General features: G+C 40.1%; 2 protein-coding genes and 2 pseudogenes across 3 annotated transcripts; 2 read left to right on the top strand and 2 right to left on the bottom strand.

The window, feature by feature from the left end:
- Positions 1-5428: 5428 nt before the first annotated feature.
- LOC122111129 lies at positions 5429-20648 on the top strand (annotated as a pseudogene).
- A 20041-nt stretch (positions 20649-40689) lies between these two features.
- On the top strand, positions 40690-102638 carry Abcd3 (ATP binding cassette subfamily D member 3). 2 transcript variants are annotated; one of them, XM_042676723.1, is made up of 23 exons: positions 40690-40907; positions 58859-58895; positions 66974-67072; positions 70219-70307; positions 77764-77833; positions 79129-79226; positions 79560-79683; positions 81829-81885; positions 83693-83835; positions 85131-85200; positions 87321-87390; positions 87935-88032; positions 88117-88208; positions 89164-89255; positions 89342-89414; positions 90721-90784; positions 92929-93006; positions 93105-93170; positions 93252-93341; positions 94336-94455; positions 97822-97926; positions 100830-100886; positions 101217-102638. In XM_042676723.1, exons 1-23 carry the CDS (start codon positions 40798-40800, stop codon positions 101292-101294), a joined length of 1980 nt encoding a protein of 659 aa, XP_042532657.1. In that variant the 5' UTR covers positions 40690-40797; the 3' UTR covers positions 101295-102638. The 2 variants fall into 2 exon arrangements, with proteins under 2 accessions (XP_042532657.1, XP_042532665.1); XM_042676731.1 differs by lacking the exons at positions 89342-89414; positions 90721-90784; positions 92929-93006; ... (2 more) ...; positions 100830-100886; positions 101217-102638 and having other exon boundaries at positions 40722-40907; positions 97822-97924.
- LOC122107672 lies at positions 59301-64775 on the bottom strand (annotated as a pseudogene).
- An 8086-nt stretch (positions 102639-110724) lies between the features above and the next one.
- Positions 110725-123302, bottom strand: F3 (coagulation factor III, tissue factor). The gene is made up of 6 exons (XM_042678554.1): positions 123134-123302; positions 122153-122258; positions 117719-117918; positions 114687-114865; positions 113535-113694; positions 110725-111929 (listed from the first exon to the last, which is right to left on the bottom strand). Exons 1-6 carry the CDS (start codon positions 123231-123233, stop codon positions 111796-111798), a joined length of 879 nt encoding a protein of 292 aa, XP_042534488.1. The 5' UTR covers positions 123234-123302; the 3' UTR covers positions 110725-111795.
- Positions 123303-144179: the final 20877 nt, after the last annotated feature.

Genomic DNA, 144179 nt, shown 5'->3' with positions numbered 1-144179 from the left:
CTTGAAGAAGTTATAGAAGATGGACCTTCACCCATCAACCCTCTTTTAAGATCAAGAGTTCAGAGTCAGTTTTGGGAAAGTGAGGCAAAATAGATAAAATAATAATTTTTTTAAATATTTTTTAAAAAAAGCCATAAAGAATAGGGTTAACAGGTGTGCAAGTGTGGAGACTGCATCTGTCAGAGATAGTTACAAGACTAAGCCTTTTGTGTCTGTTTACAAAAATATCTGGTTAGTAAAAAAAGTTGTCATTTTGGTAAATTGTCCTGGGCTATTGTCTAAACAGTCTTAAAAACCAACGGGGCCAAAGCCTGCCAAGCCTATGTAATGTATCCTTAACCAGTCTATGTAGAAATTTGCAGCCCAGCATGAGGTGTGATAGTCCCTTGGGGCCACTGAGAGACCCTGCTGCTGCTGCTGCTGCTGTACACCCTAATGGGTAAAGTTCGATGGCAGCTTGACAGTCACCTGGAGGAAATCTACATTGTCACCAAGACCACCTCCACCATAGTAAAAGTAGACTGAACTCCTGCCTCATTCCATCACCTAAGACCGCTTCCCAGTTGAAGGCTGCTAAAACTAATATCTTGTGGGACATTCTTTTGGGTGATATCCAGAAACCCTCTCTATTCCCACAGTGGATACTGGGGGCAAGGATATCACTGGCTTGCTTGCCTTAGGCACTTCAGTGCATAGTGACTGGAAATCCACTCTATAGTCACAGCCTAGTTTGGCTCTGGTATGGTAATAACCTGAGTGTGTTATCAATGCAGGTAGTAAAAGGAATGAAACCCAGCCTTGCTCTTAGCCTTAAAATCTAGCAAGCTTCTGCATCCCAGTGGTGATTTGAGACTGTTCTGAGATAACCTGGTTCCACAAGCCATGGAGGGGGGAGGAGGGCAGTTTTAAACTCTAGCCACAAAGAAGCTCAAGGAATTGTAAAGAAGAGGAGGGTAGTAAAGAAAGCCTTGGGAAAGAAGTTGGGAAAAACTGGTATCCTCTGGATGAGAAAGGATTTGAAAAGTAAGGATTGTCTTAAAATGTTTATAAAAAAGGAAGACAAACCTCAGAAAGTTTAAGTATGTAGCAAATGGTATGAGTATGTCTTAAAAATGGAAGCTTATGAGTACAGCTGGTATAAAATTAAGTTAGCTGTGATATATGGAGTCAGGACTGAAAAAAAATGTAAGGGCCTTTGGTACTGTTAATTTTGTTATTCACAATCAGACCTTGTAAAAAAAGAGATCAGCGCAGTCCATCTATTACTTCTGAGATCCTGATACCAAACTGTAAATATAAAGACTGCCAATTAGGGGACCATGATTGGTCCCTGATGCTCTAGAAGAGGAGGGAATGAGAAACCTAAGCAACTCCATTTTACTTAAGACCCCATCTCAGTTCTGCAACTTAACTCATGGCCCACTTTAGCCCCAATGCTAGGAATTTATGACAGAAAGCCATGCACAAACAGTTCTTGGAGCCATAGGTGGCGTCTGCTTAAGGCAGGTGTTTGCCCCCGAGTGACTTTGCCCCTGAGTGACCTAGGGCTAAGAGTTTCAGTTAAAACCATATAATGTTCCGATCATATAATGTTCTGACCAACTGGTTCTTCAGAGCCCAGGGTGAAATGTGCCACGCATACTGTTGGTCCAGGTGTGACTCATAACCGTTCGTGGTCAAGTTATGGACCAAGGATATTTTTCTGTAGAGGTCAACCAATCATATTTGCCCAGCTTAGCTTGCTTTAAATGTTAACCAATCATGTAATTTCTTATGTAAAAGTTCCTTAAAGTTGTTTGTTCAATACTATAAAAACTGTGCTGATTCTACGCTCAGGACCTCTTAGCGTCACCGGTTATGGGGTGTGCGGAGGACCAAGCTCAAGCTTGCAATAAATGACTCTTTGCTGTTTGCATTGATTGTGGTCTTTGGTGGTCTGTGAGGGGGCATCTGAAAATGGGGTACTTGAGTTACTAAGTCAAACCTTTGTGATTACAAGGAAGAATGAAGGAAAGAGGTTCTGTATCTAAGGCAGCTCATATCTTTGGGGAAACAGACATTAGACAGCAAAAAAACCTTTTTCTTTTTCCACTTTGAAACAAACAGGACAATTTTTACTTGCCAGAGGAAACCGTTTTAATCCCCAGTTAGCACTCTAATTTGCATTTAAATAACCCTTTAAAACCTTGAAACACTGGGTAAACACTTATTTGCCTCTTTGCAGTCTGATTTTAAGACTGCAATTTTTTCCCCCTCCAGTTTGAGTTAATTCTTAGAAAACCTTTGTACACAAATAACAGTTTTTCTTAATGCAAGAATTATATGTAGACTGGCACTGCATTAAGAATCCAGACAACAAACTTAAGGAATCTCAGAACATTTTTGCTTTTCCCAATGTGCATCTAATTGCAAAATAGGATTGAAATTTAGGTTTCCACATGCTAACTTATACTGAGACCAAATTGCATTACACAAAGAGATTAACCTTTTTTCCTTTTTAACCCTCCTATTAAAGCTTTTTCATTTTTTTAATACATCCCATGAGGCAGTTTTAGGAATACTAATCACATTACCCAAATTACTGTCAGGATTTCAGTGTCTGTCTTAAGGAAAAGAAAGAAACAGAAGCAAAGATGGGGCACCTGCACATCGTAAATTTTTACATGTTCTTTTTTCTTGATTCCTGGGATAAAACCAAAGCAGTTTCAGACAGATATAGTGGGCAATCTTTGACAGTGATAAACAAACCTTTATACTCAAATTTATAATACTTAGCCCCAAATTTTAACAATGGAGGGAAGCAAACCCTAAGTCCTCCAAATACTTACATTTTTGCTTAGCCAGATAACTCTTGATTACAGTGTTAACAGCTTTTATGCATTAAAATACCAGATTTTCTTGAATATGTTCACATATTCTTTCTCTCTTTCTCTCTCTCTCTCTCTCACACACACACACACACACACACACACACACCACTTGTGCACAAATATCTTAAAGTGCACAAAAATGAATACCAGCCATATGTTTTCTGGAATTTCAGTGGCAAGACATATACTTGCTAACAACTAAATACAGTATCTTACTGTTACAGATGACCAATGTGCTTTTCTAACAAAGCACATTACATGTCCTCTTTTCTCCAGGGCCTGGGAAAAGAGATTCTGTTAACAAGGCACATTAGCATACCAATTGACCTTTGAATACCCACAGATGGAAAACAGGTGGGAGTCACCTGAGGCTAAACTCCTAGCCCACCTGGAGGCCTAATTATTTTTTATCCAATTTAAGACAAGAGCACTTTACAATTCCACACTGCCAGAATTAGCTAGATGTCTGAGCCAGACCTGTGGCTACCTGTGCTGTACCTCCAACTGCTGCCATGTGGAGGGGACCTAGCAGACTTTGGTTCCCCCCATAGTGAAGTCTAAATAAAGAACAAAGACATCAAAAACAAGGATCCACAATGCAAACTGGTACCAATTCTTAAGAAACCAGTATGAGACAAGATCAAGATGAAAGTACAAAAAACACAAAGGTTGAGTTGGGGGGTGTTCCAACCATGAGTGGACCCCCCAGCTCAGCCTTAAACAGAACTCTACTGTCCTGAGAGCACACTGGTCAGGCCTTGATTACAGATCTCCATGCAGAACTCTCTACAGTATGAGGGTCTGCTGAGTGGGCCTTTCCCACACAGTGACCTAGCTCTCTCTTATCTAGTTAGCAACAGAGGGACAAGAAGTGGCTCTCAAGCATGTTTGCTCCCCTTAACTCCCCATTTCCAGATGGATCAATCCAGAAAATAGAAAACAGAAAAATATATTAATACAATAAGAGGACAAATTAAAACAGACTTACTTCCAGAAAATTCCCAAGTGACTTAAAAAAGAATGACTCCAAAAAGATTTAGTGGCATATCAGGCATCCACAAGCTGGCTGTCGGAGAAGCAGAAAAACCACGGGGCCCTAGAACACCTCAGGAGGCATCTCCCCTGTGGTGTTCCTGTCCCTTGGTAGCCTGCTAACTGAGGCCATCTGCTAGTGGCTTCAAGGAACTTAGGTGCCCTCCTTGGTACTGGAATCTTACTAGGGCCTCCACATGTTTTATGGGAACTCAGTTTGAGAAACAGAGAAGCCAAACTTTGAGAGGTCAAATTGATGTGTTATTGGAAAGCTGGTGACTGCAGGTGTACTCTTGTCATAAGGACTTGCAGCTGTAGGAAGTGGTGCTGTGGCTCAAGAGGTAGAGCACTAGCCTTGAGCTAAAGAGCTGAGGGACAGCACCCAGACACAGAATTCAAGTCTCACGACTGACCATAAAAAAGAAAAAAAAGACTTGCAGCTGTGAGGCCTGAACAAAATATGGCAATTTTAGGTTTGGATTCCATTTTGTCTGGGAAATGTGTCAGCAACTCCCCTTGATTCCCTTGAGCCCAAATTCTAGGAACAACTCCCTTTATGGTAAATTCTACTAACTACAGCTAATCAGCAGATAACAGGAAAAACCCAAAGTTCCAGATGTTCCTGCAAGTTAAAAACCACTCAGTTGAGGCTCAGACCATCTGCTTTAGCCAATCATTTTGAAGAGCATCAACTCCATGAAACAGCCAATTCCCAGTACCTGGTCAGTTCCCACCACTGGTTACACTAATCATCTTTTAGAATGATATGATTTGTTAAGTGTTGCAATAATGCATAGAAGTCCCTAAAAAAAACCTATAAAATCCCTGCTAGAGAAAGGGTCGGGGCTCCCGATCTAGATCCACTGTATTGGTGACGGTCGTGAGTCCAGGCTCGAGCTTGCAAAAAGAGACTCTCATGTACTTGCATTAGAATCAGCTCCTTGGTGGTCTTTGGGGATCCTTATCTGGGCACAAGACAGCCCCTAAATACATTTAACACTGTTAGAAAACTGAGACATGAGAACAGGAGAGGAAAGAAAGAGAAGAAAAACAATATCAAAAAGCCAGATCAATTCCAATAGAGAGCTGAAGTTGGACACCATGGTAGCTAGAGGAGAGCCAGGAGACATGAGGCATGGCATAATGGCACCTGAGATGATCTGGGCCTAAATGGGATCAGAGTCTGGGAGCAAGGTCACAGGAAACTTGAGTCTCAGAGTTCCAGACACAGGACTGATAGTCCAGTAACCTATTGTCCAAGTCCCTATCCTTGCCTCTAGGAATTCAGGCATGCCCAACACCTTGAGGTGGAACATCCCTGCCTTTACCATGAGGACAAGATGGCACCAGTTAGACCTACTTCCCTATCAACTACCACGTGGCCAATTTGGTGCCAGTTAGACCCAGTATCCTTATTTCATTTCATTTACTATACACTCTTATTTTCCAAAACATTGTGATTTTCCTGGGAGTGAACTCAGATCATCGAAGTATTTTATAGGGAGTTCCTCGTGACTACTAGCACCATGCCCATCCTCACCTCTTTCTTGTGGATTCTTTTTCCCACCTCACAAAGAAACCCTGTGGCCTTTGTACAGGGTCAGTCTTCACCCCAGAATGATTTCCCTACCTCCAATGGTAGGTCATCCTTAAAATACGGGAGGAGAGAGCTCAGATAGTCCCCTCTAAGGAGTGATCTGTTGCCTTTGCCAGTGCCCAGAGCTGCTTAGACAGGGGTTCAGAACCCCTGTGAGTATGGAGTGGATAGCCCAAGCTCAGTCTCCTTGGAGGCAATCTAATCTGCAGAAAATGCAGGCCCCATCCTCATTTTCCCATTGCTGAATGTATTAATTTATTTCCTTAACCCTCAGCCTTCCAATTTTGTGCTCCTGAACATCTGAGAATGAGAAATGGCTTCTAAATGGCTACTCTTATTCACATACCACACAACAACTTCAAGTTATTATTATTTTTTGATTAAACCAAATCAGAAAAAGAAATACTGAGTTTTCTGACTCATGTACCAAACATGTTACCAGAAATTTAGGGCAGCTAAGCTGACCTAGGTCCTTGCATCTGGCAAGAGAAGAATACAGGCAAGGCATGAAAGTAAGTAAAGAAAAATATGGCAGAAAAACCTCATGCTTGAAGTATAGATACGTCATGGGAAGACAGTACTTCAGCCAGCAGCCTTACAGAGATTAGCCTTGGATTAAGAAGGAAGCATAGGAGTTTTTGAAGATGATTTTCTGATTGGTGGGTCTCCTTCTGTTTTCTATAAAGTTGTGAGGTCAAAGATTTAGTGTCACTTCCTTAATTCTTTTGTAGTCCCTGTCTTCATATCGTTATCAGGCAGGTTTTGGTTTATCAGCTTACCCTACAATCTGCAAATAGTACAGGTCACAATTCTCTGCCTGCATCGTCTTCTACTAACTCATATCATTTTCCCTTGAAAAAAGATAGGATCTTCTTTCTTTCTTTTTTGTGGGAGGAGATATTGGTACAGAGGCTTAAACTCAGTATCTTGTTGAGTTCAGTACCTTGAACTCACTCTCTTGCTCAGTAGGATTTTGTTTTTAACTAAGAACTACTCCGCCTACTTTGATGGCAAAGAAAGAAGGAAACATTGTTTTCCTGTCTTTGAGAAAAAGAGAAAGAAAACCAAAAGGAAGAGGCACATCTTGCTCACTCTCCTGAAGGGATGACAGGATTAACAGGTCAGAAATGACTCCCTGAAATGGAGAGGTTTCTTGTTTGTTTGTTTTTGTTTTGGCAGTCATGAGGCTTGAACTCTGGGCCTGGGCACTATCTCTGAGCTCTTCAGCTCAAGGCAAGTGCTCTACCACTTGAGTCACAGCACCACTTCCAGTTTTCTGGTGGTTTATTGGAGATAAGAGTCACACGGACTTTCCTGCTGAGGCTAGCTTTGAACCATGACCCTCAGATCTCAGCCTCCTGAGGAGCTAGGATTACAATTGTGAGCCACGGGTGCCTGGCGAGAGTTTTTTTTTTTTTCCTTTTGTTGCTGTTTATGGTTTCTCTTGTTTTTATCTTATTCATTTATCTATTTTTTGGAGGGTAATGGGGACACAGAAATGGAGGGACAAAGGGTGAACAAAGGCAGTAGTGGTACTCAGTAGATACTGTGCTGAAAATGAATTCTACAACTTGTCAGCAAGGATAGGACGGGAAAACTGGGAGAGAGTGAAGGAAGGGGTGATGCTGTCCAAAAAGAAGTGTACTCTTTACCTGACTTATGTAACTGTAATCGTTCTGTACATCACCTTTATAATAACAACACAAACTTTTTTGAAAGTTAAAAAAAAAAGAGTGCCTAGGGGAGTTATCGCTTGGTGATACAAAGATTCTGCGTGGGACGATGAAACAGCTTTGGCAATAGTGGTGATGCTTGCATAACAGTTAATGTGCTGCATGTCGCCGAATTGTATTCATTGGTTTAGATGGTTGCTCTTTATAGTTTCCCACACTAAAAAGTCACCAATTAATTAAAATATAGAGAATATCAACATCTTCCCCTTCCCCCACCAATTTCCTGGAAGCCCTTAGAAGCTGATCACTCAGAACAGCTGGAAAATACCAATCTACTTTTGAAATATAAATACTGGGTCTAAGTGGAGCCATCTTGGCACCTTGGTGGATGGTGGGGACTCTCGAGGTAGATTTCTGCTTCCACACCTCCCACCCCCAGGTAATAGGCACCTGAACTCTTTGAAGCAGGGATAGGGACTTGGACTATAGACCTGCCAGACCTGCCAGACCTGTACCATGACTCATGAGACCCTATTTAGGCCCCTCCACCTCTGTCACCATTGCGCCATGCCTCGTGTCTCCTGACACTCCCTAGATCACTATGGCATCTCTCTTCTATCTCCCAATCAACATTCCCACATCACAGTTTTCCTTACTATAAGTTCTTCTCCTAAGAATGTCATACTTCTGAAATGTGTTCATATCACTGTACGAATCCCTCCTCCTGTCTACCCTTGATATCCACTGCTGCTTTAAGAGTAGTTGTATCACTAAAAAGCCTGGGTTGACAGGTTGGCCCTATGGAACAAAGGTGCATGTTGGCTTGCTGTCCAATATAAAATGTTTGGACTCACAAGGTCTTTGCTAACACTATCTGCTTCATCACAGGTGTCCTGTTATCTTCCTTTCCTTCCTTGAGGCTCTGGAAACTGGTACACATGCCAGTACATGACGACTGTCATTGTGCTGAGTCTTCTGTCTTCAGTATAGATACTTATGGAGTGGGAGCAGAACAAAAGTAGGTACTTCCCCCCCCACACACACACCAGTACTTCAGACCCTAAAACAAACAAGATATCTGCTTTTCAGAATCACTGCTGGAGCTTTTCCAGTAAAGGACAGTACTCCAGTGACATTTTCCTGGAAAGCCTTCCCTTTACCTGACTTCTGGGCCAGTAATCCTCTGCCAGATGTTGCTCACTATAGCTTGTCTGAAACGTCACTTAACCCAACTGGGAAGTCTACTGGAAACAGGATTGGATGACCTGAGCTGCTGCCCCTCTCACTAAAAAATCTCTAACACGTCCAGAGGTCTTTCTTTCCTACTGCAGGTTCCAAAACAGTTGCTCAATCATTCCTTCTGCTATACAAATGTCATCCAACTGGTGGTGCTGATAAGCAGGAAAGATTGGATTAAATTCCCTCAGAAAAAGACTACATTTATTTAAACAAAACTGGAATTTTTTAGGTGTACCCTCTGGGTAAGAAGTCATGTGAGAGGCACTGCTAATAGCTTCCTTCCAATAATATGGTTTCCACTTTGGAGTCCTCAGCAGTTCTAACCAGCACAGTCTTCTCTTGGACACGACGTACACCCAGCTTTCTTGCCTTCTGAAAACAGGGCCTTACAATTTAGCAGCACTCAAAAGAAGTCTTCAAGCATGTAATAAGTAACCCTAGGAGATCAGGTGGCCCCCGGACTACAGATGTCCCTCTCAAAACAAACCCCCAAAAAACAAAAAGCAAGGCTACCCATGTTTATTTGGAACATATACTCAGAAGGATAACCAAGCACTCCTGGTGTTGTCTGTATGTCAGGGGTCATCCAATTAGAAAAGGTAATGGAAAATCAGTGCTGAGCCATCAAATTAGAAAAGATAAAAGAAAATTAGTGCTGAGCCATCCAGTTATAAAAGATGATACAAAATTAGTGTTTGTTTTAGTTGAAATGATCGAGGTTACTAGGTATTTCCTGGAAGGCAACTGAACTGGTCTCAACTCTCTGGCTAGCATTGTTATAGATATAGTTGTCCTAGATTTCTATTATAAAGGCCAAGACCCAGCCTGTATAATCAGTGATCTATCTTGTTGGGCCCAGATTAATATCTCAGGTCAAGTGGAAAGTTCATTATAGAAATGTGAAGAGCCAGCTGACTTTCTAAGGTAGACTTTGATGACTTCCGGGATTTATAGAATTATCTATTGTTAGTTGGCTGGGTCTGAGATCCCAGGAAGGATGAGATAAATTGAACAGAGCTTGTCTCAGCCTCTCATAATCAGTGGCCGAGGGAATGGTGTATTCATGGGAAAATTTTTACCAGAATCCAAGGTAGTAAAGATAGATATCCTCATTAGTTCATATATGAACTAAGGGAATTGAAGAGCTGGGGACATTAATGGCAGGGTAGAGCACTTACCTAGCAAGGGCTAGGTAAGGGCTCATACATATAGTACTGGGGAGTACTATAAAGAAGAAAAGAAAGAAGAGAAAGAAAAAGAAAAGAAGGGAAGAGAAGAGAAAGAAAAGGGAAAGAGAAGAAAAAAGGAAAGGAAACTAAAGGAAAGGAAGATACCATTCATTTCTGGAACAAAGAACAAGCAGGCTTATATTCCATTATAAAATACTGAAGTTTTCTCAGCTTGGGGTTTGGGCTGGACTCTATTATATAATCAGACGTTACCTGAGTCCTGTCCCCCCTTCCCTCCCCATCATCCTGTGGGATATTGGGACTTGAAGAGCCAAGAAAAATGCTTATACTTTGGCTGTTGTTATTTTTGTGAGTAATAAAGCTCTTTGTGGGTCCTATTTATCGATTCTTCCTTTCCTGTTACCTACCTGCTGTCTCTGGGAAACATGCCAAAGGCCAGGATTTGTTTGATCCCATGGTGTACTGCTTGGACCTCAAGGAAACAGAATACTCTGGCCTCCAGTTCCTTGACTCTGCCCAGGTCACACACTGGCTGGATCATTCCAAGACCATAAAGAAGCAGATGAATACTGGGCCTGCATATGCTTTGCCCTTGTGAGTTAAATACCATTCTTCAGAACCAAACAACCTTCGAGAAGAGTTTACAAGGTATCTGTTTGTTCGGTGACTCAGGAATAACATTCTTTCTAGAAAATTGATGTGCCCCTATGAAACAGCTGTAGAACTAGCTGTTCTTTATCTGCAAGCGGAGCTTGGGGAGTGTGAGCTTCCAGAACACACATCAAAGCTGTGTCTGCGTTTTGGTTCATTCCAAATCAGACAGAAGTGATGGGATTTTGTATCTTCCAGAGATGGAAAGAGTGCAGGGGAAAAAGCCCTGTCCAGGTGGCACTCTCCTATCTGAATAAAGCAAAGTGGCTGGAAATGTTTGGGGCATACATGCACTTTATCAGGGGAAGAGATCACTGTGAGTATTCTCTTGGACTGACTTCGACAGGCATGTTAATCTTTGAAGGAGCTAACAAAATAAGCTTATTCTTTTGGCCTAAGATTACCAAAATGCATTTTATTTTTTATTTTTGCCAGTCCTGGGAGGCCTGGGCACTGTCCCTGAGCTTCTTTTGCTCAAGGTTAGCACTTTACCACTTGAGGCACAGCACCACTTCCAGATTTTTCTGGTTCTGTGATACTGAGGAATTGAACCTAGGGCCTCATGCATGCTAGGCAAGCACTCTACTACTAAGCCACATTCCCAGCCACAAAATGGATTTTAAAAAGAGCAAACTGACACTCGTGGTGGTGGAGGAGGATGGTCACATTGTGAGCAGGAGCACACCTTTGTGCTCTGGTTGGACAGCAGCCCGTACCTGCAAGCACCTGTGGAAGTATGAGGGAGCACACCATGCCTTCATCTGCCCATGCACACCTGGGAATGGCAAGTCCAGCAGATTCGGCTTCGTCCAGCTGGGCTCTCTGCCAAAATCCACAATTGAAGCTAGCTTGTTAGTCTGCATGTAGAGTAAAATCTCAATTCCTTCACATCTCTTGGTGTCTTTCAAGAACTTATCATACTCAGTCATGCTGCTGCTGCTGGGTTAAACCTTTCTACCAAGTGAATGTAGCCCAATCCTGTCCCCTACCATCCGCAGAAGGAGGACAGATGAGGGACTGTGGTGACTTTTGCTTCTCTTTCACAGCTCTCCATGCTTTGGTGGGCTTGGCCAGGCTCCATCAGCAGCCTTCTTCCAAGGGGAAGTTACCTGAATGGATTTCTCCAGGCTCTACATCTTACCCTTTCTTGTGCCATCCTATCTCACTCTAGCTGGTTCATGGTCTGTGTTCACCCTAGTGGCAGTGACCATTACTGGTGGAGTATTTGGTGTCCATTCTCAGCCATTCTTATCCCTTACCTCATTCTGGAGAAGTTCGTGAGGAAACTTGAACACTAGACATTCACTGATTTCCAAGCATCCTGAGGAAGCTGCAACACAGCTCCTGTGTCATTGTTAAGAATAATCCACTTATTTCCTCTGTCCAAAGACCAATTCTGGCCATTGACATTTTATTTTAGTTTTTAATAATTTTTATTGAGATTAAGTGATGACATAAATTCCACAGTATTGTGAGAGAGTGATACTTAAAAGGTCACAAACACATTTTAACCTTCACAAGGCCATTGACATTTTAGAAGTCCAAGGAAGAACGTCTCTGAAATGTCATCTTTCTCTTAGAAAAAGGCAACAAGAGAAAACATACCTTATTTCTAGATGTCATGTTTGCCATATCCGTAATCACATCTCTCTCAGCCTAAAATTGAAACCACCATTCAGGATGGCTGTGGCGTCCTTTTATCTCAGGGATTTCTATTAAGAGAGAAGAATAATGCCTCTGGAAATTTTAAATTAGCTTGAGTAAGTTATTTGATTACTTGTAAATAAATACTGAGCTAAGTTCTGGCACTCTTCTACTACCTTAAATGAATTTATGTATTAAAGGCTTATAATTACTATTATTTTGGTGCTGATAATTCAACCCAGAGTTTGTAGCATGCTAAACAAGTGCTGTATAAATATGGAGGAAAAATAACTTTGGTTAACTCATTTTCAGATTTTTCTATACCAGAAGTGCAATGGAAAAGGAAAGACTTCACATTTGAGATATTATAAACTGTCATAAGTTCTTAAATCTAAGCATGGAAGATTTGCTTCCCCCGCCTCCATCCTCCATTGAACTCAACTTCTTTGTACTTAAGGCGTATTACAAACCTATTGTTTCCTTCATTTTGTACATAAAGAAAACAAAAAAAAGAGGATGATAAAGTATCTGCCCAGGTCACAAAACAAGCCCTGATTCAAACCTAGATCCAACCTGGAAATCATTGTGTTAAACATTGCTATACTACTTCATTGTAACCTAAAAGCATTCCAGCTAAAACTAAGTACATTTTTCAAGGATCCTGAAAGAGACTTAGACTTTGGTTCCCTCGCACTCCAAAGTCTATGCAAACTTCACTATCCTGCAGGACCTTCGGCTCATCCAGAGCAAATACCAAAGAGGATATCCCATTGGAACACAGAGGAAATCATCTAGAAGGCATCTATTGTGGCCTAAATCTCACCTTTCAGGAAACTCTGCAGATCTTAAGGTTTGTCCAGAGAGCTTATATCTTTGACTTGTTTCCATTGAGGAAATAATCAAGCTCGTCTCAGGACTTTTGCCCTCAGCATAACATTATATAATCTTCCAAGAATAATCCTCAGTCACATTTACATCGTCTGACAGGTGAGTGGGAAGAAGACAGTCACTAGACAAGAGTTCAACTTATTCACATGTGCTTCCCCTGCCCTTTGCTCTGGAAAGTCCTTTCCCTTCTCCTTATTACAAGTGCTTGTACATTTTGCCTTACCAAGGATGGAGAAAATCTGGACTTTGCATACAAATAAAACTCCCCTGACAACCCTCCTACCCTCACACTCATTGCTGCTATCAACAACATATCCAACACTTTTCCAGAATTATTTATAAAAATGAGCAATAACTAGGGGAAGGGTAAAAGGTGTTCTCAACTGGGGCAGAGGTTACCAGTGGCTTTGTTTAAGTAAGTCAGGTGCGTGTATTGCTTCATCCTCAGGGAGTGCTTCTTTATTGCTGACCTGTTTGAAGTAACCTGGTAGGAAGCTAGAGGAGAAATAACATTGGGTAAGTTGTTTTCAGCACCAGAAATGAAATGGAAAAGGAAGGACTTCACATTTGAGAGATTCTAAAGTGTCATAAGATTTTCAGTCTAAGTATGGAAGACTTGCTTGGCCTTTTCCCCCTAAAATCTTTTGCATCATGAACATCTGAAGAGCTTCCATTAAAACAACTCAGAAAGGAAGCAGATGGTTCAAATTTATCTGAATTTAGAGCTTAAAAATTAGTCTTATTGGGCTTTGAAGATAAAGGTCAGATCCTTAAGACATGTCAGGTTTACATGGCTGGTAAGTGGGTGCTCAAAGAGGGTTGGGGTTTCTTTGTGGGCAAGTTGATAGAAATGGTTTTATTTTACATTTTACAAATGCAGTATTTAAACTGGGTGCTGGTGGCTCACACCTGTAATCTTAGCTACTCAGGAAGCTGAGATCTGAGGACTGTGGTCCAAAGCCAGCCCAGGCAGGAAAGTCCGTGAGACTCTTATCTCCAATAAACCACCAGAAAACCAGAAGTGGTGCTGTGGCTCAAGTGATAGGGTGCTAGAGTTGAGCTGAAGTGCTCAGGGACAGCGCCCAGGCCCAAAGCTCAAGCCTCATGACAAAAAAAAAAAGTAAGAAAAGAAAAGAAAAAGCAGTATTTACTGGGATGCCTGTACTTCATGCTTGTAATTCTAGCTACACAGGAGGCTGAGATCCAGAAGATTGGGGTTTGAAGCTAGCCTTGGCAGAAAAGTCTGAGGGACTTCATCTCCAAAACAACCATCAAAAAGCTGGGCTGGAGGTGTGGCTCAAGTGGTAGAATGTCAGCCATGGGTTCAAGCCCTGGTACTAGCAAGTTCAATATTCTTCCTCTAGGTCAAAAAGTGGAGGAAAGTGGTAATAGGGACGAGGAAAATGTGGGAGGAAGTACAGTTATGACAGGTTTAGATGCTATGTTAGAATGCCTTCCTCTCCAAAAAGAAAGTTTTTCTAATCAAATAGTTCAATATCAAGAACATAGCTGGGATAACATGTTGATCTTTTAGAAAGAAAATATACATCCTCCGATTTTAGAGATAACTATTTATTTAGTTATTTTTATAATATAATTATTTTATGTATATTTTATGGTATAATATAATGTAAAATATAATGTAAAAGTATTCTTTTTGAGATTTAAAAAAATCAGTATATGTTTACTGGAGTTTTTTTTTAAATACTCCTAACCCAAACAACAAATAATTTTGAGTTCCTGTTAGATATATGCACTACCAAATAAAATAGACATAGCTTATGTTCCCCTGGAGTTTAGAACTGAGCATAAAGCTCCTAGAAGAAAAGTTAGTAATTTATTAATTTACTAAATATTCATCAAGCCTATTTTATCATCCGATGTAAATTGCCTGTAATTCTAGAACTTGAGATTGCCTGACCCTGCAGCAATATTTGTCCACCGCTGACCTGATACCTGCTTACCAGGTGGCTTCATTGTTTTCTCAGGTCTTGCAAAAAGCACTATCCAGCCAAGGATGGTCCAGGTTGCAGCCGCCTCCTAGGTCATGAGCCATGTCCATAAGAGTTGAGTCACATACCTAAGCCCTGGTCCTGTGGCCTTCTTACAGATTCATCTAGAATAGTTTTCTTACCCATAGCCAAAAATACATTAACTCAACATAGTACATACACACACATAAATTTTAAGGAAAATTCTTACAAAATTTATTTTTCTTACAGATGAGCCATTCTGCTCTATCATGCTCTAGTGTTTCATTTTATTTTACTTTTCATTTTCAAGTACTAGTGATAGCTGAGTGTTGTGCACACACTCAGGAAGATCACAAGTTCTTAGATGCAAAAGATATGATTAGCCCCATTTTCCTAAGAAACAGAGATAAAGGTGAACTCTTTTCAGGTTGTTATACTTAGAGGCCCTAGTTCCCTGAACCCAATCAGAGGAAACCAAGTCAGTGACTTAGTGATTGACTCCTTAGCAAGGAACTACCACAATCTGTACAAGTGAGTTCAAGACACTGGTTTCTCCTCTCCTAGAGTGTGTGGGTCTAGTTTCATTGATCACAAATGGGTTTTTGGCACACATTTCTAGAAAAGAGAAAAAATACTTTCTGAGTCATTTCTAATCTCAACTACCCCAATAGCAGCAGCAGTGAAAACAGCCAGATAAACTTTATATAGGGTCTGAGAATATAGGTCAGGGGTAGGATTCTTGCTTACCATGTATGAGAACCTGAGTTCAATACCCAGTGCTTCACGAAAAAAATTCTATAATATTTGAGATCAAATTAGCTGTCACTGTTGGGGCATATGACTAGAGAAGACCTGAGGAAGGGTGTGTTTCTCCATCTGTGTGCTGGTTATGTAGCAAAGTTCAGTGTATGAAAGTTCATTCTAATCCAGCCAAACCTCAGAACCACTCTGTGAACCTAAATGCCCATCAATGATTAAATGGATAACTCCACTGTGGAATAGTCACAGAACAGAATACTAGCTCTTAATTTCTATTATTCAGGCCTTCTTTCTTTAATAAAAATACTTTTGTCTAATTTTTACTCATTTCCTAAAAGATATAACATAGGCAAAAACAAAAAATTTATAAAATAGCACCCTATAGATACATGTTTGCATTAAAACAATTTATTAATCAGTCATTGTGAAAAGGAAGAAAAAATTCCTCTTTTAAGAGGTGGCTATGCTTTTAAGATTATAAACTTTCTTGCTGTGACAATATCTTGATGTGGAATTAGAGAGGCTATCACTTTATCATGTCAGGCATTCCTCTCTTCCTGCTTTTTCTTGTTATTCGGAGATAAGAGTCTCCTGGATTTACCTGGTTGGGCTGGCTTTGAACCAGGATATCCAAATCTCAGTCTCATAAGTAAATAGGATTACAAATGTGAGCAGTTTTTTTTTAAATGATAGGATTGAGTAAATCAGTTCACATGTACGTTTTTAAGATCTCTTCCTGCAAGCATTGGACCTGACGCTATTTTAGACAATAAGCAACATTACAGAACTTGAGACTTCTATCAGTACCCATTTCAGAGTTTCAGGCAGAAAACATCAATGCTAATGAGGGCATGTTAATGATGATTTATTCTCTGAAGCAAAACCATCGTTCTTTCTGATTGCAGTGCCAGTCACCCCATGGGACAAAGTTCATAGCTCCATTTTATCGAATCCTTTTTTGTTTTTCACAATCAGTCTGTTAAAACAGTCCATGTACAAATATAAAAGCTCCAAAATGGGGCTGGGAATGTGGTTTAGTGGTAGAGTGTTTGCCTAGCATGCATGAAACCCTGGGTTCAATTTCTTAGTACCACATAAACAGAAAAAGCCAGAAGTGGCGCTGTGGCTCAAGTGGTAGAGCACTAGCCTTGAGCTGAAGAGCTAAGGGACAGCGGCCAGGCCCAGAGTTCAGGCCCCACGACTGACAAAAAAAATTACTGTATGCATATTCTTTTCAAGTGCATATGCCCACAGAACCTATAGAAAGAGAGACTGTATCTTAGGGCATAAGACAAACCTAAGCAAATGTAAAAGAATAATACAGGTATATTCTCAAAAGACAAGAGTCTAGCTAGAAATCAAAGCATAATGTTAAAAACTAAATTTCCAAACACTTGGAAACTAAATAATATACTTCTATGTAATCCATGAGTCAAAGAAGAGACCTCAAGAGAAATAAAAATTTTCATTGAAAAGAATGAAAATGAAAACAAAATTTATAATACATATATAAAACAACATAAAAGGAATAGACAACACCAAATGTATATATTTTAACACTAGTAAAAAAATCTCAGATCAGTAATGTAACATTCCACTTTAAGAAACTGGAAAAAAGAAAAAGCTGAAGATATGGCTCAACTGGTAAAGTGCCTGCCTAGTAAACAGGAGTCTGAGTTCAAACCCCAGTCCTTGTAAAACACAAGAAGAAAACAAAGAAAAAGCAATCTCCAGGAAGAAAAGATCAAAAGAAGCAAAAAACAAACAGAAAGAAAGAGATAATAAAGGTAAGAATTGAAATCAGTGATACTGAAAACAAAATGCAATCAAGGAAATCAATGAATCAAAAGAGCTGGCTTTTTAAAAAAGATCGATGAAATAGTCAGCTTCTAGTAAGAATGATTAAGAGGAGAACAACTTACATCAATAGTGAAACATCATTACATCATTATTATAGATGCAGACATTATATTTCTTAGACATATTTCCTAGACTTCATTACATATTCTATGGACATCATTCTATAGACTTCTATATTCTATAGATTCTATAGACATCTATAGAATATAGACATCATTACACATTCTATAAACCTCAAAGGCATAATAAGGGAATATAATAACTACATATACATATATAAATAATAACTCTTTATAAATTTGACTACTTAGATAAAGTGAACCAAGCCCTCAAAAACTAAAAGCTATAACAAGTAACAAATGTGAATGGATAATCTAAATAGGTAACTAGTCAGCAACTTGGATTTGTAACATTAAAAACTTCCAAGAATGAAATCTTCTGTTCTAAACAGTTTTACTGGAGTATTCTACCAAACATTGAAAGAATTAATATTGATTTTATTCAATCTCTTCCAGAAAACAGAAAAGGTAAGGATTTCACAATTTATTTTAGGAGGTTAGTATTGTTCTGGTACAAAACCAAATTAAAAAAAGGGAAAGTCAAACACTAGTGTCTCTCATGAAAATAGAAGCAAAACTCCTTAACAAATCAAATCTAGAAGAGATTTATATGGTGACCTAGTGGAATTATTCCAGTTGCAAGACTGAGTAAAAATTGAAACTCAATCTATTTACTTCATCATACTGATAGACCACGGGAAAAAAGACTATATGATCGTACCATCCCAGAACATCACATTTTTGTTTGACAAAAAATAAATGTCTACTCATGATTAAAAAAGAAAAAGCTCATAAAATAAGACTGAAAAAGAACTTTCCTAATACGATAAAGAGCATCTACATAAAACTCTACAGCTAACATTATATTTAGGGGAAAAAACTATTTGCTTTCTTCTAAGATCAAGAATAAGGCAAGGATGTCCAGGCTTACCAATCTGATTGAAAATAGTAGCAAAAGTTCTAGCCTATTAAATAGGACAAGAACATGGAAATTAGAATGCCTTCAAATGAAAAAGAAAGAAAGACACACAAAGCAACAAAAAAAATCATGTGGTACCTTATAAATAAGTTAGAAACAATAGCAAGAAGGAAAAAACCACTTCTGTCCTTATCTTGGGGTTCATTTCGCTTAACATTATCTTATCTGATCTTTTCTGCTTGTTTCTTATTTGCAATTTGTTACTGCAGATAAGAAACCATGGGACTATGTTTCTTTGGGCCTGGCTTACTTCACTTAATATAATTTTTTCCATAGTATAACCCTTGTTTTCACTGTATTTGATGCTGGAATAATTTGGGGAAGGGAAGGGAAAAAATTGTTTAAATAGGGATACAGATTGACCCATTGCAACAATGAGATGTACAAGACGCTATGTTGAAAAATGAACTTAAAAAAAAATGAACTTCACAATTTGAAGGGGGAGTGTAGTTGTAGAGATGGGAGGGAAGGGATGGTAAGGGAAAACAAAGGAGGAGGCAACAATGCTTGATAAGAAATGTACTCATAACCTTGCTCATGTAACTGTAACCCCTCTATACAGTATTTTCTCAATAAAAAACTTATTAAAAAAAAAAAAAAAAAAAGAGAGAAAACTCAGCTAAGTCCTGGTGGCTCACACCTATAATTCTTGTTACTTGGGAGGTTGAGATCTGATAGAGGTTGGAAAGTCGGTAAGATTCTTATCTACAGTTAACCAGCAAAACGCCAGAAATGAAGCTGTTGCTCAAGTCTTTTATTTATTTATTTATTATTTTTTGTTGTTGTTGTTGGTCGTGGGGCCTGAACTCTGGGCCTGGACACTGTCCCTCAGCTCGTCAACTCAAGGGGGCACTCTACCACTTGAGCCACAGTGTCACTTCCAGCTTTTTCTGCTTATGTGGTGTTGAGGTATTGAACCCAGGGCCGCATGCATGCAAGACAAGCACTCTATCACTAAGCCACCTTCCCAGCCCATGTTACTCAAGTCTTGAGTAAGTAAAAAAAAAAACAAACAAAAAACCCAAAAAACAAACAAAAAACTAAGGGACAGTGTCCAGGCCCTGAGTTCAAACCCCAGGACAAGAACAACACAAAATCAGCCCCTCCCAAAAAGTTAAATTTTATGCAATTTCATTATGGTATAAAAGTTGCTTAGCACAGGGTCTGACACAAACTAAATTATCTGAAAAGGTAATTTATTTTATCTCTTGTAGTATTGCCTGCAAGTTCTTCATCTCTTGCATTTTTATTCAGTATGTGAAGGCAATAAGCGCGTCATAATTTAGCTTGTCCTTCATTGACCTGGACCTTGCATTTAGGTGAACTCTGTAAATCATTGACTACTAAGTACTGATTTCAAACAACCTGTTTTACAATAAAGTGACCTGTGCTTCAATTGCCATGGGGGAGGATCTCTGTTTCCTCTGGGGAAAGCTAAAAACAGGCTGATTTTAAGAGCCATGATTTAGAGTCAAATAGACCTGGGTTTAAATTTCACCTTGCCATTTCTTAAACTCTGTCCTGTTAGAGAGGTGACTCAGTCTATTTCACTGTCTACTTACCAGTGATTAGGACAAGGAGAATCCACTTTCCATGGCTATTGTAGTGAAGAAAACAAAACACTGTTCATAGAGGACACGGCCTGTCAGTGAGACCCAGCCTAAAGGAATCATTCTAACCTCATCACTCAGTTTCTGAAATGACCAGGTTGTCTAAGGCAGATGCCAATCACTGCACAGTGTATTTCTGTAACCAAGGGCACAGTCTTGAAACCACAGAAAGCTCCAGGAGGATCGAGGACTGCACTGTGCTTCCCTGAGGGCTTTCTCCTTCCATGCTTGCCACCTCTCTTACTTGGGAGTGGCTGTGCAGAGCCCTTAGGGAAAGCAGGGCTGGGAAAACCTCTCAGCCTCTCTCTAAAGACCTCAGTAGACAGAGGCGGGATCTAAGCAATCACTTCCTTCCACCCCAGCCATAAAGAAAGTGAATCTCAGCAGGCCAGGTCTTCTGTGCTGAGGCTATCCTGTGGCTTAAAGAAGACACCTGTGGGTGGACAGGAACCGGAAGCAGAGTCCTGGCAGCCCAGATGCACCTCTGAAAGCTCTGATTTTTTTTTTTTCCTGTAGCAGAAACTGGATTTAGGCAGATTAAATCTTACTCTCTCTGGAACATCCCAGAGATTGATCCAGAGTGGAGCAGTGGGGGCATTCTCCCCGCTCAGGGGAAGAGAATGAGTGGCTGTGGTTAGAAGTGGGAGTGAAGCAACAGAAAGAACTGGAATTGGCTTTCCAGGAAGTCTTAAAAGGGTCTTGAGCAAAGAAACATAACTGTGCACTGGAATAAGACCTTTGATGTCACAACATCCAGAGTGACTTCAGAATACAAAGTAGAGTGAGTAGAAGGGGGAGGGGAGCATAGATGCCCAAAGCACACTTGGGGTGGAGCAGCCAAGAGGGAAAGGTGGGAGCTGTTGATCGGCCTAAAAGCACGCTTCATCCAATGGGCAGCCGCTGTCCCCATCCCTGCCACTTGTCATTTCCTGAGTGTCAGGTGTCCGGTGGCACAAGGGTATTCCATATTTATCAGGCCACAAGCATGGGTTACTTCTCTTTTCCTGAGCGTGCAACATATGTGCAGCTAGTCTTTCCAAGACATCGCACTTCAAAGACCCCGTGACTAGCATGGATTTGTTATTAGTCGTTAACCACAGTTTGGGAAATAACAACTGCTAATCTCACCTTAGGAGATTCTTACGTGTATCACTAAGAATATGTTGTTAGTGCAGTGGGGAAATGTATATATATGCATGCCTTATGTTAGGTGATTGAATAAAATGTACAATGCATGACTTTTAACTCTCTTTAAGCAGTTGTACAAAGGAAGTGCCATTTAATAAAGCACTTTAGGAAGAGAACAATGTCTCCCCTTTCAGCATTCTCACCCATCCCTCCTCCTCCCCACCCTTTCCCTCACTCTTCTTCATTTTGTAGGCTATATATTGGATTTTTGGTTGCATTCTCTCCCTGTGCTCCTCTTCATTTGTCTATCCTTTCCCCTTGAACTGCACCCCATCCCCTTTAAGGTGTTTTATTTTGTTGAACTTTGATTTTGGCTCTCTAAGGAATGACACTATTTGAGGTCTCCCTTGAATCTACTGTATGTCTGTTAATACACTTGTATACACTTGCATGCCACCATTGCATTTATTTGTAAGTTTATAAAGCTAAATCTAGCTACCACATATAAGGGAAGACATGGATCCTTTGTTTCTCTGGGCCTGACTTACTTCATGTAACATATTTTTTTCCCAGATCTTTCCATTTCTTTATAAACAGAACCATACCATTTTTTCTAATGGAGAGTAAAATTCCATTGTGTATATAGACCACATTTTCTTGATCCATTCAGCTACAATGCATATAGTAACTTTTATTCTCTGTGGCTGAAAGTTGTCAAGAGGACATTGTAATGATGATGTAATATTCATTTCATAAATAATTCACATTTATATAAGTGTAACTGCAAGAGCCATTTGCAAGAGACTTGTTCTAGACATTGCATGTCTCTGTGTATGTATGTTTGCGTGTGTAAGTGTGTATACATACACAGGTGATATTCCAAGAGCTTGAAAACTGGTAGGGTGATGTTCTCTGTGGTTCCCAGCTTGCCCTGATCAAGTAGGCAAGCAATCCACAGTAGCCAGTGAGTTGGGAATCCACTTGGCTGCTTTGGGATTGCCCTTGGCAGGGATGATGGCTGCCTTTTTCTACTGTTCAGTCTTTTTCAGGACAATGCTGACCCTCAGTGCCTCCTGCTGAGCCCTGTACTTGTCTTCTCCTGCTCTATGATCTCCCCCTGGGAGGTCAGATATATTAAGGACAGACACATCACCAAGGATGAGCCCAAAGGTTGCTTCTGGTTTCATCAGGTCATTGGCCCTCTGCTTGGAGACTAGTTCTCTGAGACCTTAATGTTCCAGCATCAAAGTGAGACACCACTGACTGTGGGGAGAGATGGCCGCACATGCACTCACAGCCCTCTGAGGAAGGGGCTAGCAGGATAATACTGACATTCTGTGAATCTTTGCTATCAGTGATGACCGGTGGGTTCTATGGTACAGGATGGCAGGCAAATACAATTGGCGTTTGTTTCCAACTAGTGACAAAGGAAGTCCTTTCCCATACTACACAATGTCCTATACTGCCAAGAATTGAGAAAACATCGTGTCTCTGTGCCTAGCATCCACATCTATAAAGCAAAGTTCCCCAGGTCTCTTGGGATAGCTAAGTCAGGCAGAATTCAAACATGTTGGCAGCCCTGTTTTCTTTGGCTGGATCCATTCACAGGAGCTGGCCACCAGTCTGGCCTCCATTTGAGTTCTTCACTGGAATGTTTTTCTTTCTCCACAGTCACCTTTAAATTTATACATATTTATTTATATTTAGTTTTGTGCCATTATCAGGGCTTGAATTCTGGGTCTCAAACTCTTGCTTAGCTTTTTCCTCTCATGGCTGGTACTCTACCACTCAAGCCACAGCTCCAGTTCTACTTTTGAATTCTTTGAAAGGCTCCATCTAAATATTGCTTCCTTCAAAAGTTTTCCCAGACTCCTTCAACTAGGAGTCATTTATTTATACTCCAGAGTATACTTTAGTTATTGTTTATCATGATAAAAAGGAAATAATTTTGTTGTTAAAAAGAACCAAGTTCAAAGCTTTTTCCTGCCAATTACTGACCTTATCAACTGAAGAAAATTTATAGTGTTTTTGGAAGTTTGATCTGTAAAATGTAGAAATAATGCCAGTTTCTCCTAGATGTAAGATAGCCTAAGGCACTACAGATAAAAAGAATTATAAGGATGCAAAAGATGATTTATTATTTATATACTAATCCCTGATTATTCTATTTCCAAAAGAAATAAATTATTCTAGTTCTGAAGGGAAATCATGTACAACAGATGTAGTCTTTTACTGTGGCAATGTTAATGACTTGTTTTAGTTAACTATTATTGTTTCATACATTATGAAGTATGCATATCCCCTGTTTGATATTGTTTCTTGGCAATCAACATTCATTTCTACCCTATCCTATGAAAGGACTGAAAATTTGAGAAGATCGTTTCTGAATGCAGTTTAAATTTGGCCAGTAGCACCCATTTAAGATTTTTTGTATTTTGTATTTTTTGCATTCAAGACTTTTTTTTTTTTTACTTGGTTTGGGGCTTGAACTCTGGGCCTGGACCCTGTCCCTGAGCTCTTCAGCTCAAGGCTAGCACTCTACCACTTGAGTCATAGTGCCACTTCTGGTTTCCTGGTGATCCATTGGAGATAAGAGTCTCACAGACTTTCCTGCCCTGGCTGGCTTTGAACTGTGATCCTCAGATCTCAGACTCTTAAGTAGCTAGGATTACAGGCCTGAGACCATGATGCCCAGTTCAAGATATTTTTTAAAAAGAAGAGAGGGGTTGAGCAACAGCTTTATCCTGAAGAAAATAAGCATAACTCTGAGAGGAACGCACCTCAAGTATAACTTACCAAATATCTCCAGAGAAGAAATCCTTTTACAAAGGCTAAGAACTCATAAACATGGTGATGTTTCCATCTGGAGGAAAGCTCTCCATTTCATTGACTATAGGTCTGTGGGGAGCTGGGCAGACATGGGCATGAGCACCCTATGCATCATCTCATAACATCTGTGCTACGGAAAGTAAATAAAAGAATATAAAAGTTAAAATATTTACAAGCAAGCTTGTTATATATGCCACAAAGAAGGTGCAAAACCGATGGGGTTAAAATGTGCTTCTGTACACAGTGATAGGTATAAAATAAACCTCATCGCTGAGATCCTATTTTATTCAGACTGCTAGGGCAGTCGGGTCAAAACTCAGGTAGAAAGAGACAACTCTTAGGAAACAGAAGAGCGTGAACACACTTTTTAGAGCTTAATTGAAGGAGCAAAACCTCCCTTGGAAAGTACCCTTCCATATGTCCCATTAAAATTTTACTTAAAGTTGCCTTCTCTTCACTATGACCCTTGAGGATGTGATTCTGGGTACAATGGGCACAATGTAACAATGCAATGGACCAGTGTGATATTCATGATATGCTAAAACCATCATTTCCCTCTGACTTCTAGTAGACAAAGAATGATATGGCCTGGAATAAGGTATAGTGTGCTCCCTGCCATGAGTACTTGCTAATAGAAAAGATGCCAGACTACAAATGACGTCATTACATTGGGCTTGCTCAAATTCCCATTTATAGTTCAAGACTAAATTGGCATTTGCAATGGCTGGTGGCTCTTCCCATGTTTTTGTTTAGGGTGGGAGTCTGGTTCCATTAGAAGGAAGGAAATGTTTGTACTAGCAAAGAATGTTCAGGGGACATTAGAACATCGTGTTTTTATTTCCATCTCTTTCACTTAAATATCCCTACCAGATACCTTAAGTTCTTACTCCTTCTTTATTAGTGCCTTAATTTAGCACAAGAAAACCATTTGTGCTGTGTGATTTAATTGACCTACAACTCTAGCCTTTATAATCATCTGTCTTTAAAATTCTCAAGTAAATTGATCCTGTGCCTAGCTAGAGGAACCTATTGAAGGAATGACTTCTAAAATGTGACAAACACTTCCCCATTTGTCAGAAATGCCTGAGTTAGGCATCCAGTGCTCTCCAGATGCTCCCCAGAGTTGAGAAGTGGCTGTCCCAAGCCACCTAAGCTATCTCCATATCTTTGCTGCCATAGCCACTAATGTCATATCCATCCACCATCACATACTGTGAGTGAGTGATCTGAGTCCCAGTCTTTCCCCTAGTGGGGTCTGTTTCCAGCAGTCAACCCGGTCCCTGGCCGGAAAGCGATGAAAGCCAAAAGGGGTGATTAATGTAACTTTAATGAAAGCACTGACTCAAGAAGGAACAGGGAACTCAAACCAGTGGGAGTAAAGGTATTAGAAGAGAAGTTCTTGGAGGAACCTGTGGCCTTTGACCTAGAAATACATAATCTGTCACCAATTGAGGAGCAACCAAAGGAATTAGGCCCTCATCCCATTTTCAAGTCTCTCCCAGTCACTGGCCAAGTCTAGCTGGAAGCCCACTTAATAAGCTAGTGATAAAGGTCAAGATCTTGGAGACTAGAACAGGGTGAAAATAAGATGACAAATAGAGCTGCAGATAAAGATCACATAGCTGTCCCTTTATTTTTCTTTAGCATCTGCTGTTGTCTTTTTTTTGGGGGGGGGGTTCTGGTCGTGGGGCCTGAACTCTGGGCCTGGGCACTGTCCCTCAGCTCTTCAGCTCAAGGCTAGCGCTCTACCACTTGAACTATAGCGCCACTTCTGGCTTTTTTCTTTTTGCTTATATGGTGCTGGGGAATCGAACCCAGGGCCACAGGCATGCAAGGCAAGCGCTCTACCACTGAGCCACCTTCCCAGCCCCCTGTCTTTTATTTTCTTAAATAAGAAAAACCTATTTCCCCCAAGTAGGATATACACACACAAAGCCCCAGTGGCTAATATAGCATCCTTTGGTATATGACCAGGTCCATTATATTTTCACTTAAATTTGCTACCATTAGTCTTCACATAGACTGAAGATCTTTTAAAAAGACAAAGAGACAGAATCCATTAATGAAAACTGTTGCTGTTGTTTGTCCAAAATGTACAATATATTCTTCAGACACCCTAGCTTCCATACACTAGACCATATATATCCCATATACTCTGCAATGGTGTCACTGGTGTTCCCAGTGGGAAGAGGGCCACTAGAAAGACACTGGGTTAAGAAAGCTTAAGAATGCTTTAAGAAAGCTACCAGGATAGCTAGGGCAGAATTTGAAGTCAAAATATTTGGAGCGTGGCTGTTTTCAGTATCAGGAATCGAAGGATACACAGACAACCTTCTTGCTTGGTTCAGTTCTAGAAAGAAATTGTATTCAACCTCAGAGAAGGAACCTAGTAAAAAGTAGGTGGGGATAGCTAGAGCTCCAACCTGTTAGACTGGTGCTCAGAGCTAAGATTCTATCAGGGAACAGTGAAGAAGGTTAAGTAGATTAGCCTCTCCCATCAGTGACTACAGACAGGGAGTAGCCCAATGCAGTCTTTAACAGAGGAGTGAATCAAGAAAAAAAATATACACATATGTATGTGTGCTATATGTGATATGTGATATATATACATACACAATACAATTTTATTCATCCATCAAGAAGAAGAATATTATAATATTATGTCATTAGAAAATGGATGACTTGGAAATAAATCATACAGAATGAAGGAAGCCAGGCTCAAAGATAAAGGACTCATATATTTTCTCTCATATGTGGAAGTTAGACCTAAAATATAAACACATATGAAAACACATGCAAGATTACATGCATATGTATACTATTAAACTGACTAAAATATGATACACAGATAGGTGTATTTCCCTGAGGTGTTTTACACCATGGAACTTGGACCAATTAACAGACAGCTTGACAAAATGAAAATTATAAAGCTGAACCATGTCTTGTCTGAGGGAGCTGGGGTCTAATGGAGATGAATGGAGAGAAGAATGGTAGGCACATACACTCATAGTACTTAATGTACATATGTGAAAATGGAACTAGGTAACTTGAGGTGGAGGGGATGGAATGATGGGAACAGGAAGGAGAATGATGGAATGAGTGTCACTGATCAAGATGCATTCTACACATATATGGATATATTAGGCAGAAAACTATTTGCAGATGATAATAATAATAACACATGTGTTAGAGTTTTGTAGTGTTAATGCCCATCCTTCCCTTCTGGGTTCCCATGTCTGTTCAATTTTTGACTCTTCATTATGGTTAAGAACTTAAAACTTTTGAGATTTCAATCCTGGCTCCCCCAGTTACTAGTAGTGTGACGTTGGGCAAGTTCATTCATGTTTTCCTTTTTTTTTTTTTCCACTTACCCCAATTATAAAAGAACAATAACAATAGCACCTGTCTCCTAGGGTAATTGTGAGAAGAAAATGAGATCCACCACTATAAATGGAGCCTTAATGATGATTCCCTTTTCTCTTTCACCCTGTGGACCTGACAACACCTCACTACTGATCTTTAACACTCATGATTCACTAGGCCACAGGCCACAGTTACTCTCAGGTGCTTCTTGCCTAATGCATTCACACAAACACCTTACTGCTATGTATATCCTATGAAACTAGAAAAATTGAGGGGATGAAGGAGGAGGATGAAAAGGGTGAGAATGAGCAGATGCATTATACTCATAGTGACACGTTGAATTATAACCCCTTCGTACAATCACTTCAAGATAATAAAAATATAATTTAAAAAACAACAGCAGCAGCAACAACAACAACAAATCCCTCATCAGACTTCTCCAATCTCCTTGTGTGGACCAGCCATCGACTCACTGCCCACCCATGGACCCAGGCAGTTCCTCCCATATTCCTTCCTCTCTTCTTTCCTTTCTACCATGAAATGGTGCTTAATATGCTTAGAAGAACTTTTGCGGGTTTTTCTTTTATTTTGCATTTATGGAACCATTTTATGTAAACGTCCATTTTAAGTCACATGAAGGTACTATTGCACATTTCTTTTTTTTTTTTTTTAAGTCGGTAGTGGGGCTTGAACTCTGGGCCTGGGCGCTGTTCCTCAGCTCTTCAGCTCAAGGCGAGCGCTCTACCACTTGAGCTACAGCGCCACTTCCGGTTTTCTGGTGGTTTATTGGAGATAGGAGTCTCACGGTCTCTCCTGCCCGGGCTGGCTTTGAACCGCGATCCTCAGATCTCAGCCTCCTGAGTAGCTAGGATTACAGGCGTGAGCCATCAGCACCCGGCACTATTGCACATTTCTATCTCTGGAAGAAATGAGAAAGGTTGGAAATGGCTGAAGGTTCTCTTTGTGTCTATTGGGCCTGAATAGAGACAAAATGTTTTCCCCAGCCTGGAACTATACAATCTTTTGAAGTTCTTTTAAAGATATAAAAAGTAAGCTCAATGACAAAATAACAAATTCAGGATTGGCAAGCCATGTTCCCAGGCTTAGTTGATAGGCCCAAAACAGCATGTGGCTGGTATTGCAAGAGAAAAAAAGAATACAATAACTTGCATTTGTTGAAATTTTAGGATTTGTTGATTATGCTTAGCTTAGATTTTTTTTTTTGAACTTGGTTTCTGGATCCAACAATAAGGCTTTTGATGAGATATGATTTTTTTTATTGTGACACTGAAGACATTTTAATGTAACATTTTCTGAACTTCTTACTTTGAAACAATCTTAGAGTGATAGAGAAGAAATACAGAATGGAGAATTCTTGTACACTGTGCACCAGTCTGCTTCTAATGTTACCATTGTACGGTAGGAACAGAATTTTAATTTATGTGGGAATCAATACTGAACCAGCAATGTTGACTACGCCACAGACTTTATTTGAGCTTCTCCAGTTTTGCTATATGCTGTGGTAGTAGAGCTTGAACTCTGGGCCAGGGTGCCTTTTTTGCTGGTCAGCTTTTTGCTAATTAATTGGAGACAAGATCCTCATGGACTTTACCCTGCCCTCTCCCATGTGATTATGGCGTATGGTTAGGTTCATTTTTCATAGCTAGCATTCCATCATGGGATTCCTGCAGCCTGATTGTTATATTTTTTAATTTCCCTAAAGGAAAGTTTACTTTTTGTGGTACAAGTTTGGTGGAATTTTCCAACACAGCTTGTCTACCACTGGAGTACCATATTGAACCTCTCATCACATTAAAATTCCCTTGTACAACTCCTTAGGAATGAACTCATTATTCCTAAAAACATTTTCACCTAATCAAAACTTTCATATATATATATAATATATATATATATATACAAGTATATATACATAACAAGTATATATACATAAGATATATATATATATATACACATACACACATAAATAAATATATATATTTGGTATTTTTTAATGGATAGAAGTGATGTATATACATGTTTGTACAGTGGTGTCTAATATGAAAACTACAGGTCTTTCTGTTGTTTTTTCAAATGGGAGGGAGGCTTATCTACTTTGATCTCCATTGGTATGCTCTGGTTTGACACAGGTCCAGACCTTTAAATCCAGAAGCCAATAATTCTAAGCTCCATTCCTGAAGTGACTGGTCCTGATCCTTTTCGGCCACAGCTGAGACAGTTAAGAGATAAGGAGAATAAAGCCACACAGTTACATAGGGCAGAATGTGAGATGGAATTCAGACTCAGGACTCCTGGTGCATGGTTCTTTCTCTTTCCTGGCATTCAAGTGTGGGTGCTCAGATAGATCTACAGCCCAAATGTGGGTGTTTGTAAAACACCATTGAGGTGGTAAGTATGCCGGTGTTCACAGCAGATTTTTCTCATGAAAGATTTGAGCCCTAGCAAATCATGGCACAACATTGTAGAATGATTGATGAAATGCGCACCCTCAGAAAAAAATGAAAAACTCTGAGGAACTGAAGACAATGGGGGCCCCTGAATTTGTTTACTAACAGAGATAATAGAAGTGGGTTCCCACACTAGACCAATGTGGTCCTTAGAGACAAAACCCATGAAGGGAGGATTCGAAGTGGCAGGTTGACATTGGAGGTAAAGCTACCACAGGACAGGTAGGACAATACCAAAGGGCCTCAGGGCTGACCACTTCACGGCATGCAGAGAACAAATCCCTGCTCATCTCTATCATCCCTGGCTGTAGCCAGGTATGGTGGCACATTCTTGTACTTCCTGTACTGGAAAGGCTCAGGCAAGATGATTATGACTGGACCTTGTCTCAACTAACCAACTAACTAACTCACTAAACTAGGGTCCAGAGGCTCACACTTACAATCCTATACAGGAGTCTAAAATCCAAGGGTTTTTGGTTTGAAGCCAGCCTAAGTGGAAAACTCCTCCAGACTCCATCTCCAAAATAACCCGAAACAAGCAAATTGGAAGGTATAGTTCAGGTGGCAGAGTGCCAGCAGAGCAAGCAAGCTGAACAAGTGTGAGGCTCCGAGGTCAAATACCAGTACCCACAACAAACAAAATAAAAGAAACTCCCAAACTTGTCTATGATGATAGTTGAGTGCACTTGAAAGATAAGATATTTAGACTTCTATTATTACTATCATGCAAGTTCTTGAACTACTCCATGCATCACTTGAATACAGTGGACTCCTTTGTGTTCTGTAAAAGTTCTATGCATACGTGGGGCATAACTTGCTAGCTTGTGTAGTTCACAGCCTTGTACCCAGTGTGGGGTAACTAGGGTAACTTGCCTGGCATAAAATGATGTCCTAATTCTTTGAAGAAAAAAATAAGCCACTACTGATATGAACCTTCCCCTGCACCCCGCCCCCTCCATACCACAATGTAGAAATCCTTTCAATTGTAGCAACACCTTTTGTACGAGGGACATTTGAGAGATGCATTATTTCTCTTCCATCTTTTCAGACAACCCAGTAAAGTATTTGCTTCATAGTTTCAGACACCCTAGGTCTCCTCTGACATAAGAGTGTATGTAGCAAGTGGTACTGGAAACAGAACAAACTCCAGGACTTTTCTTTTGTGTTTTCTTTACAAAGATAAATGTCTGCATTTTTCCTTCTTACTTAAAAGTTAGTTTTTTTTTTTAAATTACTGAAACTTCTTGGCTATTAGTCCATTTCAGTTTACAGATATTTTCCCTTTGTTTTTATAATTGCATAAAACTCATTATGTGTATATATCAAGATCTGTCCATGAATGTCCATTTAAATATTTGGTTAGTTTCCAATGTTATTCTATCTCAAAATAATTTGTGCATATGCATTTTTGTATTTTTGGAAGTATAACTACTTCCTAAAAAACTCCTGGGTCAAAGGGTAAATATAGTATAGTAAATATATGTATTGTTTTATAGTTGAATCTGTATTGTCAAATACCCCTTAAAATTTCCCCATTCTGGGGCTGGGGGTTTAGCCCAGTGGAAGGGCGCCTGCCCAGTGTGCACAAGGCCCTGGGTTCAGTCCTCAGCCCTGGGGAAAAAAAAATTTCCCCATTCTGACCAGAAGTGCAGAGCATCGATTTCCCCCAACAACCTTATTGTGATGTTACTAAGCTTTTGAACTTTTGCCAATGTTGTGGGTACAGAAGTGATCTTACTATAGTTCATTTTGTATTTTATTGTAAGTTTGACTATCTTCCAACATTTTATATCTTTTTTGTAACTTGTCCGTTCTTTCCATTTGTCCATTTTTCTGCATAATCTCTGATATTTTTCTGTAGGCTTCATAAATTATGTGTTATGGGTATTATCCTTTTACTTCCAATGCAGGTTAGAAATATTTTCTTATAGCTAGTCATTTGTTATTTTGACTTTGCTTGCAGTATGTTTGACCTGTGAAAATGTTTTATTAGCTATATAATTATTTTTAAGTTTTGCCAATTTTTTTTCTTTTGTTTCATAGGGCTTTTTAGTCAGCGTTAGGAAGCCTTTTCTGATATCTAGGTTATAGAGGAATTTGTCCATGCTTTCCATAGGATTTGTACAATTTCATTTTTTACATTTAGATCTGTGATTCCTATAGTCTCTACTTATGTATGGTTTGAGGGATTTCAATTTCTCCTTTTTGTCAAGTGGTTATCCACCAGTCTCAACATGATTTATTAAGTAAACAACAAACAAACAGCTCTCTTTGTCCAAGTTTCAAGCGATACTATCTGTATCATATCCTACATGCTTATATACATTTGGCTCTATTTCTGTTCCTTCCCTTCAATTGCCTTGGATGGTCATTCTCCCATATGAACTATAGGCTTACCTCATCTACAACCCCATAGAAAAGCTCATTGGATTTTTTTCTGTAATTTTTAAAGTAAACTATAAATCCAGTTTCTAAGTTTATAAAATATCTTAGGGAAAACTGGTGGAATTATCATACTGGAACTTCTCAACTAAGGACAAGAATGTTTTCTATTTGCTTAAGTCTACCTTTGTGCATTTTAGGAATGTTTTATAATTTTCTTTAGATAGGTTTTTGAACATCTTTTGTAGCTTATTACTAATTATTTTGAATATTTTATCTTTGTTTTTGCTATTAAAATTAGGGAGTCCTCATTCATTATATCTTGTAACTGGTTGCTATTTGTATATGTGAATGATATTGATTTGTGCATGCTCATTTTATAGCCTGCTATGTCTCATAAATATCTTACTGTTTGAAGTAATCTGATCCTTGATTTTCTAGGGCAGAGGTTAGCAAACACTTTTTATAAAGGTCCTATATTAGTCAACATTCTTCAGAGAAGCAAAACACACGCACACACACACACACAAATCCATAGAATATTTACTTGTGCCAAACACTGTATTAAGTACTTTCCAAATATGAAATCATTCAACCTTTGTAACTGAACCAAGATATGAGCAGACTTGGTACATTGGGGAGAGTAGGGGCTGCAGCAACTTGAGGAGAGATAATGAGGGGAGTCCATTCACATCAGGAAAGATGCTTATGTAATGAGAGGTTATCAGATATAAGACTGAGTATCCTTGCAAGGAGGTTGGACTTTAGTCTGAGAGCAGGGAGGCTTCTGGAAGAGTTTAGCAGAAGATTATATGACCTGGTTAATGCTTTAAGAATGTCAGTCTTCTCTAGTCGTAAGATCTTTAGAAAGCAGAGGACAGAAAAGGGGATATTTCAGGCATGCTAATAAATAGCAGGAAGAAAAGTCTAGGTAGTGATGGCCAGTTGTAGCCCAGTTTATTTGGAGCAGAGGGTACCTGGGAGAAATGGTGGTAGGGAGGTTTGGCAAGGCAAGGTGAGTGGACTGTGGAAGATGTGAAATCCAGAGAGGACTGGAGGGAAAGAAACTAGTGTTCTGAAAATATATGGTGCCAGTAAAGATGAGTTCTTTTAACTATCCCCAAAACAATTCTTTTTAGGCTTTTTTCCTTAAATGTCTCATATTTTTGTAATTATCCATTTCCTTGATGCTGTGTTTAGTCTAACCTTTTCTTTTCTTCTAAGTAATTGCTTATTGGATCATTCCTTTTTTTCAGCGTTCCATCTATTTTATAGGAACTTGTTTGAGTATCTGCCCTGGAGCAAGTTGTTATCATGACATTAATGATACAAGAGCTATCACTTGTGAGGGATTGTTAAGAACTAGTGACAGTTAACTATTATTTCTTACGCTTTTATTCAATATACTTCATCCTTTTCTGTCTTCTTTCTTTTCCTTCTTCTCTAGCTCCCTGATTTTTACCATTTAATTTTTAATATGTATACCTTTAATCCTTTTTAAACTCTTAGCTTTCCCTTCATGAATTTTTTTTTTCTAAAGAAACTCTTGGTTTCTTTCTTCTGTATCCCTATTGAGAGTTAGACATGATAAATATTTCCAATCGCTTTTACTCTAAATATCTGGCTTGTTCTTGAATTGGTAAATTTGCAATTGTTGCATGCTTTCTTTTCTCTGAGTGATAATGCAAGGGATATCCATCATGACAGATGCATCGACTGCAATTGAGAAACACAACTTCTGTTAAAAAGCTGAGCAATGTGACTCCTTAAATGTCCCTAACACCTCAATAAGTGAATCCAATGGTACTAAAATGGCTGAAATGTCAAAGAACTCAAAAGTGTACTTAAAAAAAAATTATTACTGACCCAAGTACTAGATCTTAATTGCTGGCTACTTTGTCATTTTCCACAGGGCATTTCTTTTCACACTGAAAATGAATGTGTTCTGGTTAGCAAACACTTACTGAACATCAGGAACAGTGTAGTTGAGCCCCAGATTGGATACAGTAGCATGAATGGAGAACTTTTTCTCTGTCAAGGGCCATTTGGAAATTTCTAACATCATTTGTAGACAAAGACTTACTGAACTTTGCTTTGAAAATAGCTCCAAGGTTTGTTGAAATTGGAGTTCTACCTGTGGCTGCCTTGGCAGGACCAGACTAAATATGGCCTAAGGGTTGGGTGTTCCTCATCCTCACCTCTGCTGGGATGGTGATATAGCTCAGTGGTAGAGTGCTTGTTTAGCATGGGTGAGGCCCTGGGTTCTATCACCAGCACTACACACACACACAGACATACACACACAAAGAAACAAAAAACACATTTGTATAATTGTTTTGAATTTTAGTACTGTGGGGTACACAATTTTTCTTTCCAGTTAATTGCTCAATTTGATTCCTTATTAGGAAATCCTTATAAGAAAAATTTGAGGCTGCTATTACTTAATTATCAAGAACCATAGGAGCTATTCAGCCCAAAGACACTAGACTTATCCCAAAGAATCTGTTGCCCACAACCCCTTTGGCCACTAGCTGTTATTGCCCTTGTAAGTTGCCAGGTCTCAGTGCCAGGTCTCTTTGCTCACCTGCCGTAGTGTCCTGGATGAACAAGTTGTGGCAGCTGGAAGCATGACCTTTGCTCACCTGCCGTAGTGTCCTGGATGAACAAGTTGTGGCAGCTGGAAGCATGACTTCTAGCTCTCCTGATGCTGGGACATTAGTCTCAGAAAACATGAGTAGTTCCTAGGTGGGCTGAACCGTGGTAGCCTTCAAGGTTTAGCTACACACTATACAGGAGCAATCATTTGTTTGGGCTATGGTTGTGCTACCACCAGACTTCCTATTCTTTTTTAGAAATGCAAGTGGGTAACAGGAACTCTCCTATCTATATAAAGAGTCTAAAAATACTGGATTTTCATAAAAAGAAAGAAGTAGAGGTCTCTCTCTCTCTTTCTCTCTCTCTCTTTCCCCACCTCCCCCTTAGGAGGCTGTCTTCTATAAACTTCTCCCCAGCAGCCTGGGCTAACTCAGGCTGGAATGTCCTGTAACCTGGGCAATGGGTACCTAGGGCTCTCCTTCCATTTGTATCTCCTTTTCCTAAGAGAAGCTTCTCAAGACACTTGGCTAAGCAAATACCATCTGTTCCCAGTGATGGGGGGTAACGTTTACCTTGCCAGAAAAGTGGCTGTCAGTTTCTCCTTTGATAGTTTTTTTTTTTTTTTTTTTTTAAGATTGATCTTCCAGGAAACCCCACCACATATCAATAGGACTATATATGATGTGGAAGTAATTACAAAGGAGGGAGAAGTTAACTTGAAAGAGGTGTTCAGCTAGGCAGGATGTATGTGCAGAGTGTTCATAACAGATCATTATGGCTTCATTATTATTGTACGGTCTGTCGTACTGTTTGTGGCTCTTTTTCTTTTCTTCTGTTTTTTCCCTTTTGATTTCTGTACCTTCTGTCTTGTATATAAGTTTCCCTGATTTGGGAATGGGAAGGGGAAAACACAGAAATGGCTGGACAAGGGGTGAACCAATTCAGCAGTGATACTCACTAGACACTATGTTGGAAATGAACTATACAACTTGGGGGGTAAGGGGAAAGGATCAGGGGAGGAAAAACTAGGAGTAAATAAGGGAGGGGATGATGCTGTTCAAAAATAAATGTACTCATTACCTGATATATGGAACTGTTATCCCATTTGTATATCACCTTTGTAAAAGAAAAAAAAAAAAGATGAACTGAGTTGGAAGAGAGTTAAGGAAGGGAGAAACTGTATTTCAGGAAGGAGTAGAATGTCCAAAGAAGCCCATTGTAGTGACTAGGAGTGGGCGTTCATCTCTTGGGGTGAGGTAGAACATCTCTTTTGGAGGAGAGGATATCAAGATTGGAGTTTAGAGAGAGACTGGTCTTGGAGTTTCTCTGGTGAGGGAAAAATAGTCTGGGTTTATTCATCTGTATCTCATTTTCCTGGTAAGAGTGTATCACTGCTGTACCTCTGACTTTAGGTAAATATTATCATCTACTCAGTACTACTCATCTACTCAGCCAGGAAATAGCTGAGTCAATTAAAAAGTTTTCCTACCAATTAACAACCCTACCTAGCCCCATCCAATTTAAATCCACAAAATTCCTTTCTTCCTATTTGTTTGGCAGTGCTTTGACTCAGTTGGTCATTACCTTTAACCTGGATTATTTTCCAAGTGTGAAAATGGGTCTCCCTGATCAGGTTTCCTCCTTCAGTCTGTCCTTCACACTCCATTAGCATGGCTTTCTCTAAACAAAAGCTTTCTTAAATCTACAGAATACTCCCTCCTCCACACAAGATAAGATCCCACCTGGGTAACTTGATGTTGCAAATCCTCCAGGAGCTCATCTCGATTAAACATTAAATTTTTCTCTTGTTTTATACTCCACTCTGAACTTAGTCCTGTTCCTCCATCTTGTTTTGGACATTCTTTTTGGAAGTCCTGGGGTTTAAACTCAATGCCTCACACTTGCTAGGAAGGTGCTCTACCACTTGACCCTTTTTTGCTTGATTTTTCAGATAGGGTCTCTAGCTTTTGCCTGGGGCTGGCCTTCAACCTATAATCCTCCTGTTTCCTCCTCCTTCACAGCTGGGTTTACAAGCAGGCACCATCATGCCCAGCTTGTTTTTGAAATAAATTCTTGTTAACTTTTTTTTTTTTTGCCCAGGCTGGTCTACAAACTGCCATCCTACTACTGTATCTCTACCTCCCACGTTGGGATTTCAGGTATACACTATCACACCTGGCCTGTTATATACTTCCTTGTATTTATAACTTTTGTTGTCATTATATCTTTTCCTAAACCCCATGTTCTATCTGCTTTTTCAAGGTTTAGCCCAAATCACATCAGCTGCATAACAAACTACACCCAATTTTGGTGGCTTAACACAATAAACTTTTTTTATCTCTCACTGTGTACATAAGCTCATCTGGGATGAGCTTCCTGGTGTGGGATTATTTGTGAAGTTGTAGTACCGAGCTTGATTGGGGATGGTGATGTTTGTCAGATGATTCATTCACATGACTGTCAGGCTGGTGCTGGCTTCTAGTGGGAGACCTTAATCCCTGTCCAGAGTCATCTGAGTGTTCTCTGGGGGCAGCTGCTCCCCAAGAATATGTAATCCAAGAGGCCCGGCAGAAGCCACAATGCCTGTTATGATCCAGCCTCAGTAGTCACCCAGCCTCAATCTTGGACTATCTCGAAAGCCGGATGACAGAATTCTTAAGAGGCTTTCTAGATTTCCCCAACCTTATATTCCTTTCTCTATTTCCATAACTCAAATTCTTTAAAAATCAGAGCTCCTGGAGGTTTCTTGACACATTGTATTTTCTTTGTCCTAATTATTTAATACTATAAGGTACACACCTGCACAACTGCTTTGGTTAGTTATCAAAGGACAAGGTGCTGAGGTTATTGGACCTTTAACATCCTAGACCAACTGGAAACTTCGTTGCTCTCAGATGGTTATCATTGAGAACATAATATCCCTTTCTCGCTTGGAGGATTTGAATAGTCAATCACTTTGACTTAGAAGTGTGGCTTCCATTTACAGTGCAGATGTTTAGTCTGGTGCCAGTGACTCATACTAGTAATCCTAGCTACTCAGGAGGCTGAGATCTGAGGATCGTGGTTCAAAGACAGCCCAGGCAGGAAAGTCCATGAGACTCTTATCTCCAATAAACTACTCAGAAAACCAGAAGTGGTGCTGTGGCTCAAGTGGTAGAGTGCGCGCCTTGAGCTGAAGAGCTAAGGGACAGCTTCCAGACCCAGAGTTCAAGCCCCACAACTGACCAAAAAAAAAAAAAAGTGCAGAGGTTCATATCTGCATGGTTTTAAAGTTGTGTTTCCAAACACACAGAACCTTGAGTCTACTCCTGAACTCAGGTTCAACATTATATATAGATCTGATTTGCTTTGAGCTCTTCTAGTGCTGCTTTATTTAGATTTTATCTTTACTTCTCTTTCCCTACATTTCATTCCTTCTTTTTAAAATTGTTCTAGACTTCTCTACAAATTCTCTGCTGTGTGATATCTCTTTTTGCAGCATCAAATGAACAAACCTAACTGCTGGGTTATAGCTTTGTCTTTATCCAGAGGGCATTATCAACAACAAAAATTACTTCATCTTATATAATACATTTTACTTAAAAAATTCCTCATGGTTTTTGAATAGGGTTCTTTTTAGACTATCTTGAAAGTGAGATTTTTTTTTTGTACTGGTCCTGGGCTTGTACTCAGGGCCTGGGTGCTACCCTTGAGCTGTTTTGCTCAATACTAGTGCTCTACCACTTGGGCCACAGCTCCACTTCCATTAGAGGGATATTTGTATGTTTCTGCTGGATGTTTTGAAATCACTTCCTTAATAGATATGGTTTTGATCACTTTCTTCATTGTGACAAACTAAGATGGCCTTGTCATTTCCTTCTCAGTTTCCCAATACCTTTACCGTCATTATCACTTTATAATATACTAGGGAGCTAGCAACTTTCCCTTTATACTGGTGACCACTCTTTTTGGTCCTCCACATTCAGCTACAGGCATCTTGTCAAGCCTTAATTGACAGCTCTAGACAAATCTAAACATTCTTCTTCTTCTTTTTTTTTTTTTGTCTGTTGTGGGGCTTGAACTCTGAGCCTGGGTGCTGTCCCTGCACTCTTTAGCTCAAGGATAGTGCTCTACTGCTTGAGTCACAGTGCCACTTTTCTAGTGGTTTACTAGAAATAAGAGTCTCATGGACTTTCCTGCCCAGGCTTAACCATGACCCTCAGATCTCAGCCTCCTAAATTGCTAGGATTACAGGCGTGAGCATTATTCTGGTGTTCATAGTGTCCTGTTCATATCTCTGTGGTGGTACTTAGCACATTTGTAATTTTTTTCACATTTTTTCTCTATAACAGGCTTTGGAGAAAAAATGATTATTAATCCTTTCTGTCAGATATGCCTTATTACTTAAATGTTATATAAGTAATAAAAATGCCCACATAGAGCATGGAGAATTGAGAGACACTTCACTTTTACATAACTTAGAATTGACTATTGCACATCTATGCACAACCACAACCTAGACCATTGTGTCTTTTTTTTAAATGATGCTCATAACACCTACGAGGCAACCAACAAGTTACCCTGAGGAAACACCTTAAGGCCTCATTGTTAGGCAGGCTGCTTTGGCAGGTAAGCAACTTAAATATGGGTTTGTGTTATGTGAAGTTTTATAGACTTACTTCTGCCACTTGCTTGCCTCGACTGAAAATGGCCATTCATTAAGTGTGGATGTATGAGGTTAAATGCGAGGGCTCACAATTTCTGCCTCCTGGGGAGGAAAAGAAGAATGCCGTAATCTGTAAAGCCCTTCTGAATCTGGGAGTGAGGCCAGCAACAAGACAACCCACGATTGTTACTTCTGAATGTCCATTTGAACACTACAGTGTTTCTCTAACTTGGGCCCGAGCATACATTTTGTATCACCACTCGGCCATACATACCTACTCAGAAGAAAAAAAAAAAAAACAACAGAGAAACTTTCAAAAGAACTCCTTTACTATGTCATGCACGCTGAGCTTTTTCTATCGCCATCTAGTCTTATAAAACAAAACAAACACATACAGGCGATGAACACGATCTGGGCTACCCAACCGATTTCACAATCCCAGGAGAGAACCTCGCTTAGGGTTTGGGAAACCTTAACTTAGGCTGGGTGCCAGGGGGTCAGGTCTGTAATCCTAGCAACTCAGGAGAATGAGATCAGAGGATGGTGGTTCAAAGCCAGCCAGGAAAGGTCTCTGAGACTCTTATCTCCAATTCACACACACACACACACACACATACACACACACACACACCTTGGAATAGGAGCTGTGGCTCTAGTGGTGAAGGAAAAAAAGATCAAGGACACCACCACCCAGGCCCTGGGTTCAAGCCCCTGGACCGGCACAAAAACAACAACAAAATAAGCCTTGACTTAATAAAAAGCAGTTGCTGTGCAGTCTTCTCCCGGCACTCTTCGGACGTGCAGACTGTGTGGAGCCAATGCTGACCAAGGGCTCCGAGGACGGGGCGGGGGCCCGCGCGGCTCCTTTAAGAGGGTGGTGGGGGGACCCGTCAGCGGGGAGGCGGCGAGCGGCCGGCTCCGAGAGCGGCCGGCTCCGAGACTGGGGCGCAGGCCCGGCCCGCTCTTCCAGTTCTTGGGAAAGCCAGGGCGTGTGTACACATCCCGGATTGGGTGGACGCTGTGGCCGCCGCCGGCCTCCGCGGCAGCACCTGATACCAGGAGGCCTCCCTCCCCCCCACCCATTCCCTCCACCCACGACCCCGCGGCGGAGGCCCGCGCGTGCGTAGTGCGTCTTGCGCGCGCTCCCGTGCAGACAGAGCTCCTGCCTGAGGTGGGCTTGGCGCAGCAGCGCGCGCCAGGGGGCGGAGCCTGCGGCCTCCGGCCACGCCCCCTCCCGCTGCCTCCCCCACACCCCCCACCCCTCCCGGCGCGGTCCTCTCCTCCCAGTCTCCCTCGCGCTGGCTTCCTGCACTAAAGTAGTCGCTGCCAGCTCCCGGGTCGCCAGCTCGCTCGCTCTGGTGGTGCCATGGCGGCCTTCAGCAAGTACTTGACGGCGCGGAACTCCTCGCTGGCGGGGGCCGCGCTGCTGGTGCTCTGCCTGCTCCACAAGCGGCGCCGCGCCCTCGGCCTGCACGGGTAAGGCTCCGGGCCGCGCCGCCCCTGCCTTGGCCGCGGGCCCCGGCGCGCGGCGTTCTCTCCCCGCCGGCGCCGCGAGCCGGGAGCTCCGAGCTCGGAGTTGGCTGAGGCGGCTGCCGCCAGGCGCCAATGTCAGGGCGTGCGGGCATCCCCCGCCGCGCCGGCCCGCGGCCTCCCCGGGCCTCCCCGGCCCCGGATGTGCAAATTGCCCCCCCCCCCCCCCCCCCCCCCGCCGAGCCCCGACGGTGGGAGGGTGGTCGGGGACGGGAGGAGGGGCGGCGGCGCCCCACCCACCGCCGCCCCTAAACCACCCCCCTTCCTGCCTCAACTTTTCGGGCTGGTTCGGCCCGCAACCGCCCCACGCCGGCCCTGGAGGGTTTTGGGGTTCCGGGGATGGAGGTGGACCGCGGGGCTCCTCGCCCGGTGGAAGTGGCCGGGGTGGTGGCATACCGGGTCCCCCGGCCCCCCCACGATTGCCTTCTACCGGGGTGCCCTCTTGGAACCAGGGCGGGGAACGCCCTGGCCTTGCCTCTGGACAAGCCGAATGGAAGCCGCGATATTGGAGGACAAAGTTCCCTCCCCGGCGAAGTGGGTGAAAGGTGAAAAGGTTGTTTTAGGTGAGGATGGATACCCATTTTCATCACACTCCTCCGCTTAAGCCGAGAATTCTTGTCCCCCCTCCTGTCCCCCCCCCCCCAAAAAAAAGTTTTCAGGTGTAACTTTTGGGAAGCCTTCAGATTAGACGAAGAAAGAGGATTATTCTGGTTGGTGAGATGGCAGACAACATTTTTTATTTCCTCGGCCAAGTGAGCGTATGAAAGGTTACTTGCTTTTCCAGTGTTCTTACCAGTGAGTGTACATTTCCTAGTAGAGTTGAGCGGCCTGCTACACATTCCTCTGAGCAGGTGCCTGGATTTCCTGATTTTGGCTTGCCTGAAACGTCTAGTTAGTAGGAGCATTTGGACTAAAACACTGACAAGGTGGCTCCCAGCGTCATTTCCATGAGGTCCTTCTTTGCCTTACTTCATGAAGTCTAAAGCAATGGTTCACATCATAGCCTAGACCTTACAGTTGGGAAGTTCACACACACCTTCCCTCCCTCCCTTCCTTCCTTCCTTCCTTCCTTCCTTCCTTCCTTCCTTCTTTCCTTCCTTCCTTCCTTCCTTCCTTCCTTCCTTCCTTCCTTCCTTCCTTCCCTCTCCTCCTCTTTTTCCTTCTTCATCTTCCTTCTTCCTCCTCCTCCTCTCATCCTCCTCTTCCTTCTCTCATTGTTTAAAGGTTAATTCTGGAAAGTATAAAACATTTTTTTTTTTCTGTTGCATTGTATGCCTTCTGAGTTCCCAATGACAAATCAAATCCATCTGGAAATCCACCTGTAGATATTAAATGCTTTAATTTAAATTTCATTTTGCAAAGAAAGATTTCAGTTTCTGGACAGTTTTAATATTTAATATGGACTAGAGGGATGGAGGTACTCCAGGATAGTTAACAGCTCTTTGTTTCCTGGGGTACTATATGCATAGAAAAGTACACACATCAAAAATGTAAAGTTTGAAGGATTTTTCACGACTAGAGTACAACTGTATATTCAACACTTAGATCAAGAAACCGAACATTACGAGCCTCCCTCTCCAACCCAGACTCTCATGTCCCTGACCTGTCATTCAGAACAACCACACTACTGATTTATAAGATCACAGATTATTGAGTGAGGGAATTTTAAACATAATCTAATGGGAAATAGCAATAGCAGTAAAATAATAACGAATAATAGAATGTTGTGGCCATTCATTCTATTGTAAAATTCTTTCTTTGAGAAACTTTGTGAACTTCTTGAGGATTCCCTTAGGCAGCAGGCAATTTACAGATTTACAGAATAGAATACTGTTATTAGCCATTTAAGTTGCAATGAGTTGTCAAATACTGTTTTTTTACATATTAAATATTTTGTGGTAAGAATGAAGTTTCTGAGCAGGAAATACATTTTATTTTGTTATTCATGAGGAAAAATGGAATCTTTGTACATAAGGATAATAGCCATTTATTCTGTGTAAAGTAAGTGTCTGAGAATGTTGTATTACTGTGCTCCATTCTATAGGAGAAACATACACTCTGAAGATAAGACATCTTTTCTCATGGAGCTTTGTGTTCATGTTAGAGAGAAAAAGCTGAAGCACTAAGTGTTAAGAATGTAAAAGTACAGGCAGGCATGCCCTAGGAGTTCTGAGAAAGACCAGGATAATAAATTTAGGAAGAGTTAGAGAAGGCTTTATGAGAACTATGAGGTATAACTAGAAATGGCAGGAGAATGGATAAAGAGATAAATTGCATGTTTAGCAGTATTTTTCAGGTTTTTGTTGTTTTAATCTGTCTTCCATTCCTCCCTCCCCCACATAAAATCTTTGTAAGAAGCATATGTATTGTAATAATCCTTCATTAAAATACTCACCCATTGAAATGAAAGACAGTCTTCCTGTGTTCATGATTGCCTTCGGTGCTTATGTGGTCATGTGAGGTTAACTTGTAGTCTCTTGAGTACAGCAGGCTTGGCTCTCCAGAAATTATGATTAGGCCTGCAAGAATGGACCACTGGCACTTGTCTAATGAAGTAAAGTTTTGTTTTGTTTTTTTTTTCTGTATGAACCCAGGACTTCAAACTTGCTAAGTAAACTTTTGGCTTTTGACCCCAGCCCTTTTGTTTTTATTTTGTGCTTGATGTAGGATATTGTTAACTGGACCTCAAACTCCAAACCTTCCTGCTTTCACACCAGTTACAGGTGTGTGCCGCCATGCCTGGTGTATGTATGTATGCATGTCTGTATTTTTGTGGTACTAGAGAATGAGTCTAGGCCTTGTGCACGTGAGCAAGCAAAGCTTTCTACTATTGAGCTGAGTCATCTGAGTCCCTGAGTCATCTTAAACCCCTAGTTAGGATGTCACAAGAAAGACAGCAAGTGTTACAGTAAGGGTAAATGCTGTAGATAGGGTAGCTGAAGAACGTCCGAAGGTCTAGTTAGTCGTCAGGCACTGGAGATTGTACAAAAATGAATGCAGGCCATAGACGTACTGATTGTCCCTGAGAGTCTATAATATGACCAGAGTAATGGAGTATCAGTGAATTAGTTCTGGATGACCGGGGAAGGGACCAGTGTATATTGCCACAGCATTTTATATCTTCAGCCAACCAGCCAACCAGAACAGAGCAAAACAAAGCTGTTTCTTTTCCTTACTAGCAATGCTTGTGAAATAAAGTTCAGATTTCTCATCCTGGATTTCAGAGCCTTCCTCTATCTTGTCTCATCTTACCTGGCTAAACTTATGTGGTCCTGCCTGCCAGTGTGTCCTCTGTTCCAAATAGGCCAGTTTCGGCCGTGTTCTTTTAACAGGCTATTTCCAGGCTGCCAACCATACCTGGAATTTTTCTCTCCTTATCCTTGGCTCTCCAACTCTTACTTTTCTTCAGGAGCCAAGGTAGGGTCACCTCATCATAGAGGAGTTAACTAATCTAGGTGATTTATTTGATGATCACCCCCCTCCTCTTTCTTTCTTTCTTTCTTTCTTTCTTTCTCTCTTTTCTTTCTCTCTCTCTTTCTTTCTTTCTTTACATCCAGAACTCTTTGCTTCACTGAGCATAATCCAGCCTGGTGTGACTTGGCGTGCCTTTATCCTTTATCCTTTTCAAGTCTCACTGTGTAAATGCTGGAACAGAGTTCCTTCCTCCCACGTTTCTGAGGAGTTTCAAGGAGCTTGTGTTTCTCTTAGTCATATCTTCTTTGCTTCTGCTCTGTTTTCCCTCCCCATTTCCACCTTGTCTCTTGAGCCTATCACTTTGGAATCTTCCTTGATTTCTCTAAAGCATGATCCACAGATCTTTCATAGATGAGTTCTGTTAAACTTGAGAATAATGGCAAGGATTCTATCCCAGTTTGATGAACATCTTAAAATTCTTTTACTTGGGAAATTCTTTGGGCATTCTCAATGTTGGAAAATTTTGGTTAAATATGTTTTTTCCCGAGTTTCAGTGCTCAAGTTTTTTTTTTTTTTTTTTTTTAACCATATGTATGTCCAGGTATTTCCCCCTAATACTCTTTGTGCTCCCTTCCCACTAACCCTTCTCCTTTTAGCCCCTTAGATGTGTGATCATTTCAAATTAAGCTCTAAGGCCTGGTTTAGCTTTGCATAATGTCACAGGTCTACTGAGTGTTTTGCAGTTTGCAGGCATGAGTCATGTGAGGGGCTAGAGCTGCAGGAGACCCTAACGATGACCCATGAATAGATGATTTCAAAGGAGATGCTTTAAGTAACCATAGATAAAAAAAAAAACAAAAACAAAAAAAAAACTAAAGGATTCCAGCAAAACCTAATGTGAATTGAACCCAGCTTAAGTAGAACAGGCCCTGAGTACTGCTGTTTGTGGTACAGGCTGTTTAACGAATTATGCTTCAAAGTTTTTAGCAATTAGCATGTTGGGCAGGCATTCTGTTTCAGGCCTGCGCACTTACTGTCCTCCTTGCCTGCAGTACTGTCTCCAGTTGCCCCACTGTGGACTCCTTCAGTCTTTTATCAGGCCCTAGTGAAACCATTGCCACTTAGTTTAAAATAGCATTTTCTCTACATATAGTCTGTCCACTTTCCTGACTTTGCTTATTTCTTTGGCACTTACATTTTCAAATGTATTTACTTACTTTGCTTTGCGCTCACGTGCTGTGAGTCTGCCCTGCTAGGGTCACAGCTCCGTGAGGGAAGGCATTTGTGTCTGTTTGTTGGTTAGCCCTAGTGGTTAGAACTCTGGCTGGCATATAGGAAGTAGGAACTCAGAAAATACTTGTGGAATGGAATGACTGCCTCTACCTCTCAGATGCTTTTTTTCCCTCCCTTTTTTTGGTGTGTATGTTTCTGAAGTTCTCAGTTAATGGTATCATTATCATTTCATAACATATATATATATATATATTTGTTATTGGCAGTGGTGGTCTTGGGGCTTGAACTCAGAGTCTGGGCACTGTCCATGAGCTCTTCTTTCCAAGGCTAGCACTTAACCACTTTGAGCCATAGCTCTATTTCTGGTTTTTGAGTGGCTAATTGGAGATGAGTGTCATGAGGACTTTCCTGCCCGGGATTTACTTTGAACTGTGATCCTTAGATCTCAGCTTCCTGAGTAGCTAGGATTACAGGTGTGAGCCACTGGCATCTGACTTGACCTATATATTTTATTTATTAATTTTATTTTTTGTGGGGCTAGGGAACCACACCTAGAGCCTCGCACTAGGTAAGCACTCTAGTACAAGATACATTCTAACATCCCAGGTTTCCCCCCCCCCCTCCCGTCCCCATCCCCATCCCAGTCCCCGTCCCCGGCTCCCCAGGGTCAGGCTGTGTAGCTCAAGTTGCCCTTTGACTCCCAATATAGTTTAGGCTGGCCTTGAAGTCAAGATTGAATTCTACTTCCCAAGTGTTGGCATTACAGGTATGCTCCATTGTGCTCAGAACCTTTAACATCTGACAGTTAACAGAATGGAAATCTGAATACTATAACTATAGTAAACATACTCTTTTATTTTCTGCTTATTTGTTATTTACATACAATGTTATATATTTATAACTTTTTCTATTTTCATTTAAGGGAGAAATTCTCATATTTCTGCATAACTTTCAAAAGTGTACAAATATCCTTTGAGTTGCTTTTTATCACAATTTATACCTTAATCATTTGGTAAAATTGCCTCTGAAGCCTTTTGTAGGTGTTTTTGTGAGTAAACATTTCCATCTCTGCTGTAATTGCCTTGGAATAAATTCTGGAAATAGGATTAAAGAATGGAAACTTAGGAACTTAATGTTTCTGGAAAGGCTGTGAGCATTCTGGAGCTCACAAATTGACTTTTTTTTTTTGACTTAAAAAAGTTGTGCCAATTTGTGATACTTTGAATAAGTGCTAATTATATAGAAATGGTGTTGAAATATTAATTTGCATGTGTTTTACATATTTGCAAGAATTAACTTGCTTTTAATAAGTGCTAGGCAGGTACTCTACCACTTGAGCCATGCCTCCAGTCCATTTTTTGCATGAAATATTTTCGAGGTAGCATCTTAGTTTATTTAATGTCCAGGCCTGTCTGGGCTTTGATCCTCCTATTTGTGCTTCTCCATATTGCTGAGGGTGACAAGCATGCAGTACTATACCCAGTTATTGGCTAAGGTCGTTGTGAGGTTCTTTTGGACTGAGTTGGCCCCAAACTCTAGTTTTAGCCAGGGTTATAGGCTTGAGCCATTGCTCCCAGTAATAATGAACTTTAAAAAAAAATGCAGTAGCTTGATCAATTTTAATTTTTTTTACTGAAGGTATTCATTACAATTATTAAAAAATAATTGTACAGATTAATAGGAATAACTGAGATGCTTTACTATATACATGTATTGTGCATTTTCTGTAACTTGATTATTTAGTTTACCATGATGTCCTATATAGTTCCAGCTATCTTCCCCTTACACCCTCCATGACAGGCTCATGGTCTTATGACTGAACAGTAATTGTACTCACATACACCTTTTCTCTGTATATTTATCTGATGATGGGTCCTTACAGTCATTCCATATCTTAGCACTGTAAGTATGCCACAATAAACATGGGCATGCAGGTACTGCTTTTGTACTCTGCATCCTTTCCTTCCCATAGATACTCACAAACAAGACCAGCTTGACCTTGATTATGAAGGTAGCATGCTGTAGTGAATAGCATGGACTTCTATATCAGATCTGGGCTTAGTTTTTTGTTAGCCATTTGCTGGGTTTGTAGTCTGGTTCAGTTCTATAAATCTCTGTGACCCTCAGTAAAACAGGGGAAATAGTATTCAACTCAGCAGCTGTGTGAGGATTTAACAGGATGTCTGAACCATCCCTGTGTTTGCTAAAAGAAAACCAAAAGGACCCCTGAAGTTTTCCATTAGCTTCTCAAAAATGATTGAATCTTCCTAATAATTTCCTCAAGTGTGCCTATGAAAATCTTCTCAGAGAAGATTTTTCCTGTTTTTTTCAGTGCTCCTTGAATGTTCTACTCTCTTCCTCTGTCCATTGAAAAGGTGGTGCTAAACTCATTTCAGTATCCAAAATATGCCCCCGCTGACTCCCAGTAGAACAAACTGAGCTGCTTGTGGAGTATGAATTTCTATTAAGATAGCATGAAGTTGCATTAATTTTCATGACAAATATTCTTCCATAATATTTTTCCCTCCTCAGAGTGTCATACTTAGTTTTTGTTTTTTTCTTTTAAACCTGGGTGCTTGTGGGAGTGGTACTTAGGTTCTTGCCCATTTTGTTTGGGCATACCATTTCTTGCATCTAAAACTTTTTAGATCTTGTATGTCCAATTAGTATTTTTTGTAGATTTTTCCCAATAAATTAAAAAAATGTTGAGTAAGACTAGATGTTGAATGTTTGTTGAATTTTTGTTAATTGACATGTTTGGTTATTATTGTGTTGATTCTCACCTTAAACTTGGCAGTGCCTTCCAGGATCATCCATAACCTGTCCATGCTGAGTATCAGCCCTCTTTTGGAATGTTTCTGCTGGAGCCAGTGGGGGAGAGTCTTTGTTTTACTTGTAGGGATGTGAAGATGAGGCCCTAGAGCTTTCTGTGATATTGGTCTCACAAAGGATAGAGAATTGTTACTTGGTCTACCATTAAATGCTTTATAGCATACTAAGTAATTTTTACAGAGCTTGACCACGGTCCCTTCAGAGACAAGAATGAACTTAATCTGACAGTATTTTTTGGTGAACTCAAGCCTGCTCCAAGAATTTGCCCTATTCTAAGTAACCAGGCCATCTGGTCCATTTACATAAATAAATTGTAACTAACTTATCTGCATAGCAGACCCTTTTAGTCTATTAAAATACAGGATAAACTCGAATTAGGCAGAATTTGAAAAGGGTCTTTTATATTTTCTTGGAGTCATGTCTATCACATTAAATATACTTTATTTGAAGTAGTATTTTTGTATTATTTCTTTTAGAAATATTTTTGTAGAAGAGTACAAGTTGTTTAAAATGGACTTTGTAATATTTCCACAAAAAATTAGGCATCAAGCCCTAGATTAAGAACAATTATACTTGTAATCTTAGCTACTCAGGAGGCTGAGATCTGAGGATTGTGATTCAAAACTAGCCTGGATAGTCTCATGGACTTTTCTATCCAATTAACCAACAAAAAGCCAGAAATGGAGTTGTGGCTCAAGTGGTAGAGTTTTTTGAGCAAAAAAAGTCAAGCTCCAGTACTGGCATAAAAATGAATAAAATGTTATAAAAGGTAATTTTGTAAAGCCCACACATTCTGTCCTTTTTCTGTGCTAGCAGACCTGAATGAATGCAGTTTAATAAATTGAAACTATGGCTCATTAAAACCAGAGCTAATTTGATGTCTGTAAGTAGATATGGCAATATCACCATTGTGCTGACATCATAATACAGACAGAAGTGGACTGTTTGATTAATCAGTGCAGAACATTTTGACTTACTATTCTGAATAGTAAGTAAATGCATTATGTAGAATGAGGCAGCATCTCTCTAGATAAATAATAGCTTAATTAACATGTGCTAATTGTATGTCCCTACTTTAAACACATCTGCACAACTTAAACCTGTGAAAGCAATATGAGACGTAGTGTCTCTTAAAGAAAAAGGCAGTGATTGATTTTTTCATTATAATTTAGTGAATAAGACTAGACCTAAAAATTAGACCTAAAAATTACTCTTTTGCTATATTGTTTTAAATATTAACATTTATGCATGATAAAATTTAGCATGATATAAAAATTTGAATATTAAAAAGGAAGGGAAATCTATCATTAATGACTGTTACTATCATATTTCATTAATTCTTAGATCTGCTTTTTTCATAGTTTAACATCCTTTTTCACATTTAACTTCTCTGTGATTAGGATGCAACTTAGAATAGATAATTTTTTTTATTAAGACAGTATTAGCATATTATGGTGTTTTCTTGTGTTATGTATGCCTTTTTATCTTGTTTGTGAAAATACTGCATATCAGCTTGCATCGAACTCAAACTTATAACTCTAAATTCAGTCTTCAATATACATTCTTCCTGATATAGTCTTCAGTATATCTTGAACTTACAGGAAAAAAAAAATCAAGAAAAGAAATTAAGGAAGAGAACCAGATACTTTCTTTATTCTTAGAACAGGGGCTGAAGGAAGTAGGTTGGCTTGAGAACTACAGGTTCTGAAGCTACTCAGAGGAACCCAGAGATACTGCTGTCAGGAGTTGGCTGCTGGCTGTGAGGGTTAGATCCTGGGCTGGGTAAGATGCATCTTTGCATTTCCTTCTGCAGATTCCTGAGTAGTATAATTTAGCTGCCATCCCTCTCTCCCTTTTCTTTCTTACAGCTTATCTGTGGAAGTAGCCAGATACTTTGATCTGTACAGATTCTGGATTATGCTGATTGCATAATTTTTCTTTATCCATTGTATTTCTTGTAAATTGATAGTTCAATCTGAAAGCTTGATCAGATTTAACTTTTCCTCAAGGTTGTTTTGAAAAAGAATTCTTCTTAGATGTTGATATGTATGAATATTATCTATCTAGAAGTATATAATGTCTGCTGGTCTGATTTTGTGATATTAGCCACCACTGATGGCTTATATCTAGATTATCAATATTGTTGTCTTTCAGTGAGTCCAAGTCAGAAAAAGACATAACATTTACCAATTTCCCAACCTATGCACTGAATATGTTACCAGAAATTTAGAGCAGCAAGCTTGACCTTTGTGCCTTTATCTGGTAAGAGAATTCATGGAAGATGTAAACATAAAAAAAGATGATAGGAAGGTTTTTATAAAAAGGAAATATGGTAGAGAAAGAGAGGATGGATTTGTCATTGGTTGATCTTTTTTCTGTTTCCTGTGAAGTTGAGGTGACAAAGATCAAGTGCCCATTCTTTTGTAACCTGTCATGTCTGTTGTCAGCAGGTTTTGGTTTTGTAAGTTAGCTTATCCTGCTATCTGTAAGTAACCCTACTTGACATATCCAGAGCTGAAGTGGTAATGCAGATACTTTTACCATCAGTATGAATTTTGAGAACAGTTTAATTTCTTTACACGTGCTCTTCTCATTCTTCCATTATTCTCTTAACTCTCAACTTAGTCTTTGTTCTACAAGCAAATGTATCTTTAATGTTTTTTAAAACTATAACTCAGAAAGAAAATTCTCAGCTAGGCACTAGTGGCTTACACCTATAATCCTAGCTACTCAGAAGGCTGAGATTTGATTCAAAACCTCATGGGCTGGCTCTTATCTCCAATTAATTTTCTTTAATGTTTTCTCTTATCTCCATGGTTCCATAATTATTCTTTTTATCCAAATGTCCATGGGATGGTATCCCTTAAATGCTTTCATGTTACGTATAGCTTAGTTTTTATACTTAAAAACTTGATAAGATAATGAAATCTTTGGTTCATGTTTTCTTTTCTTGAATATCTTAAATATGTTACTCAGTTGTTTTCTTAGCACAACCCACATAAGACCAACAAAAGGAAAACAGTAAAATGTGGAAGAAAACAATTTCAGAAGAGCTTTCCTTGCTTGCCTTGCCTGCCTGCCTTGCCTGCCTTGCCTGCCTGCCTCTCTGCCTTCTTGCCTTCCTGCCTCCTCCTCCCTTCTTCCTTTCCTTCCCTTCCTTCCCTTCTTTCCTTTCCTTCCCTTCCTCCCTTCCTCCCCCCCCCCCCCCCCTTTCTTTCTATCTTTGTCTCTTTCTTTCTTCTTTCTGCTTGTCCTGAGGTTTGAACTCTGGGTCTGAGCACTGACCTAGAGTTCATTTTGCTTTAGGCTAGCACTCTATCACTGGAGCCAGAGTTCCACTGTGATTAATTGGAGATAAGAGCCAGCCGATGCTGGTTTTGAGCCAAAGCTCAGCCTTCTGAGTAGCTAGGATTACATGTGTGAGCCATTAGTGCCCAGCTGAGAAGTTTATTTTTGAGTTATAGTTTTAGTATTCAATTAACTTGCTTTAGTTTTCTTAGTTTAGGACAAGTTTTTAAAATTAAGGCACCTTTGTTTATTGACATAATTTATCACTTTTCCAAGTCAAATGTATCAATTTTCTATTTGTGTATAGGTTGTGTTTGTTCACGTTTGACTATTGTGTTTATTTGCTTTCACATTTCTTCTAGTTTCTTAATTTTAAAGTGATTTGTCTTAAAAATTTCAATTCTTTTATTGCCACTTTTGAAAGTTTTATAAATTCTGTTTTATGTAGTGTAATTGCTTCTCAGTTTTTTTTTTTTTTTTTTTGGCTGAGTTCATGTTATAGATTTTATCTCCTAGAAATGTCTTTCTGATATGTTTTGTCCATTTTCTATAGGGATGTTCTTATCCTTATTTTTAAAAATAGTTTTGTAAATTATTTAACTTTGATTCTATATTATTGCTTCTTAATTTTTTTCTTCCTCGCCCTGAAATTACTTCTTCGCAGCTTTTGATTTAGGAGAGTTTTTCTAATTTGTGCCCTGGAACAACTTCTTACTACCTCCTGGCATGTGTACCACTCCCACTGCTTGCTGCCTTAGCACTCCAGGCTGTTTCTTTCCTCTGCTTTGTTCCTGTGTTACTCACATTGTGTTCTCGTACTGGTCAGTACAGTATTTCCTTAAGGCCAGGCTTTGTTCTGAAAAGGAGCTGTAGGGTACTGGTCAGTATAGTATTTCCTTTAGGCTAGGCTTTGCTCCGAAAAGGAAGTTCAGACACATTTGCTTGTTTTGTACAAAAGGAAACCTGATAGATAAATCAGAAAACAATACAATTGGTGGGAATTAACAGGGTGTGAATGACAACAAGTAAAAAACAGTGAGTTGAATGTAGGAAGTATTTGGGACCATTGTAAAAACTTGGATAGACTCCTAGGTGAGTTTATAATGATTATGTCAATGTTAATTTCCTGATTTTGGTAATTATACTTTGGTTATATGAAATTTTTTTTTTTTCTGGTCATGGGGCCTGAACTCTGGGCCTGGGCACTGTCCCTCAGCTCTTCAGCTCAAGGCTAACGCTCTACCACTTGAGCCACAGCACCACTTCCATTTTTTTCTGCTTATGTGGTGTTGAGGACTCGAACCCAGGGCCTCATGCATACAAGACAAGCACTCTGCCACTAAGCCACCTCCCAGTCCTCTGTGTTTATTTTATTTTTTTTAAGAAAATCAACACTGAACATTTAAGGATTAATTACTTTCAGAAGGTTTAGAAAAAAACTGTGTGTGAACAAAGAGTATGAAGTAAAGAAAAAAACAAAGCCAAGGTAGTAAAATGTTAATTAGAAATCTAGATGAAAAATATATGAGTTTTTTTTTCTTATTATTCCATCAGCTTTTATAGTGTGCAAGTTATATAGTTACTGTTAGCCATGTTCCCAGAATCATCTTTAAATGTTTCAGGTGCCTTTTTTGCGTTTACTGTGAAGTTCTCGAGAAAGGAACCTGTTTTGTAGGTGCTGTGCAAGAGTGCTATTTGTGAGTGCAGTAGACCTTGGAAATCTGTGACTCAGTTATCAACTCTTCTTACATTGGTATTATTTCTCTATAAATTTTGGAATTGGTATGTATGGATTTTGGTGAGGACTGCTTCCAATATATCAGTAGTTTAAATCTTGCTTATATTGCCTTTTCTTTGTTGAATCAACCTTGCCGTGGATTTCTGTGTTATTTTTAAAAAAATCTCATGTGTAGTTTTTCTTTACCTTTTTTTTTTTGTCAGTCATGGGGCTTGAACTCTGGGCCTGGGTGCTATCCCTCAGCATTTCAGCTCAAGCTAGCACTCTACCACTTGAGCCACAGCACCACTTCACGTTTTCTGAGTGGTTTATTGGAGATAAGAGTCTCACGGACTTTCCTGGGCAGGCTGGCTTTGAACTGTGATCCTCAGATCTCAGTTTCCTGAGTAGCTAGGATTACAGGTGAGAGCCACCAGCAGCAGGCTTCTTTACCTCTTTATTATCTGTTTTTTAAAAAACTCTTTTGCTTTTATTTGCATTTGCTCTTATTTGTATTTCTTCAGTTAATGTTTTCTTAACATGATAGCAATTTTTCAGCAGTTGTAGAACTTCTTTTGTTTCCTAATGTATGTATTGGTGGTTGTAAAAATCTCTCAGAAATAACACTTTTAATTGGATTCCACAGGTGGTTGTTGTTTTGTTTTGTTTTTGTTTTTGTTTTTTTTTTAGATTACTCAAGGTGTGGGCACTGTCCTTAGGCTTTTTTGCACAAGGCTGGAGCTCTTCCACTTGAGCTATAACTCCATTTGTGACCTTTAGCTGATTAAGTGAAAGTCACAGCCTCACAGACTTTTCTGCCTGGCTGGCTTCAAATTATGATGCTCAGATCTCAGCCTCTTGAGTAAGCTAGGATTACAAACATGAGCCACCTGCACCCGGCTCCCATGGTGTTTTATAAATATAATTTAACATGTTTGTTACTTATTGCTATGTAACAAACAATTCTCAAGCTCAGTTATTTGTAAATAAGTTTTTTTTTCTCTCAGTTCTGGAGATAGCTTGACAGTTTCTTGTTTTGCCTGATTTTGCTTGTGAGACAATAGAAGTCTTAACTTTATTATTTTATTTTTACTCCTTCCAATACTTTGGAAGTTATTTCCCCAACTTTATTATTTTATTTTTACTCCTTCCAATACTTTGGAAGTTATTTCCCCTTTTTTCTTTTGCTAGTTAACCAACAAATTTTAACATGCACTCCAGTTTTCAAGCAAGTGTTTGTAGGCCATGTACCTTCCAGAGAGTAAAAAGCATCTTAGAATGGTACCTCCAATTTCTTTCCTCCTGATTTATGTATGTGTCATGTGGTGTAATTTTTTTCAGCAGTGTGAAATGTGTTAAATCTATTGATGATTTAATTTCAATTGTATATTTAAAAAAAATTGTTTTGTAGGCAGAGTGGGAGTGTGACCCAAGTGGTCGAGCATTAGCAGTGATCAGAAAAAGCCAAGCAAGAGTGCAAGGCCCTGAATTTAAGCCTCTGTACAGGCACCAAAAAATAAGAAAAAAGGTTCTGTTTTGTGAAGACAAAACAAGGCCTGAGTTTCAGTAGTACTGTCCATGAGCTGGGGATAGCCTTGGCATCATGGATACAGAGATGAACGAAGCAGGGCTCTCCTTGAGCTGACCATGGGTCGGGGAGGAAGGGCACAGCTTGTGGAGGAGACACAGATATCCAGTGAACTGTAAGGGGAGAGAATGGACCCATTTAAGATGGGTCACCATATAATTTATTGTCCTGTCTGGTTTGAAACTGAAAATGGAGGTACAGTTTATCGTGATGGTAGGTGTAAGCAAAGATCATTCTGAACTGATAGAGATGATCATTCTATTCTAAGAAGGGCTGAGTTGAAAAGACAAGCAGGAATTAAGCAGGATGACTGAGAATCTTTTTATGCAGAAGCAGGTAGTGTATATAAACATGGTGGAATGTAAAGTGTTAGGTAGAAGCATGTGGAATTGCCATTTTATAAGTGGGAAATGGTCAGACATTTGTAAATACACCTAGTTCAACCTGATGTATTAAGGTAACTTGAGCACAATGGGAGGAAATGAATCTGGAAATCAGGGCCAGAGCTAGATCATGAAGTTCTTGAGGGCTGGTTGTGGGTTTATTGTTAAAGTGATTATGTGTTTATTTTTCAAGTTTTATGACAGTACTAATTTTTGAATAGGTAGTATATTCTCTTATTCTGAAGTTAAACAAATCAGTATGTCTTGTGTTTTCATTTAGTGTTTGTTTTTTTGGGTTAGGTTTTGGTGTTAATGTTTCACTTGAAGCAAAAGTAACATGAAAGCTTTTTTTCTTCTTCTTGATCTATGCCCTAGAACAGTTACAACGTTGTAACTGTCTCTTCTCTGCCATTGTGTACAATTCCCATTATGAAGCTTTTTCTGAGGAGGTGGGTAGGTAGGAGATATCTGGTAACTTTCTCAGGTTCTCAATGCTGTAGTTTATTTAGTTTTTTTTTCTCTCTCTCTGCTGGGAGATCAATTTTAGAAAATCCTAATCTTATGTAAAATGATCCAGTACATTTGTATTTTTTTATAGACTTTTTTTTATTGTGAAAATACTGTACAGAGGGGTTACAATTACATGCATCCCCCCCCCCCTCCAAAGTTGTAAAATTGGTTTTTCGACATAACGACTTGTACATCTCATTGTTGCAGTGGGTCCTCCTGTATCTCTGTTTTAACGATTTGTTTTTTCCCTTCCCCTCCACATATACCAACATCAAATACAGTGAAAGCAGGGGTTATACCATGGGGGAGGGACATACAAAGCAACAAAGTTCATTTGTATTTTTAAAGAGAAGTCTTTCAAAAGTTTTGTGATCAGTTTATTTTTTATCTTGTGTTTCTGCACTCTTTCTTTTAAAATCCAATCATTGGGTGATTTCTTTTCCAAAGAACCAGATCTTGGATTTTTTTGATTAATGTCAACACATTTTTTTTGTAGACACGGTGTTCAGTAAAGGTCTTATAGATGAAAGTTTTATAAAATGTGACTCAGAACATCAGTTCCCTTTATAGAAGGAAGGCCTTGATGCCTAGGTCTGAGGAATATAAACATGTGGTAGCCCTTTTTGCCCAAGTCACGAGTCTGCCCAAGCTGCTGAGACTCTCCCACCATCTTGACTTCCCAGGGGCTGCATGTGTTTGGAATCTGAGCAAAGCTGAGGTATGATGGCTTGAACATTTTCAGCTTAATTGAGAGTCTTCTGAAGGACAGTACTTGCTTCTATCTGCTAGGCTGGAATTTTGCTGAGCCTGTAGTTTGAGTTCTGTCCATACTTGCTCTCTGTGCCTTCCATTCATTGGTTTTGATTTCTGGCAGGTATTTTGCATCCCAGATGTGTCATCACTTCAAATTTAGACAAACAAATCTATACTAACTTCTGATCTCATAGGACTAGTTTACTGGAAATAAGTACAAATAAAAACTGAAAAAAAAATGTGATCAGCACAGGGTATCCTGGTGTAGTATGTTTTGAAGAGGACTTAAGCCTGATTAATTATATTGTTAAGGAGGCAGCAGAGGCTACTACTTGAGCTACTACTTTTTCTACTATTATTTTTATTTTTATTTTGTCTTTTTGTTTTCAGTCATGGGCCTGAACTCTGGGCCTAGGCACTGTTCCTCAGTGCCTCAGCTCAAGACTAGCACTCCACCACTTGAGCCACTTCCGGCTTTTTCTGCTTATGTGGTGCTGAGGAATTGAACCCAGAGCCTCATGCATGCAAGGCAAGCGCTCTACCACTGAGCCACCTTCCCAGCCCTGAGCTACTACTTTTTCTAGGCTAATTTCCTCATTTGTGGTAGGGTACTGACACAGGTTTTTTTTTGGTCTTTTGTCCTTTAGAGTACTAACCTAGGGTTCCCTGTGTGAAGATTTCTGGTAGCAAAAGAGAGGCCCAGTGCACAGACATTTTTAATCTTGATTGTTAACTTGATTATATTGAGAAGTGTCTAGGAGATTAGTAAAGTACACCTTTAGTGTGTTTGTGAGGGCATTTCCAGAGAGAATAAACTAAGTGGGAATGACCTGCCTTGTTTAGGCATGTGTTCATGGTTAGCAGCACTAGCCAATACACCGGATGCCTGGATGGAATAAGAGGGGAAGGAAGAGGAAGCATGCTTTCTCTTTTTCTTGGTCACCAAAAAGTGAGCTACTCTTTTTATCCCACTGATTCTACCCTGATGGCCTGAAACTGGGAGCCCGTATCATATTTTCTTCCTAAGGTGTCCCTTCCATAATTGACACAACAATGAAAAGTCTGACTAAAACATCTAGCTTTCATTTACATCAGTTTGCTAATGTCCCATTGGCCAAAACAGTTCATGTGGTCAAGATCTGATTCAAGAATGGAGGAGGGGCTGGGAAGGTGGCTAGCCTTGAGCTAAAGAGCTGAGGAAACAGCATCCAGGCCAAGAGTTCAGGCCCCACGACCGGACCCCCCAAAAAAAAGAAAGAAAAAAAGAATGGAGGAATAGCTGACTCCAGTGGCTGACCTGTTGGCTACTTAGGTGGCTGAGATAGATAAGAGAGACTCCCAGCTTGAAGCAACTCAGACAGGAAAGTCTGTGAGATTATATCTCTAAAATAAGTAGCAAAAAGCAAGGTTGAAGGTATTGCTCAAGTGTTTCAGGGAAAGCTGAACAAGCAAACCAAGTAAATGCAAGACCCTGAGTTCAAACCCCAAAATCACCCCTCCCCCTGCAAAAAAATAGAAATATACTTTCACCTTCCCATGGGAGGACTTAGAAAGTATTGTATGTGAATATTTGCATACATGTATCATAAACATTATTGAACATACTGCTATGTAGTGGTACTTGATCACTTTATAAATATATAATATATAAAAAATATAAGTACATAAATATATAAATACTTGATCATTTTTTATAAATAATAATTAGTAGATATAAACTATTCCTAATTTGAAAATCAGAAATCTAAAATATGAAAGTTTTTGAGACCCTGGATTTTCAGATTCAGGATATTCAGTAGATAAAGTATATGCAAATATTTCAAAAATTGAAAAAACTCTAAAATCTGAAGCACCTATGACTCTCAGCATTTAAAGTTGGGCATATTCAACTTGTAAAGAAGCAGTTGGAAGACCAGAGACATGGCTCAGGTGGTATAATACTTACTTGCCTAGTATGCATGAGGCCCTGGGTTCAATCTCCAGTATATTAAATAAAGAAGACAATAATGAAAAAAAACTGGACTATTCTAGTAAGTAGATTTTTGTTTCAGTAGTATATAAAAGTGAAGATAATCATTTTGAGAATTTGGTATACTCTTTTTTGACATCTTAAAATTATTTTAATGGTGATAAGACTTTGCAATAAAGTAAAGCTTTCTCTTTTTCCTTTACTCTGCAGTAAGAAAAGTGGAAAACCACCATTACAGAACAATGAGGTAAACATTTTAAATTATCTACTTCTTGAGATTTCATGGATCTATTTTATTTTGTCATAAGTTTTTGAATTGCAATAATTTACAGAATTTTAGGATTAGAAAGGAACTTAAAAGTATCACTTTTGTCTACTACATACTATAATTGTTTCTGGAGTAGAGTCCTGGTATGTGTTCTTGAGCATTTATTTGACTCTGTTCATTTACTGGAGAGTATAATGTTCTAAGGAAGTAGTCATAATTTTATTAGGTCTACCCCATGATTAGATTTATCCTCCATCTTATTTATTCTCCTCTCCCCACCCCCGAATTGAGTGCTACAATGGTAACATTCAACAAAGTAAAAAAAACCAGTGGCCTTTGTAGCGGCTCATTTATAACTGGTGACACACAGTGATCACAGGGGCTTTATAAAAAAGGTACAGATACAACTGTGGACTCCTCTACTCTAGAAGGGGTGTTGTAATACTGCCAGTGACAGTCACCCCAAGAAATCCATCCTTTAGGGGGTAGATACTTTTCATGTAAATCGGCTACATTGTCTCTGGAGACTTGCTCCAGCTGTTTTCACAAAAGTGGTGGAGGTTGACTGAGCCTCCTGAGTAGATGTCTCTGTAGGGGGCTTACTAGATGGCTTGGCAGGCCAGATCATAGGCTGCTGCCACTTCCAGTCATAGGAGTAGCCTCCATCCATGACCACATAGGCATATACAGAGCCAGAACCTATGGCCAAGGCTCCAGAGATCCCATTCCCTTCACTGTCCACATAGTGGAGTACAGGTCCTCTCTTATCCCAGCCATAGGTCATGGTGCCCTTGGACAGCCCCATGCCTTTGTACTGATACACTGTGTTGAATCATGGAGGTAAGAATCATGGAGGTAGCTGCTACCGAGATGCGTTCCTTATTTCAAAACTGATAGCTGATAGATTTGACACTGCCCAGCCAACAGCCACTCCCAGAAGCTGCAGTCCACCCCCAGCTAGGGTACCCAGAAGATAACGGTTGATCCCTGTTACTTTCTTCACTGTATGTGAAGCAATGTAACCCCCTGCTGTGGCCTGAGACAGCTGTAACAATGACTTCATGGGGAAACTTGAAGGCTAGCATGGTGGTTCCATGAAGCATTTTGATTCAAGGCTCCTCTGGGATTCCCCGGCTAGGTGCAGCCAGGCCCAGCCCATCCATGGGACCCAGGTTCACCAGATTCCCTCCACCTCCAAGTCCCAAATCCCCTGCTGCTTTACCTGAAGCTTCTTCAATATGCTGGCCAGTGCTGTGTCTCTTACTTACTCTTTTAAAAAAAAATCTTTTTAAATTTTAAGACAAGATCTTGTTATGGAGCCAAAGTTGGCCTCAGGCTCTCAATCTTCCGAGTCATCTCTCTTAATCCTGGGATTACAAGTGTGTGCCACTGTACCCTGCATTCATCTAGCTTAATGATTGATTGACTGATTAACTATCAGTATTGTATTGCTTTGTATGAATCCCATATTATTAAAATTCAGCCTAAAATTCCTTTTACTTATTTTGTGGTAACTATTGCTTACATTAAATTAATATAAATTATAACCTTCAGATACCTTTCTGATGAACAGTTCCTTGGACAGATTTCCTACATCTTGTATTCATCAGCTGATTTATCTTTTTTATTTATTTATATTTTTTGTGTATTCTTTTTTTAAGCTGTTAATTTTTTATTCATTTGTCATTCATAGATGTTCTAGAAAGAATATCCCTTTTTTTAATTGTAAAGGTGATTTACAGAGAGGTTACATTTACATAATCAGGTAATGAGTACATTTCTTTTTAAACAGTGTCACCCTCTCCCTCATTTCTCCCAGGTTTTCCCCCTCCCAACCTGCTCCCTCTGAAGTTGTATAGTTCCTTTCCAACATAATGTCTAGTGAGCTCTCTCTCTCTCTCTCTCTCTCTCTCTCTCTCTCTCTCTCTCTCTCTCTCTCTCTCTCTCGGTCAGTTGTGGGGCCTGAACTCTGGGCCTGGGCGCTATCCCTTAGCTCTTCAGCTCAAGGCTTGCACTTTACCACTTGAGCCACAGCATCACTTCTGGCTTTTTCTGCTTATGTGGTGCTGAGGAATCAAACCCAGGGCCTCATGCATGCAAGGCAAGCACTCTACCACCTTCTCAGCCCCGAGTTGTCTCTTTTTTAACAACAGCTTAATTGAACCATTCACAAACTATAATATTTATTTTAAGCATATAAATAATCAGTTATTAGTGTAGTCACAAAGTTGAATGGCTACTACCATTGTCTTGTTTTAGACAAATTTCCAAAATCTCCAATAAAATCCCATATTCCAATAGCAGTCACTCCTTATTACCCTGTTCCCTGAACTCCTGAGAACCAGTAATCTACATTCTCTATTGGTTCATCTATTCTGACATTTTATATAAATAGAATAATATAATATGTGGCTCTTTATGCCTATCTTTTTAAAGAAGTGATACTAGGGTTTGAGCTAAATAAATGTTAATTTATCTCTGCAAACATTATTGTACTTCACTGTACAGTGTAATTTTAGATGTAATTCTTACATCCAGTATGTTAAGTTCAAGGTTAATAATTTGCACTCTATTCAAAATTGTTGCTAGTTATTGACTAAATAAAGATCAAAGCTATTACTCTGTAACATTACTTAATCTTAGTGTTTAGGTTATGGTTTACTTAGCTGTAACTACATATAACTAGCAAAATCTGTTAGTTTCTTTCTTTCTTTCTCTCTCTCTTTCTCTATTTCTTTCCTTCTCTTTCTTTCCTTCTTTTCTTTTCCTTCCTTCCTTCCTTTCCTCCCTCCCTTCCTCCTTCCCTCCCTCCCTCCCTCCCTCCCTCTCTCTCTCTCCCTCTCTCTCTCTCTTTCTCTTTCTCTCTCTCTCTTTCTTTCTTTCTCTCTTTCCATCTCTTTCTTTCTTTCCTTCCTTCCTTCCTTCCTTCCCTCCCTCCCTCCCTCCCTCCCTCTCTCCCTCCCTCTCTTTCTCTCTCTCTTTCTTTCTCTCTCTCTTTCTTTCTTTCTTTCTTTCCTTCCTTCCTTCCTTCCTTCCTTCCTTCCTTCCTTCCTTTCTTTCTTTCCTGAGGTTTGAATTTAGGGCTTTATATTCATTAGGCAGATGCTCTACCACCATCCCTTTTTGTTTTTTTATTCTTCAGCTAGGGTTTTGTGCTTTTGCCTGAGCTATGATCCCCCCTCAATTTCCACCTTCCAGGTGGCTGGGAATTATAGCTATTAGCCAGTACACCTGACCTTTGAAACCTGGTTTTTATTTCTCCATTTCTACAAGAAGCATGACAATTCTTATATAATTTATTAATTCATTTATTAAATTAATCTCAATATTTATCAAACCTCTCATGCCTGGCATTATTCTTGGCTTACAACATGTGGCAGTAATAAAAATGAGTTCATACCCTTATGAAGCTAGTAAGCTTCTCTACATGTCAGCTAATATGCTTGAATAGTATCTTTAACAAAGGGAAAAATTAGAGCAGTTTAATATGACTTATTTTTAGTAAGCTTAAGCTAGCTTTCAGCTTTAAGTCTTTCCCATTCCTCCATATTATTGTGTAGTTTTTTAAATATCCTGAAGATTGATGTCAGCATTCTTTTTTTTTTTTGGGTCCGGTCGTGGGGCCTGAACTCTGGGCCTGGGTGCTGTCCCTCAGCTCAAGGCTAGCGCTCTACCACTTGAGCCACAGCGCCACTTCTGGCTTTTTTCTTTTTGCTTATGTGGTGCTGAGGAATCGAACCCAGGGCCTCAGGCCTGCAAGGCAAGCGCTCTACCACTGAGCCATCTTCCCAGCCCAATGTCAGCATTCTTGTTTTTTAGTTTCTTAGTGTTTAAAAAAATGGGACAAGATACGTGTAAATCCAGTCTTCTGACATATTTATCACTCATATCTCATATCTCTCATATCTGAGCTGTCTTATTTATAAAATATCTGTTGTCAGCATGTTATGTGTCTTTAAGTTCTAGGATGGCTAGATTCATCTCACTTATTTTGTATTTCCTATTTTTCTGTATTTTTTTGTTTCAGTACATAGTTATTTTCAGGTTGTTTAGTGTGAACAAGGTTATTTTAGGTTAGATTATATGATTGTTAGTAAAAAGCATAAAAGCTATATCCTAGTTCTATGCTTGTGAAGTTCTTAAGAAGTGTATATATACAGATATGCTAAAAAGAAAGGTGGTAGAATACATGCCAAAGATTAACAGCTGATGTCTCCAGATGGTAGGGATAGATATTTAAATTTTTGCTCATTAGGATTGTAAAATTTTTCTACAGTGAATGTAGAGAGAAAGCATCATAAAAACAACTCTTTTCTCATTAGTTTTTTTTTTATTGTAATCATAATCTTTGGGAAGGGATAGGGTGAGACAATCTTGTAAGATATAAGATTTAAGGAGGAACAAAGGAGTTAGTTAGAAAATAATAGAGAGATAGTCTGACTTTAAAATACTTCATTTACTTTGGCTTAATACATATTGTTAAATTTAAAACATAAAAGTAAACACTGTGCTGGGTTTGGTATTTAATATTCCTGTATGTATCATTATATATTTGAGGTGTGTGTGTGTATGTATATATATATGTATCTCCATAAACAATATAGGTAGGGTTATTTTACATATTTAGAAATTTCATACATTCACTATAAAATGATTTATGTATCTCATTCTATATTTTTCCTGTGTAATGCCTTTTAGAGCCATCCATGTTGCTAGCTGGAGATCTAATTTTTTTGTGTGTGTATGTATGTGCTGTTAATGGGGCTTAGTCTCAAGGCCTGTTTGGCTCTCTTGCTTATGGCTAGTGCTCTACCACTTGAGCCATGTCTGCTTTGACATTTAGTGCTTAATTGGCGATGTAGTCTCTCCAGACTTTTCTGCTCTGGCTGACTTTGAACCATGATACTCCAGGTGTTAGTGTCCAAATTAATTAAGATTACAGGCAGGAACCACATGTGCCATCATTTTGTTTATTGAAGTAGGATTTTTATGTGTAGCCCAGGCTGGCCTCAAACTCACTGTGTATCCTAGATTGGCCTTGAACTTGTGATACTCTGGCCTGAGTCTCCACAATGTTGAGATGCTTGGCATGAGATATAATTAATTTATAGTACAGTTTTCTGTTGTATGAATATGAGCTTTTTCCTATTTTATAATTGTTTATAACTTGCAGTGAATAGATTTACCATAATTGCAATGAATACATTTACTATAATTCATGTAATAATGATGTACATTTAGGTTGTTTTAAATTATATGGTATTATAAACAGTGTACATTTTTTCCCATTTACATAACTGAGCATATATACAGGATATACAAGAATATATGGAGAAAAGATTCCAAACAGTAAATCTGTTGGTTTATTTTATATCTTATAGTCACTATACATTTTCCATTGTAATGGATGACATATAATAGTACCAATTTACACATTCTCCAGCAATATAAGTGAATATTTATACTATTGTTAGCACCACATGGCCTTTTATTTAGTTCAAACATTGCCTTTTTAATCACAGCGCATCCCAGTTTTCTAAGATAGGGCATTGATCTTTGTCATTGTTACTCCTGAAAATTACACTTATTTTTCTGGTTTATTATTTATTATTTTTAATTTCTTAAATGATTTTTAGTAGGGCTTGTTTTTTTTCCCTTTTCCATCATTTCCATGTTAAACTTATGTGACCAAAGTGTTTAAATGATTATTTCTTAAATATTAGAAGTGGGCTGTGGTGCAGTTCAATGGTAGAGTGCTTGCTTAGCATGCACAAGGTCCTGTGTTCAATCCTTAGCATTGGGGAAAAAAAAGTTCTAAATTTTGGGATGTTTAAACATTGGAATAGTACCTTGGATCATGCCGCTATTAACACAATGGCTTCAGGCTTCTCAGTGTACAGCTTTTTTCCTCCCTCTGTACAGTTTTGAACTATACTCAGTACCTATTAGGAGTCTTAGATAAAGCACTTAGCACAGTGTCTGACACAGAGAAAGTAGTTTATTCTGATTGAGTGATAAAACTATTAGTTCATCAAGTTAGTAACTTAATTAAAGCACATTTACACTAATGTTGGTCTAGTATTATTTGGTCTATTATGGGCATTTGTTAAGAGCACAATAGAGTAAGGCACTACTGGCTTATGCCTGTAATTCAGGAGGCTGAGATTTGAGAATGGTGGTTTGAAGTCAGCCAAGTAGGAAAGTCTATGAGACTGTTACCTCCAGTTAACCACCAAAAAGCCAGAAATGGAGCTGTGATTCAAGTAGCAGAATGCTAATAACCTTGAGCACAAAAACTCAGGGACAGCTCCCAGGTCCTGAGTTTGAGCTGCACAGTAGTTAACCAAGTTAGTGAGCTATGCCCATAAATGCCTGGAAAGAATGAGGCATGAGATCAAGTTCGGCCTCTCTTGCCTTTTCCAGGTAGTTTCTCTTGCCTGTTTTCCCAGTTTAAGAGTTGTAAAGTAAATATTGCTGACCATTGTTATGAGCAGTGAGGAAAAACTGCATGTGCAGGATGCTTTGAGTTCAACACTACTGTGGGTGCTTCATTTTTTCCCATAGTGCTGACACCTTCAGCTAATGGCATGCTGTCTTTCAACAAATCTTAAATTTTTACTCCATCACTTAAGCACTTTCATGTATACCTTACTTTTTGGGAGACATATTTTCACAGAATTAATGATAGGGAAATACTCAGCAGATAGTGATTTTAAACAGCTGATAATATGGGACTGCTGGAGAGTTTTTCTCCATCAGTTGAGCTGGATAATGTGCATCTGGATATTTACTTTTTTTGTTGTTGAAATTCCATCTGATTTTTGAAAAATTGGCTATCATTTTGACTGTGTTTGGTCAAAACTGCATAGAATAAATCTGTAAGCCAGGTGAGTTTAACGCCAGGCTTTTATGTTACTTCTTTATGTTTGCAAATTATTTTGTACTTACGTTTTCATGGGCAATTGAAAACAAAGTGATTTCTAAGGACTATAAAGTTATCTTAAGTCACTCTTCACTGACACAAACTTTACTGTGGCCTTGAGGCTCTATCTTTCTGTCATTCTTGTTCCTTGGCTGTAGCATCTTGATGCTCAGTGGGTGCTGTAGTTCTATCACCAGCACTGGGTTTTTGTACTCAGTGTTCCCGGTGCCCCTTCTTTCCTTCTAAATAGGCATGTGGCGTCACTTTCTCTCAGATTAAATGTCAGGATCTTTATGGTCATCCTGTCCCAGTCATTCTTTTTTCGTATGACTTACTTATTTACTTTTATCTATGTTTCTCCTCGAATTTATTAGGAAGAGAATAGTGCATTGGCATATTGCATATTGGAAATGTTAACTTTCTTTTTTCATGGTGCACCAGGGTGTGAACTTACAGCATCCCATGCTTTCCATGGGCTTGTTTTTCTCCCAGCAAGCATACTGTCACTTGAATCATCACATCTCCAGTCTAGCTTCTTTGCTATTTAATTGGCAATAAGAGTCTCATGGGCTTTGCTGTCCAGGCTGGTTTTGAATCCATCCTTAGGTATCAGCCTATCAAGTATCTAGGTTACAGATACTAGTGGTAGTGTGAGCCACCAGTACCTGACTGTCGATTAGAAATGTTAAATGATGAAACTGGGAATGTAGACTTTTTTTGTAATTAGTCAGAGACCATCCTGTTAAGGATGAAAAAAGAACAAGTCTTCTATTAATCAAGAAGTGGATAAGGATAATATTTTTTTAAATTAGTACTTCATTGTTTCTTTGACTTCCTTTACTACTGTACCTTTTTCCTCACTGCATTCAGACTGGCTGTTTTATTCCTCCTTCAAACATACCTTCACTTTGCTATTTTACACTTACTGGTCCATTACTCCTGGATGTTCACATCTCACCTCTTTATTCAGTGTTTGAATATGAAGAGCAGCATATATATGCTTTCTAAGTGCAACATCTGTTTTAATGGTTGCCTGTGTAATTGACTTGCACTAAATGTGGTTCTTCAATCTAATTGTTATGCATTTGTTACAGCTATCTTAAATGGTCTTTTTTTCTTTCTCTTCCAAATATAGAAAGAAGGAAGAAAAGAGCGAGCTGTGGTGGACAGGGTGTTTTTATCAAGGCTCTCACAGATTCTGAAAATTATGGTCCCTAGAACATTTTGTAAAGAGGTAAGTCTTACAAGATTACAACATTAAATGGATAGCAATTCAAGATACATGAGATCAGAACAATAATAAATTTATCTCAGAATTGTCATTTGTCATGTGAGTACTCTTAATCAATGGCAATTTTTTAAAGTACCTTTTGAGATACTTTTTCCTTGTACTTTCTGTGATATGCTAGTATATTGTACTGTAGCTACCTTAAGTGCTGTTGTTTTATTATAATTAGTACTGTCAAAAACAAGATGCAGTTTTAAAAGACAAAGCTTTTGGAAATCAGTAATATGGGATACGTTTGAGAGTTGTTTCTTTTTAGTTGTTTATATATATATATATATATATATATATATATTTGATACTTCAAATAGTTTCTGAATTCTGAATTTTTAGGAAATGAGCTGATGATTTTGTCATTATTTCACAAAAATTTTAATGGTTAGTAAGTAGTGCCATATTCCCAGCCTTTCCTCGCCTCAGCATTCTCTCATTCTATAACCAGATGTATCACCATCTCCGATTCTTTCTTCTCATATCTCATCCTTTTAGTTACTGCCATCTGATTTTTTCCTCTATTTTTTTCTCCTGGATGTTACAGTGATCTTTAATTAGGTGTAATCTTAAGACCTCATTTTAAAAGCTTTATTTTTTTCTGTCCAATTTATTTCTGAAAGCAATGCTTCCCTTCCCATTGTTAAAATTTTAAGAAGCATTTGTTTATAGCAGTAGTGAGACAAAGATACAATGCGTAACAAGCACTGCAGCTCCTAGGAGAATTTGGTTCTTCCAATGTAGGCCTTGCCCTTCTTCCTCTTCTCAGCCCAGCCCTTGTCCTGTGCTCTGGGCCTCCATTCATTTGCAGTGACAGCCTCTTGTCTCTGACATCCTGCCCCTCTGCCCCCAAACAGTATGCTTAATAGATAACCTTTAACACTGCTTTACCTTTTTTTGTGAAAGCGTTACTACTATTTAGGCATAACTCATTATTAATTATTAATTCTACAGCCCATCTGGCTCTGAAGACCTTTTATTTAAAATACAAACTTTTCTGGGAAGAGTGACATATCACCCCTCTAATCCAGTTACCAACTCAATGCTCATTTTTTTTTAAAGTGATGGAGGGTTTGCTACATGTAAAATGAATGAGGCATGGACAGGTCCTCAGGAGTTCGTGAGAGGATTATTTTGCAGCCTTCTATTTTCATCTGGCTCTAGCCAGAGTAATTTTAGGGGGAAAAAAATCTAATCTCACTCAAACTCCAGTTCAAGAAAGCAAATTAAACTCCCTTACAAAGCACCAAAGATGAAGGTAGAGTTAGAGAAATGAAAATGCTGCATGCGACTGTTTGGAATTTCTCACATATTAAAAGCTGAGGGATGGACTGCCTACATCAAGGAACTCTAGTTTCTATTGCATAAACACATTAATAAGGAAATAGTGGTGGTTCTAAGAACATTGTTTTAATTATGATATTTTTAGAATGAGAGAAAAGTAAATAAGCTTTTATACTCCAGTGATTAATTTTGAATTGAGATATTTAAGATCTGAATTAAAAGGTGGCATGATGTGTCTGTGGTTAGTATTCATTAAAGTCAATAGATTCTTCTGCTGTTGGTTGAATACCTACTTAGGAATGGTAAGATCAGTTAGGAAAATAGCAAACCTTGGGGTAGCAGGTATCACAGCTCATTCACACAGACTCTTTGATGTTTTCTTATGATTCCATGTAATGCTTAACCTGCTATGAATCTGCCTTGTATTTCATTTAAAGGCTGTATTTTTAAAGGCTTTTCCTTCTCTAAACAGTATTTGTTTTGTAAAAATTAAGTGAAAGATTCAGTTGTCCCTTATTTCAGTAATTTGGAACATAGTGTTTGTCTAACAAGTTCTGCCTCCCATGTTCCAAAGCTCTTTGCTCTGATTTTCATCTCTATGTTTTGTTTCTAGGTTGTATAAACTCTGCTGGATATGCAATACCAGCCATACTTCATATGGTTTAATATATTTTTTCCCCCTGCTAAATCCTAAGCCTTTCTTTGCTCTTAATCTTTATTGTTTTACTTGGTCTGTTTAACATATTTAACATACTCGTAAAGCCATAAGTGGCTTTTGCTATTCAGACCTTGCCATCCATCATTGATATGAATTATACAAATATGAATAAATTTGTCTGTTGTTTTTCTGTTCACATTTCATTCTTTTTTAGAAAACATCCTTAAGTAGCTGTACAATTTATTTTGATCAGTGTCACCCCTTTCATCATTCTCTCTTATCTCTTCTACCCATCCCCTCAATTTACCTAAGTCTGTTTTCACATATGTATATTGAATATTATAACTTACACATGAATCTTACTTTAATTAATAGGTTAATTGAAAACCTTGTGAAGACAGGGACACTATTAGAGACTTTTCTAACAAGTTGAACTAAATGTTCATATTGACATTATAACTTATGAATTGTTCATAAGTTAAATTTCTGTCCTTGACCCTTTGAAGGTAAATTGTTTGACTTACTTAAGATTCACCTTGGGAGAGAGTGAGGGAAAGGGTGACTGTCCAAAAAGAAATGTACTCATAGCTGGGCGCCGGTGGCTCACGCCTGTAATCCTAGCTACTCAGGAGGCTGAGATCTGAGGATTGCGGTTCAAAGCCAACCCGGGCAGGAAAGTCTGTGAAACTCTTATCTCCAGTAAACCACCAGAAAACCAGAAGTGGCACTGTAGCTAAAGTGTTAGAACGCTAGCCCTGAGCTGAAGAGCTGAGGGACAGCACTCAGGCCCAGAGTTCAAGCCCCAAGACCGACCAAAAAAAAAAAAAAAAGTAAAAAGAAAAAAAAAGAAATGTACTCATAACCTGACTTATTTAACTGTAACCCTTCTGTATATCACCTTTATAATTCAACAAAAATAAATTTTAAAAATTCACCTTGGAATTTTGGATAAGAATATTAAATGGTTTGTAAAGACTCTTCCATTTATATTGTTATTTTAAGTCCCTTTTAAACTATATTTAAAAATCGACTACAGTTAAAATGTAGACCAACTACACTAACTTACATAAAGCTTTGAAATCTGAAACAAAAAAATTTTGCCAAGGTATTATTTGTTCTAACTTTAAAATGCATGAAGTTTACTATATTTGGTTTATTTTAGACAGGATATTTGATACTTATTGCTGTTATGCTGGTATCTAGAACATACTGTGATGTTTGGATGATTCAAAATGGGACACTCATTGAAAGGTACTTGTCCTCCTAATTTGTCACGTATTTAAACATTGTTTCCCAGTTTTTTTTATGATTGCATTTTGTTAACAATACCTTGTGTAACTTTTTGTCCATGTTTCAGTGTTAGAGTATATATTTGTTTCCTAATTTGGGAGGAGAAAACTCTCTTTTGTATTACCATGCCTGTATCCATCTTCTCAATGTTATACTGCAATTTATTGTTATTATTAACTGTTATTAACTGTTACCTTAACTATTTATAGCTAAGCCACATGCTGGGCTTTACAGAATTTTGTTTGCCCTGGCAAACAAAAAAAAGTTTTTTTTTGAAATTAACTTTTGCCTGCTATTCTCTGTCGTTCAGCTCAAGGTTTTTGGAAGTATTATAAAATCTTGATAACATTGTAACATGGTCAAACATACCAAATAATCAGTCAGTTTTGTGTGTGCTTTTACCCTCTCCTTGTGTTCTGGCTCTGATCAGACCCACTGAATAGCAGTTATGTTTGAACTGTTTTTATCATTATTTTGGGAATAAATTTCTTTCATCTGTTTTCTGCATTAAATAATCTGTTTCCTGGATCTTTTACTATTATTTTGCCCTAATTTTACTTTCTCATTTTGGCAAACAATCTTTCTGTGAAAAGGAACAAGGAAAGTAAAAGTTTTGAGACTTTGCAGATCTGAAGCTATTAATTAATAATTTAGATGCATTTGTTCATTCCAAGTTGGAAGTCGTTTTTTCACTGGAATTTTGAAGCACTTTTGCTATCCTAGCTCTCAACTCTGGTTGTGGGCAGACTAGGATAATTGGTGGAAGTGTAAGAACTGCTACTGAGTGTACCATCCTAGCAATTCTGGCTTGGTTAGCCATTACTTTTGGAAACACCCTAAGCTAAAAAAATTAAATACTACATAACTGCAGATCTTATGTTAAGTATTGGATCTAGTTATATTCTTGTTTCCCCTTCTTTAGTAGAGATTCTGACTTCCCCTCAAAAACAATGCTTTAAACATTAGAAAATATTTTAATTGTTGATGTCTTATTAGTGTTTGACAATTTTACTGACCATTGTTAAGATTTTTTTTTCATCATTAATTGTGCAGGACACTGGATAGGTTCTTTTCAACCTAAAAATTTGTTCTTCATTCTGGAAAAATTTTTGTTGTCTTCTTAAAACAATTCTTCCCATATTTTTTCTGGAATACTTGATTAATTGTTGAACCCTCCTGACCTAATTGTTTTGTTACTTTTAAATTTCTCTACTGTTTTCAGCTGGCAATTATATTCTATTTTCTAGGAAATTTCTTTATCATGCATTGAAGTATGGTTATAATTTTTTAAAATTTCCATCAACTGTCTTTTGTATGGACATTTTTTTTAGTCGGTTGTGCAGCTTGAACTCTGGGCTTGGGTGCTGTCCCTGCGCTCTTCAGCTCAAGGCGAGTGCTCTACCGCTTGAGCCACAGCGCCACTTCTGGTTTTCTAGTGGTTTATTGGAGATAAGAGTCTCATGGACTTTTCTGCCTGGGCTGGCTTTGAACCGCAATCCTCAGATCTCAGCCTCCTGAGTAGCTAGGATTAAAGGTGTGAGCAACCGGCGCCCGGCTTGGACATTTGTTCGTATAGGAATTATACTTTCAAATATGAAACATTTGATATCTGAAGCTATTAATTTTGGTTTTATTTGTGTGTGTGTGTTTTAAAGCTTGGAGTGTGTTTTCTATCTCTCCATGGTCCTTTTCATTCATGTTAGAGAATTTTCCCAGTCTGTCTATGATTCTTTGCTGTAAATCCATATTTTAAATGAATGCTTTAAAAATCAGGAGTTCCAGGCTTGTTGATTGTCTGCTCTCCTTTGAAGGGTGTTTGTAGGGGCTTGTGTGTGTGTGTGTGTGTGTGCACACATACGTGTGCATGGGCACACCTAGTGAGGAATCCTACAACAAATTCTAAGAACTTAAATGTAAACATAATTGGAATGCTTGTTCATTGCTCCTATGATACCAGCTTTAGGGGAATAAATTTTTATTACTAGGTTTGGCTTCTGTAAACTTCATGCACAAGTAATTTGAGCCATATGTATACATGATGGATAGAATATATTTTTTAACGTAACTTGTAAACTTAAGCTTTTCCTTTGACAATTTCATCTCTAATTTTAAATGCCTTATCTGTTGGTAAAAATACAGTTGCCTTCCCTCAACTATGTATTGTTTGTTAATTTCCTTGTGGCAGCTGCTAGGTACATCATCATCTTAGGAACCTGTTTAGAATCACCCACATTATAAAATACATTTTGTAGTAATGGACTGGATTGGAAATTTATTATTTAAAGTTTTTCTATTTTATTCTTATTTTATAATTTCATACTTTTGTAATCAAAAAGAATATTACTTTTTTCTAAATTAGGGATATTCAACCTTAATTCTACAGATGCTGGCTTTTGATTTTCTCAAATATTTAAAAACCTGAGAAAAATGCATCACCAAGAGCAGGTGATATGTAACTTAATGGATGATAGTGGACAAGAGGAAGCTACTGTGTAGTACAGGCCAATTTGTATTTCCTGTAGGTAGTCAACCTATTGGATACTCAGTTTTTAAATTGTGAAATAAAAATTTGTTTATAATTTTTTCTACAAATTCTCAAAAAGATTTTATGAAACATTAGTTTGGTATCTTAAACCTTACAGAAAAGTTGCAAAATAGTACAAAGAACTTCTCATACCCTCAACTAATACTTGTCAGTTATAAAGTCGTCATTTACTTTGTTAGCTTTACCCTAAGTAAATATTTTTGAACATCTGCTGTATATGAAATCTTTATATTTGCTTAAATATTAACATTTAATATTTTCCAAGTTAAAGGTTTAAAATATGACACATTCTTAATGTAGTAGAATTTTATCAGAAAATTAACATGTTTCTGTATCTTACTGTTAAAGCTACATTGTAAATAGAGTTATCTGTTTCCTTTTGGCTTCTTCCTAAGTAGGTTTAAATTCATTTTTTTTTTGCTGCTTAGAAAGTCTCCAGGAGGAGTTGTGGTTCTTTTTTTTTTTTTTTAATATTTTCTTTTTTTTAGTTTTTATTTTAATTTTTTTGTATGCTGGTCCTAGGGCTTGAACTCAGGGCCTCATGCTTTTTGCTCAAGGCTGTCACTACTTTTTTTCTTTTTTCTTTTTTTTTTTGGGGGGGGGGTCCGGTTGTGGGGCCTGAACTCTGGGCCTGGGCGCTGTCCCTCAGCTTTTCAGCTCAAGGCTAGCACTCTACCACTTGAGCCACAGCGCCACTTCTGGCTTTTTTTTTTCTTTTTGCTTATGTGGTGCTGAGGAACTGAACCCAGGGCCTCAGGCATGCAAGGAAAGCCCTCTACCACTGAGCCACCTTCCTAGCCTCAAGTTGTGGTTCTTAATGGGCTTCAAGATACGTTTTATTTTTGCCCATACAAGCAGCATATTAAAATCACCAAACTTCTCTAGAGATCCTTACATATTTTAGAGGTAGTAGTGAGTAGATCTACAGTAAAGATATTCTTTATTAATTATTATTTTTCTTTTGCAGTGGAATAATAAGCAGGAATAAGGCTTTATTCAGAAAACCATTTTTTAAATTTATTGCTGCTACTCCACTGGTAATCCATTGTTGAGTGCTGGCATGTGCTTCACCAGTATCTTATAATCTTAAGTGTGTCACAGCTCGGGCAGCATGAAAGCACTTTGGTTTTACATGGTTTGTTTGTTTAAAAAAATGTTAGCTTAAACTTGTAAACGTTTGGTACTCTTCTAATTGCTTGTTTTTTTCTAATATTCACACTAAGCACCATTTTTGTATAGTTCTGTTTTAACATTTTCCTATTTCAAATGTTTTTAGAAAAGCATTTTTGCTTTTTAAAAGTTATATCAGAATCAGACTTAATTTTTCTAGTTTTCCCCTGAAGTATTATCAAGGAAATGTTACATGCTGTAAACCATTCTCAGAGTGCTAGAATGATCTCATTCTGTATTAAAATCGTTGAGAAGTTCTTTGGTAAAGATACTTGTTAGAGCTGGGTACTAGTGGCTTATGCCTGTCTGTAATTCTGGCTGAGGCTGAGATCTGAGGATGGTGATTCAAAGCTACCCCCAGGGCAGAAAAGTCTGGGATGCTTATCTCCAGTAAACTACTCAGAAAAAAGGAGAAAGTGGCACTGTGGCTTAAGTGGTAGAGCACTAGACTTGAGTGCCCAGGTCCTGAGTTCAGGCTCCAGGACCAGCAAAAAAAACCAAACAAACAAGATACATACTGGCTTTGTTTAACCCAGATTTCCTCCAATTCAAAGAAAATTATTTTCTTATTGTATACCAGCAATATTTTTGTGAGGAGTTAGGTGTAAATCATTTAGCACAATATTCAAAATATTATTTTATTATATTTGGGAATATTAATAAGAATTAAAACTACAATGAAATAGCAAACTTACTTTAAATTCTTAATATATACTCTTATTTACATCCATCTATCTATCTATCTATCTATCTATTTATCTACCTATCTATCTTCCAGCCTGGCTCTTCGCAGGTTAGTTGGGAGATGGAGTCTTAGGGATTTTTCAGCCTGGACTGGCTTTGAACCAAAATCTTTGCCACAAAAGCCCTTTATTATTTCCAATTAAAGCAACAAGGAGATCAAGTAGAATAAGTAGAGCTTACCTGGTTCTTATCAAGAATTGACCAACAAATATTCTGAAATAACAAAACTCATTAGATGTGATGAGAATTTTAGCATAGATATGTCCAGTATTTTAGAACCATGTAGTCAGTAGTAGAATATACAACACAAAACAAAAAAGGCAAAACTCAAAACCTAAAATTTCGACAACATTTAGACATCTTTGCTAACAAAGCATATCAGATGGTTGGGCCTCCGTTACCAGGGCCTGTGAAAAGAGCAACTTGTTAGCAAGGCACCTTAGAATAGATGGAGTAGTAAACTTAGTGGAAGGTTAAGGGTCAGATGGGGCCAAACCCTTAACCCACCACGTGGCCAAGATGGCGAATTCAAGATGGCGAATTTCTGAAAGAATGCAAAGAAAGCCTGAACAAATAGACCAAGCCTACATTGGCTAGCCTTTGAGAGGGAACCTAGAGGGGGGTCCCTGGGACCCAGCCTGCGTCGCACTCTTCAGGGCACAAGCCAAAATGTAGAAAAGAGAAAGGGAGAGATAGGGAAAGTTGGACATGAATGGCAGAGAGAGAGCAAAGAGAGCCCGAAAGTAAACAGACTTCTGATCATTTACCATTGCAGTAGCAAAAACTGTACTTCTGAGAATGGCATAAAAATGAGGCTCTCTGGCTTTCCAGGGAGCGCAGGAGACATTTCAAAGGGGTTTTACGGCTCAGGCGTGATTCGTAGCACCCCATTAAATGAGTAGAGTCAGTCTGGTGAGTGAAGGAGAGCTGACCAGGCAGAAGCGGCGTCCCGACTTCCCCCAGAGCCCTCTAGAGAGAAATGGCCAAGCCCCCAAAGCCAAGCGTCCTCGGCTTCAGAGGTGACCGGCCTTTTAGCTAAAGGCCGTAGGAGCTCTCTGGCGTGGCGCCACGTCTGGACAGAGACTGAGTAACAGAGAGCCGTAGAGTAGTTTCACTCACCAGAGTAGAGAAGTGGTGTGGACGTGGATGTGAAGGCAGCAATGGTATCGATGCGCTGATTCCGCCGCAGACAGACTGGTTCGCAAAAGGCCGTCAGAACTGTGGGTATTCCTCAGAGCAAAAAGGGAAGAACAAAAAAAGAAAAAAGAGGAAAAAAAAAGAGAAATCCCAGCTTTCCTGACTATAAGCCTTTATCCGAGTCACGGCACCATTTATGTTAGGTTTTTAAAAAGAGGTGGCCGAGTAAGAACTGCACCACGCACGTGGTATTCAGGTAAGGGGTAGGTTTATTCAGTAGACCTGCTGGGACCAGGCAAGGTTGGCACTCCACGTGGCTGGGAAAGAGAGAGGAAAGAGCTAGAGCAGAGAGAGAGAGCTAGAAAAGAAGAGCAAGAGCTAGAAACGAACAGAGAGAAAAGAGAGAGAGTCTGGGCCTGGGCTAGGCCTTATGTAGGGTATGGGCGGAGAAAGGTGTGGCCACATCAAATTCAGATGTGACCTCAGCGGATGCAGATGTGACCTCTTCCAGGTGTCCCAGTTGCCTAGGTAACGCAGGTACTGGGTGGAGACTTTGCTGCGAGGAGGGTGGAGTCTGCTTGCCATCCAGGAGCGAACCTTACACCTACCTACCTACCTACCTACCTACCTACCTTTTTTGTCGTCATGGGGCCTGAACTCTGGGCTGGGAGCTGTCCCTCAGCTCTTCAGCTCAAGGCTAGCGCCCTACCACTAGAGCCACAGCGCCACTTCTGGCTTTTTCTGTTTATGTGGTGCCGAGGAATCGAACCCAGGGCCTCAGGCATGCAAGGCAAGCTCTCTACCACTGAGCCACCTTCCCAGCCCATCCATATATTTTTAAAAGATGAATATATAAAACAGAACAAAAGTAGATGAAACAGTAGCTGATTTTGTTTGACATCATAAGGGACCTGCCTGTCTACAGAGCCATCCTGAGACTTCACCTGTTGGTAGTCCCAGGGTGGGCCAGTTGGAATTCACAGGTGACATCCCACTGCTAACCTTATATATAAGTAAAATTTTAAAATCCCACAGGAGCTACTTCTACTTTCTCATGGCAGAACTGAGTAGTTGCAAGTAGAAATTAATGGCCTACAAAGCCTTTAAAGGTTTAGTCTTTTTTTGTGCCATCATTTGTTCATGTCAGTGAGAATCAAGGATGTCAAATACTTGAAAACATAGATCTGAGGATCGTGATTCAAGGCCAGCCCACCAGGAAAGATTGAGACTCTTTTATTGGATAAACTACTCAGAAAAAGCTGGAAATGGCACTGTGGCTCAAGTGTTAGAGGGCTAGCCTTGAGGAAAAAAATCTAAGGAATAGCATCCATGCCCTGAGTTCAAGCTCCAGGAGACAAATAGTCAGTCAGTCAGACAGACAGACAGACAGACAGACACACACACACACACACACACACACACACACGCGCGCGCGCGCGCGCGCGCACAAATGCTAGCTTGATTTATTCGTGGCATCACAGTTTCCCATCCCTGGAGCTATATGCAGTTGTTAATTATTTGACTAGCTAGACTCCATTTGTGGCAGCTGTGTCTCCCCCAACCCCACCTGACTCCATGACCTAACCCAGGACCTTCTTATTAAATGTTCTCATTTATAGTGAGGTTCAATCAAGCTTTATTTAAGATGGTGACATTTCAAAAGTTGCAAACTTGTTTAGTAAGAAAATGTTTTTTTCATATCTTTTTTTTCCTATTTTGATTCCGTAGGAATTCCAAGCAATTTTAGAGCTTTATAGAAGTTTATTTAATGTTATATTTTGCTTTTTTTGCAACTAATGCATTGCATGTCATGGTTTGCAGTGGTATCATTGGTCGTAGCAGTAAAGATTTCAAGAAATACTTATTCAACTTCATCGCTGCCATGCCTCTTGTAAGTTTACTTCTTTAAAAATGCTTATTTAAATAGGGGAAATTTTCACCTTATTAAAAATCTTTGAAGAATTTTACAAAATGTACTCTTTTAAAGATTTGTATTTTGTGCCAGTTTTGAGTGTCTATCCTAATTTTTTTCAATTAAACTTTATACTAGATAGAAAGAAGAGATTTCATTCAGTGTCACTTACAGTATACATATGTGTGTATTATATATTATGTAAATATACACACATATACTTTCTCTTTTCCTTCTTTCTTCTTTAATCTTCAGCACAGATATTCTCCACTGCTTAGCAAACATCCTGTTACATGGCATGTCTCTCCCAGTTGTAAACCAAAGTTATTTTCAGATACTGTCAAGATGGGATTGAGACAGAGGGACAGATTTACATCATCTTAGTGGAAAGCCATTATTTTAGATGATAACTCGAGCCACTATTAAGTTAAATTGAAATTTGTGATCTGAATTTAATAAAGGAAATTGTTCAGTCTAAAATGTAAGCCACTTTCTTAGCTTGGCTTTTATTCTTATTTTATTGTACTTTAATGCTTTTAATAGTCTAAATTTAAGGGTCGAAAAGAGAAGCTTGGCTGTAAAAAGCCAATTAAATTGAAAATATGGAAGACACTCCAGCTTATAAAGCTTAAAGATGGGCATACGTAGTTTTTAGACCTTTAAAATAAAAGGTTGAGATACACAACAGATATGAAAGATTGGCTTCCACAGAAGCCCATCATTTATATAAACATTGAGAAAACTTATAGTAAATGTGAATTAGAAAAGTAAATGTGACTTTGGAACTTACATTTTTAATCATAGCAAAGATGAGTAAAGAGTTTAAGAAATAATCTAAAAAAGTATAAAATTTACACTATTTTTTAAAACAAAGACACAAAGTATAGAAATTCTATTTTCTAGGTTATAGACAGCTAATTTGTAGGTAAAAATAAAATGAACATAAATGCCTGAACTTCTAACCTCAGATCTTTTACATTTGATAGAAAGATTACAGATTTGATTGTGTTTGCCAGAAAAACATGACAAGAGAGATTACATAATAAAAATATTTTTTATTAAGTTCCAAGTAAAGTTTAACTTAGGGTGATTAAAATCAGTTTCATTTGGCTTACTTTGTGGGTTTTGCATTGTTATAAATTCTGAGTAAAACAGAACTGAATTATATCACTAAACTGTCAGTTATAAAAATTACAGGATTTAGGAATGCAGCAAATGATAGAGAAGTTACAACTTAGAGAAAGTAGAGCAAAAACAATATTTGTTTGTTTCAGATCTCTCTGGTTAATAACTTCTTGAAGTATGGGTTAAATGAACTCAAACTATGCTTCCGAGTAAGGCTCACTAAATACCTCTATGAGGAATATCTCAAGTAAGTGATAACCTATTTTCAAATTAAAAATACCTACATTGAATAGTATTGTGATAATGAGGTAGAGATGTTTTTCTTTATTTATTGAATTACTTTTCAAGAAAAGATCTTACACTCAGCAGTGTATTATTAATACATTTGAATGAAATCCTGGCTCTCCTTGAGTTGACAAGTCTCAAACCTGGTGTGTGTGTGCGTGCGTGCCCGTGCCCATGAGTGTGTGTGTGTGTGTGTGTGTGTGTTTGTGTGTGTGTATTTGTAGTAGATAGGAAAATGTGAATTTTTTAATTTGTTTTAAAAATCATGTCTTAAAATCACTTTTTGTTCTTTTAGATCTTTCACATACTATAAAATGGGAAATTTGGACAACAGAATAGCAAATCCAGACCAGCTGCTCACACAAGATGTAGAAAAATTTTGTAATAGTGTAGTTGATCTTTATTCAAATCTTAGTAAGGTAAGTTTTTCTATTTAAAAAAAAAAAAAAAAGGTGTTGTGTTGAAAATTTAGCTCCGTGGAGGAGCACTTGCCTGGCAAGTACAAGACCCCAAGTTCAATCCTCAACTCTACAAAAAAATCATTCTTTTTGTTAAATTTATTGAATTTTCATAGAATTTATTGGATGGACAAAATAACATCATATCAATATTTAATTTTTTATAAGAAAATTAGAATGGTTACAATTATTTAAATTATTTTTGTGATGTGGTTTGGTCCCAGATTGATAATTTAGTGCCTTATGACAATTTTGAGAGAGTTTTCCAAGTTAGTTTAGTAAAAAAAATTTGAATTCATTTCTTCACCTATGTACTTCTAGCAGTTGTTAGAATTTGATTTGTCAATTTGTTTTCAATTCCACATCTCTAATAACTGCACAAAGGACTTCCTGTTTTCTTATTCAATGTCTCTTAATTCTAGTATATCACTTTGAGTCAAAAGATTTTTCCAAGTTTATTTTAGTTTTCTAATTACTATTTTTCCCTTTCTCAGAATATTGCTAAAACATTTAACTTGGATAGGCCTTAAACAAGTTTTCTTTCTTCCTGTTAGTTCCATCAGTTGTTAGCTGTCTTACTTCTCATCTTGCCACTTTTACACTTGTGTATAGTCTTCAACTAAAGCCATCATCCTTGTCATTATCTGCAGCATTGACTAGCACGTGGAGTAGCACCTATAAGATTGTCTGCCCAGTATCCCCCTCCCTCTTCATCTTAGATGCTCCACCTTACACTCTATGGGACATGACTGCCTTTGGGCTGGGATAGGAGCTTGTCTCAAATTGGATTGATTATAATATCTGTGCTTCAGGTCATAGTTGACCTATATATTCAGTCTTTGACAAAAATGCTATATCTAAGGGACTAGATCCTGTTGTAGGACTAGGAATGCTCTTTCCTTAACCATGTAGATGGAGGTCACAGAGTCAATTCTTAGAGGTTAATTGTGGTACAGGTCCACTAGTAAAGAATCTTTCACCCCATGCCAAACTTTGTTATTTATTTAGCTCTCCAGAGGCCTTTGCTGACTGATCCTAAACTCTAGGAATTCTAACAACTAAAAGTAGTCTAATAATTAGCTTTCTTTTCTGATCCTAATGCCACATTACAAGTTTGCTTTCTCTGTACATGGATGAGGAGTTGTATATAGGTAGATGAACTTGTCGAGATTTTGTAGCCAATTTCATAGTTAAATTATTGTATATCTTTTATGTCTTGGCACTTGAGCAAATGTGGTCTCAGGTCTTGTGTACTTGGAATAGAGATGAAAGTTTTCAAATTAATTAAAATGTTGCTGTTCATGAAGTATGTTGAATCATGTTTGGTGTCTAGCTAAATTATCTTTGATAAGTCAAAAATGAAAAAGTACCTCTAGTACTAGCTAATTCATAACCCAAGCCAGCTATATTAGTAATAATGTAGATACTAGATTTAAAGTGAAAACACACAATTTGGGTTCCTTGAAAAACATTACAAAAGCATTTATTACTAAAAGTATTACAATAGCGTTTTAAAAAATGTAAGTCTAGGTAACCTAGTTCTTAGATACAGTTCTTAAGTTGTCTCTGCATGTGGAACAGGACCTTAAGACTCTGTTTCTGGAAGTGTGAATTTTATATCACAAAATTAGGTTTCTAGGTACCACTTGATTATTTAATTGAATAATTGTTGTGATTAAATACAGTAACAAACTCAAACAATATTAGAGCAGGGAGACCCTCTCATTTTACAGGTGAAGATTTATAGAACCTAAGTAAATAGGTAGCAGATTTGGGATTACAATTCAGGTAATCTTGTTCAGTGACTTTTAGCTACATTGATAAATTACTGAATTACGGTTAATTATCATGGGAGAACTATTTTAGTTGATAGAAAATATGAAGTGTTTTACTTATCAGTAGACATTCTTTAGAAAATATCCATTTAAAATTCCTTAATAACTGTAATTTAAAGTGTATTTATTGATCTATGTTCTGTTATGTGCATTGAGAACTCTACATGTTGGTAATGTTAAGTAACATTTTGTATTTAATATGCATTAATTACCAGTCCGGACAATTGAGTTCTGGGGTCTAATGTTATATATTTTGATATTTATTTTACAGCCATTTTTAGACATAGTGTTGTATATTTTCAAGTTAACAAGTGCAATTGGAGCTCAGGTGAGTTTCCTCTTATTTTACCTTTTAAATTGCTAGCTTGATACTTTTAAGATTTTTTTTTTGTATCAACATGTTTTTAAATAAATGAAACTTAACATGGCCTGGTTGTAAAACAATACTGTAATAGGGATTTTAAAGATATTTTAATTGGGCTTTTTAGTGTCTCTTAAGTCAGAAACTCAAAAACTTTGGGCAGTATATAACCAGAAATACTTAAGAATTGAATGTACATGCATGCTTTATTTACTACAAAGTAATGTTGGAAAGCATATTTGGAGACAGACAACCATTTTAATTTAAAGTTTGAATGTTAAAATATATGCAGTACATTCAAAATAAGGATAATAATTTCAAGCATATTTTATAATAATATAAATAGTTGCCAATACTTTGGCTGTTGGCTACATTACCCTGTCTTTATTTGTGGTGGCAAAAATTACCTTTAAATTTTCTCTGAATATTTTCATTAGAGTTTAATGTGTACTCTTTAATATGTATTATTATGCATGTATAATAATCATACTGTGTGACTGTGTACATAGGTATATGCATATGTATTTTGTAGGTGATTAGCAATTTATACTTTTGTTTTTGCCTTCCAAAAATGGTAAAATAGTGTTTCATTTTAATTTTTGCCAATTAAAAAAAACTTTTTGGTACCTCATGATTCAGATTCAATCATTGGGATAGTATATTAGAATGAATAGACCTAATTTCTCTTGTCTCTGTGCTGTATTAAGGTATTTGCTTTTTTTTTTTCTAATTCTTAAGAAGTATATTTTCATTTACTTCTGTTATCTGGTTCAGCATTTCTTAAAAGGAGTTTTAGTCATCTCTGTGCTCCCTATTTGCAATAATTGTTGTAATCAATCAAGCTTAATTTTTGAAAATGTTGAATATATGCTATGTTAAACTTACATTATCTTAAATAGTAGAAATTTTATAAAGAAAGTTCTTACTGGGGCAAAATTAAAATATAGTAGAAGTAGATTTTTCAAACAGTTATAATGAAGTCTGATAATGGAAGTTTCAAGCATGTATTTAGTGTTTGTATGATCTACAGCAGATAGTTGACCTGCTTTGAGGCAGTATGTAATGTCTGTTAAGTATGGTAAGCCTGCCAGACATGAATCAACTTCCCTGAATAGCAGTTCAGAAAATAGTTATTTTGGTATGGCAGATAGGATGTATGTAGGAATGAAGAGAGGGCCTATCATGAGCTTGGAAGCTAAGCTTGAAGCCCCTTAAGTTGGTCAGTAGTGATGAGGTCATTGACAAAAGGAAATAGTATAGTAGCTGAAGCAGGGTGCTCAAGCTGCTTGTTGGGTTGTTATGCTTGCAGCATATATGCTTGCAGTTAATACCATAGGCAATTAATACTATAGGTTTCTAACTGTGATGGGAATAGAAGTATAAGTTTGGGATGAGAAGATGGCCAAGGAAGGAATCGAAGGAACTTGAGGAAATATTGAATATTCCAAATAGGAGGCAAAAAAGAGATCTGAGAATTTATTGTGGACTCTTTAGAGAATACTAAGGTGAGTTTCAATAGAAGACTGTTAGATGTCATTAAAAGTTTTTAGGTAAGCAAAAGGTGGGAGCACTGGAGGGAAGGACCTGCAGGTGAGAGAAGTATAGAGACTGGTGTGTGTTTATTTTAGGAAAGAATCAGGGCAGAACAGTTAACCAAAGAAACAATTTCTCACAGTCATTGGGGTTCATTCTAGAAATTGTACGTTTGCATCCCAGTGGATTTTATTTTATGATATCCTTGAGCTTTGTCTGTTTTTTTCTTTCAACGTAACAGGGCCCAGCAAGTATGATGGCCTACTTGCTTGTTTCTGGGCTATTCCTAACTCGACTTAGAAGACCCATTGGTAAGATGACAATAACTGAGCAAAAGTATGAAGGTGAATATAGATACGTTAATTCCCGGCTCATCACTAACAGGTAGGGAGAAATATATTAAGCTATACAGAAATTTATTTTTATGGTTATTGATGTCATTTATATTGACTCTAAATAGTTGAATAAACAAAATAGCATATGTATTTACTTGTTTTGAAAAGTCATATTATGGGACTAGCATGGCTATGGTAGAGTGCCAGCTATGAGAAAGAAAAGCAAGGGTATGAATAGGTCCTTGGTTCAATCCTTGTGATGCCTGTTGAACTATGGAATTTTCATAGCTTGGAATTTTACTATTTGTGATTCTGATACCTGGGTTCTTTTACCACTCTCTCAAGGAAACTATGAACACAGGATAAATGTGATGCATCCTTATGGAAAGTTAATTTTACTTGAAGGAATTGCTTGTATAATGGAAGAAATAAACGTTCATTTTGGAGTAGAATATAAACCTTACATTAATTTCTAAGGGAAAGAAAAGACTTGGGAGAGTCATGGTATTTACTGAATGCTGTTTAAACAGCAATATCTGGACTTCCATGTGCATATTTACTTCACTGGCCTGTAAGAGGAATTTTACTGGGGCAGTTTACATCATACTTGCATAGTGCAAAGATAGGAAACTTTAGAGTCAAATAGACTGAGAATTTTAGCTTCTTGACTTGTTTCCTATGGGGCTTTAACATTTACTTACTGAATCTTGCTTTATCTGTTAGATGCTCTTGTTTTTGACTTGAGATCCTGTAGTCCTTGTGGTCCTACTCATACTAGCTCAACAAAAGGGGAGTAGTTTCAAGGATGTGTGGTGTCAAAAATAAGAATGGTTCTGTCTCATCAAGGCCTTCTGAGAGCTGACACTTATAAAGCCACAGAGATTTAGCTTGCTTTTTTGTTTTCTAAAAGCTGAATATCAAGGCCCTGCTACCTGTCTTTTTCTGTCTTCCCCCCCTCCCCCTTATCTTGTGACTTATAGTCTGTAATGTGTGTTATAGCCCTGTCTTCCCATATATCAGGATATTGACTTTCTTTGACTTACTTCACATATGTGAGGGTTAGGAGGATTAGCTCATCAAAGCTTTCCTAGCTGAGCTTCTTGTGGCAAAGGCTGTAGAGCTGTGTATGATCCAGCCAGATGTGTGTGTGTGTGCTCCTGTGTGCCATGAGTTCAGCTAGGTTCTGGATCCCAGGCACAGCCCCTGGGTTGAGATGGCACCAGAAGAGTTCTTAGTTGCTTCATTTAAAACCAAGTATTTATTTATTGAAGATTGCATTTTAATTATCTTTCAGTGTTCCCTAACATTGAAATTAATTGCTGAATTATTTTAACTTTTTAATAGTGAAGAAATTGCCTTTTACAATGGGAATAAAAGAGAAAAGCAGACAATCCACACAGTCTTTCGAAAACTGGTAAGATAACAGAACTGAGTTCATGTGTATTTCCATAAGTATAACTATTTATTTGGTATATGTTGTGTATATATACGTATCTTAAAGATAGGTAGTTTAAATGGTTATCAAAATGTTTGTAATGTATTTTAAATGAAAAGTAGAAATTACATTCATTAAAATCTTCAGTAGTTGTAAAATGAGTCTTACTAATGATAAATTTAGTTTGTTCTTATTGAAATCATGAAAGTGCAAGGAAGATTATTGGGGAAACAGGAATCAGCAAACTATTTTTAAGGGACCAGACAAGATGCATAGCGTTTTAGGCTTTTCAGATTATGTAGCCTCTGTTACATCAATTCAGCTCCCCTACTCAAAGGTAGCCATATACAACACATAAGTGAATGAGTATAGCTGCATTCTAATAAAACTTTAATCATAAAAACAAGTAACATCATATTTGGGTTGTTTACTGACCTTCCATTTGGAATATAAATATTTTTGCTTATGAAAGCTGTATTTCAGTTTTTATTTACTTGAGTACTTGGAAAATTTTAATCCAAGTAATTTTATTCATTATGCGCTCAGTAGATATTGATGGCCTCTTGGGTACTTAGTGGGTACAGCCATTAGTGCTGATGATAATTAGGCAGGTGAGTGAGTATGACAGATTGTCTTGCCTTCATGAAGTTAAGATTTTAGGGAAAGTGTGTGAAATTATTTCAGATTACTTAGAAAAGTTAAATAAGGTATTTTAAGTTATTTCAGAAGTAGAATTTCCATCTAACCATATTTAACATTTCTGAATTTGTAGAGTGCTTACTGATAAACTGTATGGAAGGCTCTTTTCCAGAAAGGAATATGCCAACTGGCTTCCTTCGTCTCTTCCTGTGGATTTTCAGCCCACATGTTAATATTTCATTGAGGCTTTACCTTTTTTATTAGCTTACTTGAAATGGCCTGGAACAGTTCCTTCCAGTCTAATATTCTAGTTTCATAAAAGCATATATTGTAGTTTATGTTGTATTTTGTTGGTTATTGTCTTTCTAGAATGCAAACTCCGTGAAACTCCGTGATCTCAGACACTTGTTCTATTCTCCTTATTGCTATGTATCTCCAGCATGGAATCCAGTGTCTGACACATACTATTCCCTGAAAAAATATTCCAACCATTGTTCTAGAATCACAGGGGGTATGAGAGTAAGCTAAGCTATTTTAGTGCAAGAAACAGTTGTTGTGTAAGCAAGTGGATGTTCTGTGTAATTTCAGATGGTAATACTCTGGCCAGAATGAATCAGAGTAAAGGGATAGAGAATGATGGGGCCTGTCTGCTGGCTAGTTAGTTAGAATGGCTAAGAGACTCCTTCTTGATTAAGTTACATTTTATCAGAACCCACAGGAAGTGAGGGAGTCACAAACTGTCAATGTCTAGGAAGAAAGCATCACTGTCATCTCCAGTAAGAGGAAAGCCTTAGAACAGGGATATGTTTGAAAGGAATGTAGAGCCAGCGGCAGGTCACATAGCACCTTAAATAATCTGGTAGATGGACAACTTGAAAACACTGAGACTGTAAAATAAAATGAATTTATAAATTGGTAATTATGAGATAACTGTGATCCTCTTGATCTCAGTCCCCCAGATAACTCACATCAAAGCTGTAGACTCAGGTTGTGTGACATGGCTGTGTTTGCCTTAGCACTCTCTCACATTGTGTGTCACCTAACTCTTAGGGAAAGCACAGGCCAGGTGTCTTCACCAAAGCAAAGTATTGAGTGCCAGTTTGGACTAATGTCTACCCAAATTAGCTCATCCTTCCATTTTCTGTGCTTTGGTTGTTGACAAGTTTGGGGTTATATGTGTGTAACGGTATTGCATATACAAACATTGTTACATGCAAGGGAAACAGCATTATTAAAGTTATATGTTTTCCATTTTGTTTGCGTAAAACATTTTTAATGAAGTGTTTGGCACCTGCTCTGTGGTTAGCATTGTGTTTTAGGAAGTGTGGTGTACAATATAATGAAGAATCATAGGCACCTAGTAAATGTTCATTGAATAAATGAATGCTATGGTTTGCTTGTCTTGATAAAGTAGTTTTTAAAATAAAAATGTATTTATAAAACTTTTGTTTTTCTGCCAGGTGGAGCATCTACATAATTTCATTTTCTTTCGATTTTCTATGGGCTTCATTGATAGCATAATTGCCAAATGTAAGTGTATTTTGAAAGAGATGTTATACTAAAGTGTGTGAAAAAGTGGGATAATGATAATCCTTACAAAAAAAGTTTTGTTAGTGCTGGGGTCCTTGCACTTGTCAGGTGGGCGCGCTTCTACTGAGGTGTGTCGAGCCTCTGCTCACTCCTTTTTTTTGCACTGGCTACTTTGAGACTCGTGTTTTGCTTGACAAGAACCTTGACCATTATCCACTTATGTATCTTCCCATTGTTGCTGGGATGACACTTGTGGCATGCGCTGCCGTGCCCAGATTCTTCTCTTGAAAAGGAGTCTTACAAACTTTTCTTTACCCAAGCAGGCCTGGAATTGCAATCCTCCTGCTCCCAACCTCCCATGTAGTTAGAATGACAGAGGTGCACCACTGTTCCCAGCTTGATTGGGAAGGGGTGTCACAAGGTTTTTTTTGCCCAAGTTGTCCTCCAACCATGACCCTCCTGATTTCAGGTCTCTCAGTTAACTAAAAATACATGTGTGGACCATTGGTGTCTGGTGTACATTCTGACTCTCTATTTGTTTCAGACATTGCCACTGTGGTCGGATACCTAGTTGTCAGTCGTCCTTTCCTAGATTTATCTCATCCTCGACATCTTAAAAGTACACATTCAGAGCTTCTGGAGGTAAAGTGGTAATATTGAAATGAAGCCTTATTTTTGATTTTTTAAAAAACTGTAAACGAAACCTAACATTCATTTTTATTTAAGGATTACTACCAAAGTGGAAGAATGCTTTTGCGAATGTCTCAGGCTCTGGGTCGAATAGTTTTGGCTGGACGTGAAATGACTAGATTGGCTGGGTAAGATTAGTAATAATGAACAGGTGAAGAAAAAACTTCAAAAAACATTGTGCTTAATGAGTTAAGATGAAAGGGGTAATCTTTCCTATTCCAAGAAGTTGATTTGATTAGAAATGAAGACTTTTCTGTGATTCTGACTTTCTATTGTTCCTGAATTTGTAGGTGCAATTGTAGATATAGTAATAAAATTGTTCTTTGATTGGAATAGGCTTAAATACTTTATAATTTCAAACAATATAAGAGACATAGTGTTAAATTAAAAAACAAAACAAAACACCATGATGTAAAAATTGCCATAAATTTTCAGCTTACCTGAGGAAATTTGAACTTAGAGCTGTGATAGTTTCTTAGTTCTTTCTCTTTATTCCTCTTTCCTGCTGTGACAAGTATGCCTTTACTTACACACACACACATACACACACACACACACAATCTTATTTTGCTTCCTCTTGTTTTGATTTCATTATTTCTTCAGTGATTTCTGTCTAACATTAAAAGCTCCTGTCCTCCTTTTCATAAGAAAGAGAGGATGTCTCCCTTTCTTCCCTGTTTGCATTTGGCATACTTCTAATACATTCTTTCTTCTGCTAGAAAGGCCAACCTTACACGTGACTGTATAGTTTGCTCCTGTAGGAGCTCAAGTTCCATACTTCCTGGATTCGAAAAATGCACTGGCATTTTTTTTTTTTTTGTAGTACTCACTTCCTTAAGTTCTAGCAGCAAGAATTACCGCCCCTCCTATCCTCTCAGTGAATTATTGTGAAACCTCTTCCCTTTCCCCACGTTTCTGTTCCCTGCCAAAACATAACGTGTGTATTGCTAGTCTCAGGTTGATGAAGCTTCCTCATAGTAGTTCACTGAAACTAAATTATATATGAAACTTGAGTTACGCTTAAGTGAAGATGGAATAATAGTTTGATTGTGGTTTTCTTTCTTTTTTTTTTTTTTGAACTAGTTTTACTGCTCGGATTACAGAATTAATGCAGGTACTGACAGATTTAAATCATGGCAGATATGAACGCACAATGGTCTCACAGCAGGAGAAGGGTAAATATGAATATCATAGTTTGAGATCGCAATTTTAAGTTGTTGCTGACACAATGTGATGCTTTAATTCTTATTTTCCATTTTAGGTTCAGAAGGAGCACAGCTCAGTCCCTTGATACCTGGTGCTGGAGAAATCATCAACCTCGATAACATTATAAAGTATGTACAGAAAAACCTTGAGTGTATAAGTATTTGTTACACTTCACAGTAACCCTTCTCCATTTATTCATCTGAATTTAAAGTCAGCTTCTTAAAAAATAGTTTGCTGTATCATTGGCATAAAATGGCATATATTTAAGGTATATAATATTGTATTTTGATGCTTATATTATGATCACCATACCCCAGCTAATTAATTACCATTCATCTCTACATAGTTACCATTCATGTGTGAATGTATGTGTATTTGGTGAGAATTTAAGATCTGTCTTTAGCAAAGAGCAAGTTTCTCTCCCTATGCTGTACATTAGACCTCTAGAATTCACTTAGTTTGCATTATTACCAAAACTTCATACCATTTGACAAATGTCACCCTTGTGTACCCCTCTCTGAGCCTCTACCAACTACTCCCACACTGTCATACTCTCTGCTGTGAATTTGGCTTTTATAGATTCCACATATAAATAAGATTATGCAGTTTATTTTTGTATCTGGCTTATTTTCCTTCTGGTATGCTTTCCACCACCCATATCAACAAATACTATATAAGGCTAAATGATATTCCATATATATGTATGTGTTTCTTCACACATACAATGTATTCTTTATCTTTTCACCAAGCGAAGGACATGGAGGTACTTTCAGGGTCTTAGAGCGGTGAATAATTTTGCAATGAACCTGAGCGTGTACATACCACTTTGAAATAATTATTTTCTTGGGTCATATGCTAGTTACATTTGTAATTAAAAAGAATTAACATATATTAATTGTACAAAGGTTTCATTGTGATATTTCCATCCATGTATATGTATAATGCATTTTGATTATATTCATCCTCTGTTACTTGGTCTCATTCCATTCTCCCTGCTTTTTTAAACAATTGTTCACCCTATTCAATTTTTTTTGTCTTTCCTTTTTTGGTACTGGGGATTGAACCCAGGACATCACACTTGGTAGGCAAGTGCTTTGCCACTGAGCTACATCCTAGCCTACTGTTTAATATTTTGAGGAACCTAGGTACTGTTTTCCCATAATGTTTTGATTTATACCTTAACAACTATGTATAAAGATTATCTTTTGTCTGCATCTTGTCAACACTATCTTTTTTATGTTTGATAATTGAGAGAGATGACATTTGTTGAGTTGTGTTTTTCAAGTGATTAGAGATGGTGATAACCTTTTCATGTGCCACAAGTATTTATTAGGGCATTGGCAATTTTTTAATTGGACTATTTATTATTTTGATAAGAGTTTCATTTGTTATATGTTTTTAAATTATCCTCTTCTTTATCCATTTTCTCTGTAGGTTTGATCATGTTCTTTTAGCAACACCAAATGGTGATGTCTTGATCCGAGATCTTAACTTTGAAGTAGGTTTTTTTTCTTTTTAAAAAAATTGTTATTATAAAGGTGATACACAGGGTTACAGTTGCATAAGTCAGATAATGAGTACCTTTCTTTTTGGACAATACCACCTTTTAAATAATCTTCAAGCTATAAGTCAAACCTGTTTTCTGAAATAGTTAAATTAATTTTAAGGTTAACTTAGTTGCCATATTCACAGAACTAAATTTTTGGATCACCTTAAAAAAAAATGTTTCTCTCTTTTTTTTCTTTTTGGTTGGTTGTGGGGCTTGAACTCTAGGCTTACAAGCTGTCCGAGCTCTTCAGCTCAAGGCAAATGCTCTGTAACTTGAGCTACAGCACTATTTCTGGTTTTCTGGTGGTTTATTGGAGATAAGAGTCTCATGGAGGGCTGGGGAGGTGGCTCAGTGGTAGAGTGCTTGCCTTGCGTATATGAGGCCCTGGGTTCCATTCCTCACCACCACATAAGGAGAACAAAGCCGAAGTGGTGCCATGGCTCAAGTGGTAGAGCTCTAGCCTTGAGCTGAAGAGCTCAGGGACAGCACCAGGCCTGGAGTGCAGCTCCCACGACAGACCCCCCCAAAAAAAAGTCTCACAGAGTTTTCTGCCCAGGCTGGCTTTGAACCAAGATCCTCAGATCTCAGACTCCCGTGTAGCCAGGACTACAGGCGTGAGCCACTGGCGCCCAGCTAAATCTGTTTTTTTTTTTTTTTTTTTTTTAATTGCTTGTACTTTAAAATTTCAAGTACTACTACAGTATCAGAAGAAAATTTTTTTTTGCCAGTCCTGGAATTGGAATTCAGGGCCAGGACACTATCTCTGATCTTTTCTTGCTCAAGGCTAGCACTCTACCACTTGAGCCACACCTCCACTTCTGTCTTTTTTGTGGTTAATTAGAGGTAAGAGTCTCATGGACTTAACTGCCTATACTGGCTTTGAACTGCAGTCCTCAGATAGCAGCTTCCTGAGTAGCTAGGATTATAGATATGAGCCACTAGTGCCCAGCTACAGAAATTTCTTTTGCAAATGAAGTTTGCAAAAAAGCCATAGAAAATATATTTAGTTGTAATTTCCAGTATATAATAAATATTTAAACATGCAAATATAATTTTAATATATTTAAATTTAAAAAGAAACTTATTTTTATTCAAATTCTCCTACATAGCATAGACTTTTACTACTGAAACAAAACATGGAGTCTTACAACTGATAAACCTACTGAAGAGCAGAGCAGTACAGTAGCACTGAAAACAAGTGAGTCTTTCAGGTCAAGTGAATGACACCAAGTTAGTATGTTTTCTTAATGAGATGTGGGAATGACAGACCACACTAAGAAGGAAAGGCAACTCATAAGTGGTTTTATGTGGTTCAATTTTAAGACTCTTCAAGATGTTAGGATTGGTGGTTAGGTTATGTATGTTATGACGTTATAAGTGGTTCAGAGCTGGAAGTTGTGAAAATTAGTGACAGATTCTTATCAGGCAACCTCTCCATAGTTGCAGATACTATATCTTTACAACTTTCTATGGTGATGGAAATGTTCTGTGTATGTATGGTCTAATTCAGTAGGAAGTTATGAAAATGTGGCTAGTATAGTTGAGGAGCTAGTACATATGTTTACTTGCTAACACTGACATTCAGTGCAATATTGTCCAAAAGAGCAAAATTATATGATGTAAATATGTGACCAGAGGTCAGTGTTCAACTAAATTTGGGTACAGTCTTACTGTGAGCACACTTGCATGGCATTGCAAGAATGGGGCAGGCACAGAATATGCTTGCCTGGGAGATTGGGATACACGGTTGAGTAGATGCACACCACTCAGTACTATGGTTTATGTATAAATGCTGTTTAAATAAAAAAGATGATAGAGAATCACATTGTTTTTATGAACTCAGTGGCTTAAAAAAAAAAAGATTCACAAGCTTTTTGTATTCTGATTCAGATTAAGTTGAATGGTATAACAGTGACTATTGGAAGTAAGCAGAAGTTAAAGACCCCTCACCAAATCCCTCCCCCCATCTATCTGGCTAGTAACACCACGTATACAGATAGGATATAAAGCTTATAATTAGCAGCCAGCCATTTGATTCTAAGGAAATGTTGGTGTGTATATGTTCATTCATTCATCGATGAATTTTCTTTCAGGTTCGGTCTGGGGCCAATGTTCTAATTTGTGGTCCCAATGGCTGTGGAAAGAGCTCACTCTTCCGTGTTCTTGGTGAAGTATGTGTGACCTGCTCTCCAAAATTTTGACTTATTTTGTAATACTGTTACTATAGTGTGAATTTCACAATTCCTTCTTCCTTCCTTGTCTTTTGTAGTTATGGCCTCTTTTTGGAGGACGTCTTACTAAACCTGAGAGAGGAAAGCTATTTTATGTCCCTCAGGTAAGACCTTGTTGAAGTTGGTTTGTAATTTTTTATCTTTCTTTAAATTTACTTCACTGACTTTTTCTGTGCCACATTCAGAGACCTTACATGACCCTTGGAACTCTGCGAGACCAAGTGATATATCCAGATGGAAGGGAAGATCAGAAGAAGAAGGGGATATCTGACCAGGTAAGGGACCCTCATGTCCTAGACTAATGAAAACATCCTAGTTCTGATTCTTTGTCTGCATATCAGTATTTAAATGCCAGGTAGTTTGTCTAAACTTTCAAAGCTGTGGGAAGAAATCAGCAATTTGTTTATATCACTTGATTTGTATTTATCTGTCTGTACACTATTTGTTGTTTTCTATGTTATTTTGTAATTCTTAGATTTGAAGCACATGATCTTGTGCTTCTTACATAGCTCTGTACCACTTGAGTCCTGCCTTCTTACCCTTTTTGCCTTTTTTTTATTCAGTACCAGAGTTTGAACGTAGGGCCTTGTATTTGTCTGGCTGACTCTCTTATCACTTAATCATGCCTCCAGCCCCAGATTTTTGCTGATTATTTTGGAGATAGAGTTTTGGACTTTTCTGCCCATATCAGCTTCGAAACATAGTCCTTGAGATCTCAGCCTCATGAATAGCTAGTAGTAAGTTGGTACCTGGCTGCATTGTTTTTTTTATGAGATAGAGTAGCCCTTTATGGTCTCCTGGCCTGGACTATAATCCTCTTGTTTGTGTTTTCTTGTGTAGCTTTCCTTGGGTAGCTTTCCTGAAAACTGTGTTTTCCTATGTTGCACAAGACTTTGCCTAGCCATTAGTTGAGATGTAGTCAAACGTTTTTTTCCCAGTTTGCCTAGAACTGCAGTCCTCAAATTGTTGCCTCCCATATAGGTAGGATTATAGGCTTGAGTCTCCATACCTGCCTAATTTCCTAAATCCTTTGATTATGCACAGTGATGTTATTCTTTCTCAACCACTAGACATGCTTTTGTCAAGCTTAGCATAAATAGGAATTGAAAAGTTCAGGGCTAGCCTTGTGCCCCATTCCTTGCTAAAGAGTACCTCTTCTAAGTGGTATTGGCAATTGAATTACTAAAAATCTTGTTTAAAAATATAAAGCAAAACAGAGAACATTGGTTTATGACAAGTCTGATTTTGTCTTGCCTCATTTGCTGGAAGGTGCTGAAGGAGTACTTGGACAATGTGCAGTTGGGTCACATCCTGGAGCGGGAGGGCGGCTGGGACAGCGTCCAGGACTGGATGGACGTACTCAGTGGGGGAGAAAAACAGAGAATGGCCGTGAGTATCTCTGGAGACTAGCAGGTGCAACTGCTTGCTTTACTAAAGTCCTGTTATAAAGCTGACCTGTTTAGACCTTTTGATTGCTCAAGACACAGATTTTACTTTTTATTTCCTAACATAGCCATAATGGCTATGTTAGGAAATATTAATAATTTAAACAGTGAATCAAGTGTTAGAAATGTTTAACTTGAATGTCCACTTGGAATTCTAAAAACATCATTAATAATGAATGTTGCCACACTTGCGAAGGAAAAGCTGTAGAAACAGTCCATTTTTCTGAAGGTTAAACGGGGTCTCTGGCACAATGGCCCTCATATATGCAGCCGGCCCAGTCAGGTGCCGCCTCTCAAGTATCTTTTCCCTGCTCTCTGCAGAAGTGAAGGTTAGAAAGCATGCACACCTCTATTCCTTGTTCTTTCCTTTCCATCCATTGCTATGTGTATCTTTGTTTTAAGGTATAGTATCTACCACTTAAAGTTATTTGAAATTTAAAAACTTTCTTAACATAAAGAAGTATATAACAATTCAACGTATTCCTAACCAAAAATATGTACTAAACACTACCTGTAAAGAATAATACTTAGAACCTCTGTTGAGGCACTTTAAAAGAGTCACTTTTGAACTGTGTGTACCATAGTACATGCAGGGGGTTTTCCCTTTGCTGTTAGCCTGATGGTAATTAGGAAACACTTGAAATCAAAGGAAAAAGGCTGTGCCCATCATCTTTTGGCTGTGTTCTACTGTGTTGCTTCCTAGTCCCTGATCTTGTATGTTGTTTCCCAAACTATCATTTCTCATGTTGTGAAATGAGATTAATCTATTGTGGAGAATGAATATTGAACAAGAAGGAGGGAAATATTTTCTGTATCCAAAATGGAAATTGGACCAAAGGAGCAAGCCTTTGAAACAGTTGGATGTTTCTAGAGCCAGTTTCTAGAATCATATTGCAGAAATAACTGCAAGCCAGTAAAACAAATCTAAAAACATTTAAACATTAAGTTTCAATATGACTTAAAAGAAAGTGGAGAGATAATTCACAGGTAGACACGGTGGTTACACAGAAGAGAAAAAGTAAATGTACTTAAATCATCAGTTCTGTATGAGGACTGAAGGTATAGATGGAGTCATTATTTGAAGGGAAGAATTCATAAATGTGCCTAGAGAAGAAAAAAGAAGAGCCAATTAGTTTAATTAAATGTCAGTTATTTTTTGAGAGCTTAATACATGATAGACAATATGCCACATAGTTGCCCAAGTGATCTCCCTTAATCTTACAGCAGTCCTATTTAATAAGCATGAGTGCCCAACTCAAACTAACTCAGCCTTGCCTGTTAATCCTGGTGAACATGGTTTATCAAGGCCAGGCAGCACGTTGGTATTGGCGTGGGTTCCCCTCCTTACTTACAGCCTTTGTGTATTGTGCAGCCAGGTGGCTGACAGCACAGAGGAGAGAGAGAGGAGACAAAGGCCTGTCTCTTGGGATGTGCACATCTGTCCATTAGCGTGGTGAAAGTGAAGGTCTGCAGATTCAGGGAATGTGGAAGGGAGAGGAGAAAGTAGGGGCAGGAGGAGAGGAAAGAGTACAGGAGGGAGGAGAGGCCTCTGGAATGCCTCTAGTATCCATTTCTCCTCATTGGCCCTGCACTGGTTTGTCCTCCACTCTCTTTAACTGCCTGTGCAGGACACATCATCTTCATGGGAAGGGCTGTGTCTCCATCTGTTTGAGAAAATGATGACAAAAATGGGAAAGGAGTAAGGAGCAGCGACGGCCTTGAACAGGTCTGACATATGCCTGCATCTGGTGCTGTGTTGTAGCAGTTGGGAGGACATGCTGCTAGAAGGCCAGCCTCGGTGTGAGAAGTGATAGGACTGTGAGTCTTACAGGCTGTGCTAAGGACTTTGCATTTTCTTTGAAGTTGAGGAAGCTGTTGAAGGATTTTTAGCCAGAGCGAAGTTCTCTGCTTGTGACAGAGTCCCTGTGGATACATGGAGAATGGAGTGGAAGGAGTGGAAAGGAGGCTGGAGGCTGTGTGGTTGTCTGGGGGTGCTCCGGTGTCATGGCATGCTTGTGGAGATGGGGAAGAGTGGACTGACCTGAATCCATTAAGCAGGGCTGGGTGAGAGGGTTGAGGACAGGGAAGGATTGAGTGATGAGGGAAATCTAGAAAACACATTTCAGTTTTAGACTTCTATATCTGAGAATCTGTGGGCTACCTGAATAGAAAATCTAAATAAGAATTTATCAAGCTAGAAATTAGAAAAGCATAGGTGATACAGATGTCACCTATGTATGGTTTTCAGAATGTCAGTATTGTTGGAAATCTTAGATTAGATGAGATCACTCAGAAAGACGTAGTGTAGGAAGAGAGAAGGAAACCTAGGAATTAGCCCTACAGAACCCCACCTTGAATGAGGGAGCAGCGTGGAGGGTGGAAGACCCACAGTGCTCTTGCTGTCGCTTTCTCAAGAAGGAGGAAGTGTTCACCCAAGTGGAACATGGGATCATCTCTGGCAGTGGATGACAAATTGGAATATCTGTCAGAAAAAGGATCAGCGTAAGTTGTTCCAGAAGATAAAATAAATGTGGGAGATGCATAAAGGAAAATGTTCAGCATTTCAGATAATCAACAAAATGTAAGCTATAGCAATCCTGATGTTAATTTTTCATTCACAAAATTAGCAAAGGCTTTAATAAAGCATCTAGTAATAGAGTCAGGACACTGGTGTACTAGTGACTATTGGTGTGTGAGTTGGTACTGCTGTGTAAGCAACAGAGGGTTTAAATTCTGAGTCTGAATTGTGGGATTTGGTTGAAATCCATGCTCTCTAATATTATTTTTTAGTCAGTAGTGGGGCTTGAACAGTGTTCCTTAGCTTTTTCACTCAAGGCTGTTGTGCTACAAGTTGAGCCACAGCTCCACTTGCGACTTTTTTGTGGTTGATTAGAGATGAATATCATGGCTTTGGACCACAAGACTCATTTTTGAGACCTCCTGAGTAACTAGGATTATAGGCATAAGCCACCAGTGCCTGGCCACGTTCCCTAATCTTACTTGTTTAGTGAAGTTACTACTACCATAGAATTCAGTATTGTCTCACACCAGTTTATGTTTTCATATTATGGACTCTATTTTCTTCTTTACTTGAGATAACAGTAAAGATGGGTTTCTTTATATTGTTCCCATTTATAGGAAGCAGATTGGTTTTTGGTAAAATAATTGTCACACTTTAGCTTTACAAGATTTCAAAAATGCATATTTAAGTAAAACAAACATAGCTTAGTAAAGATAGCTTTAGTAAAATAGATATACTTAGTTTTAGGTCTGTATATGTTTACAAAAAGCCTTTCTTCTTCTGCTTCAGATGGCAAGATTATTTTATCATAAGCCGCAGTTTGCCATTTTGGATGAGTGCACCAGTGCAGTGAGCGTGGATGTAGAAGACTACATCTACAGCCACTGTCGGAAGGTGAGTGGCACCCAGCATCTTAGCATCCTATCCGTCACTCTGTCACCACACACTGCTCAGAGAAGTCTCCCATCACTAACCAGCAAAATGGTATCTTGCTTAGTAATGGTGTTAAGGTTGGTAGCTAAGATAGGAGTAACATAAAAAGAGGCGTAAGTATATAATCCTCTATATAATTCTCTTCACCATTTCTTAGGTATGAAACATGTGAGTATATTTTCCTCTTGTCTCATTATTTATACTCAGTTTATCCCATTAACTTCACTGAAACATCTTTTTAAAATCAGGAAGACTCAATAGTAACTATTTGTAATTTTTAATATGTCTGTTCTGGGCAGCATCTTACTAAACTTGTTTTAGTAGGTAAGTATGAGGCTGTTTGTATTGTCATTCTTTTTTTTTTTTTTTTTGGCCAGTCCTGGTGCTTGAACACAGGGCCTGGGAACTGTCCCTCAGCTTCTTCTGCTCAAGGTTAGCACTCTACCACTTGAGCCACAGCGCCACTTCTGGCTTTTTCTGCTTATGTGTTATACTGAAAAATTGAACTCAGGGCTTCATGCCTGCTAGGCAAGCACTCTACCATTGAGCCACATTGCTAGCCCCTGTATTGTTATTCCTTAAGTCGTTATTCAGTTTTCATTTGAAAATTGCTACTGCCGGTCTAACTCATTGGATTTTTTAGAACAAGACTAGTTATGAGCTACTTTTACAGTTTTGATGTAAGTAAAGGGGTACAGAAGAATTTGAATGCCTTATGCCTACTTGGGCAGCTTATAGTAAATAGAAAAGGTCACATTGCACATATGTAGACATGCATTTTTATTTACATATACAAACATACGTAAATAAAATGAAGTCCCGCTACCCAGAGTATAGCCAGGGCATGGTTATCTCCATGTCCTAGAAGTGACTTAGCAGTACAGAATGTCAAGCAATGGCCACTTTGAATCTGCAAATGGGCGAAATGCCCAGATGGTTCACGTGCATGTGACACTGTGAGCCTGCGCTGGGGAGAACGAATGAGGCAGCTTGTCACGTTTGTCTTAGCAGAGAGAGTTAACTATTGATTGTATTTTTCTTTCTTTCTTCTTCTTTTTTTTTTTTTTGTCAGTTGTGGGGCTTGAACTCTGGGCATCAGCTCAAGGCTAGCACCCTACCACTTGAGCCACAGTGCCACTTCCAGCTTTTGTTTTTTTCTGCTTATGTGGTGCTGAGGGATCAAACCTAGGGCCTCATGGATGCGTGGCAAGCACTCTACCACTGAGCCACCTTCCCAGCCCTTGATTGTATTTCATGTATAGTTTCTTTTCAATTCTTGAGTTACTTTTATAGCATTTAAATAATAAATTTATTATATAAATGCTATAAATTACCATATTGATGTTTCATAGGTGTTAGAGATGTTTATGTATTTTTGTATATATAACCATGTAGTCTGTATTTGACTTAGAGGCTTCTTTGCTGGTAATTTTGACCAGGCAGTTTCATAAATTCTGCAAAATACAGATTTTTTTTTGAAAGAAGACAATTTATATGGAGCTCCATGACAGTTTAAATTATGTTATCAGAATATCACAACATGAATCAACAGTAATGACCTCTTAAAGTCTAGAACTCTTTTACAACAGCAAAACCAATATAAATTTACCATTTTCAGATTGTCTTGTATGATTTGTGTTTTATTAATGCTGATAACATGTTTATCTTATTATGCAGTTCCTAATCAAATTTTGCAAGGCAGCCTAACTTGGGACACACTACAAGTTTTAAGTTTCTTCGGCCACTTTGTAGCTGTAACAATGTAGAAGTGTAATCTCTTGGTGGAAATGATACAGAATGTACTTGGACTAATTTTTTAAATTACCATCAAAATGAGAAGTCACAGGTGGAAATGGTGAATTCTCACCATGTGTGTGTCTGTCAGCCCTGAGAGCTGTTTGGAAAAGCAGTGATCTAGAACAGCATGACTTGCCAGATGTTGGTACTGTAGGCATTTTGGCTGTGTAACTGAGAAAGCTCCTGGGCTGTCCTGTGTATTTTTCTGTGTAGTGGCATCTCCAGCTTCTGTCCATTAGATGGCAGTAGTGATCTCAGTGTGACAACTAAAAATGTCCCCTGAGGACAAAGATCTCAGTTGAGAAGTAGTGAATCAGAGTATCTCTAGTTGTATCTTTGAGTATTTTCTTCAAAATCTGAAGGTTAGACCTTAAATTCTATGTTTAGTCTGAAATACAGAAAGCTTTTAGGACCAGAAGAGTTTCCATAATTTTTTAGGAAGTTCATTGAGTAACAAAATCTGACCTGAACTAATAGAAGATATACTGTCTCATTTATTGCAACTGTTCATATGTATTACCTCAGAAATATTCACATGTTTAATTGTACAGTTCTGCCCCAGAACCTTCTAGGAGAGGATAAATAATACATTTCCAATATCTGGATTCCAAAATGTATTTCCACAATGAGAGTAATCCCTTATTGGGATTATAATTGGCATTTGAGAAGCAAGTTAGTTGTAGACAGTGCTATACTGATTAATCTTTCCACTTTAACGTTTTGCTACTTTTATCCTATTATCTTTTTGCATATATTCATATATATGTATATATATGTGTGTATATATATATATATCCATACAATTGGAGATGTGTTTTCTATTCAAAACAAAATAATACACTCAGTGTTAGTACCTGTTAGTTTTTGTTATGTGGCTAATGGCACAAACTTCCATTACCATAAACATTAGGCATAATTAGAAATTTTTCTCTTTGATATATATATATATATTTTTATCTGTCTCTACTGAAAGTGGTCATTTTAACAGCTTGAGATATATGTGTTCATTTAATGTCTGGCTATTTGTTAACTGAACCCTAAAAACCCTTTATTTTTCTTTCAATTAGGTGGGCATTACCCTGTTCACTGTGTCACATAGAAAATCTCTCTGGAAGCACCATGAGGTTTGTGTTTCTCACTATGAAACAATGGAAGTTTATTTAAATGTGTGAGTCTAGGTGAAAATGGTTTTAGATTTCATGATGCATGCTCCATTATAAAAGAGAAGGAATGGAAACGGGCCTGCTGAGAGCAGCCCAGTCAGGCACAGCAGCCCCTCTCCCTCCCCCTGCCCCAGGCCTAGATTCTTGATTCTGGGTTGGTGGAGCATCTCATTTGTGGGGTGCATATGGACTTGGTTCACTAAAAACACATACATAAGTGTGTGCTATAGCTTTTAGAAAAGAAAGAATACAGGAACTCTGCATTACTGATCCTTTCCCTTCTCTCCACAGTTCTACTTGCATATGGACGGCAGGGGCAATTATGAATTCAAAAAGATCACAGAAGATACAGTCGAGTTTGGTTCTTAGAGAAATCAGAAACCTATACTTTGGTCAATGAAATGAAAAATCATTACAGAATACATATAGAAATAGTTCATTGTAAAATAAAGCTAAGCTTGTTTTTTTAAAAAACAAAACAACCAATTAACTAGCTATAGAATAATTGAGAACATGTTGTTAAAACACTTAATATTATATTAGGATATTGCTAATTGTGTATATGTTGGTTTAATTATTAATATGTACTAAGAATGTCCTTATTCTTGTGGTTAAAAACCTGCCTGAATTAAATTGGGCTTCAATTGGTGTAACCTGATTCATCCTGGGATGTAAACCATCCAAAGTCAGCTATTTGACTTTGTGGCTCAGTCTCTTCCTTCAGTGAAGAACCCTATTTAACACTGGGGTCATCACTTGTCCTGTTGTCACCAAACATCTTGAGTTTTATTTCCTTGTGCCCCATGGTCATGGGAAGCAGACCAATCACAATGTATTATTCAAATGAAGAACATCTCTGCATCGCAGCTCTGATTGCACTGTGTCAGATCTCCCTGTCACACAGTTATGCTCATTCCTCATACATGCCTTGGGGCACGTTTGACTCCAGGAGTGCCATTTGGATTCTCTTTAGCTCTGTGATGAATGTGCCCCCCAATCTGTGGGATTGAGTTGCTTTGAAACTTTCTGGTGATGTAACAGAAATTTATGTGCAGTCTTGCTTATAAGGTGTGGTCACTACAAGTCACACCTCTTCTTCCCAATGTTTGGGATATTACAGCACAGTCCTCGTGTCAAACTCAAGGTTTTAGGCATTTTAGAGTTTTAAAAGAACCGGACAGATGTGTTGGGGCCATCCATCAGCAGCGTGGTGTTTGCCTGTGCCAACTCCAGAGGAGCCCTCAGAATGCACTACATAAAGCCATGCCCTGGGATGCGAAGCCACTGCGCCGGCCACTGGGATTGTATGTTTAAAAATGCAAAAAAATAATCATGCAAACGGGTGAATTATGTTTCCTAGGTACTGCTCTATGTCTGTGAATTTTGAATAATTTTTTTTATATTTGGGATTATTATATTGAACTACCTTAAATCAATTTCAGCTCACCAAACTACCCTTAATGACATTACATGTATTATTTGCTCAAGGAGAACTGAAACAATGTAATCAATACATTGTATCAAACTTGGGGTCAGAAAGAAGGGGCATTTTTAAAAACATTCTTTCTGCATAACTGGTTTGGATTTTGCAGAGTTGACTTAGAATCACTGGCTACTGAAGCAGACGCAACATTCAGTTTTTACCACTTCTTTCTGGCAAACTTGTATACTTACTTTTTTTCTGTTCAGATTAAAAAAAAATCAGATACTCTACACAATTTCTGTGCGTTCTTTTTATTCCCTGTCAAAATACTGATGAGTTCTTCCCCAGGTCACGTAGACTTGACTTGAAAACAAACTCAAGTGCACATTCAGAATACCCTCAGCATCTCATCTGCTTTTACAGTTCTATTAAATGCACATTTAAGGAAAGCATTCTTTGGTCTTAGAAAATTCTGATAAAATCTTCAATGTATTCTACCAAATAGCCTTGAGTCCTTGGGAGAGATTTTGGCACATGGAGCAGTGGCAGATTTTCACATTTCTGAATTAGCAAAGATGTGTTAATGGAAGTATTTTCATAAGCTTCTGTAGAGGATTCTTAATAGAGTCATGAAGGAGTATATAAAGAGCCTTGCCTTTGAGTATGTTAACATGATGCTTCACTGGAGGCCATAGTAAGGCGCGCCAGTGTTCCTAAAGTGGGTTTACCCTCTGTCCATGAACTACACTGGAACCGAGAGTAATCTGAAGGCTAAATCAAAAGAGTGGAACTTTCATCCATATTTGCATTCTGCACACCAGTTGTATCACTGTGCCCTCACTTTCTACTTGGTAATGCATAGAAAGTCCGTGATAAACCACCATGGGGATTTGCTACTGGCGGTAGCATAGAATGCATCCAGGGTTCACATACATGTGCACACACACACACCCCACACTGATTAACATTTGCCTGAAAACTGGAAATTCCTGAACTTTGTTTCAAAACCATAGTTTGTTCCTAAAACCAGAGTGAACTTTCTTCTGTCAAATAAACGTGAACACTGTTAGTTGTAGGACACGGTTTACTTTTTAAAAACCTGTATCAGAAATTTTTCTTCCATGAAGGACTGAAGTATTTTTACCCTTTCTATAAATAACATGTCGCATCACATGCATGTCACTTTTGAAAGAACTTGAGTGCCAGAACTAGAAGGCAAAACTTCAATGCCCTAAGGGCAATTGTTTGTTCCTTTTGTGGGAGGAGGTACTGGGGCTTGAACTTAGGGCTTCATGCCTGGATACCTTGCTTCCTTAACTGGTGCTCTACCACTTGAACCACACCTCTAGCCTGATCGTCTACTAGTTAACTGGAGAAAGAATTTCTCTGACTTTTCTGCTTTGAACTTTGATCCTCCAATCTCAGCCTCCTGAGTAGGTAGGATTAGCCTCCTGAGTAGGTAGGATTACAGGCATGAGCTACTGACCCCTAGCTTTAGATGCTCTGGCTGTTGAGAAGATCAGTATTCTGATTCTTATTTCTTTGTATGAGACAATACTACTTTTATTTTACCCTTTCTCTGGCTCTATTCCTGGGCTGCCTCCCCTCTCCAAAGAAGTTCCTCTGCCCTGCCCAGCAAGTCCCAGTGTCTTTAGCTGTTGTTTTGTTTTCTTTTCTTTTTGATGTGGGGCTTGAACTCTAGGTCTGGGTGCTGTCCCTCAGCTCTTCAGCTCAAGGCTAGCGCTCTACCACGTGAGCCACAGCGCCACTTCCGGTTTTCTGGTGGTTTATTGGAGATAAGAGTCTCACGGACTTTCCTACCTGGGCTGGCTTTGAACTGCGAGCCTCAGACCTCAGCCTCCTGAGTAGCTAGGATTACAGGTGTGAGCCACCGACGCCCGGCAGAAGCTAACTTTTTAAAGCTTAAAATACGTTAGTTGACCTGACTTTCTTTTATAGCCAAAGTCTTTTTCACCAGATCACTGACTTTGGGGATGCCTGAGTCATCAGCAAGGCCCAAGGTCTGTCACACACATGCTTGCTTCTCAGTAGCTGTTCCAGGTGCTCATTGCTCATTGGATGGTGCAGGATTCTCTTCCTGGAGTGCCTAGCATATTTCCCCCTAATGTGAATGCTGCATCTCTCAGCTGTGATATCAGAAAACTCCCAAGTTGGTGAGCTCCCCAAACACTCTTAACATTCATGTGCATAGTGACTTGTGTGACATTTACCATGTATATGTGTATGAGCTCCAAATTGCTGAGATTACACTTGTCATGTTTAATGAAATTTATAAGCTCTGACACATAGTGGAAGCCAGTGTTAAGAGTAATGAATGAGGAATCCAAGAGCATAAGTGTGGTTCTTGCCAAGGAAACCAGAGTTTAGAAGAGGGGGGCAAGACAGGTGGATGCCATTCTGTGTGATATTAAGGAATTGCAAGAGCCATGTGCTAGTTTGAACTTAGGGGCTGGCATTTCCTAGGCAGGCATTAAACCAATTGAGCCATACTTCAAGCCCTTTTTGCTTTTGCTATTTTGCAAACAGAAACCAAGCTGGCTCATGTGTGATCCTTATTTATGCTTCCTGTGTAGTTGGTTAATGGGCACACATCAACACTCAGCACTAGGATGAAATCTTACTAAACTTATTGCCCAGGTTGGCCTGATCTCAACCTCCTGAGTTGCTGGGATTACAGACATGAGCCAACATGCTTGGCAACCTCCCCTGTCCCCAGATTGTTAATTATATAAACACTCTAATAACTACAGAATTTAGGCTAAATAGACCTAATGATTTTTAAGGCCTTTTTTTCCTTGAGTTTCTTCCTTTCAACAGATCAGATCCTTACCGTCCCATGTACAGTCAGGAAGGAAGGAAGGAAGGAAGGAGAAAGAAAGAAAGAAAGAAAAGGAAAGAAGGAAGAAAGAAAAAGAAAGGAAAGATGGAAGGAAGGCAGGTGGGCAGGCAGAAAGAGAAAGAAAAGGAAAGAAGGAAGAAAGGGAAAGGACAAGATGGAAGGAAGGTAGCAAGGAAGGAAAGAAGGATCTCACATTTCCAAAGAAGCCTTAAGACTCATTTTTCTTAGACTTAGCTATGTAATTACCTTGGACCAATTTCTCCATCTGGGAAGAAGGAATACGATGATGAACAAAGCCAGAATTACCTGCATCCCCAGTTGAGAGCCAAGGACTGTGGGGTGGGATGTTAGTATATGCAAATCATCTGAATGAACAGAAGTCACATTACATAACAAAAATAAGCCTTCTTGGACAACACTGAAGGAAGTGAACACCTGCTAGATGCACATGTCCTAGAACATTTAGGAAGAACATGGGGAACAAGTTTACTCTCACTATTGAATAGAGAGCATTGTTTTTTTGTTTTTGTTTTTGTTTTTTGTTGCCAGTCGTGGGGCCTGAACTCTGGGCCTGGGCACTGTCCCTCAGCTCTTCAGCTCAAGGCTCTACCACTTGAGCCACAGCGCCACTTCTCGCTTTTTCTGCTTATGTGGTCCTGAGGAATCGAACCCAGGGCCTCATGCATGCAAGGCAAGCACTCTACCACGGAGCCACCTTCCCAGCCCTGAGATCATTGTTTCTTAAAGAAGCAGGTACTAGAGAAGTGACAGACAACAGATGTAATTTGTCTTTATGATGCAATTACGTGTTTCTGGTTCCAAATATTGTTCCAGAATCTAGACCACACTCTCCAACTTTTCACCTGTGAAACTACTATCTTCTTTTGCTGCTTCAGTTAGGAGTCTGATACTTTCAAGGAGACCTAATCTAGTGAGCAAATGGACTGGTGTGGACTCTGTCCTCTAAGAGGTCATCAGAAGGAATTTCTCTCTTCCCCTCTTGGTTTGTACTGATAGCAACCTATCAATATATCAGCAATGAGATCTTAGCAAGTCTCTGTATCTCATAATCTTTTCTCCTTTGAAAGCAGAGATTCCACCAGAAGTACTATAGGATACTGGCAAGTACTAAAAATTTTATTTCAGAGGTGTTAATATTCTCCTGAAATTTTTTAATCCCCAAAAGCAATGCACAGGACACATTCGCCTTCCATCCAACAGGCGATTTCAACTTTTTTGGCAAATCTAGATGGTTAATGTTTGCTGGAGCCATTTTCAACGAGAGAATATAAACAGGAAAAATACAAGTTATTTGGAATGCTGTAGTGCAGAAAGCTCTGAGTTACCCCTTGAAGTCTGAGTGAGCAAAGCCATAGGTGTTAGAAATTGAAGAGTCCTGCCTTGTCACAAAAGATTGTCACAGTCCTAAGTGGATGACAGGCTGCTGGCAACCAGAGAAAGTACACAAAGGCACAGTCAACAAGAAGGTATAAGTTCATAAACTTAATTGTACAACTTTTGGTAAGCTTTTTGTTGTTCAGGTTATTTAGGCTGCAAATAAAAATGACAGTTCATACTTTCAGAAAACTAAAGCTAGATCCTTATATATCACCTTGCACCAGAATCAACTCCAAATGGATCAAAGACCTCGGAATCAAAGCAGACAGCCTGAAAACATTACAAGATGGAATAGGAGAAACCTTAGGACTCCTTGGCACAGGCCGAAATTTTCTTAATAGAGACCCAGAAACAAAACAAATCAAAGAAAAATTGGACAAATGGGATTGCATGAAGTTGCAGAGCTTCTGCATGGCAAAGGACATAGCTAGCAAGATTAATAGAAAGCCCACGAATTGGGAGAAGATCTTCACTAGCCTTACAACAGACAAGGGTCTCATATCTAAAATATACCTGGAACTCAAAAAATTAAATCCCCCAACAACAAATCCTCCAAGAAACAACTGCCCAATAAATAAGTGGGCTAAAGACTTAAAGAGAAACTTCTCTGAAGAGGAAAGAAGGATGGCCAATAGACAATGAAGAAATGCTCAACCTCCCTAGCCATAAAAGAAATGCAAATCAAAACAACATTGAGATACCACCTCACCCCAGTTAGAATGGCTAGAATCAAGAACTCTAATAACAACAGATGCTGGAGGGGATGTGGACAGAAGGGAACTTTACTGCACTGTTGGTGGGAGTATAAACTTGTTCAACCACTTTGGAAAGTATGGAGGTTCCTCAAAAGACTCCACATAGCTCCCCTATGACCCAGCAATTCCACTTTGGGGCATTTACCCAAATGATCACAAACAAGACCATACTAAAGCTACCAGCACAACTATGTTTATTGCAGCATTATTTACCATAGCTAAGATCTGGAACCAACCCAGATGCCCCTCAGTAGATGAATGGATCAAGAAAATGTGGTATATATACACAATGGAATTCTATGCCTCCATCAGAAAGAATGGCATTGCCCCATTTGTTAAGAAATGGAAAGACTTGGAAAAAATTATAGTAAGTGAATTAAGCCAGGCCCAAAGAAACTCAGGTCCAATGGTTTCCCTTATTTGCAATAACTAGTATATGTCTGAGACAACCAGAAATGGTCAGATAAGTTGATGTTAGGGAAATGAACCCTAAGATATGTATTCAAATGTTTTTTTTCTTTCAGGTGATTGTTTCTAACACATTTATAAGATTATTTCTTTGTTGCTTTGTATGTCCCTCCCCCATGGTATAACCCCTGCTTTCACTGTATTTGAGGTTGGTATAATTTGTGGAGGGAAAGGGAAAAAAACAAATCATTTAAATAGGGATACAGGTGGATCCATTGCAACAATGAGATGTACAAGTCGTTATGTGGAAAAACAAACTTTACAACTTTGGTGGAGGGAGGAGGAGAATTGGGTGGGGGAGGATGGGAAGGGATGGGAAGGGGAAACAAAGGAGAAGGCTACAATGCTTGATAAGAAATGTACTCATTATCTTGCCCATGTAATTGTAACCCCTCTGTACAGTATTTTCACAATAAAAAGAAAAATAAAAGTAAAACAGTTACTTAAAAAAAAAAAAGACAGTTCATAGTGGCTCGAAAAAAAAAAAAAGAGGCAGGTACTTAGATTATGGGCCATCATTTGTAACTAAATTGTAGATTTCCTGAGGGGGTTTTTTATATTTAAAGATGGAAAAAATAGATACAAAGCACGAAAGTCTAGTTTACTAACAACTGACAGTTTAGGTTAAGAGTCCATTCCAAGCCCAGTAGTGAAGTATAATTTGGTCCACTCGAGGGTAGTAGTTTCTGGACACCAATAGGGTTCTTTGCTCTAGTGTGGATTTAATCAGCGTTGATTTTTGCAGCAGCTGTTCCCTGTCAGTGATAAGGCAAGGTGTGGCAGGCAGAAGTGGTTAACTTTCACAGTGTGGAAGCTTTCAGATCCTTGCAGCTCGGTCTCTGTGTAAACAGCTGAGAGACCTCATGAGTACCCAGACCTGCTTCCACTCTGCCAAAACTTTTAGTGGGATAATTCAAATTCCTTAGATTAGCAAGCCAGGGAATTACATAATGCTGTAATTATTTCTAGCAGGGAGATACCAGGTCAGAACCTGTTCCTGTGGCTTGCTCTGCCCCCAACATGGTGCACTAAGCTCTTGGTCTTGGATAGCTAGCTCCACAGGAGCAGGAACTCGGTAGCACGCCCTCGGAAGATGGGCGTGCATTCTGAAGCAAATACACTCCCTTCTTCAGTAGTGCAGAAAATGCTCCCATAATGTAAGAAGATTCAACCACTCTGGCATTAATGCTGTTTATTACCACAAATAAAAACAGCCAATTAGGGCTGGGAAGGTGGCTCAGTGGTAGAGCGCTTGCCTTGCATGCTCGAGGCCCTTGGTTCGATTCCTCAGCACCACATAAGCAAAAAGAAAAAAGCCGGAAGTGGCGCTGTGGCTCAAGTGGTAAAGCGCTAGCCTTGAGCTGAAGAGCTGAGGGACAGTGCCCAGGCCCAGAGTTCAGGCCCCGTGACCGGACCCAAAAACAAAACAAAACAAAACAAAAAAAACAACAGCCAATTAATAGATCACTGGTTTGTTCTTAATTTCAACCAAATAGCTTCTCTTCCCTCTCTCCCCCTTCCTAGGAGACATCAACCTTTTGTTTTGCTCATTTTTCCTTAGGATGTGATGTTACTTCCATCAAACTTTTCATGCATAGCCATGCTTGAGTTCTATGGTGCACAGGGATGGGTTGGGAGCACACTAGCAAATGGTGTCTGAACTGAGTCTTTGCTCATTTGAAGGCTTTTTTGGTGTCTGTGTGGGACCACTTCCAGGTACATGGACCATCTGGATGGTTTTCCTAAAGAAGAAGCCAGAGCAGTTGTTTGGCCCAGCTAGGTGCCAAAACCTCTACTTCATCTCCTTTAGGATCCTTTTTTTCTATACAGATGACAGCACAAGACTGCTCTGCATCAGAGCGGAGGCCTCAGCCTCCTACAGCAGTGCCTACAGCAGCTAGATGCCAGCCTTGTCTACAAAGCCTTCGCTACAATCCAACCCAAAGAAAGAAATCCCCTCTTTAGTTCTTCATCCATAACTCCAACTTACTGCCCCTGGGGAGAGATCTCTCCCTGTAAGGCAGCAACAGTTTGCAATTGTTTTCTTCCTTTCCTGGAAGATTTCAGCCCTGCCATTGCCATGGGACTTGTGATATCTCCCAGCGGGCAGAGGATTGTCACTGGCTTGTGTGCAGAAGTGACAATGGACCAGTGCATTTGCAGGAGTTTAAAGACATGACTTAAAGCTTGAAGCTTGCTGCTGCCTGTTTTTAGCAGACTTTTGGTTTTCCTTCTGCCCCAACCCAAGGGGAGACTTCTGGTTGGCTTGGGGTCTTACAACCTGAAGATTGTAAGGAGGAGCTATGGTGGAAACACACAACCCTCTGGTGTCAGAAAATGAAAAGACACACAAGAGATATAGATGATTTTGTCAAGACATTTTACTTCTGTACAGAAGGGTGGTCTGCCACCCCCACCCAGAGCCAGGCAGGTACACCAGGTGCCGTGGTCTGGTCTTACTTAGTTTTTATCCTAGCCCAAGAGATGATGTCTCTTCTTGTTACTAAGGACTCAAGCCTGCATTTTCTTTATTGGTTACCAGGGTGATAGGGTAACGTATAAGAAAGTTAGAAAACTCCAACTGTCAATGAAAGGTCCCTACTGGGGGGCAGGGGCTATCTTTTGGAGACAAAAGCACACATTCTCATCTCAGCCAGCTGGCAATGGGGATTGGGCCTGGTTGAAGCTGGAGGATGATGAAGTCAGTGGAGAGTTCCCACTCCATTTTTTTTTCACTCCACTGATAAGAATTCATGCCCTTGGCATGGCTGGTTACAAACACCACAGATGACAGTTACAACTGTTAAGTCAAGTAGGAAATAATACCAGGAAACAGCAGTACCAGAAAGTATCAGTAGACAATGGTGACTGGTTACAAGATGGAGAGAGAAAAGATTGCTTCTTCTCATAGCTGTATTTACCTGACAGTTACCAAAGTGTGGCCCAAGTGAAAAATGAAGAAAAGTTGTGATACAGCAATGAAAACTTCAGAACTATTCCTTACTGCAGCAGAAATGACCAATGCAAAAACCAAACCATAAATAATAAAGACAAGATGTGACAAATCCGATCGCTTCAATTCCCAGACACCTTTGTTTATATAAAAGTATATTAAATAAATTATCTCCATATATACAAATAGCACCTATATAAATAGAATATCCCCATATACAAAACCTTCTTTAAAATCATATAAATATATACAATGTGAACCATCCAACCTTTAAGTACCTTAAATCATAAACTCTGTAGTTTCTTTGTAGTAATAATCTTATAAAAATATAATTAGCTGTCCAAAGTTGATCACCACCACGTCAGTTAAAGTGCTAAATTGTGATGTACATCAAAAAAAGTGCCCAAAGTAGAAATCCCCTACATCAAATAGGTTCATATAAAAGTCTGACAATTGCTTTCAACTTCCAAAAAGTATTCCTAGGGGAAAACAAACAAACAAATACCCAAACCTAAACACCATGTCACAATAAGATGGAGACTAGAAAATTCTACCCACTTTCCATTTCATGTTCCCACAGCCTTTGAAGCCAGGTTCTCAAAATGCTTCCTGCGGGGGGAGTCCACCCAGGACATCTTCCACGCCTATCTTTTTCACTCGATGCCTGGATAGCCTACATTCTTCTCGAGTTCGGAACAGACCGTCACAGGCATGATCTGTGCAAAAGCTGCCTTAGTGTTAAATAAGTCAAACTGACAACTTCAGAGTGAGCTGTACCGTTGGTTATGTTGCAAAATGACAAACGCTGCTGTCAAGATCAGAATGCCGACTGTAGTGAACAGGTCACAGAAGGAACTTCTGTGAAGCCAGGGCCTTCATGCTGTCCCTTCCTCGTTGTGCTTCCATATATTCTGCTCACTCTCCGGTCCTCGTGGAGTTTCCATACATTCTGCAGTCTCACACATTCAGGGCCTCAGTGCTGAGCAGCAGGTGCAGCCTTGGCCACACTTCCTCTATGCCAAGTTGAGCGGTGAGTTCTCCTTCCCGCTCCTCCCCCGCCTGCCTCTTCTGCACTTGTACAGGGAGACAGACAGGACAACGATCAAGATAACCGCCATAATGACCACGGCTCCCACGATGAGCATTTCTGCAAAATGAAAGGCACCAAGTCAGCTCCGAGGTCGCTGTGGCATGGAGCGGTGAGCAGAATTCAGGACATGACCACCCCATGTTACATCATCCCGGGTTTTATTTTGCGCAATTTGATATTTCTCTCTTCCACTTTCTACCAAACTTAGATGAGGAAAGAATCTGTCAAAGGCTAGATGTGGAAGAGGATTTGACAATGGCTCAAGCATTAATGGGGACACTTAGTGACGTGTGCAGATGAGAGAAGACCCACGTAGCCGGAGGGAGGCAGAACTGATGGGAGCACATGGTTACATGGCAGCCGTCTGTGACAGGCCCATAGGACAAGATGAATAGCAGAGATGACCAGGAGGTGTCCCTGGGACTCTGGTAAAGAAGGGACCACAACTGGCAGGTAAGGCAGCTTCCTGAGAGAGGCAGACACCCTCCGAGAAGCAGAAGCTCACTGCCTACAAAGGCAGAGGGTGTGGAAGTAGAGCAGGACTTCTTAAAAAATTAAAAAATTTAATTTTTTCCCCCCAATCATCTGTGCTTGAACTTCATCTGGGCCTGGGCACTGTCCCTGAGCTCCTTTTTCTACAGGCTAGCACTCTTATCCCTTAGCCACAACGCCACTTCTGGCATTTTCTGTGATTAACTGGGGAAAAGAGTCTCAAGGACTTTCCTGCCCGGGCTGGCTTTGAACAGTGATCCTCAGATCTCAGCCTCCTGAGTAGTTAGGATTACAGGCGTGAGCCACTGGCTCACCCATACCTGGCTAAAGTTTTTATTTTATTCTTGTGTCAGTGCTGAGGCTTGAACTCAGGGCCTAACCCTCTTGCTTGGCTTTTCTGCTCAGGGCTAGTGATCTACCACTTAAGCCACACTTCCACTTTCAGTTTTTTGTCGTTTTTTTTTTTTCTGATTAATTGGAGATAAGCATCTCCAGAGGCCTCAAACTGTAATCCTCAGTTCTCAGCCTCTCGAGTAGCTAGGATGCTGGGCCAGAGCAGGCACTTTAGGATGGGAGACTGTGAAGTGTGGGGAAGGCCCAGGCAGGCAGGGCCCAAGGGAGACAGAGGCGTCTGTAAAAGCAACAGCTGGAGAGAGTATTCAAAGGTTGTTGGGATTTTAAAAGCTTCCCTTAACAAGGAGTGTAACAGAGTGTTACTAACACTCTGACTCTTCTTATTCCCCGGAAAGTACTCAGAGCACTTTGCTGGAAAGCCTGGAGGGCCACGCGCAGGCTTCCTGCCTGGGGCCCAGGTGCGGAAGGTCAGGGCTGCGGTCTGGGTACGCATGCGCACACCGACCGTGGCCACAGATCACCATGTCACACACTGCAGCTGCTTCAGAAACCACTTGCCAGGGGCAGAACACAGGTAGGGAAAGATGCCAAATCCTAAACATCATCTGCATCCCCAGCACTTCACGGGGAGACTGGCATGCGGCAGCTGTCCTAGAAATGCACGATCATGACTCCATTCTGAACAGAACCCCAAACAAACTCTACAGTTCCTAAGGCAGCTGCTCCCTGAGCGCTTAAACAAAACCAAGACATCATCCGCCCGGCAATGGGTCCCCCAGTCTGTCCGGGAGCTGATGACGGGGAAGAGCCACTGACCTCTGAACACACCCTTCTCCGGGCTGGTACACTCAAAGATGCTTTCTGGACTCTTCGGGTTGACTTTTCGGGACAGAATCACAGCTTGCACAGTGAAGCAGTAGCCTTTTCCTTTATCCACATCAACCAGAAACTCATTAGTGTTTGTCTTGGCTGTTTTCTATGAAAAAAAGATAAGGAATTCTGAATCCAGCCTTCAGTTCTTTCTCTCTGTTAAACTGCTGCCGAAGCCGCCAAGTGGGGTGTCCGCAGAGCTCTGTGCAGAGCACAAGCCACTCGGCTAGACAGCTGGCCACAGAACTGTCATGGACACCGTGGCCGAGGCGGACGGAGTCCAGTGTGCGCACATTTAGCCTCCTGAAGACATCTCTTCAGGACAGGGAAGGTGGGAAGTTCCAATAATTGAACAGACATTGTTTGAGGGCTGGGGCCATAGTTTAGTGGTGGAGAACTTGTCTAGCATGCAAGATCTTGAGCAACCATCTCCAGCATCTCTCTCTCTCTCTCAAACACACACACACACACACACACTTTCTAACATATCATACACACACAAACATACACACACACCACATACACACACACATATTTTATTTTATTTTTGTGCCAGTCTTGGGGCTTGAACTTAGGGCCTAGGCACTTTCCTTAAACTTCTTTTGCTCTAGACTACCACTCTACCATTTGAGCCACAGCACCACTTCCACTTTTTTCTGAGTACTTTATTGGAGATAAGAGTCTCACAGACTTTCCTGCTTAGGCTGGCTTTGTACTGTGATCCTCAGATCTCAGCCTCCCAAATAGGTACGATTACAGGCCACGTAGTAGGCTTTATTTTTAAGAATTAAAGGAAAGTAAAATTTGCCTTAGGGATTCTTAAGAGAGATCTTAAGATCTGTGAGAGGCGATAGGACAAAGATAATGTAGTCCAGGCCAGGGCTGAGGCTCCGGGCCCAAAGTCGCAGGCAGCTGAAAGCCACAGGCACAGCCAGGACCTGGTGTCTCCCCTCCCCATCCCCCACTGCTCCCAGCCTCGAAGCCACCCCTGTACAGCCAGAGTTGAATTGGGGGAAAAGTGGGTGCAGAAATTTAGAATTTACCAATTAAAACAAGGCATTAAAAAAAAAAAAAAAACAGCAGAAAAAAAGTTCTCACCTTTCCCGTACTTGAAGCTCTCCAATAATAAAGGGTATAACTTAAGTTTTTGCCAAAAACATCATGTAGACTTAGGAACGTGCCGTTGCTTCTGACTAGCGTGCGTGTGTCTTCTACCGTCACGTTCAGTTTTGTCCCAACTTGCTCAAAACTCTGTATTGTTGGCTGCCCGAGTTTTGCTGAAATGTAGAAAAAGAGCTTGGGTGGAATCGAAGAACTCTTTGCAGAGTAAACCTCATTCAGTTATCACAGTGAACAATATCACCTCTTATATAAAATACCTGCATAGAATCCACTGGGGGGCCGGTGCGGTGCTGTTGCTCTAGGGGCCCACAGTGATCCTAAGACAGTCACCAGTAGTGCCAGCCAAAGGGAGGAAAATGGAGGTACATATGCATTATCCCAGGTATGTGGGAAGGAGGCTATACATAGGAGGATCAAAGTCTGAGGCTGGCTTCAGGCAAATAGTGATACCTTATCTGAAAAAGAACTTGAAAGCTAAAAGGGCCAAAGGTGTGGCTCAAATGTAAGTATCATACTGGCTGGCAAGCTCAAAGCTCTGAATTCAAACCCCAGTACTGAGAAAAAGAAACCAGGCAGAAAGAAAGCAAGGGGAAAACAATAAAGTTAAATTTAATGCTCTAATGTACCTCGAATATCATAATTTTGGCAGGTAATCCACAGAAGCACTTGTGCAGATATTTACATTTTTTTTTTAAGATTTAGTCCATATTTTACACTTACAGCATTCGCTGTATTTAAGTTCTATGGACTATGTGGTTATGACTCCTAGTCTAAACCAGCATGGTTGTGCAAGATTCCTTGTTTAGGTACAGTACACCATTTCCTGGGCTGTGTAAGAGCCCAGGAAATGTCCAGGATGCATCAAAGGCTCAGTTTTAACTGCTTGGTTTCAGCAAAAGTTTAATCATCTCCTGCGCTTTGGTTGAATGATGGAAAAAAACACTCCAGGCATTAAATAGTCATTCTAGGTCAGCCCCTGTATGAAGTATATGTGTGAGGGTTTTTACACAAAATCCACAGAAAATACTGTCGTGAACCAATACAGGATTTGAGTTGAATTACAAAAACTCGAGAACTGCAAAAGGAAACCACGAGGATGTCCTCAGCCAGGGGAGAATGCTCATCATGATCCTTCTGTTGCTGGCATTGACTCGAGCCCAATGCCATAGAGACACAAGAATCAAGGAGTTTGAAGACAGAGTCTTGTCCATGGGGATGCTGGGAGAAAGGCAGCTATTACGTAATTAGATAGTAGGGAAGATGCCTGAAGGAAAAGGTTGGTGGACTGTCTCTCACTCATCTTGTCACCACCATGACCTGGAGAAATTGTCCTCTGCCACAGGGTGGTCAGAGTGACACCTAGCAAAACCAGGGGTATAATTCCTTCACTCCGGTCAGCAGGCCTCAGAAGAGAAGCTGGTTTTTGTTTATTTACGGTCATTCTGGGTTTTGAACTCAGGGACTCCTATTTACCAGGCAGGTGCTCTACCACTTGAGCCATGCCCCCAGCTTTTTGGATTTCATTTGTTTTCAGGTGGGCCTTGCTAACTTTTACCTGGGCAGGCCTTAGATGGGAGATTCTTCTACTTCCCTATCTGAGGAACTGGGGCCACAGGAACATACTACCATGCTCTTTTTGTCTAGGCTGTTCTTAAACCTTGATCCTCCTGTCTCTACCTCCTTAGTAGCTGTGACTACAACTATGTACCATCATGACCAGCCCATAGGTGTTGTTAATATGATGCAAGTGTTTATAAAATATCTAGTTTCGAACCATAGTAGTGACCCTCCCCCAAAATGGAAGCTCCCTATTTGGTAGGAGATATGATTAGATCCTTTGGCAACTCACAAGGGCAAAGGTGAAGAGGAAAGCTTCCTCTACTTTCTTCTCTTTTTATTTTTTTGCCAGTCCTGGAGCTTGAAACTCAGGCCTGGACACTGTCCCTGAGCTGCTCTGTGCTCAAGACTAATGAGTCACAGCGCCACTTCCAGCTTTTCCTTTTTATGTGGTACTGAAGAATTGAACCCAGGGCTTCATGTATGCTAGGCAAGCACTCTACCACTGAGCCACCTTCCTAGTCCCACACCCTCTACTTTCCAAACCAGCATGCAGGAGTAGAGTTGAGAGCTGGCAGGTGCTGGCATGCAATGGGACTCAGATCCAATGTAGTAAAGAAAAGCCTCACTGTAGGCTCATGGGCTTTCCCACGCGTTCATGCCCATTGGGGAAAACCCTGAACTGGGATTCCTGAGAGGACCAAGACTTCAGGATGTGATGTATCCTGACGGAATATCCGCAGGAAAAGCCCAAACCTCAGCCTTGGTGGTTCCACAGCTCCACCCCTTGTCATGCAACTACATATTCAGCTGAGTAAGGACGGAGGGGCAGACCAGAGGAGAAAAAGTGACTGGGTGACCCTATTGTCATGTTGTCATGAACTGAATGCTCGCATTCTATGACCCTCCTGCCACAGCTGCAGGGAGGGAGGAGGGCTGTGGCTCTGCCAAGTTCTGAGAGGGAAGGGGGGGGAGAGGGAGGAGAGAGGAGAGACAGAGACAGAGACACAGAGAGAGAGAGAGAGAGAGAGAGAGAGAGAGAGGGGGGGGGAGGTGTTTATGCATATGCATACATATATACATACATTAATAAATACTTATAAAGTATATTATAAAGTATCTATTTTTAAATTGAGTAGCCATGGAGAGGGGTCACAAGCCACAAGGACATTCAGAAGCTTAAAACAAGAAGGAAGGTATTAGCTGGGTACCAATGGCTCATACCTGTAATCCTAGCTACTCAGGAGACTGAGATCTGAGGATTGAGGTTCAAAGCCAGCCCAAGCAGGAAAGTCTGTGAGACTCTTATCTCCAATAAACCACCAGAAAACTGGAAGTGGTGCTGCGGCTCAAGTGGTAGAACACTCACCTTGAGCTGAAGAGTTTAAGCCTCAAGACCAAGCCAAAAAAAAAAAAAAAAAAAGGAAGGTATTACAACCCGAGTTACTTACTGTCCAAGTAAGGTATGAATTTCGGGGAGTTTGCCGAGGGAGGTTCTCCAACAAAATCTGTATGATGTAAGTTCCCAGGCAGGTGAGACAGGACCCGGGCCTCGTACGTCTGGTATATGTCCTGCACAATCTCGTCAGTAATGTCACACTCCGTGCTCGTTGTGGAGAAGCATTTGTTTTTCCAGTCTCCAAATCCAGAGCTGGAGAAAGGAAGGAAGAAAAAGAAATGGAATGGAGTGGTGTGTTTCTCACAGGACACGTGGCTCCCAGCATGCTCCCCTACCCACCCTGGGGAGGTAGAGCCACGAAGCAACCCCCTGCTGGCTCGGTCCTTATCCCTGGTCTTACAAAATGCAATTGGGTGACTTGATCAAACACACACACACACACACACACACACACACAGCTGGACTTGGGGCCAGACATCAGTTTGACTCCTAGGTTTGCGCTTTTATTAAATATCGCCCTCAAAATGGAGGTGCTTGTCAAGATTATTGGAAGAAAGCAGTTTTCTATCAAGACCCAATTATTATTACAGTCTGCATATTAATGGTATTGTATTAGTTAAATTTGGTCCATCACATTCTATAGTCCAAGTGAGTAGGTAGTAATAAAGTCTACCAAATACCGTAGTTCTACGTATAATTATATTCTATCATGATCATTATTGACATGGTTATTAATTATTTATTAACTCTTCTGGTATAATACCAGATCCTTTATACACCTTACTTCATTTGATATAATTCTTCCAAGAAGATACCATATATATATAACTTATAATTTCAAATATATAAACTTATTATACATAAAAGGATATAAACATACAAATTTATAATATATAATTATATTACATATAATTTATTTTTTTCATATGTGCAGACATGGAAGCTCAGAGACACTAAGTAACTTCCAAGGTCACCTAGCTGAGCAGTGGCAGACCTGGGTCAGTTTGCCTTACTATACAGCATGCTAACTGTGAACAGTGAACGATTTGAGAATAAAGTTACAGGTAGTTCTCATCTAACAAATTCAGAGGCTATCATGCTTCCTTTTCTCTCTTATTTTGCTTTTTTTTTTTTGGCAATCTGGAGTTTAAATCCAGGGCCTTGCTCTTGCTCGGGAGGTACTCTACTACCGAAGTCACATTCCCAGCAATTTTTTTTTTTCTTTAGTAGTTTAGAGGCTGGTCATGGACTTTGATCCTCCTGCTACGTCTCTCGCGTGTCTAGGATTACAATTAGCTGTAAAACACCAGGTCTAGACCATGTCTTCCTTTTGTAAAACACCACCAAAGAGGAAACGAACAACAAACAAACAACTCTTGAAAATGAAATTCTTCTAAAGGACCCAAACAATCACAGGTCAAGTATTTCTGTCCCTTCATGAGCATTTTTCCCTCCCACACTCACAGCGTGGCAGAAGTCACTACTCGGCCCTTCTACACAGGCCTGTAGGAGTTCCGCCCATACTCAAGGCAGATGCTACCTCTTTTCTCCAGGCGTCTGCAGCTCACCATGCCTGGCACTGATCTTGTTCCCTGTCTGTCCCCTGCGGGCCCTGGCACTGCCCCTCACCCCTGACATTGAAGAACTCTGTGATTTATTTTGTAGTCGTGGTCCTGACTCGGGCTTCCTCGTTGCCTGGCAGCTGGGTCTGCCTGTAGGGTTTGCCTGTGTGTGAGGCAGTACCTTTACAGTTAGACTTAAAACACTGTGCTCACCACATAGCTCTAACTGCTAACACCACACCCAAGAGCCATAAATAAATGTGGCTCTAAAACGCTGATGTAAGGAACCAGCCTGAAAGAATCTGATACGTTTATTCTTCATCCTAAAACCTGCAGATTAGCATTGGAATATTTTGGCTTGTTTTATATTTTGTCTGTGATAAGCAGAGAGGCTGTTTGGGTCCAGAATAACCCAAAATGCCTTCTCATTCTGTTTCTTCCGTGTTAAGAAGCGAAGGGGACTGTAATGGGCAAGCAGGACTTGGCCAGCTGGGCTTAGGCAAGGACGCAGTCGGGAGCACGTGGCTCTGGTGCCTCTACCTCACACGCAGGGCCAGGCACTCCATGGCAAAATGTAGTCCAAGACCCCACGTCACCTTGAGCCTGTGCCGACGGGTTATGAAGGGCAAGTCTCCCGGGAGATCCTCTGGATTTTTTAAAACACTTTGAGGTTCCTCTAGATATTGCAGAACCACAAATCCAACAAGTAACTAAAACAGTCCAACAGAACAGAGATGGCCATGAACGTAGCATGGAGGCTCCTTTCTGGAAGCCTTTGAAATTTCACTTTAGAATTCAGAACATCTCCATAGGGGTCACTCAGACCAAAGACACCGGCACTTCCCCTACACCCACTAAGATCAGCTTCCCAAGGGGTTGTGTGTGTGTGTGTGTGTGGAGGAGGGGGGAAGTGCTCTTGGCCAGGCCAATGGCAGGAGACAAGATCTGGCTTGGAAGAGTAGATAAGCTATTTCCTTGAGGGAGGGAAACCTCGAGGGATGGAGGCCCTCTGGGAGAGGGGGTGGGCAAAGATTCCTTTCTTCCCAGCTTGGAGCCCCTGGACTAGCAGAGCTCCCTGAGAAGTGACAGAGCAGGGCACACTGAGTCCCAGGCCTGCAGGGCTTTCGCTACCAGTAAGAGTTGGCATAAATCCCTCTTTTCTTAGAGTATCACTGTCCTCATCTTAAAAAAGTGTCTGCGAGGAGCCTCCACTGGGGATTACAAGGTGAATCTCAGCTGTGATTATATATATACTCCTAGGCCTGCCCAGCTTGAGCCCAGCTGGCTGGGCGCTGGGGATCCGCGTTCACTTCTCCAAGCTGTGCCCTCCACTCTCATGTTTGCAAATCAGAAGTGTGCTTAAAAAATGATCATCTTAAACTCAAGCTCAAGAACTTCCAATTAATAAAGGCCTCCATGTCATAGACATGAATCGTAAGTGCACTTCTAGGTGTTTCTTCACATACTTAGTCTTTTCCAAAATGTAATTTCACTGTCTTAAGGTAACTTCAGGGGTGTTACAGCAAATTTCATAACTAATTCTTAACTAGTAAGAATGTGATCTGACAAGTCTGAACATAATTGTAGTCATTATTTTGGGCTATGAAATTCCTTTCTCTCTCTCTCTCTCTCTCTTCTTCTTCTTCTTCTTTTTTTGTGGGTCGTGGGGCTTGAACTCTGGGCCTGGGCGCTGTCCCTGCACTCTTCAGCTCAAGGTGAGCACTCTACTGCTTAAGCCACCACGCCACTTCCAGCTTTCTACTGGTTTATTGGAGATAGGAGTCTCACAGTCTTTCCTCCTCGGGCTGGCTTTGAACCATGATCCTCAGATTTCAGCCTCCTGAGTAGCTAGGATTACAGGCGTGAGCCACCAGCGCCCAGTGCGCACTCTCTCTCTCTCTCTCTCTCATACACACACACACACACACACACCCACACACACACACACACACATACACGCACACACATATACTCTTTCACTCTCTATACATGCATACGTACATATCTATACATGGACACACACATACAAGTTCTCTTCTGTGTGTGTTTGGCAATTGACATGGAGTTCATTTTGAAAAGCGAGACTATCCATCTAAGAGAATTATCCACACACCTAGGAGTTGCAATCCTAATGCTATAAAAACGCAAGTAGAACAACAAAACATAAAGGCAAACATTACTGCCAGGGACACTTTGTATCTTTATACCATTACTGTTAAAATAATTTCCACACTAGCTATCCTCTATTTCTTAAGATTTCAACCGAGACTCCTTAAACACCTCAGAAGCCCCAAATTTGCTAGTGGTAAAAACCATCATGGAAAATATATGCTACATCCTGGACACTAAGATCCACTATGCTGAATTACCTGCTTCTGCGGAGAGCTGTCAATCAGCGGTGAGGCTTTGAAAGGGCCAGGCAGCCCCAGACAGTTGTGGGCACAGACAACGGCTTCTTTTCTGTGCCTTACTGACTCAGAAATTTGGCCTTCTCCAAGATGATGTATGCAACGAAGTTTTGATTCACAGAGTCCAGAGATTAATGAATCAAACACGGCTTCAAGGTAGCACATGCCTCCCCTTCTGTTACATGTGGCTCACAGACTAGACAGTTAATAGCCACAGAAGGACACCTGTGCCTATAGAACATTAGAAAAAACCACGCTCACCTCTCCACACCTTATGGTCCACTTATCAATCTTCCTATCACTTCCAAAAAACGTTTTAAAGACCAGAAATGTTACTAGCTTGATAGAATATAACACAGGCCAGCAGATCACCATGAATTCCCTTCTCTTTATCACCTGCTGCACAACCTGTTCTAATAAACACCTTTGACAACATCTATTCAGCCCAGAAGAGGAATGTCAAAAACCTTAATATTCTCTCTCCCCCTTGGGTTTGTCTTTTTGGACCTAGCTTACCTTATCTGAACGGTGTACACATGATTGATGGGTTTGGGTTCCCACTCCAAAATTGTCTTGAAATTAGTTGATTTCCAAGTTAAATTATAGGCTCTATCAGGAGTGCCTTGGGACACAGAGAAACAGCTATTATTAACACGCACCTCCCACTCCATGATCTTGTGCTGCCTGTATAAAACCACCTCCCTGGCCTCCACCACCATCCACTTCACATTTTTTTTTTTTTCCAATCACAATAACTTTGCTACTAATTTATCAAGAAGGACAGAAAAAGAAATCTTCCAATAGGTTCTGGACCCAGATTTCCATCGTATCATCAAACCCTGTTACACCTTGGCCTGCGTGCACCCCAAGAGCCCTTCCTGTGGCAAGGGGCTGGCTCTGGCAGCTTGGCACCAGAGGATTTAGGCTCAACCCCCCAGGACCAGGCCCCAGGACTTAGGAAAAGGGCAGATCTCACATGTTGTGAGCAAGTTAGGAATGCTTACAAACAAAAATACAACCCTCTTGAGCTTTTCCACTTTTATCTAGAAGAATCTCAGTCCTCAAATACCACTGGGCACAGGGCAGACCCGGGGCAGGCGGGGCGCAGAGTTTGGCGAGGGTTGCTTTATAATTAGGGTCTCCCGCGCCCAGCACTCAGGTGTTCCCCAGTCTCCGCTAGTCCAGGCCGGTCCACCCACAACCCGATCGCTTCTATCCACACCCGGAGCCACGGGCCGCCCACGGCACGCTAGGCACGACCCCTGCCCCGGGCTCGCCAGTCACTGGCAAGTTCTTCCCCCAGTTCGCTCCGGAGCCAGGGATCCTTTTATGCACCCGCCACGGGCGCCCGGGGCCAACACCTCTGGGGCCGCGGGGTCTGGGGCGCGAGCGACCCTTTCCACCACGGCTGGGTGAGGGGCGCGGGAGGGGGGGGGTCCCTCGGAGAACCAGGGCGGTCCCCTGTCCCCCCGAGTCTCCAGGGCTGGTGTCACTCACCCGCAGCTCCAGCCACCTGGGCGAGGACCCAGCCAAGCAGCAGCGTCCGCGGGGCGGCGATCTCGGGGTGCGGGAGCCGGGGCCGGGCGGAGACCTCCATGTCCCGGGGCTGGCGGCGAGGTCCAGTGGGTTTCGCGGCGGGCGCGGGCGCCTGGGGCAATGGGAGAAGACGCGGGCGTGCGGGCGGCCCCCGATTGTGCCCGAGCCCGCGCGCGGGGCGCGTTATGAAGGGCCGGAGGACGCCCGCGCCTCCGGGCCCCGCACCGCCCCCCCAGGGGCTCCTCCCGCCTCTCCGGGGCTCCGCCCCCTCCCCGCCCGGAGCCCCGCCCACCCCGCGCCCCGCCCCGGCGGCTCTTCCCACCCCTACCCCCACCCCCCGCCCGCCTCCTCGCGCCCTCGCCTCCCGGTCCCAGGCCCCCTCCTCCCCCGCCAGGAAACCCCGGGACCCCCGCAGAGCTGACTCCCGCGTGGTTCCCCGCGCGGGCGGGGCCAGGTGTTGGGGGAGCCGGACGCCCCCGCCGCCGCCGGTCCCCCCACGGTGCCCGCAGGTCTACGGGAAGAAGGAGAAGGCGCGTGGGAGGCCCGGGCGCGGGACCCGCTGCGTGGCCACCAGGAGGCAGCGCTGGCCTGGCCGGCGGGGACCGGCCAGCGGGGATGTGGTCTGGAGTTGGGGGCTCTGGGCAGCGGAGGACGCCTCTGCCTCGAGGCTTGGCCACGTCACGGTGGGCAGGGTAGATGGGCAAGTTACCCCCCCCCCCCCAGCCCCTACCCCGGCCCACTCCGGGGCGCAGGTGCCCGCCCTTCGTCTCAGATCCACACGTGAGAGTCCACAGCACAAGCGCATGCAGAGGCGTCTGGTCTGACCAAGCGAAAGTCGAGAAGCTGGGACAATGCTGGGAGCCTGGTGCCTCACGTCTGAACTCTGAGAATCCAGGTTTGAAGCCAGCCCGGCAAGAAAGCCCAGGACACTCTTATCCCCAGTGAACCAGCAAAAAAGCCAGAGGGGAGCTGTGCCTCAAGTGGTAGAGCAGCACCAACCTTGAATGAGAAAACGAAGGGACAGAATCGTGAGTTCAAGACCCAACACACACACACACACACACACACTGCTGGGGCAGAGGCTCACAGGAGAGGAGGAAGAGGAACGGTGAATAGCCACAGTCAGAGACTCTGTGCATATGTGAAAAATAGAACAGAAAAACCTTGACTGGTAGAGAAGGGACTGTGGGAAGGGGAGAACAAAAGCAAGGATCACGGATGAAGATGTACTGCACACTTCAATCAATCAATCAGCCGAAATATCCCGTGCCCATGTGGTCCAGCTGGCAGCGGGGGTCGCGGGGACAGCCTGGATCCTGGCCTTTGTCTCTGAGAGACTTCTAGCACGACTTCTGCAGCCCTGAGCTTCCAGAAAGGACGGTGCTCCCATTAGAGAAGACAGCTGTGGGTCGGAGGAAGTTCCATCCAGGGGCAGACAAACCACAAACGAAATAGAAATGGATTTTGTGGCTATATTTCCCCCCCCCCCCCCTTCTTCTTCTTCCTTGTTATTCCTGCCCATGGGTTGGGAATTGACTCCAGTTCCTTCCACATGCTGAGCACACCTCTACCGCAGAGCCACTAATTTGAGGCTTTGGTTTTTCGGAATTATTTTCTGGCTTTCCCTTTCTGGGCTTTGCTGTGAAATGGTCAGGTGTGAGAGAGTTGATTATCCTTTAATGTGGTATTGTAACTGTCTTAGCAAAGTATCTCCCACCATTACTTTCTTCTCCCTCCTCCTTTTTCTTCTTCTCTGTAGATGCCTATAAGACCAGGCTGGAGAGGTGAAGTTTCAGATTACATTATACACATACCTCCACAGAGCCTGCTGAGCCATACCATTATATTATTCATTTTAAATTAAGGAAACTGCTCCATTTTGTTTTCTCCATGTGTCCAAGCTGAACAGGCAATCCCTTGCAGTCTTTCCTAGAAGCAGATAGCTATGCTTCCCCCTCCCCCGCCACTGGTTTCCTCTTTGAGTCCTCTTCCAGCTCTAAAACCCACAAAGCTTATATTTGCAAAACCAAGCCTGCAATGTTCCTCTTTGCAGACTCGGGCTTGAGTCATGTTCCTAACAGATCTTCAGCTCCACTCGGGAGGTGATGCTGTGCTCTCTGGATTGAAGGTAGTTAAAGAGAGAGATTCTTGTACTTCAGTCAAGTTCCGAGACCTAAGAAATCATCACGACTTCAGAGTTAATTCCAGTTATATCCACTGCTCTAAAATCATATAGAGATAGCTTTAAGCAATGCCAGGATCATCCATTTGATAAGAAAAATACATGATGCAAACAGTGCCAAAAAGATTGTTAAATCAGAGGAATAACTATTTTGAATATCCACTAAAGATGACAGGCAGGGAAGAGATGGATGTTAGGTGTGTTTGTACAGATGTTTGAGTAAATATAGAATGACATTCTTCCAGACTGAAAGAACAGGCTCCTCTTTGAAGGCCCCTCTCTGAACTGAAGAGTCTTGCTACATTGTTTTCAGGCTTTCCTTTCATTTTCAAATAACTTACTGTGATCGCCTTTGGGGCAAAAAATGACTGAAGAAAGAGGGATAAAATTGGCCAGAGTTATCAGTTTTTCCCCAACTGAGCAGATTGTGACCAGATGATTTCTAGAGCAAAGGCTGGTTGACACCTGCAAAGGGTATTTCCTATAGTTTCACTGTTGATAGTTACTAACAGGAGCAGACTGGTAGTTCAACTTGTTCCCTACATCTGTCTATCTATCTGTCTGTCTATCTATCTATCTATCTATCTATCTATCTATCTATCTATCTATCTATCTATCTATCTATCTATCTATCTATCTATTTTTGTGCTTGTAATGGGCCTCAAACCCAGGACCTCATGTTCCTGTTTGGTTATTTGCTCAAGGCTAGCACTCTACCACTTCAGCCATGCCTCCACTTCTGCCTTTTTGCATTTGGTTAATTGGACATAAGCTCACAGACTTTTCTGCCTGGAATGGCTTTGAACCTCAATCATCAGATCTCTGTCTCCTGAGAAGCTAGCTGCTTATACTGTTTTTTCCTAACTCCCCTCAGTAAACTTGAGCTTGAATATGCCTTTTAGGTTCTGAGAAATTTGAAAGTTGCTAAGCTACTAATTAGGCTTTCTGAGTAAGTCTTAGAATGTGAGGGTTGGAGAGACTTCACAAATAATAGTTTCAGATGAGGATCCTGAGGCCAGCTGGTCTGAATGAACTCACTCATTGAGCCAACAGTGCAATGCAGATGTGGTCTTCTGATTCCAGGGGGTTTCCTTCTGTCATTATGCTTTCTTCTATTCCCAGTGCATACAAGGAAAACTGAATCATAGTCCCATTAACTAAATGATTAATTGATCTATCCACAGGCACTCACAATGATTCTGCAGTTGATAATAGAAAATACTTGCAATCTGGAGAGCTCTGGTTTTAGGGAGAAGTAATCAGTAGGGTTATTCCTTGAAATGAACATGAGTGGAGACATGAAGAGTGTCTTAGTGTGGTAGCCAGTTATACAATGTGGTTAATGAGGAGTCTACAAATGGTGGGCTCCATTTCAGTCTTCCCTTTGCATTTTTATAGCACTTGCCTCCCATTTTACCAATTCAGCTTCCCCAGGAACTTGGCGGTGCACTTGTCCATCTTCTCTCTAAAGCTTGCTGGGAAGGACTTATTTTTCTTTACATTTCTCATGATTACAATCACATAGTAAGGGCTTCATTGATTTTGAATCGGTGAATACCTTATGGAACTATGCAAGCAGCCAAACAGTTCTGTCGATGTTCAAGAGGCAAACTCTATCCCTGAAAGCTTTTCTATCAGGAGACCAGGCAGTGAAGGCTCTGTAACACTCAGATTGCTAAGGAAATACAAGCCCGACATTCCTGGAAAGGTTCCACTGTGACAGCAAGCTCCAGCACTGCAAGCCACGGTCAGCTGTCCTTCCTGCAGCCAGGGGATCCCATTAAGAAGAGAGGTAGTTTAAGAGCAGAAAACACATGCAGAAGCCTGGGGACTGCAACTGTGGGGTGACTCAGAATACACTCATCCATGAGATCTGGATGGAGGCCCCTGACAGATTTCCTTGCATATAAAGACTTAGGTGACTTTTCAAAAACTCTTAAATGTCTAGCTCTCCAGGATAGGATTTATAATAATAGGTAAAATTGGAAGTACTTTTTAAAACCCTACTATATGCATATAAAACATCAAAAATAGCAGTGAAACCAATTTCCCTAAAAGTCAGGTAAAAGGCAGATTATGCAAAAGGACCAGAGGGAACTGGGAGTCGGAACAGAGAGTCCTGGAAAAAAGTGACTCAGCAGAACCTAAGAAACATCTGCAGGGTGTAGTTAGTCATGGAGAAACTGGCCCTTATGATTATGCATTTTTGTGAAAATAATTAGGTACTACCCAACAACTTACATTTAGACCGGAATTAAATACTTAGTTGAGAGTCTATACAATACAATCTGTTATCCTGGTCATTCAAAATACTTCTGCTCATCATCTGAACAGCTTATAGGAAGTTTTACTGCATAAGTTAACATATAGTCACCAGGATTCTAACTTTTTTTTTTTGTCAGTTGTGGGGCCTGAACTCTGGGCCTGGGCTGTCCCTGAGCTCTTCAGCTCAAGGTGAGCACTCTACCACTCGAGCCACAGTGCCACTTCTTGTTCTCTGGTAGTTAATTGGAGATAAAGAGTCTCAGGGACTTTCCTGTCCAGGTTGGCTTTTAACCATGATCCTCAGATTTCAGCCTCCTGAGTAGCCACTGGCACCAGCTAACCAGGGTTCTAATTTAAAAAATGTAATTTTTAGAGAAAAATATTCTTGTTCAAGGCTTAGAGAAGGATTAGTATTTTTCATCACAAAATTTATCAAATCTGTCAGCTTTAATTATGATCATCAGTTAGCAGTTATCTACATATAGTAGTGACAAAATAGATCACTTAAAACTATAATAGCACTTTCTGCAAATACCTTTTAATTCTTCACATCTCTGACTACTTCTGATTTATGCACAAAATTTGCTGCACAGAAATGTATTCATTCAACAAATATGAAGAGATGTTCAATACTTTCTACTCTAGATACACAGAATAAAATGAAAAGTTCCTTCCCTATTAAATATATAATTCCTACTTATGTCAATGTTTTAGTGGTTTGAATAATTTGCTGTCCACATTTGGGTTGGATATAAACACATCTTAACAATGCTGTTTAATAATGTTGTTCCAGTCCCTTCCTCCCGCAAAAAAAGATTTAGGTGTACAGTCTGCCAAATGGTATCTTTAACTCAGAAATTACCTGCAAAAAATGTATGAAGCCCTACACGAAAGACAACTCTCTCTCTATATATATGTGTATCATAAATCTAGATCTAGATATCCTAGATATGTAGGGAGAATACATAAATACACACAGAGGGGGAGAGAGAGAGAGAGACAGAGACAGAGACAGAGAGAGACAGACAGTCAGAGAGAGAGAGAGAGAGAGAGTGAGAGAGAGAAAATCTAGTGGAAAAATAACCAGGCATAAAATTCCTCAGGTGAAGAAAACATTTAGTAATGTAACCAGTGTAAAAGCCAGCATTTAGGCATCATTGTTGCTTATAAACTTACATGTTGATATTTTGTAAAATAGTATAGCTCACAGCTGCCTCAAATTTTGATCCTGTAACCTATCCAATCACCCACTACCTTTGATAAATGCATTCTAGCCTATTACACTGGTTTGTCTTAAGTCAGGAAGTAAGTTTCTAGTATGTGCTATAACTTCCATCTAGGAAACATGGTTATAACGTGTGTCTACCTGTAATTGTCATCCTAAGCCACTACCCTTGAAGTTAGTATACTGTAGCAACTCATAGTTATAAGTGAACTACAAAGCAAGAAATAATTTCTAGTCCTGTGGTAAGGGGACATAATAAGGATGCTTTAAGTTTGAATGTTTATGTCCTCTATCTCTCCACAAATTTCTAAGTTGAAATCCTAGCCTCCAGTGTTGTGGTTAAGAGGCAGACCATTGATAAAAATTAGGTCAAGGGTGAAGCCATTATGAATAGGATTAGTGTCTTTATACAAGACTTCTGAAACTGGGCACTGATGGCTTATACCTGTAATCCTAGCTACTCAGGAAGCTGAGATAAGAGGATCACAATTCAAAAAGCTGGGCAAGAGTGTCTGTGAGACTCTTATCTCCAATGAACAAGCCAAAAGCTGGGATCCTGACCAGAAAGACAGCTCCTGGTGTCTGGACTATATTTAAAAGAAATATAGAAACATAACTACCTGTTCATGGAATGCCAGACCATCCCAGTTGTGGTCACAAGGAGTGTGTCAAAGGAGTAGTAAGAACAGGAGAGAAAAAGAATAAAAAAGGAGTATCAGGATTTAGTGACCGATGTAGGTGGGACAAGAAGGATTAGGGGCAGATGGTGGCTGCAGATCCACACAATGGGACAAGAAGATGGGCAGTTCAGAAATGATTAATTTAGACATGCTGAAGTTAAAAAGCTCTCGGACCTCCAAGAAAAGTGCCCCGCACAGACAGTTCAGAATGAGGTAACATAGCTTAGTGGGAAAAAAATAACAGCAACTTGAAGCTAGAAACTGGGGAGTCATTTGCCCAGAGGTTTGGTCAAATATGTAAAAGTAAACTTGACGGAAAGTGCTTTCAGTGACAGCAATCCAATCAGCAAGCAACAGAAAGCTGCTCATCAGGACTTAAATTACAGAGGTGCTCGTGTCTGGGAAGCTCAGGTAACCCCTGGAAAGACCCTGAAAATCAGGACCTCAGGGTCTGGCCTCTCTCAATCTTTCTCCCATCTTTCCTTTCAGCTAGTCCCTCCCTCCCTCGCTCCTTTCCTCCTCTTTCCTTTCCTTTCCTTTCCTTTCCTTTCCTCCCTCCCTCCCTCCCTCCCTTCCTCCCTCCCTTCTTTCCTTCCTTCCTTCCTTCCCTCCTTCCTTCCTTCCTTCCTCTCCCCCTTGCTGGCTCTAGGGCTTTGACTCAGGCCTGGACACCGTCCCTTAGCCTTTTTGATCAAGGCTAGTTCTCTACCACTTGAGTCACAGCCACAGTTCCACTTCTGGCTTTTTTTTTGTGATTAACTAGAGATAAGAGTCTCATGGAATTTCCTTCCCTGCACTGGCTTTGAACCATGATCTTCAGATCTCAGCCTCCTGAGTAGCTAGGATTACAGACCTGAGCCACCAGCGCATGGCTGCTCTCTACTTTTCTGCAGGTAGCTTCTATTCAGCAGGATCTGGATGCCACTAGCAGCCCCAACAACAATGACAACAACAAACCACTTGCATGTGATAATGGGCAGAAAAGGATCCAACTGCTGAACAGTAACTTCTCCACAGATACTGCCAAGTTCCTCACTTCTTTGGGTTAAAGAAATTCAGCTGTATCTGATCAGAGGGATACATTAGGTTAAGTGATCATTCAGGTGAAGCAGGAAACATTTTTTGATCCTCTACCAAGATGACTCATGATGTCATGTCTTCTGCTGTAGACAGCATCACATAGGTAGGAATCTACCTTATTTCTGCACTAAATTCCAGAACTTTGAATGCTATCAGCTCTCTGCCAAGTGACAATAACCCAAACATAGCCTTCACGTGGTTATGGCAGTCTGTGCCATGATTATGGAAATGGTTTTTCTGAGAACCTAGGAATTTCACACAATGACTGCCTCTTCTATTTCTTCAGAGCTGGCACCATGACACCAGTGGAAAAGCAAATGATTCACTTGAAAATGTTGAGTGGCACTCAGTACCACTCTATTCCTATTGTTTTTCTGCCAGTGAAAATGGCCAGAAAATACAACTCTAGTACCCTTTAGGTATTAACTTCTTTAGTTCTTACCTCATCCCCTGTGGGATTAAGTTACCCAGTGTTATGGCTGAGCTGTGGTTGAATCCAGGCACACCTCCTTAACCACCATGTTATACTGCTTCTCCTGTAGAACAGGCACATTGCCCACAACAGCTTAGTGGTGCAATTGATTCAGGTCCCTTTTCCTCTCCCGCCCTGTCCCCTGCCTTGTGAAGCTGATTCTGTCTGAAGCTTTGAAGGATGGGGAGTTTCCAAGAAAAAAGCCAAGCCAAAACCTGCCCTTGGTGGTAAATAAAGGGCTCTTTCTTTTGCTTTGTTTCCATCTCATTTTGTCCTTAATGTTATTCCAAATCCAGATTACTCCCCAGAACAGAAACAAAAAACAAATAACAAAAAGCAAAGCTTACCTGAAAATGCTCATTTGCCCTTACAACATTAAACACTCCTCACCATCCTGTTATTCATGAAAATAGATGGCTCATGACAGCAGCTAATGAACCACCAATCTGGGGTAGGTGGGACCTTTCTGACCTACTTCTTGCTTATGGCCTAACTGAGCTAACAATAAGTGTTTTTGACCTGTAATTCCCCACTTAGGAATTCACGTCCTCTTCTCACTATGATACAGTTGTCCCGGCTTGAGATGGGACTGGTGGAGTCACTTCCATTTCCACTGGTTTGTTTGATGGATGGGCTCCCTTCACCTAGGAACCCTGTGGGAAGCCTCTGGCAGGTGGTGGTTTCTGCCATTGACTGGGCTTCTCAGTGGCCACTTGCTTCCCTACTCCTATCCTCAGCTGCCTGGTATTCACTTCAGAGCCTATCCGTTAAGTGACATTAGTGCCTGGTTGTTTATCCTAGCTTTGCTGAACAATCGTTAGCTTCTGTCTGCCTCTGTGGCCATCCTCATATCACCTTTAGACCAGCAGAGAAAATACCCTCAGAAACATAAAACAAAACCCACCTGCGCCCTTCCCTTTCTTCCCATCAGCAGTGGTTTCATCATGGGGCAATCAGCATCCTGGAAGCTTTAGGAACAGCCATGAGAGAATAAGTCCACAGGACAATGGAAGTTTTGTGGGACAGTGTGCATGTGTTAGCGCCCTTGGGGAAAGAAGGAGAGGATCTTTCTTTTACACTGAGGGCATGTGCAGACTGGCTGAATAAACAAGAACCACAAGAACCCTCCAGCAACCTCCAAGTACCCAAGAAGGGATAGAGGGGAGGCTCTATCTCGCTGGGCTTTGAAGCTGTGTGACAGCTGAAGACAGGCTGTGAATTGGACCAGCTAAGACCCAAATATGCAGAGTCCCAGATACTTTTAAGCCTAGTGAAATCAGGCTGCTTTATCTCAGGCTCCTGCAGTGCTGAGTGTGATGACAATAGGCATGGGAAAGAACCATAGCTATGAATTCAGGGAATTCCACTGGTTGTAACCACTCAGCGTAGCTGCTCCCTCCTCTGTCATCCCAACTCTGTCCCTACACGCTTCCTGAGGGTACCCACATCACCTAATCCCCACTTGCTCAGACCTCTGCATTTTGGGTAGGCTATCTTCTACATGCGGCCATGAAGAGCTATTCCGGAAGCTCTGTTGCTAAGGGAAGTATGCATGGGAGCTCTTGGCACCTTTCGGGGTTTGTGGCCTGTTGGGCAGGGTGCTAAATCTCTAGTCAGTACTTCAAAGAAATGATTAAAGACAAATTAAGCCTTTAGTTCAAATGGTTCAGTTAATCCAGGAGCAAAGCATGCTGAGCTAGGAGGCCACATATAGCCTACATCTTAAAGACAAATGAGGACATGAAAAAGTGGCATATACTCCTTCCACTAAGGGGAAAAGATGTGTGTGTGTATGCATGTGTGCACATGTGATTTCTAGAGGTTTTAGTCATTTGATTTCTCAGGATTGTACTCTCCCTGTCTGTGAAAGGAGATATGAGACCAGCAGCCCAGATCTTGCACTCTGGTTTTTTTTTTTTTTTTTTTTTTAGTTAAAAGAATTGGACATATTGGGGCAGAGCTTATTTTTGTAACTGATCAGTGACAGAAGTATTGAATAATTATGACATCCAACTTTATTTTGAAGTTTTTAAATGGACATTTATCATCTAATGATAATAATTCATAGTTTGAATATACTTTATTATTTATTTTTAATTTTTAGTTAGTATATATCAGTTATATGGGGAGAATTTTATTATGGTATTTCCACACATTTGCAATGTATTCCAATCAAGCTCACCCCCTCCATTGCTCTCTTTTCCCCTTCCCTCCTTAATAAAATAATTTCAAATTTCATGCATGCAAAAATAATATGCTTTGACCATATTCATCCTCTTTTATCCTTCGTTAGCCCTGCCTCTACCTTCTGAATCCCCTTACAATACAGACTATTTCTCTTTCTCTATCCTCACTCCCACTGGTCCACATTTTCCATTGGGGTTCTTTATGCTATTTTTATGTATAGTTGTAATATAGTTCAAAATTATTCACCCTCTAGCTTATTATCTCTTCCTTTCCCCTTCTCCTCCTAACTAGTCCCTTAGAGTCTTACTCTGTCTATATATTATATATAACTATCTACGTATGTGTATGTTTGTGTCTATGAATATACATGTCTTTTAGATCTAGCTTCCATTCAGAAGTGAAAATATATGATGTTTTACTTTTTGAGCTTAGCTTGTCTCAATCTGATATTTTTTCTAGTACACATATACCTCATATTTACTCATTCATCTGTTATTGGGCTTCTTGTCTGAACAATGCTTTTTAAGCTGACTTGCTTTAAAGGACATGGTTCCAGATATAAACCGGTTGTGAGAGTGTGCCACTTAACTTAGCTTTCTCATTTCTTTTCATTACTATGAACTCAGACACAGGGGCTCTTTGCTTGAGGTCTGTTTGTTTTACTTCAGCTCTGACATAAGCAATAATTGTGATTATTGCAGTTAACACCATTCATGATTGCTGAGTCTTGACCAGGCAGTCAGCATGCACTGAAGGACGCACAGCTCTCAGGGAAGAGTGACTTAAGCAGGTGCCTGGTAGGGATAGGTCGGGTGGGTGAGGCCCCAACGGAAGGCCAGGTGGAAAGTGGCTGTATGGTAGGTTCTATACTTGTTGTCACCATTCATCTTTTTCTATTTTCAACCATGAAGTGCTGTCCAGAGCTGGGATTTGAGGGGACAGAATTTAGGAAGAACAGGTCGGACAGTGAAGCATGAAACCATTTCTGGGTGTCTCCTATTACCTACTATATTGTCTCATATAAACTCATCAGATTTCTCTCCTCAAATACCAGCTCCTTAAATCTCCATTTCCCCAAGCCTTGCTGGATGTGTAATGGTGGGTTTCCCCCAGCAATCGCCCCTCTCTATCCTTCCCCCCTGCCCCCACCAATACACTTGCCTTCAGAAGCACCTTTCTGAATGAGCAGTTTCCCTTCATGTGAATATTACATAAGGAACTGTGTTGTCTGCATTAATAAAGTCTGACGAGGCTGATCACGGCCACTAGTAATATCATAAATATCTCATTCACTCCTCACGAAACCTGTGGGAAGCAGGTGCTGCTGTTTTCCTACTGAGAAACCTGAGGGTGAGCAAAAGGAAGGTAGCTGGTTGAGCCGGGGCTCAGAGAGGAGGTTTGTTTGGCTACAGAGTTTATGTGTTCTTTACCATGACCCAGCCTACCAGCACCTCTTCCCTGAGCACTCTCCTGCAGAGCACCTTGGCCTCTAAGGAATCTAAGGAGGCCAAGGCAGAAATGCATGCTACAAGAAAGCACCCTGTGTACCAAGTCCATGAGAAAGGAGGCCTGAGAAATCAGCTCTGCTTGGAAACTATTTTATCTATCAATCTCGCCTGGGTTAATATGAATGATTTCATACTGAGATTATGACTCAGGACTTTGAATCTAGGAAAAAGTGTCTTTTTCACATGCTCTAATAAAAAAAAAGTTTGAATGGCTTCATGTCACATATAAGAGCCGGTTTTCTGATCTGCATCCACTGGCAGGGGTAATATTTGGATGCCTCTCTGCTGATTTTATTTGCTTTTTCTTTATCATTACTCTCTCCAAGGGTGAATTCAGCTGCAGGTACGGTAATTGATCCTGAAGACATTAATGTTGATGTGAAAGCCTCTAATGAATGCAAGGGGAGGAGGAGGAAGAGTCCTGCACCCTGATCTGCCCTTTCCCACACCTGTTCAATGGCTTTACCCAACAAAACAAAAGAAGAAAACAAACCAAAAATCTACCCACCCCCCCAAGTTTGTCTCCTCAACACTTGTGTGACAGACCTGTAATGTTCTGACTTGGCTGCTCAAGCCAATAACAATGGTGTTACTGTTTTGATTTTAGAGACGAAACTTACAGCCTCATGATGACTCTACCTCGAGACAAAATAGAGATCTTAGATTAGTCTCATGATCAAAATGCTACATAGGAATGGAGCCAGGCAGACTTATTTTTTCATTTTTCCCTATACAAATTTACTTGGATGAGGATATCAACAGAAAAGAAAAGAATGAGTGATGTCTTTTTATTATTTGCAATACTAAAGAATTATTGATGTATTTAAAAAATTGCAATAAACCAGAAATAAACTATAGTGTTAGATCAGACTACTTGGGTACTTTTTGAAATTTACTGATTTCTTGGCTATCCTGGAGTTTGAGCTGAGGGACTTACAACTTGCTAGGCAGGTACTGTACCATTTGAGCCACACTTCCAGCTCTTTTTGTTTGCAGGTTATTTTTCAGATAGGTCTCGTGCTTTTGCCACAGGCTGCTCACAGGGTGATCTCCACTTCACTGACTAGCTGGGATTACAGATGTGACTTTATGGACTTTTGGTAAGAGGAGAAGGTTCGACTTTGAAGTAAATATTTGAAGTAAATATTTTGGCTTTGAAGTAAATATTTTAGCTCTCCCTGCTATGTTCCAAATGGGAAGAGTTGGGCCATATACTCTTCCTGGCTAAGGACTGGAGGAACTACTCAGCCCTAAACAGTGGCCTGGGGCCTGCCTTGTGTCTGTCTGGATATTCTGAGGTCAGAAGCGTACTACCAAGGCTTTTCCATAGCTGAAACTCATCCCTCCTTGAATGGAAGGCTCCAGAGCTGGCCCCAATCAGCTTTACATGGCACTGACCATGTCTGTCACCTCTTCTTGGTCCAGATGGGGATATGAGCCTTTACCCTTGCACAAACATGTAGGCAACTCTGATCTCTTGCTGCAATTCTGCATGGATTTGCCATTCTTGCTTTGCGATGAACTGGGAAGTGTATGTTAAAGCCAGTTCAGCTCTATAGCTCCAACGGCAGGTGTCTAGTTGACAACACATGTTTGAGTTGAGCTGAACGAACTAAAATCCAGGAGAAACATGTTATTTCTGCTACTATTTCTATCAATGGAGCAGCTATGTCCCCACTGCACATGGGATTGCCATAAATCTGTGCATGGGAAATCAGGTGTGACGGAAGAGATGGGGCTGAGGCTTCCCTTTGACCAAATCCTGGTAGCACCCTCTCTCCACGCCACTGTTCCAGACGGGGTAGACAGTATCACTCTGACTCACATGTGGGACCAGGGTGTTCCCATGTCATGTTTTGTTCTCTCTAGTGCTGAGAAGTGTGCTTGGTACACTGTGGGGGGGACAATAAGTTTCTGTGGAATGAATGGACTGATGGTTACTTGGCTTAGTGATGAAAGGCCTCACAGAGCCACAGCCTGAGCCTAGTGCAACTCTGGACATACATAAGTGGAGGCCTGGCTGCTCAGCCATCCACCCTGCAGCCCTTCCAGGGCCTGGGGCCAACTCTGTCCTGGTTCAGCAGCTCTTCCTCCGGTAGCTGTCAGCTTCCTCCTTTTTCAGCTGGCTTTATTACAATGGCTTAAGATGGTAAGAAGTTAGTTCTGTGCTGCCTCCACAGCTTCTGTTTTGCAAACTTAGCATCCATCCACCCTTCTCAATGCTTCTAGGCATTCATGCTTCCTGAACTTTCGCTTATTCTTAGGGCCTTCTTCCTCACATTCCTCAAAGTCGGTGTTGAGGATAAGTGAGTCAGCTTTACATTGCTGTAATAAATACCTGGGCTAAATCCACTTACGGGGAAGAAACGCTCTATTTTAGCTCACACCTCAGAGGTTTTAGTCCGTGCTTGGCTGTGCTGCCTTGGGCCTATACTGAGGCAGAACAACATGACAGGAACACATGGCAGAAGAGGCCTCTGGTTCACCTCATAGCATCTGGGAAGAGTCTGAGGTCCTCTTGGGGCACTGGAACCTAACTTCCTTTTAGTAGGCCTTACTTCCTAAAGTTTCCACCACTTCCCAGTAGACAGGCTCCAACACATGGACCTATACGAGTCATTGAAGGTCCAAACTATAGCAGTTGAGGGGAACACCACTTTTGCAGAGATGAACAGAGGAAAGGCCTTGCATGCTTCCTACACTTTCTAATCAATCACCTACAGTAATAATTCCAGTCCTTTTCTTCCCCACCTCACTCTTCCCCTGGCCATACTTGCAACCCATTTCCTAGAATATTGTTGATTTCAACATAATGCCAATTATTTACATGTTTGCTTTGAGATTCATGACCTGTCCTTCTGTCTGGCCCTGTATGGCAGGGAAGCCCATTAGCAGGGCTTCCTTGTAATCCAGCGTCAGGTTATTTCAGTCACTGGGAATTCACTGTCTACCCCAGGGAATATGGTAGTACCAGTTCACCATCTCTTCTTGTTGTCCACTTGTCCCCAAAGTTGGTAGCCATGTCAGTCCTTTTTCTTCTTGAGATAGTCTCACTGTGTCCTTTCTGGTTTCTTAGCACTTCCGTGATCACTGTAGCCAATTCCTTGTGCCAACTATACTCTGTTTAAGAGATCTAGGGAGGCTTCTGGCTTTTCAGGAGACTTAGCAGATGCAGCACGCCGACTTCATTTGAGTCCTTGCTTTCCTTCTGAATGCCCTGCTTCCTTTTGTGGGAGGATAACAAGTTGGTGTTGACAATAAGTGAGTCAGTTTTGCATTACTATAATAATGCATCCACCCTTATATGATACTGTGATAATTGGTGGTTTGTGAAAGATCAGAAGTCTTGGAATCGCTGGAAAGTCATGAAGAAGTCCTGTAATATGTCAGTAATTAGCATTCTTCCAAACCTAGCTGTACCTTGGTGTTGGCAGAAGAATTGATTCCAGAAGCCCCATACTGATATCAAAATCTGTATATGTTTGAGTCCTTTATACAAAGTGGTATCCACTGGATATAAACTACACACATCCTCCTGTATACTTTAAATCACCTGTAGCTATCTTATAATACCTAGCACATGTGATTTATATGTAAGGATTATTATGCTCTACTGATTAGAAAATAATGACTAGGAAAATGTCTATACACTGTATGAATGCATGTTTTTTAAATCGGAGGAAGTCTGACTCCATGGATGCAGACCCTTAGATGTGATGGACCATTTATTTGGATTTCCACCTCTTTTTAAACAGTCGTATGAAAGATCGCAGGTTGGAGAGACTGAAAACCTCTCTTGTTATCCAATCATAGAGATGGCTGGGCCATCTGTCTGTCCTATACTCACTCTATATCAGGGCATGTTTTGCCTAGGCAAAATCAACCTCTACCTCCAGTTTTGATGCCAAGGTGAATGCGGAGCTAGGTTCAGGATAGAGATCACAAGGGACCTAGTAGGTGACTCAGGGCTATAAGTTTTTGCTAACTAGGCTCAGTGGGAAGGGTCTGGTTTTGGAGCCAGATACACCTTGGTTCAAATCCCACTGAGTTAAGTCTGGGAAAATTACTTCTTTAAAGTTAAAAAAAAAAAACAGAAAAGAAAACGAGCAAAGAAAACCTGCTTTGCAGAGTTGCAAAGAAAGCCCATTTTCCAGACAGAGACCTGGCCCCTCACAGGTAGCTCTGAGGATCATTAGTATTGCTGATACACACCTGTCCAGGAGGATCCTGTTCTCATTTGTAGGAAGTGTGGCTTTGTCTGACATCTTGTAGCTATGTGCTAAGTCACAAAGAAACCCAAAAGGACAGAATTATGTTTGCTTCTTAAAATGAACCATTACTCATTAATTCTGTGCAATTATGTGCTGGTAACATTTGTAAACAATTTATTCTTACATTATTATTTTCCCTCCAAACTACTGTTATACAGTAGCTGTGCTGGTTTTCTTTGCACAATCCATTTCATCAAACTTCAATAGTTCTAAATTAGAATAGCATGTGACAGACTACATCTGAAATGCATTTGCTATTAACTAAAAGATCGTATGGCATATTTATTAGATAAATGGTATTTACTTATCGAATCACAATACTCTGTCCAGTAATTAAAAGAACTAGGTGAGTATATCTCTCTCTTGTTTTTTGGCTGGAGTTCAACAAATACATGTTAAAGTGTTTTATATATTATGTACTATGGGAAAATGCTTTTTAGTTAGCCAGATGGAACAAGTAAAAGACTATAGAAAGTTTTAATAGTCCCAAGATTTTGATCCAACAGTTGTATGTATAATGATACTGTATCTTTAAATTTTCATTTAAAAAATAAAAGATGTATTATATGATCTGTAGTAAATGGAAGAAAAAATAAGGCAAAACAAAAACTCCCCTTTGCCAGGCACTGGTGGCTCACACCTGTAATCCTAGCTACTCAGGAGGCTGAGATCTGAGGATCGCGGTTCAAAGCCAGCCCGGGCAGGAGAGACCGTGAGACTCCTATCTCCAATAAACCACCAGAAAACCAGAAGTGGCCCTGTGGCTCAAGTGGTAGAGCACCCTCCTTGAGCTAAAGAGCTCAAGGACAGTGCCCAGGCCCAGAGTTCAAGCCCCCTGACCACCACCACCAACAAAATAAACAAGAACAACAAATAAAAAACACAAAAAACTCCCCTTTATCACTCCTTAATTCGACTCTCCTCTCTCAAAAGACTTATACATTTGATGTCGAGCTTTACAGATCATTTTTCTTTTTTTTTTTTGGTCAGTTATGGGGCTTGAACTCTGGGCTTGTGTGCTGTCCTTGTGCTTTTCAGCTCAAGGTGAGTGCTCTACCACTTGAACCACAGCACAACTTCTGGTTTTCTAGTGGTTTATTGGAGATAAGAGTCTCACAGACTTTCCTTCCTGGGCTGGCTTTGAACTGGGATCCTCAGATCTCAGCTTCCTGAGTAGCTAGGATTACAGGCGTGAGCCACCAGCACCCGGCACAGATCATTTTTCTATGTACAGACATCCACATATAAGACCTATGTCGACATTCTATCATTGCTCATTAAATAAATAGGATTGTGCTTTTTGTTCTTTTTTACAATACTTATGTCTTAAGAGAACTCAGAATATAATTATTCTTTTCTGGTTTGTTTTGTTTTTCAAGAAACCTCAGAAGTCTCTGCCATATAGGCCAAATGGTTCCTTTTAGGCTATCGGAGTCCTGTCTACTCTGTGTGGCCCTGGTTCAATCCCTGTATGGAAACAACAACAAAAGCAAATGTAAAACATGTCTAGAGAACTAGCTTTTCTCCTTCGCAGTGACACAGTATAGAAGGTTGCATCTTCTACCAGGTCTATGGGAACTCAAAGCCTGCTCCCATTTTATTTCCAGATATGCTCAGAAATAACCCAGGATCTAATATCTTCTAACAAACACAAAGATTGTTTCTTTTCAAAAGTTAGCCTCCTTAATGGATTTCTTTTCTGTTTATTCATCTGGCCTATGTATCACACCTCTGTTTGATTGCTTAGTCTTTGTAAGTTGGATACTTTGCATGGCTTCGAGCTCAGACTTGTTAATATTGAATGGTACTGCTAGAAATCCAGGTCCTGAACTCATGACCTTGAGGGGTGAGAAAGATGTTTTCCTATTATGAGTTATAGAGTAAATTCTAGCTAGATCAAACTCTCGGTTGAAGGACATGGTACCAAGGTCATGCTTTGATCTGTGCTCCCTTACAGTAACTGCTATTTAGAAAATGGGTAAATTACCCAGCTTCAGTAAGGAGCAGTCACAGGTCTAAAGTAGGAGATGGCTTGAGATTGATCTAGAACTGTAATTCTCACCCATTGGGGAAAGGTTGGCTATAGAAGGTGATGAAAGGTGGGGGAGGGGGGGTCATGGAGACAGGACCTGGTTGGTGGCTGAAGGGAGTCTTTCTCCCTGTTCTTAACAACAGGTAGAAGAGAAGACTGAGTTCTAGGTATGGGGAATTTTACTGATTTGTCAGAATGAGAACTGGGAAACAGCCCAGAGACAAAGTACATCCATCTCTGGGGTATGGGGAGGGGAGGGAGGAGAAGAGGGGTTGGTCTAAGTGAATGGTCTTTATTTAGAATAGATGTATCTAGTATATTCTTTTCTGCTTTTCTTCCTGGTTTGTAAGCTTTTTAAGTTAGCTCTTAAAAAGCATGCATGACTCATGCCTGTAATCTTAGCTCTGCTCAGGAGGCTGAGATCTGAGGTTCATGGTCTGAAGCCAGCCTGGAAGGAAAGTTCATGAGACTCTCATCTCCAGTTAATCTCCAAAAAGGCCAGAAGTGGAGCTGTGGTTCAAGCGGTAGAGCTCCAGCCTTCAGTACAAAAGCTCAAGGATGGCACCCAGGCCAAACCTTTGTACTTTTAAAGTTTTGAATAAAACTTAGCTTCTTCCAAAATGCTACAGTTCTTTTTTTAAAATTTAAATTGTGTTGGTTGATGGTCACCTCCCCTGATTACCTCCTCACAGTTATTTCCCCGGGGACCAATGTCTTTCAGTGTTTACTCACTGACCTTTGTCCCCGGTACTTAGAAGGAGGCATGAGATACACAGATGTCCAGTCAATATTTGTTGTAAAATTGTGGCATTTTACACATCAAAAAGGCTCACAGTAAGACATGTCTTTTTTAAATGTCAGGAGCTGTTCTTGGGGAATAATTCAACTTGGTTTCTTCCCTTTCTCTACACCTATAGTCAATGCAGCCATCAAAATTATGGGACTGTGGTCAGCTGACGGGGCTTGCAGACTCCTAATTGGACACCTTAGTTAGACTAGAACATGACTCGTGCCCACTGCTGAAGATTCTGCTGAAAAAAGGTCATGGAATCCAAGAATCCAGAGGAGTCTGGATGGCAAGGATACAATGACTAAACTTAGCAAATTTGCCTTTTGAGTAAAGTTTGTAGATTGAGAAAACAGAATTCATTTCTGTGCTTCACTATGTTACTTAAGTGATATCCCCAACCATAAATCCAATTCATGCGCCAGGATGAAAACAAAAATCTTACATGCAGACCAAGCCCACTAGTTTGATCTCTCCCCTTGCACAAATGATTCACTTACTGATGCTAAACTCAGAGGCAGGGAATATAGTTCTAGGATTCAGATGCTGGGTGGTCTAGATCTGACAGCCAAGATCTCTACATTCTCATGAACCTAAGGACAGGTGCCAGTCAAGACACTTTGGGTATCTTAGGGCAGATGACCAACATTTATTTCCATCAGTCCATGGGTAATAAACACATTGCTCCATGAAAGATGCAAATATCTCAGTCAAGTCTTGATCTAGCCTGGGAATCATTCTTTCCTACTAGGCATGCCCAGGCAGGCATTCCTTGAGTGATCATCCCAAGTTAACAAACAGGAATGTCTCTTCTCTGTTCCACTGAGTACCCATTTATCTCTTTCCCAGATGGTTTGATTACAATTCTATCTCCCTCATTACCACCTGAGCATAGCAAGCAATCTCCTTTTATTGATGGATTTATTTTCCCAAGGCAGCCGATTTCATTTTTGATTCCTGGTGATTTCTTTCATTGTATATACCGGTAATATGGTTTTGGAGTGTGAACTTGAACACAGCCTTCTAGAGCTAGGCCACTGCTAAGTAATAAGAAGGGAAGTCACCACAGGAGTGAGAGATATGGACTAAGGCAAATTCACATGGCATCCCTGAGGGCTTCTCTCCACATCCCTGACATCTGTGTCATGTGTCATGTGTCATGTGGTTGGGTCCTTGGAGCCTCTCACCTCTTTGAGCAGTTTGTCTCTATTCCCCCTCCTGGATCTGGGGAGGGGGTTCCACATATCTATGGATTAGCTTTACCTTTGGGAAGTGAAAATATGATTTAGTAAAAAGACAGAATGATCTCCCAAAGCCGGTCTTTCTAGAGAGTCAGGGTTCTCCTATCAACTCTTGAGAAATATGTTCCTAAGATCTCAGCCAGGAAACCTGTCAGTATATATAGGCCATGATCTGAATTTGTGAAGCAGAGGGCCCCACCAGAAGACTCCACCAAGGGCAGAGCCAGCATGGAAGTGCCACCCTTGCCATCTCAGGACAACAGCATCACTGAAATGTGTTCATGACAAAGCTAAATTATTCATAGTTACCTACACATTCAGCATATCCCTACTTACACCGACTGTTCTTTGCATGGCTTTGTTCATTAAAACCAGAAAAGGAAAATTTTTTGGAAAATTTTTTGGAAAATTTTTCAGTCAGTCCTAAAATAAGAGGTATTTTTAGTACAGTCCACTTTACAGTATCAGTGCTGTCCAACAGAAGTATAATGAGTCACATATGTAATTTAAAATTTTCTGGTAGCCACATTAAAAAAACACAAAAGGAAACAGGTGAAATTAATTTTGAGTATACGCTTTGCTTAACCCAATACATCCCAAACAATACCACTCCAATATGGAATTGGTATAAAGTTATAAATGGGATATGTTACATCAGGTTGCTTTTTCATTATTGTCCTAAGTCTTCAAAACTGTATCTCATTTATACTTGGAGAACAACTTTACAGAGCGCTGGTGGCTCACTCCTGCAATACTACCTAGTCAAGATCTGAGGATCATGATTCAAAGCCAGCTCAGAAAGAAATGGCCATGAGACTCTTATCTGTAGTTAACAATCAGAAAGCCAGAAGTGGATTTGTGGCTCAAGTGGTAGACTGCTAGCCTTGAGCAAAAAAAGCCATGTGAGGGTGAACATCCCTGAATTCAAGCCCAAGAACTGGCACACATACAAACAGAGCAATGCAATTTGGGCTAGTTGCCTTGAAGCTTCTCGGCAGCATGTGCCTAGGGTCTCCTGTGCAGAACAATGCATTCTTAGGACATTTCCATCCCACGAACTTTCTGGTTAGTTGCAAT

Source organism: Dipodomys spectabilis, unplaced genomic scaffold (assembly GCF_019054845.1).
Source record: "Dipodomys spectabilis isolate Male_0828 unplaced genomic scaffold, ASM1905484v1 ptg000002l, whole genome shotgun sequence".
In the NCBI taxonomy this organism is placed as follows: Eukaryota; Metazoa; Chordata; class Mammalia; order Rodentia; family Heteromyidae; genus Dipodomys; species Dipodomys spectabilis.
This window is presented reverse-complemented; position numbering and strand designations above follow the sequence as displayed.

Bases quoted from the DNA above. Each gene is read 5' to 3' on its own strand.
- F3 (XM_042678554.1), bottom strand. From the start codon at position 123,233: ATGGAGGTCTCCGCCCGGCCCCGGCTCCCGCACCCCGAGATCGCCGCC. The intron at 122,259-123,133 runs GTGAGTGACACC...CTGTGTCCCAAG, and splicing joins CCAGGTGGCTGGAGCTGCGG to GCACTCCTGATAGAGCCTAT. The intron at 117,919-122,152 runs GTAAGCTAGGTC...TCCTTTCTCCAG, and splicing joins GTGTACACCGTTCAGATAAG to CTCTGGATTTGGAGACTGGA.
- Abcd3 (XM_042676723.1), top strand. From the start codon at position 40,798: ATGGCGGCCTTCAGCAAGTACTTGACGGCGCGGAACTCCTCGCTGGCG. The intron at 67,073-70,218 runs GTAAGTCTTACA...GGTTTATTTTAG, and splicing joins CTAGAACATTTTGTAAAGAG to ACAGGATATTTGATACTTAT. The intron at 87,391-87,934 runs GTAAGTGTATTT...TATTTGTTTCAG, and splicing joins TGATAGCATAATTGCCAAAT to ACATTGCCACTGTGGTCGGA.